Source organism: Anabrus simplex, chromosome 4 (assembly GCF_040414725.1).
Source record: "Anabrus simplex isolate iqAnaSimp1 chromosome 4, ASM4041472v1, whole genome shotgun sequence".
NCBI classification, from domain to species: domain Eukaryota; kingdom Metazoa; phylum Arthropoda; class Insecta; order Orthoptera; family Tettigoniidae; genus Anabrus; species Anabrus simplex.
This window is the reverse complement of record NC_090268.1, coordinates 455,363,962-455,508,140: the sequence shown is the minus strand read 5'-3', so window position 1 is coordinate 455,508,140 and position 144,179 is coordinate 455,363,962. Positions and strand designations below refer to the sequence as shown.

General features: G+C 40.9%; 1 protein-coding gene across 1 annotated transcript; it reads left to right on the top strand.

Moving 5' to 3' along the window:
• Positions 1 to 24,914: 24,914 nt before the first annotated feature.
• LOC137500521 (uncharacterized) lies at positions 24,915 to 130,396 on the top strand. Its single transcript, XM_068227442.1, has 4 exons — positions 24,915 to 24,996; positions 28,174 to 28,270; positions 94,480 to 95,694; positions 129,583 to 130,396. Exons 1-4 carry the CDS (start codon positions 24,915 to 24,917, stop codon positions 129,911 to 129,913), a joined length of 1,725 nt encoding a protein of 574 aa, XP_068083543.1. The 3' UTR covers positions 129,914 to 130,396.
• The last annotated feature ends 13,783 nt before the right edge of the window (positions 130,397 to 144,179 follow it).

Here is a 144,179-nt window from a genome sequence, read left to right as displayed (position 1 = left end):
GTGAGGTACGGAAAGATCTGCAGGAGATTGGGATCTCATTTGAGGATATCCAGGAGCGCGTCCCACTTAAGAAAAAACTCCAAGAACATCAGAGTTTCCTACCAAAGCCGAAGATGAAAACTGGAAAGGCATGGATGGAAGAACGAAAGGAGCAACACCGTATACGAATGAAGGAGTACTGGACCAACATTAAAGCTCAAGGGAAACAGTTGAAATGACGTGGTCGTTAGTTGGCCGAAACGAAACAAGAAGAATAATAATAACAATAATAACAATAATAACAATAATAATAAATATCGGAGTATATAGTTCGGACATAAAATAGCCAGCAAACTTAGCTATATTCAAAAATAAAATGCAGTATTTATTTACCTTACCTCTATTCGTCGTCCTCGTCATTGTCTGCTAGATGTATTACAAATCTATCTTGGTTGCTATTCGTGTCGTGTTTCATGTACTTCTCTTCTGTCTTAATGGTGCTTCGAACACAAGCAGACTACCTCTCAGGACCGATCGTTCCAGCTCCTTCACGCAGAAGTTGACATTCACTAGCACTCAAAGTTGGCGTAACATTACTTTTCCTAACATACGCCTTCAGTTGAGACCAGATCATTTCTATGGGGTTTAAAATACTGTGATATGGAGGGAGTCGCAAAACTTCGTGTTCACATGAGGCTGCGATCTCCTCTACAGCGTACCTTTTACTGGTATCAGCTGATTTGATTTCCCGCAATATAACTGCCTTGATGGGTATAGATTCTGGCACGGGAATGTTATTGTACACCATAAACATAATAGGCCTAATGTATTTATTATTAGTGTTCTTGGAAGGAAACCTAAACAGCTGCCGCGAATGATAGCTTGCGTTATCCATCACGATTACGCATTTTCGGTCACGTGGTAGGTTCTCTAGAAGGTGAGACCTAAACCATTTTTCGAAAATTTGAGCTGGTGCTGGTCACATTGTCAGCAATGACAATCGCAGCAGATGTAATTTACCGCCAAGTAGCGGTCCTACATCTTGTTGTGGGGTCCAGAACAACATTAATAATAATAATTGTACCGGGCGGTACACCTCTACTCTGTTTATTTAAAAGTTGCGCCAGTTGAAACTCCTCTTCTGGAGGAAGGTTGAACTTTATCTATTCTATTAATTCTCTACTTTCTCAGAAGATGTCACCACGTGGAAAATTTTGAGTTTTTGAACTGTGTCACTTTTGATGTGTTTTTGTTTCGCTTGAAGTAAGAAGTGGGAACTTTCTCTTCTAGAGGACACTACTGAAGAATTACAATAGTGCAACCTAGTGCGAAATCAAAGAACTATTTTGTTGGAGAAATTTTTATTTCAAAAGTTTGTTTCTTGTTAAATTTCTTTCTGTTATTGTTTAAGTTGGCTGTATACCCCTCTTTTTCCCCTTAGTTTGGATCTAGCCAATCCCGAATTTCTTTAATTAATTTTCCACCAATAATGTGTTTCTTTTTCCTCTATGTAGGGGTTTCTTTTCCCGAACCAATAAAGATTTTGTGGGAGGGTGTTTTATTTCCCCTAACGCCTAGAATCTTCCGCGAGAGGATATAAACTGCTGATTTTGGGGTCTCCGGGCCACTTCTGTTCCATCTTTCAGTGTATTAAGTACATAGCAGGAGGCGGGAAGCGCCTCTTTCCTCGGCAGCGATCTACTACCAGGTAATGGCCTATTAATATCTTCTTTTCTTGCCAGGTCGGCAGTTTAACTCTCGCGGCGGGTTCGAAGCGTTTTCCATCATGTAACCTTTTCCTAAAATGTAACTACTCTTTTCTTCTTTTTCTTGTAAAGTTACATATTGGGATAGAGAGTGCTAACCCTCTCGAGCTCCCACTCACATTTGTTTTGAGGTGAACTTATTTTCTCAAACTTTTCTTCGTTTATGTAATGTAAAGTGTTCTTCTTTAAGTCACCTCTGTAGTATGGGATTAGCCCTTGTATTAACGGCCTAGTGCCAAGTAGGTCTAAAGCAAAGTGTATTAGGAGTGCAAGTTCGCCTCCTCTCAAGTTGTATTTTAGAGGTCATGTATTAATCTTTTCTCACCTAATAGACCTCAGTAGGTTGGGTATTTTACCCCTGTGTATATGTCCTTTGAGGACAACTTGAAAGTTGAGTTTGGTGTGGCCCGGGAGAGGCTTAACTTTAAGAGCGAGTGGCTCTTTTCTAAAACTGAGAGTTGTATGCCTCGAGGAGGCTTTGCTGTGTAATTTGGAGCAAGGGCTCCAGGGTTTGAGTGGGGTCTTCTGCCCCTTTTGTTGAAATTGGTATATCGTAAAGTTGAGCTAGTTGCTCAAGAATTGTGTTTTCAGGGCTCGAAGCCCAAATTCTTTAATCCCTGTAATTGTACATTTCAAGTTGTATTTCGGCTACTAAGTACCTGTTCTATTTGTTGTTACCTAATTTTGAAAAGAAAATATAACCTTGTTAAATTTTAAAATTTAATTTCTCTTTAGTAGCTTGAGACCTATTCACCACCCAGCACCTTCTTTCATGCTTAACTACCACAAAAACTCGGTAACAAGTGGTAGCAGAGCGTGGTTGAATGGGTCTCAATTTAGCCCCTTTTGACGGCTAAACATTGCTTTGATTCGAACTCTAACAATTTTCTCAGTTGCTGGAATTTTTTGAGTTTTTCAAAATTGTTCTGTCATCATGCCCGGCCCTCGCGATGTTCTCCTCCTTAACTACTTGCGCAAAGAGGAGTTGATATATGAGTTAACTATCAGAAACGTTCAATCTGGAGGCACGGTTGCAATAGACACTAACAAGCTTAGAGAGTCCCTTGATTTGCCCATTTCCATCCCCAATTTGGGAGAGAAAGAAATTGATGACTCTCTTTCCACGATTGTCGAGAATATTACTGGGCTAGCATCGGTAGTCAGCTTTTTTGATGAAAACGATCCATCTCCTAATCAAATTAAGCGTGTGCAAGGCAGGCTGTATCACTTTGCAAATAGAGTTAATGATCTATTGTCTCTAAAGGTGAATGACGTTCAGAGGAAGCAAGCTAATACGCTCCTTGAAACTATTTCTGAATTGTCTAATAAGGTCACTCAATTGCTAACCGGCGAAGCTCCTCCCAAAACTGATCAACCCGCCACGGTGAATGTAGGTAACGAGGAAGAGCCTCCTCAGGGAGAAGTCAATAGGATAACCGTTGCTGCTCAAACTATCTCTGCCCCATCGAACAACGAATCTGAACGCCGTGCGTCATTGAGTAACATCCGCTCTGAATTAACTTCTTTGCCCTTGAAACCTTTAACGACTATGACACCTGGGTTCAGCAGCTTGCCTAATCCATTGGCAATGTTGCTTAGAGGTATCTCTAAGTTTTCCGTCAACACCACCAGTGACGTAATTTCATTTTTAAGATTTCTAGTGGAATTTCAGGATCATGCTCTTGTTTTTTCTCTTTCGCCATGTCAAATTTTGCAAATTATCTATCCGTATGCTATTGGTATTCTCTCTGATAAAATCGTAAGAGCCATTGCCGAGCAATCTTCTATTGAGGATTTCCACGCCCATTTGCTAGCTAACTTCATCCCGGCTAGGGCCAGGTCCTCCCTTATCCAGAAATACTATTATCGGGTACAGCGCTTGGATGAAAACCTGGCAGACTTCATCCAAGATATTAAGTTTTATACTAGGGTGTTTGCTCTCCACTTCCCTGAGGATCAGATCGTGCAAGCTATTGTTGAAGGGATTTCACCACCCTACAGGTCATATTTGTGTTTCGCGGCGTGCCCGCAAACCTTCTCTGAACTGGAAGCATTAGCCGTCTCTGCGGAAGGAGTTAGGTATGCCGATTCCTTGCGTGTGGCGAAAGAACCCCCGCCTTCCTTTAGTAACACTCGGCCTCCACCTCGCCGACCAGTCAATCCCCGTAAATGTTATGCTTGTGGGTCGCCTGACCATCCGCGGAATAAGTGTCCTCTGATCAAGTCAAGTGGGACAAGGAATGGAGTAGGGTCATCACAAGGCTGTTTTAAGTGTGGGGCCTTCTCACATATCGCCAAGAATTGCCCAAACTCAAATAGCACCCCCTCCTGCTCAACTTCTGGTGCAAATTCCAGCTATTCCAATAATAAAAAGTGACTAGTGGCGTCGGCTGAGCCGACTAATCCATCTTCCCGAGACTTAGCCCCTAGTAAACAGGTTGTAAATGCAGAGAACGACCAGCCTTCAAATTCATCTTTTGAATGCCCTAAAGAGTGTCTTAGGATTGCGGCGGATACCCCCGCACCTGTTCCTTTTCTTAAGATTGAGTTAAATAACGAGCCTATAACAGCTCTCTTAGATTCAGGCAGTGTTTGTTCCATTATTTCGGCTGATTGGTATTCTAAATTGAAATCTGTTTGTAAACTCCCTGACTATGTCTCTTCTCCTGTTCAATATGTTTCGGCTAATTCATCTCCATTAGAAATTCTAGGTTCCATACATGTCAAAATTCGGGTTTTTAAGTTTACATGGAAGATCAAATTGTTTGTGGCCAAGCGTTTGTCTTGCCCCATCATATTGGGAGCGGACTTCATTTCTCACACTGGTCTTGTGCTCGATCTCCAGAGTAGGTCGTGCATATTCAAATTTGCGTCCAATTGTAGAATTCCCTTGTTAAAGTGTAATTCTGTATCATGTTCATCTATTTCGCCTACCCAGGATGAGATGTTGTTAGACCTTAGACATCTACCTGAGGAGCAGGCTGATAGTATTCGCAAACTGTGTCAGTCGTTTCCCGAGGTGTTCTCTGATACTCTTGGTGTTACTGACCTTATTGAATACAATATTGAGGTCACGGATTCAATTCCTGTCCGTTTTCCACCGTATAGGCTATCTCCACCAAAAATGAAGGCTCTGAAAGAAATCATCGATCAGATGTTGAAGGATGGTATTATTAGGCCCTCTAAGTCAGCGTATTCTTCGCCTATTTTTCTAGTCCCGAAACCCCAAGGAGGCTTCAGGCCTGTCATTGATTACAGGGCTCTCAATCGGAAGGTGGTGTTGCAATCTGTGCCCCTTCCCGACCTTCATTCTTGCTTTTCATGGTTTCGTAAGGCCAAGTTCTTCACCATCTTGGACTTGAATCAGGCCTATAATCAAATTCCCCTTGCCGAAGAGTCTAAACATCTTACAGCGTTTGCCACGGACTGGAATTTATATGAATACAACCGCGTGCCTTTCGGGCTCCCCACGGGGGCAGCTGTGCTCACTAGGCTACTAGATAGGGTCTTTTCCGACATCAAATTTGAGTACTTATATCACTATTTGGATGATGTCGTCGTATTTTCCGAAACCTTTGAAGAACATCTAGATCATTTGCGAGAAGTTCTCAATCGCCTTCGTAAGGCTGGGTTAACTGTTAAGTTGTCCAAGGTTGCCTTTGCTAAGCCCTCTATGTCATTCCTAGGGCATATTGTGTCACCTGATGGTGTAGCAGTCGATCATTCTAGAACACAGGCCATCCGTGATTTTAAACCTCCTAAGGACATCAAAGGTATCGCTAGATTCATTGGTATGGTGAATTTCTTCAGGAAGTTTATTCCTAACTTCGCTAATAGAGCGGCGCCCTTAAACCTTCTTCGTAGGAAAGGCATCAAATTCGAGTGGGGACCTTCTCAACAAGCCGCTTTCGAAGATCTTAAATTAGCTCTCTGTAATGCCCCTGTACTTGCTATGCCTGATTTCTCGAAGAAATTCATCGTCCAAACGGACGCGTCGTCGTCAGCTGTAGCTGCAGTCCTTCTTCAAGAGACTGAACTAGGGAGGCGTCCCATCGCCTATGCATCTAGGACTCTATCGGTTCAAGAAGCCAAGTATTCCATCTATGAGCTCGAAGGGTTGGCAGTCTTATTCGCCTTAGAAAAGTTCCGTCTCTATCTGGAACATGTCAAATTCGACCTGGAGACAGATAATCAAGCCTTAAGCTGGGTCTTAGGTAGGCCGCGTCGTACTGGTCGTATAGCCCGTTGGGCCATCCGTATTTCTGCCTTCCAATTTGATGTACGACATATCAGAGGTACCGAAAATGTTGTTGCCGATCGACTCAGCCGTATGTTTCATAACGACGTAGAGACCCACGAACCGGTCGACAGTTCATCACCTTCCGAGTCCATACTATCTGGTGTTAATGCCATCTTAACAGATGCTCCCATGCTCTTTAGGGATATCGAGAAATACCAACGTGAAGATCCGACGCTGGCTCCGATAATGGAAACCCTTTCTTCTGGGGAGCATGTCGTCCCTTATGTTCTGAGGAATGGTGTTTTATGTTGCCCTTCGAGGCATGACAAGATGATGAAAGTTGTCGTTCCAGCTGTTCTCGTGCCTATGATCTTCAAATACTATCATGAGACCCCATTGGGGGGGCATCTTGGAATCTTTAAAACCCGTGAAAAGATTCGTGAAATGTTCATATGGAAAGGTATGGACGGTGAAATTCGAGAACTTGTAAAAGCTTGTAAATCTTGTTTGCTTAGTAAACCAACCATGTCCACTAAGGTAGGCCTTTTGTCTTCTCATCAAGCATCGCGCCCCATGGAACGCCTGTATATTGATTATGTAGGACCCTTCCCCCAGTCGAAGGGAAATGCTAACAAATTTATCCTTGTATGTGTAGATGGTTTTACTAGATTTTCCTGGTTATTTCCGACTAAGCTGGCTACCGCTCAGTCCACCATTACCTGCTTAAATTCTATTTTTGCTTCTTTTGGTCCGTGTCAATATATTGTATCTGATAATGCTAAAGCTTTTACATCAAATCTGTTTCGTAAATTCTGTTTTGACTTGTCCATCTCTCATGTAACTACATCTGCTTATTACCCTCAACCATCTCTGGCTGAACGGGTTAACCGCAATCTCAGGTCCGCACTTATTGCCTATCATCATGAAGATCATTCTAGGTGGGACACGTCCCTGCATTGGTTAGCTTTTGCTTTGAATTCGGCGGTTCATGAATCTCACAAATTTACTCCAGCTTCTTTGATGTTTAAGTTTGTTCCCAACTCGCCGCTCTCTAACCTCTGGTCTCTGAGTGACATTCTGCCCGAGACAATAGACCCGGACAACATCAAAGATCTTTGGAAGAAGGCTAAAGCCAATCTTAAAGTGTCTCATGAAAAGGTTAGGGAAAGGTATGATCGTGGACGGAGACCCACCACTTTGAAGGTAGGTGACCAGGTTATGGTCAAAAATTTTGTTCCCGCGGGCAAGCTTGCCCCCAGATTTCATGGGCCTTGTATCATTCTCGATTTTCTTACGCCGGTGACCTTATTGCTAAGTAATCCAGCCACCGAGAGGATATTTAGAGTTCACCTGTCCCAGGTGAAACCGGTGTAATTTCTGTGTTAACTTGCTCCATATTATTTTGAAAGGATATGAAGGTTATATTTTTTTTGAGTTTCACTTTTAAGGCATTCTGCCCCTTCTGTAATATTTTGGTTTTAGATGTAAGCCTTATGTAAAACCTGCCCCGACCCGTTAAACTGCCATCCTGTTCTTGCCACGGCCATTACCACGCTCCCGTCTCCTGCTCCACTCTACACAGTGGCTTAATGAATACCATGAATATCTGCACGCCGCTGGCCCCTCACTCTCTCTACAAGCCTGTACCCTCAAAGAAAATAATTGTCCAACACAATTCTGCCGCCTAGCTTTAATGTTTCAGCGCCCCCGCAGCCGCGCAGCGCCGTGCAGCGACTGGGGAGGGGGATGGGCCCCCTCCTCTCCAGCGAGGACGACATGTGCACGGCGAGCCGGAGCTCACCTCCCGGCCAAGGCTGATGTGCGGCGCACGACCTGCTACATGCCCGCAGCCTGTATCTGTTCACCGCGGGCGCGGCGTACTTCAACACCTCTGCTCCCCTCATAGTGCGGGCGAGCGGTATCTCAGGGTACTTGAGGGGTCCGAGCGGCCTCCGTTGGACGCAAGCTGCAACGGCCGGTCTGGCCATCCGACTCAATCTACATTAACTACATGGACAGTCACCATAAGCAATAATTACATTTGGGAATTTAACAACAATATTTGGTGGACATTGCAAAATTTTTCTTCACCTTTAAGTATTAAAAGTTTATCTTCAGAAATACAAATTCTACAAACATAAAAACTTTACTGCACCGGCAACAACAAAATTTTGAAATTGCAACCAACCAAATTACTAAAATCTTATAAATGCTTCCGCAATTAATCTTAATATCAACATCAAAACTTGGACCTTATTTTGGAAACAAAGCTTATGTTCTTCTGTGTTACCCCTTGGAGGAACTTTTGGGGGGGGAGGTCTGTACCGGGCGGTACACCTCTACTCTGTTTATTTAAAAGTTGCGCCAGTTGAAACTCCTCTTCTGGAGGAAGGTTGAACTTTATCTATTCTATTAATTCTCTACTTTCTCAGAAGATGTCACCACGTGGAAAATTTTGAGTTTTTGAACTGTGTCACTTTTGATGTGTTTTTGTTTCGCTTGAAGTAAGAAGTGGGAACTTTCTCTTCTAGAGGACACTACTGAAGAATTACAATAGTGCAACCTAGTGCGAAATCAAAGAACTATTTTGTTGGAGAAATTTTTATTTCAAAAGTTTGTTTCTTGTTAAATTTCTTTCTGTTATTGTTTAAGTTGGCTGTATACCCCTCTTTTTCCCCTTAGTTTGGATCTAGCCAATCCCGAATTTCTTTAATTAATTTTCCACCAATAATGTGTTTCTTTTTCCTCTATGTAGGGGTTTCTTTTCCCGAACCAATAAAGATTTTGTGGGAGGGTGTTTTATTTCCCCTAACGCCTAGAATCTTCCGCGAGAGGATATAAACTGCTGATTTTGGGGTCTCCGGGCCACTTCTGTTCCATCTTTCAGTGTATTAAGTACATAGCAGGAGGCGGGAAGCGCCTCTTTCCTCGGCAGCGATCTACTACCAGGTAATGGCCTATTAATATCTTCTTTTCTTGCCAGGTCGGCAGTTTAACTCTCGCGGCGGGTTCGAAGCGTTTTCCATCATGTAACCTTTTCCTAAAATGTAACTACTCTTTTCTTCTTTTTCTTGTAAAGTTACATATTGGGATAGAGAGTGCTAACCCTCTCGAGCTCCCACTCACATTTGTTTTGAGGTGAACTTATTTTCTCAAACTTTTCTTCGTTTATGTAATGTAAAGTGTTCTTCTTTAAGTCACCTCTGTAGTATGGGATTAGCCCTTGTATTAACGGCCTAGTGCCAAGTAGGTCTAAAGCAAAGTGTATTAGGAGTGCAAGTTCGCCTCCTCTCAAGTTGTATTTTAGAGGTCATGTATTAATCTTTTCTCACCTAATAGACCTCAGTAGGTTGGGTATTTTACCCCTGTGTATATGTCCTTTGAGGACAACTTGAAAGTTGAGTTTGGTGTGGCCCGGGAGAGGCTTAACTTTAAGAGCGAGTGGCTCTTTTCTAAAACTGAGAGTTGTATGCCTCGAGGAGGCTTTGCTGTGTAATTTGGAGCAAGGGCTCCAGGGTTTGAGTGGGGTCTTCTGCCCCTTTTGTTGAAATTGGTATATCGTAAAGTTGAGCTAGTTGCTCAAGAATTGTGTTTTCAGGGCTCGAAGCCCAAATTCTTTAATCCCTGTAATTGTACATTTCAAGTTGTATTTCGGCTACTAAGTACCTGTTCTATTTGTTGTTACCTAATTTTGAAAAGAAAATATAACCTTGTTAAATTTTAAAATTTAATTTCTCTTTAGTAGCTTGAGACCTATTCACCACCCAGCACCTTCTTTCATGCTTAACTACCACAAAAACTCGGTAACAAGTGGTAGCAGAGCGTGGTTGAATGGGTCTCAATTTAGCCCCTTTTGACGGCTAAACATTGCTTTGATTCGAACTCTAACAATTTTCTCAGTTGCTGGAATTTTTTGAGTTTTTCAAAATTGTTCTGTCATCATGCCCGGCCCTCGCGATGTTCTCCTCCTTAACTACTTGCGCAAAGAGGAGTTGATATATGAGTTAACTATCAGAAACGTTCAATCTGGAGGCACGGTTGCAATAGACACTAACAAGCTTAGAGAGTCCCTTGATTTGCCCATTTCCATCCCCAATTTGGGAGAGAAAGAAATTGATGACTCTCTTTCCACGATTGTCGAGAATATTACTGGGCTAGCATCGGTAGTCAGCTTTTTTGATGAAAACGATCCATCTCCTAATCAAATTAAGCGTGTGCAAGGCAGGCTGTATCACTTTGCAAATAGAGTTAATGATCTATTGTCTCTAAAGGTGAATGACGTTCAGAGGAAGCAAGCTAATACGCTCCTTGAAACTATTTCTGAATTGTCTAATAAGGTCACTCAATTGCTAACCGGCGAAGCTCCTCCCAAAACTGATCAACCCGCCACGGTGAATGTAGGTAACGAGGAAGAGCCTCCTCAGGGAGAAGTCAATAGGATAACCGTTGCTGCTCAAACTATCTCTGCCCCATCGAACAACGAATCTGAACGCCGTGCGTCATTGAGTAACATCCGCTCTGAATTAACTTCTTTGCCCTTGAAACCTTTAACGACTAATACACCTGGGTTCAGCAGCTTGCCTAATCCATTGGCAATGTTGCTTAGAGGTATCTCTAAGTTTTCCGTCAACACCACCAGTGACGTAATTTCATTTTTAAGATTTCTAGTGGAATTTCAGGATCATGCTCTTGTTTTTTCTCTTTCGCCATGTCAAATTTTGCAAATTATCTATCCGTATGCTATTGGTATTCTCTCTGATAAAATCGTAAGAGCCATTGCCGAGCAATCTTCTATTGAGGATTTCCACGCCCATTTGCTAGCTAACTTCATCCCGGCTAGGGCCAGGTCCTCCCTTATCCAGAAATACTATTATCGGGTACAGCGCTTGGATGAAAACCTGGCAGACTTCATCCAAGATATTAAGTTTTATACTAGGGTGTTTGCTCTCCACTTCCCTGAGGATCAGATCGTGCAAGCTATTGTTGAAGGGATTTCACCACCCTACAGGTCATATTTGTGTTTCGCGGCGTGCCCGCAAACCTTCTCTGAACTGGAAGCATTAGCCGTCTCTGCGGAAGGAGTTAGGTATGCCGATTCCTTGCGTGTGGCGAAAGAACCCCCGCCTTCCTTTAGTAACACTCGGCCTCCACCTCGCCGACCAGTCAATCCCCGTAAATGTTATGCTTGTGGGTCGCCTGACCATCCGCGGAATAAGTGTCCTCTGATCAAGTCAAGTGGGACAAGGAATGGAGTAGGGTCATCACAAGGCTGTTTTAAGTGTGGGGCCTTCTCACATATCGCCAAGAATTGCCCAAACTCAAATAGCACCCCCTCCTGCTCAACTTCTGGTGCAAATTCCAGCTATTCCAATAATAAAAAGTGACTAGTGGCGTCGGCTGAGCCGACTAATCCATCTTCCCGAGACTTAGCCCCTAGTAAACAGGTTGTAAATGCAGAGAACGACCAGCCTTCAAATTCATCTTTTGAATGCCCTAAAGAGTGTCTTAGGATTGCGGCGGATACCCCCGCACCTGTTCCTTTTCTTAAGATTGAGTTAAATAACGAGCCTATAACAGCTCTCTTAGATTCAGGCAGTGTTTGTTCCATTATTTCGGCTGATTGGTATTCTAAATTGAAATCTGTTTGTAAACTCCCTGACTATGTCTCTTCTCCTGTTCAATATGTTTCGGCTAATTCATCTCCATTAGAAATTCTAGGTTCCATACATGTCAAAATTCGGGTTTTTAAGTTTACATGGAAGATCAAATTGTTTGTGGCCAAGCGTTTGTCTTGCCCCATCATATTGGGAGCGGACTTCATTTCTCACACTGGTCTTGTGCTCGATCTCCAGAGTAGGTCGTGCATATTCAAATTTGCGTCCAATTGTAGAATTCCCTTGTTAAAGTGTAATTCTGTATCATGTTCATCTATTTCGCCTACCCAGGATGAGATGTTGTTAGACCTTAGACATCTACCTGAGGAGCAGGCTGATAGTATTCGCAAACTGTGTCAGTCGTTTCCCGAGGTGTTCTCTGATACTCTTGGTGTTACTGACCTTATTGAATACAATATTGAGGTCACGGATTCAATTCCTGTCCGTTTTCCACCGTATAGGCTATCTCCACCAAAAATGAAGGCTCTGAAAGAAATCATCGATCAGATGTTGAAGGATGGTATTATTAGGCCCTCTAAGTCAGCGTATTCTTCGCCTATTTTTCTAGTCCCGAAACCCCAAGGAGGCTTCAGGCCTGTCATTGATTACAGGGCTCTCAATCGGAAGGTGGTGTTGCAATCTGTGCCCCTTCCCGACCTTCATTCTTGCTTTTCATGGTTTCGTAAGGCCAAGTTCTTCACCATCTTGGACTTGAATCAGGCCTATAATCAAATTCCCCTTGCCGAAGAGTCTAAACATCTTACAGCGTTTGCCACGGACTGGAATTTATATGAATACAACCGCGTGCCTTTCGGGCTCCCCACGGGGGCAGCTGTGCTCACTAGGCTACTAGATAGGGTCTTTTCCGACATCAAATTTGAGTACTTATATCACTATTTGGATGATGTCGTCGTATTTTCCGAAACCTTTGAAGAACATCTAGATCATTTGCGAGAAGTTCTCAATCGCCTTCGTAAGGCTGGGTTAACTGTTAAGTTGTCCAAGGTTGCCTTTGCTAAGCCCTCTATGTCATTCCTAGGGCATATTGTGTCACCTGATGGTGTAGCAGTCGATCATTCTAGAACACAGGCCATCCGTGATTTTAAACCTCCTAAGGACATCAAAGGTATCGCTAGATTCATTGGTATGGTGAATTTCTTCAGGAAGTTTATTCCTAACTTCGCTAATAGAGCGGCGCCCTTAAACCTTCTTCGTAGGAAAGGCATCAAATTCGAGTGGGGACCTTCTCAACAAGCCGCTTTCGAAGATCTTAAATTAGCTCTCTGTAATGCCCCTGTACTTGCTATGCCTGATTTCTCGAAGAAATTCATCGTCCAAACGGACGCGTCGTCGTCAGCTGTAGCTGCAGTCCTTCTTCAAGAGACTGAACTAGGGAGGCGTCCCATCGCCTATGCATCTAGGACTCTATCGGTTCAAGAAGCCAAGTATTCCATCTATGAGCTCGAAGGGTTGGCAGTCTTATTCGCCTTAGAAAAGTTCCGTCTCTATCTGGAACATGTCAAATTCGACCTGGAGACAGATAATCAAGCCTTAAGCTGGGTCTTAGGTAGGCCGCGTCGTACTGGTCGTATAGCCCGTTGGGCCATCCGTATTTCTGCCTTCCAATTTGATGTACGACATATCAGAGGTACCGAAAATGTTGTTGCCGATCGACTCAGCCGTATGTTTCATAACGACGTAGAGACCCACGAACCGGTCGACAGTTCATCACCTTCCGAGTCCATACTATCTGGTGTTAATGCCATCTTAACAGATGCTCCCATGCTCTTTAGGGATATCGAGAAATACCAACGTGAAGATCCGACGCTGGCTCCGATAATGGAAACCCTTTCTTCTGGGGAGCATGTCGTCCCTTATGTTCTGAGGAATGGTGTTTTATGTTGCCCTTCGAGGCATGACAAGATGATGAAAGTTGTCGTTCCAGCTGTTCTCGTGCCTATGATCTTCAAATACTATCATGAGACCCCATTGGGGGGGCATCTTGGAATCTTTAAAACCCGTGAAAAGATTCGTGAAATGTTCATATGGAAAGGTATGGACGGTGAAATTCGAGAACTTGTAAAAGCTTGTAAATCTTGTTTGCTTAGTAAACCAACCATGTCCACTAAGGTAGGCCTTTTGTCTTCTCATCAAGCATCGCGCCCCATGGAACGCCTGTATATTGATTATGTAGGACCCTTCCCCCAGTCGAAGGGAAATGCTAACAAATTTATCCTTGTATGTGTAGATGGTTTTACTAGATTTTCCTGGTTATTTCCGACTAAGCTGGCTACCGCTCAGTCCACCATTACCTGCTTAAATTCTATTTTTGCTTCTTTTGGTCCGTGTCAATATATTGTATCTGATAATGCTAAAGCTTTTACATCAAATCTGTTTCGTAAATTCTGTTTTGACTTGTCCATCTCTCATGTAACTACATCTGCTTATTACCCTCAACCATCTCTGGCTGAACGGGTTAACCGCAATCTCAGGTCCGCACTTATTGCCTATCATCATGAAGATCATTCTAGGTGGGACACGTCCCTGCATTGGTTAGCTTTTGCTTTGAATTCGGCGGTTCATGAATCTCACAAATTTACTCCAGCTTCTTTGATGTTTAAGTTTGTTCCCAACTCGCCGCTCTCTAACCTCTGGTCTCTGAGTGACATTCTGCCCGAGACAATAGACCCGGACAACATCAAAGATCTTTGGAAGAAGGCTAAAGCCAATCTTAAAGTGTCTCATGAAAAGGTTAGGGAAAGGTATGATCGTGGACGGAGACCCACCACTTTGAAGGTAGGTGACCAGGTTATGGTCAAAAATTTTGTTCCCGCGGGCAAGCTTGCCCCCAGATTTCATGGGCCTTGTATCATTCTCGATTTTCTTACGCCGGTGACCTTATTGCTAAGTAATCCAGCCACCGAGAGGATATTTAGAGTTCACCTGTCCCAGGTGAAACCGGTGTAATTTCTGTGTTAACTTGCTCCATATTATTTTGAAAGGATATGAAGGTTATATTTTTTTTGAGTTTCACTTTTAAGGCATTCTGCCCCTTCTGTAATATTTTGGTTTTAGATGTAAGCCTTATGTAAAACCTGCCCCGACCCGTTAAACTGCCATCCTGTTCTTGCCACGGCCATTACCACGCTCCCGTCTCCTGCTCCACTCTACACAGTGGCTTAATGAATACCATGAATATCTGCACGCCGCTGGCCCCTCACTCTCTCTACAAGCCTGTACCCTCAAAGAAAATAATTGTCCAACACAATTCTGCCGCCTAGCTTTAATGTTTCAGCGCCCCCGCAGCCGCGCAGCGCCGTGCAGCGACTGGGGAGGGGGATGGGCCCCCTCCTCTCCAGCGAGGACGACATGTGCACGGCGAGCCGGAGCTCACCTCCCGGCCAAGGCTGATGTGCGGCGCACGACCTGCTACATGCCCGCAGCCTGTATCTGTTCACCGCGGGCGCGGCGTACTTCAACACCTCTGCTCCCCTCATAGTGCGGGCGAGCGGTATCTCAGGGTACTTGAGGGGTCCGAGCGGCCTCCGTTGGACGCAAGCTGCAACGGCCGGTCTGGCCATCCGACTCAATCTACATTAACTACATGGACAGTCACCATAAGCAATAATTACATTTGGGAATTTAACAACAATATTTGGTGGACATTGCAAAATTTTTCTTCACCTTTAAGTATTAAAAGTTTATCTTCAGAAATACAAATTCTACAAACATAAAAACTTTACTGCACCGGCAACAACAAAATTTTGAAATTGCAACCAACCAAATTACTAAAATCTTATAAATGCTTCCGCAATTAATCTTAATATCAACATCAAAACTTGGACCTTATTTTGGAAACAAAGCTTATGTTCTTCTGTGTTACCCCTTGGAGGAACTTTTGGGGGGGGAGGTCTGTACCGGGCGGTACACCTCTACTCTGTTTATTTAAAAGTTGCGCCAGTTGAAACTCCTCTTCTGGAGGAAGGTTGAACTTTATCTATTCTATTAATTCTCTACTTTCTCAGAAGATGTCACCACGTGGAAAATTTTGAGTTTTTGAACTGTGTCACTTTTGATGTGTTTTTGTTTCGCTTGAAGTAAGAAGTGGGAACTTTCTCTTCTAGAGGACACTACTGAAGAATTACAATAGTGCAACCTAGTGCGAAATCAAAGAACTATTTTGTTGGAGAAATTTTTATTTCAAAAGTTTGTTTCTTGTTAAATTTCTTTCTGTTATTGTTTAAGTTGGCTGTATACCCCTCTTTTTCCCCTTAGTTTGGATCTAGCCAATCCCGAATTTCTTTAATTAATTTTCCACCAATAATGTGTTTCTTTTTCCTCTATGTAGGGGTTTCTTTTCCCGAACCAATAAAGATTTTGTGGGAGGGTGTTTTATTTCCCCTAACGCCTAGAATCTTCCGCGAGAGGATATAAACTGCTGATTTTGGGGTCTCCGGGCCACTTCTGTTCCATCTTTCAGTGTATTAAGTACATAGCAGGAGGCGGGAAGCGCCTCTTTCCTCGGCAGCGATCTACTACCAGGTAATGGCCTATTAATATCTTCTTTTCTTGCCAGGTCGGCAGTTTAACTCTCGCGGCGGGTTCGAAGCGTTTTCCATCATGTAACCTTTTCCTAAAATGTAACTACTCTTTTCTTCTTTTTCTTGTAAAGTTACATATTGGGATAGAGAGTGCTAACCCTCTCGAGCTCCCACTCACATTTGTTTTGAGGTGAACTTATTTTCTCAAACTTTTCTTCGTTTATGTAATGTAAAGTGTTCTTCTTTAAGTCACCTCTGTAGTATGGGATTAGCCCTTGTATTAACGGCCTAGTGCCAAGTAGGTCTAAAGCAAAGTGTATTAGGAGTGCAAGTTCGCCTCCTCTCAAGTTGTATTTTAGAGGTCATGTATTAATCTTTTCTCACCTAATAGACCTCAGTAGGTTGGGTATTTTACCCCTGTGTATATGTCCTTTGAGGACAACTTGAAAGTTGAGTTTGGTGTGGCCCGGGAGAGGCTTAACTTTAAGAGCGAGTGGCTCTTTTCTAAAACTGAGAGTTGTATGCCTCGAGGAGGCTTTGCTGTGTAATTTGGAGCAAGGGCTCCAGGGTTTGAGTGGGGTCTTCTGCCCCTTTTGTTGAAATTGGTATATCGTAAAGTTGAGCTAGTTGCTCAAGAATTGTGTTTTCAGGGCTCGAAGCCCAAATTCTTTAATCCCTGTAATTGTACATTTCAAGTTGTATTTCGGCTACTAAGTACCTGTTCTATTTGTTGTTACCTAATTTTGAAAAGAAAATATAACCTTGTTAAATTTTAAAATTTAATTTCTCTTTAGTAGCTTGAGACCTATTCACCACCCAGCACCTTCTTTCATGCTTAACTACCACAAAAACTCGGTAACAATAATAAGAATAATAATAATAATAATAATAATAATAATAATAATAATAATAATAAAACCTACGCCCTAGTTAACGCACATGCTCCTACAAACGATAAGAACAAGTCTGATCCAGACGAAGTTGATAATTTCTGGGACCTACTGGATGAAAAATTAAACAAAATCCCCAAATACCATGTCAAGCTTCTTTTGGGTGACTTCAATGCCCAACTAGGTCGTGAACAGAAGTACAAGAAAATTATAGGAAATTACCCTGCTCACAAAAGAACCAATCCCAACGGCAAAAGACTGGTGTCCATTTGCGAAAATCACAACCTGCAGGTCATGTCGACCCACTTTCGCCATCTACCCAGAAAGCAAATGACTTGGCGTTCTCCCGTCCAAGCTCTCGGAGAGTTCCAAATTGAACATGTTGCAATCTCCAGGAGAAACAGCCCTGAGATTATGAATGTCAAGGTAAAGAAAGGCATCAATGTGGCCTCAGATCATTATATGTCTCTTATCAAATTCAAACCAATTCCCGCAAACACAAGGAAGACAACCAAACAGATCACACGCTTCGACAATGATAAACTTCGGCAAAGGGCCGAGGAGTTCCAGGAGAAGGCTAGACCAAATGACTGTGACTTTAACAACGCCAAAAGTCTACTTGTTGAGGCCGCCAAAGACGTTGCAGAAATCAAGAGAAGCAAAAAGCATGCCTGGTGGAATGGTACCTGCGAATCAGTCCTCCAAGAAAGACTCAATGCGTGGAAACAGTACTACTCTACGAAATCAGAAAATGATTGGGAAACCTACAAAACCCAACGTGCCCAAGCAGCTAGGGTGTTCAGAACTGAGAAACGTAAATACGAAAAATCTCTCATTGAAAAGATAGAGCAGAACTTTAGGAAGAATGAAAGCAGAGCGTACTACAGAGCCTTCAAACACAAACTCACTGGCTATAAACCACCATCTCTATGCTTTGAGCGAAAGGACGGCACACTGGCGACGTCAAATGAAGAAAATTGCAGCATTCTGGCAGATTACTTCAAGAATTTACTTAATTGCTCTAAACCGCAAAGCGCCATTGAGACCAAGGGACCCTTACTCAGGTACCCAGATTCCAGACCACCCGACAGAGATGAAATCAAGCGCCACATTGCCCGTCTCAAAAATAATAAAGCGCCGGGGGAAGACTCAGTAGTAGCGGAACTATGGAAATATGCCCCAGAGGAATCACTTGATATCTTGCAAAAGCAAATAGAAGAAATTTGGAACAAGGAGAACAAGGAGACCCTACCCGAAGATTGGAAAATAGCTTTGATCCATTCATTACACAAAAAAGGCAGCATGAAGAACATCAACAACTACAGAGGAATATCTTTGCTACCCGTGACTTACAAAATTCTATCACTTGCCATCCTGGAGCGTTTGGAAGCACAAGTCGAATATCAAATAGGTGAATACCAAGGAGGGTTCAGAAAAGTTCGCTCAACAGCTGAACAGATCCAAAATCTCAAAACGATCATCAGATATTGTACACTAAGGTCCAAGCAGTATGTGTCTGTCTTTGTGGACTTTAGGAAAGCGTACGACTCCGTTGACCGGGAAGTCCTGCTAAACATCTTAAATGAATTTTGAGTTGATTTGAAACTGCTGCAATTAATTACAGCCACCCTGACCGATACAAAATCCAAGGTGAAGTTCCACGGATGTCTCTCGCATTCCTTTGACATCAAAACAGGAGTCCGACAAGGTGATGGGCTATCCCCGATGCTCTTCAACTGTGTTCTTGAAAAGATCATCAGAACCTGGCGGGTAAGATTACAGGAAACCAACTACAGTCCATTGAGAATAGGAACCAAATCCAAGGGGATCGCAACAGACTGCTTAGCGTTTGCCGATGATATTGCTGTTCTCTCAAACGACATAGAAACCGCTAGAGCTCAAGTTGAAATTTTAAAGGAAATTGCCGAACAAACTGGTTTGCAGATATCGTTTGAGAAAACAGAAGTAATGACTAACATCAAAGAGGCTCCCCCAAAACTCCATACAAAATACGGGGACATCACCCGAGTAGACAAATTCAAATACCTGGGTGAGATCATCATGAAAAATGGACTGGACAAAGAAGCACTTCAGGAGCGAGTACACAAACTGGAAATAGCCTACCAAACATCCCGCACAATCTACAACAAAAAATGCCTTTCCCAAAACACCAAGATACGTCACTATGAAACAGTTCTGAAGCCAGTAGTTCTATATGCAGCCGAAACCCTGTCTCTAAATGCCAACAAAGGACTCCTTGAAGAAATGGAGAAAAGAGAACGCAAAATTGTGAGAGGAATCTTGGGATCAAAGTACAGAAATGGAATCCACCAAAAGAGATCCAACAAGGAAGTCTACAGCAAAATAGAGAAAATTACCGACACAATCAGAAAAAGACGGGCACGACTTTACGGTCATCTGAAAAGAATGGACGGAAGAAAGTTAACTAAAGAAATCTTTCACTTTTTTATTCAAACCCAAAAACCACAATTCCCTGGTTTAGAAATACCAAAGAAGGCATGCAAATGCTACATACCTCAGCTGAAGACGCCCTTAACAGAGATCTCTTCCGCAAGAAAATATTGACGAACGGGCTAAACCGAGATGAGCAACCGAAGAGAAAACACGGTGCCCCTTGGACAGAGGAGCGTAAGCAGGCCCACTCACAAAGAATGAGGGAAATTTGGGCTCTAAAGAAGGCCAAGTTCAGTGTCAAATGCAACAAGACTTAACGTGGTCCTTAATGGCCCCAGCGAATTATATATATAAAATAATAATAATAGTAATAATAATAACCTAAATTCAAGTAATATCACCCACTGTAACAATAATAATAATGTTCTGGGCCGTCTTCAAAATGTGCGGACCGCGCTGGAAATGGATCTTGGCCGGGTAATGACTACGACTGCAGTCCGGCCGCGGGTTCAGTACCGCCAAGGCACCCGAGACGACACCACGCCGGATCTCCTCAAGGATTTGATCTATATTTAAAATGCTTGTAGGAAAAGATAGCAAAGATTTAGGGACCCAACTGACTGGGTGGAATACCTGGACCTATCCAGGGAAGTTCGAAATCGATTGCTGGAAAAGATTGAAAAATGGGAGGAACTTTGCCGTAATCTCTACGAAAACGAGTCAGATCGCGAATTTTGGCGGATTCTCGCAGAAAACGACTTAGATCGTGAATTTCGGCGGATTATATATAAAACGTTAAGCATTCAATTGTAAATTTCAGTATAATACCGTAGCGAAGCACTGGTATCTTGCTAGTCTATTTATATAAAAGAACATGTACTGACTGACTGATTCATCATCGCCGACCCAAAATTTCTGGACATAAAGACATGAAATTTTAGGGATACATTTATATTAGGGGTAGGTGCTCACTAAGGGAGGATTTTTGGATATTCCGGCGATAACGGGGTGAAAGGGGGGTGAATTTTAAAATGAAGATATCTATATTTCTAAAACTTAAAAGTTTACAGACATAAAAATTGGTGTTTGGAACCTCTTTTAAAAATAAATAAAAACGATTTTTTTGTTTTCGGAAAATCCCATTAGGGGGATGAAAAATGGGGGGAAAGTGGTTGAACGCCTTTTATGAGGAGACTAATATCTCAAAAACTGATGATGTTGCAGACATGAAAATTGGTATTTGGAATCTCCTTTGAAAACAAAGAAACACGTATTTTTGTGTTTTGGATAATCCGATGAATAGGGGGTGAACAGGAGTGACTTTAAAAAAGACTATATCTGCAAATTATCTCAAACAGGTAACATATTACAGATTTGAAAACTGGTATTTTGAATTTCCTGTAAAAGTAAAGAAACATAAATATATTTTTCGGAAAATCCACTTAAGGGGAACTGAAAAATGGGGTGAATTTTTATAATAGCATGTCTACAGTATATCTCAAAAACTTAGCATATTGCAGACGCGAAAATTGGTTTTCGGAATCCTTAAAAATAAGGAAACACATATTCCTTAACGGGAGGGGGGGTGTTTGAAATATTAGTTAAATTATTTATATTAAAATATATACAAAAAAGATGTTACAAACGTGAAAACCGGCATTTTGAATCTCCTCTAAAAATAAAGAAACACGCATTTTGGGAGATCAAATTTGTAGGGGGATGAAAAAAGAGATAAATTCCTTTTACGAGGATACATATATCTCAAAAACTTAAGATGTTACAGTCCTGATAATTCGTATTTGGAAGCTCTTGAAAGAAAATTTCTGGAAAATTCACTGAAGTGGGGAGTGTGAAAAGAAGTGAAGGAAAATTGATTTTTTTCTGGAGAAACTTATATCTCCAAACTGAAAGTTACGGACTTGGAAATTGGCATTAGGGAACTCTTTAAAAAATAAAGAAACACGCATTTTTTGGTGGAGTGAAAGCAATTTAACGGGCGGGGCTGGAGTGAAAAAGGAGTTGAATTCTTTTGATGGGGATATTTATATCTCAAAAACTGAAGATGTTACAGACATGAAAATTTGTATTTGGAGTTTTCTTTCAAAGTAAAAAAAGCGTAATCTGTTGTCTTTGGTAAATCCACATAAGGGGGTGAATTAATTGAAAAATTAGTTGAATTCTTTGTACGAGGATTCTTATATCTCAAAAACTAAAGATGTTATACCCGTGAAAATTTGTATTTGGAATCTCATTTAAAAATAAAGAAACACGCATTTTTTGGAGGGGGATCAACTTAACGGGCTGAGGCGAAAATTGAATCGATTTTTATTAGGATACTGTGCCCTTTTCGAGGTTTAGTACATGAGTCGGTTGTTGTAGTTCTTGACCATGGCACCAGAATAGAAACACTTAGATGAGATTTTCGGATAAGCCCCGGCATCGAAGTCCCATCCCTCCTACTAGAATAATACGCTAGCTGCATAGGTAGGGCATACGGTTCAAGTGGAACGTCCTAAAGGGCAGCAAAATATCTATGCCGTAGGGAACCTTAATTTGAGAGGAATACTATTTACCTATGAAATGAGAAGAATGAATAATTGTAATTTTTTCATACACACAATTTTTAATACCTGAGAAAGCACATGGATATTATTTACACGGATATGCCACCATACTACACATAAATTTATACACTACGATTTTCTTGGGGATCCTATGTCCATTCCAGTCCTTCACCTAGATTCGCATTTCACTCTTAAAATATGAAAAACTTGAGAAGTCGAGCCTTCTCTGACCAATTTAACACTTGAAACATTTATCACTTTATACATTTGCATCGCTACACGCAGAAACAATTAAATGAGGGCATATCTTGTATTGAGCTCGCCTTGCTTGCACTATTAAGTTATATATTCAAAATGACAAATTATATCGTCCTAGCGGCGAGTATTAAATATTAGATGTCGAGTGAACCGGGTGATTGACATATTTATATACGAGCACATTTCAAAATATCTGAAAGTCGTATCGTACCACTCATAACTGAGCAAATATACCTGACATTTTACGTGAGCAACAAAACAAAGAGCTTTAGAATTTCTGGATGACTCATATTGGTTATAACTGATGCTAAATGGAGTGATTTTACGTGAATATTAAAAATTCCTTTAATTCCCATAATGCTTCACAATTAATCAAATCTAGGGCCATAAATATATCATGACTAGTTCCCATAGAAAAATAAATAAATATGGTTATCCAACGGTGAAGAAAAATCAATACAAGCCCTATTAAGTAGCTATTACCATCACTTTGAAAACAGCAAAATCCTACAGTACATTTCTAAAGAATTAACATGCATTAATGTATTTACATTTTTACAAGCAATTTGACTTTCAAATATTTTAAGTGGCACTCACCTGGTCTGGATCACACCCACAGCTCACTCAGGAAGGCACATACGGGGGTTTAGCCGCACATTGCAACTACATCAACAGCATGGAGTCCTATGTTCGGCTGCATTCGTGTCGATGGCATGGTGACTTGATTTGCGTACAATGCGGGAACATCTCGATGTTCTACGGCGTGTTGAATAGGTGTAGGCCTCCCTCGGAGAGTGATGTCACTGGCACATAACACAATGAGGGGATCTGACTTTATTATGAAAAATGAACATGAAAACCTACAACCTGTTGTCCAGTCATTGACCGGGTCAGGGATGTAATGAATGAATCATATATAGGCTATTAGTACGATGGGGTTGCCACTCCCAAAATGATTTAGTATTGACTGATGGATGCTATGAAATGAGAATGGAGAGTGTTGTTGGGATGAAAGATGACAGGGAAAGCCGGAGTACATGGAGAAACACCTGCCCCGCCTCCACTTTGTCCAGCACAAATCTCACATGGAGTGACCGGGATTTGAACCACGGCATCGAGCGGTGCGAGGCCGACGCGCTGCCCTCTGAGACACGGAGGCTTTCCCTGACTTTATTATAAAAGTGATAATTGAAGACACATTTTAATTACTACGATCAGAGAACCTAATTTACTCGAGCCCTCTAATCATGCAGCGGTATTGTTCTTGTCTAATCCACTATCAGCATTTTAGGCCCCTAATTTCACACGTTCGTAATTTCACTGGCACTGGTGTCTGAGGCTCTCATCACAAACGGAGCTTTAACTCGGCCTAATTCAGCACTAATTATTAGGGAGTGCAGATTAACCACTGCGCATGGGGTTGTTTAGCCGATACCGCCCTGGTCAAGTACATTGTCAATAAGCTAACTGAATATCCACTATTGCACAGTTATTTGAGCTCCTATGCTATTCCCTCGGCATTAATAAGTTCGTGAATTTAGTTACACGATCGCATAGCCTACTAGCGTTCGATTCACATTTATTTCACTCACGTATAATTTACTCAAGCATTTCACACGTTGCATAATCGTCATAGTTAGGATTTAATTGCCGCCCTCTGTTAATATCGGCAGACTTTCACGTCCACTATTAAACGATTTATTTCACTGACAGTATTTCAACCTTGTAGCCACTATTGAATAATTATTGATTTGCCACTCAATTTGTACTACTGTAACAAGGAACAATATTACTGAAGAGTCACTCACAGCATGTAAGCCCGCCTGGTGGCCATGATCGTTAAGGCGCTGAAGTCTAAAAACGGTCTAACACCGACGTTAGCCGGTTCGAGTCCCGTTGGTCGAAAAAATTTTCACCATCAGAATGTTGGCCGGCAGGGTAGGGGAGGTGGTGGTATACAATTTCTAATCACTAAATTGCGTGCCAAAAGCCTGGATTAAATTCCAAACCTCTCCGCAGTGCTCATATGGAGTGAGGGCATATGACGCTGTTGATGGTGATTCGTCCGTCGGATGGGGACGTTAAGCCTTGAGCAGACCCCTTGGTGCTATTCGACAGGAGTAGGCTGTGTGCCGGCACCGGGTTTCACCCTCTCCCTACTATCATATATCACGTCATTCATTTCATCTCTCATTAACTCCTCTGATGAGGTTGACGTCAGGAAGGGCATCCGGTCATAAAAAACCGCCACGACAAATTCATCTCACCTCATACCCGACCCCGTAGGGAAACGGGACAAGGGTTGGACAAACAAACAGTCACTCACAGCATGTACCACCTCATAATGCAACTGGAAGAATCGAAGTACGACGCTTGCTTCGGTTCGCATCCCTTTTTATAATGAAACTATGTTAAGCTTGAGGGAGAAGGTAAAACTCCTCCTCCTTACGAAATTCGCTCCGTCAATCGGAGGTTCTCAGGATCGGTGAAAGTATCAAATTAAAGCTTGATTACCCGAATTTCCACTGATATTCCCAACCAGATCGCTTCGTGCGTTTTGCTACAGTCTTGAAAGGATCCCTTGGTAGCCCAGTGAGGGAGGAGCCAATGGCTCGGGGAACTTTTAGCTTCGTTCTCACGGCCAGTTTACACCAGATGGTCTACACCTGTAAGGATGCTCGTTTGCTGCGTATGTGATCTCATTACAATCATGTAAAACACTTCTTGGTGTCATAAATCACCATAAAATTCGCTGTTTCTAATGAAGCTTGAGTCATGGAAATCTGTCTTGTATTACGCAAATTATGTAATTTCTGTCCTTGAAAACAGTTGAAAACAGTGTATTGGTAGTGGTGCTTTTGCGGGTAAAAGAACGAAGAAATAATGTTTTCCAAAGTTGACTGCATTGTTCGTGACCTACTTCGCTCTCTCAACTCGGCGTGGGTATTCTCTTCTCCGTCGCACCAAAGTGAGAGCGCTTTAACTTGCAGGCGAAAGTATGACTCGTTTACGGTGAGTATGCATAACTAGAGCCAAGTCCACTGGACTGGTGGCGCGCGACTCGCATCCCGAGAAGGAAAAACGTGTGCTAGCCTGAACGCTAATGAACATAGAAGAGCGCGGAAAACGGCATATTCTATCTACAGGATACCGTAATATACTCGTGGTGAAGTGGTGAACGGTCACAATACTTATATCTAAAAAACCGAAGATGTTAGAGGAATGAACATTTGTATTTGGAATCTTCTTTCAAAGTAAAGAAACACGTGTTTTCTGTCTTCCGTAAACCACTTAAGAGGGGTGAATGAATTGAAAAATTAGTTGAATTCTTTGTATGAGGATACTAATATCTCAAAAACTAGAGATTTTAAAGACGTGAAAATTGGTATTTGGAATCCCCGTTAAAAATAAAGAAACGCACACTTTTACGGAGGGGGAATCAACTTAACTGTTATGAAGGGGGATGAAAATGGAGTTGAATTACGTTTATGAGGATACTTATATCTCAATAAATGAAGATGTTACAGACGAGAAAAATAGTATTTGGAATATCCCTTAGAAGGAAATGAACATAAGTAAATAAGGAGTTTAAATATGTTTACGAGCATAGTTTATCTTAAAAACTTAAGCTGTTACAGACGTGAAAGTTGATATTTTCAATTTCCTTTCAATATAAAGAACCGTGTATTTTTTGTTTTTGGTAAGGCCACTTAAGGCGGGAGAGGGGTGGAAAGAAGTGAAGAAGAAGAAGAAGTTGAATTTTTATGAGTATACATTTATCTCAAAACTGAACGTGTTACAGACGTACAGACATGAAAACTGGTATTTGGAATCTCCTTTCAAAATAATGAAACACGTACTTTTTCGTTTCCTGAAAATCCAGTTAAGGTTCTGAAAAGAATTGGAAAGGCAGGTAAATTTTTAAATGAGTACCGGTATATCTACATTATACGTGGAAACTTAACATGTTAGATACAAGAAACTTGGTATTTGGAAAGTCCTTTATAGTACAGGAGCGTGTACCTTTTTGTTTTCGGAGAAGGCACTTAACTGGGGGTGAAAAGAAGTGAAAAATAGTTGAATTATTTTATGAGTATACTTATATCTTAAAAACTGAAGATGTTACGGATGTGAAAATTGGTATTTGGAATCTCTTTTAAAAATAAAGAAACATGTATTTTTGTTTTAGGGAAACAAAACTAAATGGGGGTGGGGGAGGACTGATCAAGGGGTTGAATTCATTTTATGGGGATACTTATGTATATCTCAAAACTGAAGATGTTACAGATGTGGGAATAGGTATTAGGAATCTCCTTTAAAAATAATAAAACGTGTATTCCTTTTTTCGACTTGAGAGAAGACTGTTTCTCACATGTACAGTTCTATGTCGCACGGTCGTTCGTCTTGTTTACAAAGAATTTCTGGGGTAAATGGACCTCAATTTTTGGATGAGTTTTTATACTTTACGAATTTTCAGATAATGTCTTAGTACAATGCCGAGGAACGATTACTTTGATCAAATTACGAAACCCATGCAAGCGAAGCCGCTAGTATGAAGATCAAGTTGGAATTCAAGAGGACAAATGGGGGCAAATATTCATTTAGAGGAAGAGAACTTAGAGATTGGAATAACTTACCAAGAGAGATGTTCAATAAATTTCCAATTTCTTTGAAATAATTTAAGAAAAGGCTAGGAAATCAATAGATAGGGAATCTGCCACCTGGGCGACTGCTCTAAATGCAGATCAGTATTGACTGAATATGTAAAACAGTCCATACTCGTAGGAGACCGTGCATGCAGTTTTCTCCAGCAACAGCTAAAGCCTCCGATTAGAGGAGGAATGAGGAAGTTTAGCCAGAAACGAGGAGGAAGACGGGAATCAATTCGCACTTTTCAAATAGGTAATTCTTATAAGTAATTGTTGCCAGTAGCTCCGGAAAAGAACAACAACCTGCTGTCTTTATGTGCACATAATGTCACTCCAGATATCTACGAACAATTCTGCAAAAATCTGGAAACTGTTGTAGCCGAACCAACTGAATCCGGCACAATAAGTGACTAACAAAGGCTGATAAAGGGAAGTGGTCTCACAGTTAAATTGGTTAGGTTTTTATATTTGTATTTTCCAAACAATAACAAATTTGGAAAGGTAAAAATAATAACTACCGGTAGTAATTTAAAAAAATACCCTTACCCCTCCAAATCGCTAACCTGTAAATTATTGTGTTTTGACTCCATGTTCATAGGCAACAAACTCAGTCAGTTCTTTCTTTTGGCTCATTTTAAGGAGTAAAAATAAAATTTAACTTAAAAAGTTATAATTTGAAGTCGGTGGTCATTATTGGATTAAAATGTCGAAACATCGTAACTAGATGTATGCAGTTAGTTTTTGACACATCTCCAATGAAGAACATCGTAACTTCACATACGATGTTCACCATTGGATAATTCTAGTTCAGTAATATCATAACTACATGTAAAAAAAGTTATTTAATACATTAAAACACCCTTCGTGGGGCAAAATAAACTCGGCAGTAAATGCATTCCATAGAGCCCATATTGAAAAACTCTCTGATTTGTTGGTCATTTTCAAAACTTTAAACCGCGCTCTTCAACAACTTACTTTATGCAGATACGATGTTCTTAGTTGGAGGGGTCGAAATGTTGATGATGTGCTCCTCGTTGATGCAGATTCTTTCTGTACGTGGTAACTCCAGTGCCTCATTCATTATGGCCTCTTCGTTGTTAAAACAAGAAGAGATGGGACATTGCCTTAACGGATTGCTCGATGGATCTCAATCTCTTCAGATATTTTTAATCAGAATAAAATATTATGATATAACACGCATGTTTTTTTTTTTTCAGATGGGGCTGCTACCGGAGGCGGTGGTCGCCCTGTGGCTGCCCTTGCTGATAGCAGGAGTGGTCCTCTTCACCTTCAATGTGACTCGCATCGTACCAGGTAAGATTTATTTATTTATTTATTTATTTATTTATTTATTTATTTATTTATTTATTTATTTATTTATTTATTTATTTATTTATTTATTTATTTATTTATTTATTTATTTATTTATTTATTCAAATTAGCGTATGTATTCCAGTGCCAAGAATGTCCGAGACAATACCTGACTATTTCTATTTGACACCCATAGGCAACCTCTGCGTCTGGATGTGAGGTGGTTGGGGTGGTCGTGATTATTGCTTTAAGAAGTACATCTAGACAACCATCCTCTATTAATACTAATCAGAAGGAAAATGAAAAGTTCTGACACTTCGAAAAATTAAGGCATCGGAGAAGAAAAGAAGAGATCCACAAAGGGTGCAAACATGACACACGCCCTTGGCCTTGCAAACCTAATACCGTCGGAGTCGGAAAAGAAAAAGTGTTGATGAAGGGACGTCAGATATGAAAAATAAAATCGAGGTACCTGGCACATGTAAGTGGAAGCAATGTTTGACTAAGCTAGGGAACCTGTGGTCGCCAAACCACAATCCGATTTTGAGAGCCCTTGGCTCCTTTTAAGTCGCCCCCTCCCCCAATTTGTGGAGAAAAAAATGTTGTTTCATTTTAGCCACCTCAAACCAAGAATGAGAAAAAACAATGTTTACAAGCGCTGTTGTCTTATGGTCTAATTCTTTCCTTTAATTTCTTTAATTATTTACAAAAATTACTCAACGTAAATACGCACAAAATTCATTCAACGCAGTTAACTAATTCGTACAGCGCCACAGCATAATCTTCGCGCACAAAATGAGTTTTGTATGTGAACGAATAGGGTGACAAGGCTTCATTTCGCTCCCGATAGCCAATACCGGAATAAGGTGTTTGGGGGCCCTGGGCTATTTAAAAATGTGGGGCCCCTTCTTCGTAAGCAAAGGGTCCCCCAGGCAGCGCCAGGGAAGGTACCTGGGTCTTCGGGGGTGGCAGTCGTTATTGCTACCACTACACCAACGAGATCGGCAATTTATTATTTACGACTCCGAGTATTCCATACATTGTGACTGAAGTTTAAAATACACATTAGGATTTCCTTTCATTGTTCCTAAAACCATCTTCCTAATGTTCATGCTTTCCAATTCCGTAAAGACTTAATCTCTCTTAAAACAGCAGACTTAGATATTACACTTACCTATAGAAGATTCCAATTCGCCAGTAATAGTCTCTTCAGTCGTCGATGGACTTGTAGAGTTCCTGTCAAAAAATGTTGATATTTTCGGCAACTTTTCAATTTCTTTCAAATGTTGTTTTTAAATTTACGCTCACTTCCTAGACCTCTTCCCCCCTTCCCGTATTCACAGGCTGCCAGATTTAAATTTTCGCCATCAATAACCTTTGCAATAATTATAGTGCGTAAGTAGCGAGGATTCGTATCTCCGGATGGTAATTGATTCTAGCAGTGATGAAATACTAACGCGGACAGCTGATAAGAAGGAACGAAGACTGCGTGTTCGATATTTAGCGAGCGCAAATATTCATATACACGCACGGAGGTGGAGCAGCAGGCCTTTTTATAGCCTACAATTTTAGGTTCGGCCAAGGCCCTTGGCACTCGGGGCCCGGGGCTGCAGCCCTTTTAGCCCCCACCTTAATCCGGCCCTGCCAATAGCTCAGCAGTAGTCAACTCCTCCACTAACTTCCTTCCCCTACTTTTCCCCTCCAGTAACTTCCTTCCCCTAATTTCCCCTCCGTGCTCGGATCTTCGCGCAGGTTCATGCCATCAGATGGTAATCGCACTTCTAGCACGTACTGTGAGGAATGGAAACAGGAGTGTAGTTTTGCCAATGGACTATGACTCTTTGAGGTATGATTCACCCGCTTGGCGCGCGCATTCTTCAGTCTGCCAGTTTCACTCAGGAAGTTTGTTTATGTTGTTCTATCTAGCATCTTACTTTCTTAGTGTGTAGTCAGATACTAAATGTTTTTATTGTATAATCACGCCATACTTCTATTTAATTGTAATGTATGTGCAATTGTTCCCTCTGGTGAAACTGTTACTTTAGTATTGAATCAAAATCTGAAAAACTATTATTACTGCGGTTAAGTTGTGTAGGTAATATACCCGATGGGGTATACATCAATGGATCAAATATATAAAACAATAGTGTGTTATATGACTTACCTGCTTACATGTCCATAAAATAAATTACACCGAATTGGCAGCAGGTGGACAGTGGGCTTAACTGGTTACTATTTACATAATTAATTGCTAATTTTCTGCGTAACTGCCACTAATCCTACCACATGAATACAAGTTTGGTTCACTTATCTTATATTCGGTGACCTTCCCCTCCCTCCTTCAGGACTCGGCTATGCCATTCAGCCAAGCATGGTGAAGACGTTGTTCATAGCTGCTGGTCCTCTCGTACTGATGTCTTCGGGTTGATTCGTTACAGGTATCATCTTGAGGTTCCTTTCCACACGGTCTTGAAAATCGGTTCCCGAATTACTAGAATTAAATATTCAATTATCAATCTGCACAGCAGAGTCGTCATACAGACGTTCTTTTCCGGCGTATACTAAGCAGGTTCAATCGTACCGAATTAAAGACATAGTTTTATTTGTCGTTAAAAACAACACGCACTAAGGTGTGTCAAGGCTTATTTATACATGAGTTCGTAGCTTATTTTGTTGAGTTAAACTGATTGTTCTAACCCAACTACACACGTCCGTTCTTCTAAAACACAGAAATAATTTTAGTTCGCAGATTACAGTCTACTGACGATCTAAATCATACTTTGAGCTGACCCGTACCACTTCTGTGAAGAAGTCTATGCTATGGGAAAAGTTTTAAATCAATTAATTACACACTCATGAACACACTATGATGAATCAAATCTAATCTCACTAGAAAAAACTATTATTCACATATCTACAGTTCGAATGAAACTATCGTGGACACTCCAAAAGTAATCTTAGTCTTTGGTCTAGACAATGGTTTATGGCGCAATAACACGGACAGACCCGCGACATGCACCACCAACAATCTTACCGTCGAATGAGATGCCTCACTGCCAATCTCTCATCTCTTATAGGGAGCAAAAAGCGAAGCCACGGCGGGTGAACTCCCGCCAAACACACCTGAGTTTGGTATGTAGCCACTAAACAGCTTCCACGGTGGTTGGATTCATGCGGAGCTATCAATTTCGTCACTTATTAATGACATTAAACATATCATTATGTTCATAAAATTCTGGGGATAGTTGTAAACATTTTATTATCCTGGAAAACACTCAGGTAGAGGAGATATCACTCGATTCCCGTGACGTGGTGAACCTGACTTTTCCCGCTTTAAATGTTGTTAAGGTGGCATGGTACTTCCCAAAAAAAAATTGTTTATCTCTCTTTCCTTCTCCAACATATCTTCTGTTTCACTCATGGCCACACCCTTCCTAGGGAACCACCTCCAAGCTCCCGCGTTCTATACTGCATCGCGCTCTTATACTTGGCGTCATGTTGCGCAATATTACAACTGCGTTAAATATCTCCTATTAAGTAATGAACAGAATGGTTCAGTAAACTGTCAACGTTTATTACTCTGTCGAAATATGTTCAGAAACCATCAAAATCTTACAATTTGAAAACTTTTTTGAATTTTTTTGTCTGCCCCCCCCCCCACTATATTCCCAGACTCCCGGTACTTTTTTGTTGTTTGTATATTTTACCCCGTCACTTCTAATTCCCAATCGCCGCTACTGGCGAGGATCTGCCTTGCAGGCTGGTGTCACGTCAGTTATTCGAGGTCATTTGGTTAGCCCTCACCCCCTCCCCTGATTAATGATGAGTTTTTAACATTCTACATTGTCTACAGTGAAAACTACCCACATACCATGTTTTGAGTTTGTAGGGTGTTAGGAAACACTGCCTGCGACAGATAGAACCACCCGCACCATAAGGTAGTGCTAAAATTTGGTTCAGTTTTGGTTGGGATCGGAAGGGTACGGGTACCACAATGGGACGCTTAGTTTTCTACCTACTTGTCAGATAACGTTTTCTTTGGAGAGTTATTTAAAATGGCTTTGGATGAGGGCTATTGTTGTGATTCATCTTACGTAATACAAACAAATGGTATAACTGATCAGATAATAGGGACATTGGGATAAACTACTTTTAAAATAAATTTAACTGAATGAATTCTGAACAGGTACAATGCAATTTTTGAACATGCATCAAGAACCGAGGACGTTTTCGGTCTCGCTAAAAAACGGAAGTGAGGAATGTGATTGAATGAGTAAGTTCATTTCTTTTTTTTGCTAGGGGCTTTACGTCGCATCGACACAGATAGGTCTTATGGCGACGATGGGATAGGATAGGCCTAGGAGTTGGAAGGAAGCGGCCGTGGCCTTAATTAAGGTGCAGCCCCAGCATTTGCCTGGTGTGAAAATGGGAAACCACGGAAAACCATCTTCAGGGCTGCCGACAGTGGGATTCGTACCCCCTATCTCCCGAATGCAAGCTCACAGCCGTGCGCCTCTACGCGCATGGCCAACTCACCCGGTATGAGTAAGTCAAATAATAAAACAAAACTATAAACTTATACTAACTTACTAGAATTCAGAAAACTGCCAGTCTATAATTGGGCCCACGAGAGTTAAAGTCTGACGTTTAGCGCCACCGGCGAGAAAAATTTGACTAACGCTGCTCGAAAATGGTCTGTTGCTATGGCAACGATAACAGAGATGCCAAATTTAAGGACGCTATCGCCACGTAGGTTGGCTTGCTCTCAGTCGCTTTTGTGATATTATTCGGAGTAGTACTATGCTAGATGTGTTAGCTGTTGATGGTTTATGTAATAATTTAAGTGTTTGTTTCCTGAATATTATTTTCGTTGTTAGTTTATTTTTTAAGTTAATCAGTGGCTAGTTGTACAGTTCTGTTCGGGCGGATGACCTTAGATGTTAGGCCCCTTTAAGCAACAAGCAACAGTTCTCTTCTCCATTTAACATACGCATTTGTTGAGGTTACTGTAAGTTTAGTGAATATGAAATCTCATATTTATCGGCAATGACGTGTTCTTTTTTTTCTTTTCTTTTTTGCTATTTGCTTTACGTCGCACCGACATAGATATGTCTTATGGCGACGATGGGATAGGAAATGCCTAGGAAGTGGAAGGAAGCGCCCATGGCCTTAATTAAGGTACAGCCCAGGCATTTGGCTGGTGTGAAGATAGGGAAACCACGGAAAACCATCTTCAGGGCTGCCGACAGTGGGGCTCGAACCCACTATCTCCCGATTACTGGATACTGGCCGCACTTAAGTGACTGCAGCTATCGAGCTCGGTATGACGTGTTCTGTCTAATTGCCGGAATTATTAGCACGAGTTTAGGAACGGGTCAAAATGTATTGAATTGCATTAGGCCAACATAGTTAATTAAATATTCAGCCTGTATGAACGCGTGATATGCCGCAGATTGAGGTAACTATGACAACGCAGCGTACTTCGTAGTTACTGCTTTCTCCGCTCAAATGTTAGACTTCAACTTTCGTGGGCCCAACTATAGTTGGCCGCTCTATCGAATGAAATGTTCTTTAAGGTTCCTGTAGACATCCCTTGTCATTTCTTCCTCTCAGCATTTCGGTGTGTTCACGATGATACTTCACGCTCTTCAAAGAGGTGCTCACCAATATCCATTGTTAACGCTCGCACAAGAAAGCCTGGGCACATTTCCTTGAGCACTTGCAGCGGGCCTGCGCGGAGCGGAGGGTTTCTCTTCTGGCTCTCTTCCTCAGTGTGGCCAACCAACCGACAATGGAACCAACAGTAACAGTGTTCCTCATATGGACATAAAATAAAATAAAATAAAATAAAATAAAATAAAATAAAATAAAATAAAATAAAACAAAATAAAAATTTCATAAATCACCATTTGCGTTATAAGTACTAATTATGGCATATTGTACGGAATATTTTCAATCGTAATTCATTCACTGCTGTTTGATTGTGAGTTTACGGAGGAATACACGCCATTCTTATTTTCTGAAGTATTAATGCCTTTGCTGGTGAGATGTAATTTTTACAGTGCACTTCTGGTATGGGCTAAAATAAATGTGTTACCTTCATCGACCTGTCTCAGTCTCATCCTTGGCTTTGACAGTATGAAAGTGACCGAGGTATGTGTGATGCTAGTAATACCATTCCTTATGCAGCCAGTCCCTGGTATGAATGGTGTGAAACTGTCTTTCAGAGGGTCGATTGGTGCATGCATTTCAGTGGGCTTGGAAGACCGTTATGTAGTAGCTAGGGCCCGGATTGGTACGCGCTAAAAACTTCAAAAATATGCATGCTCATATGCACTAAAAATATTGAAAAATGCCCGAAAATATGCACTAAAAATAAAACAAAATACACGTACCAAACGCATTATTTAACCCTTTCGCTTTCAAGCTGTCAGCTGACGAAGGTGTTAAAACTGTCAGCCATATATACCCAACTATGCACACATTATAAAAAACTAAATGGAAGGCACACAAATAAAGATATCAACATGAAAGTGTGTACACTTACAGAGTATATATCACTTATTATCACTGCATGTAAGCCATGCCCCTAAACCAGAAAGGTTCAATTAAAAAAATAACAAATTCGTAAACAAAGTTACAAGTTTCAGAATTTGATAGTTTTGAAGTAACTCTGAAAAATAGTGTTCAATGCACAAATATGTAATTGGTGTTAGTAGAAAGGTCGTATTATTGTTTACTAGCATTGTAAATATCAAGATTCTATGTGCATTAGATCCAAGGACACATTAAATTGTGTAAAGTGATGTATCAATGAATAAGTAGGCCACTTTGTATAAAAAACACATTTCTTACTGAAGGTGCGGAATTATTATCATCGTCATCTACACTTTCTGATTCTGAAAATAAACATCATCACTTGAATAATTGTCAAGATATTCAGTGATATCGTCAGCTAAATGAACTGTCTTCGCCATGTCGAACGCGATAACCTAAATGAACTATACCCGACTAGGCTATATCTAACACTTCGCTTACAATATGCACCCAATTACCTAGGTAAACTGCTAAATTAATGAACTAGCAAGTAAACTAAATATAATGAATATGATACTGCTTAATTTCATTACATAATCAGTATCATCAACAAAACCAGAGCGAAATGTTTGCATGTTTACCGCCAACATGACATAAACAAGACACCGAACTCCAGTGAGCACATGCTGTAAACGATAAGAATGTCGATAAATACGGATAGTCGGCAGTTCCCGCGGAGTATAACGCGAGTTAAAACTGTGCTCTTCTTATTCCATGCAAAACTGCTGCTATCTGGCGCGTAAATAATAATAATAATAACAATAATAATAATAATAATAATAATAATAATAATAATAATAATAATAAGGCGGGTAACGACGGATCGTTACCGTGACAGTTTTCGCAGGACCTGTGGGTAACGATAAATCGTTACATTGAGTGCCAAAGGGTTAATTTTAACTCAGTATTAAATTGACAAACATGTTTCATTCCTTGAGAAACGATGCGTGTCAGTAGGTTATCAACAGTTTTTCAATGTTCTCAGGGGTCAATGATTTTCTATTGTCGCACATAAGAATTCATACCCTGAAAATGATCGTTCTGCGTCAACGAACGTAACAGCACAGTACTTGTGCACTGGCACTGACTGCTCGGAACATTCTTCTGGCAAATACTGCCTGATTCCACTTACGTAGTTGATTATGGATTGAATCTTCTTCAGTCCTAGGTTTGAATCCAAAACAGCACTAAATTTCCTTTTTTAACCTTTTCTCCCGTGTCACCATGGACTCCATTTAAAGAACTGATGGTGTTTTGAATTTTTTTTTTTGCTATGGGCTTTACGTCGCACCGACACAGATAGGTCTTATGGCGACGATGGGATAGGAAAGGCCTAGGAGTTGGAAGGAAGCGGCCGTGGCCTTAATTAAGGTACAGCCCCAGCATTTGCCTGGTGTGAAAATGGGAAACCACGGAAAACCATTTTCAGGGCTGCCGATAGTGGGATTCGAACCTACTATCTCCCGGATGCAAGCTCACAGCCGCGCGCCTCTACGCTCACGGCCAACTCGCCCGGTGTGTTTTGAATTAACTGAAGGGATCCGTGTAGGAGTGCACCACGAGCATCTAGGCACTTAATCACCTTCGAAATTGACGAATAATGCACATGGATGAAACTGATATCTTTATTTACAGTTTCAGATTCAAATGCGCACTTTGCTTCACGAACGCACGCAGTATGACTCATCAAGACCGGTCGAGTTGGCCGTACGGTTAGGGGCGCGCGGCTGTGAGCTTGTATCCGGGTTGTTGTGAGTTCGAATACCACTGTCGGCAGCCCTGAAGATGGTTTTCCGTGATTTCCCACTGTCACACCAGGCAAATACCCGGATGGTACCTAACTTAAGGCCACGGCCGCTTCCATCCCTCTTCCTTGTCCATCCCTTCCAGTCTTCCCAACCACTCACAAGGCCCCTGTTCAGGATAGCAGGTGAGGCTGCCTGGGAGAGGTACTGGTCCTCCTCCCCACTTTCATCCCCCTGCCCAGAGTCCGAAGCTCCAGGACATTGTTCTTGAAGCGGTAGAGGTGGGATCCCTCGCTGAGTCCGAGGGAAAAACCGACCCTGGAGGGTGAACAGATTGAGAAGAAGAAGAAGAAGAAGAAGAAGAGGAAGAATTCAACAGTAATGAAAGTATTGGGAATTTTTATGCAAAATATTTTTCTAAAGTAGCCTACTCAGAAAATTCAGCATCACACAATTCGTTCTGTTCATAAGGTAACTCAAACGCACAGTTGGATTTGCTTCTCTTGAGTAGAATAACTATCTATGATATCGAGAAAGCAATAACGAAACTCAAGCCGACGAAATCGTCAGAACCAGATGGTATTCCTCCGTTTATTTTCAAGGGATGCAAAGATCAGTTACTGTATCCATTGGCTATACTGTTCAATATGATAATTAGGTCTTCGATTTTTCCTGATCCTTGGAAATATTCGAAAATTACTCTTAATCCCAAAACTGGTGACCTTAGCTTAATCAGTAATTATAGATAATGACTATATTGCCAACTCCTGCAAAGCTATCTGAAAGTATTCTTTTTTAATGTATAATGAATCATGTAAAACCTATTATTTCTATTCGTCAACATGGTTTCATACCGATGCGTACTACCACCACGAATTTAATCCAATTTTCAGAGTATATTTCAGAGCATTTGGATGAGAGACGCGAAGTTCATGTTGTATTTACTGACTTTCAGAAACTTTTTGACAAAATAGATTATGACATACTTTTGAACAAACGATTCCTTGAATTTCTCTCAGGACTTTTACTCCTTGATAAGATCTTACCTAGTTACCAGAAAACAATGTGTGTGTTATAAATGATGTTCATCTCACAATTTTATAGCCAAATCAGGTGTAGTTCAGGGCTCAAACCTAGGACCTTTACTGTTTCTAATTTATGTTATTGAATTTGTAGATGTCGTGTCTAAGTCTGAAGTATTACTCTTTGCCAATGTTCTGAAAGTATTTTCTTCAATTAAAACAACTGATGACTGTAAGAATTTACAAAATGATCTAAATGCTATATCATTGTGGAGTAAAGAAAATAAATTACCATTCGATGTAAGTAAATGTGTTAAAATATCTTTGACAAGATGTCGCCAGCACATCAGGTATACTTATTACATCAACAGTTCCGTCTTGAAAGAAGTCAAACAAAAGATGGATATAGGTATTCATTTCATTATTTACTTGAAATATGGAAGTCATATTGAATATATAGTTAATTAAGCCTATGGAGATTTGTGTTTCATATTTCGAAATTCGTTAAATTTTCAACGTACAACATTATTTATTTTAGACAACTCATTAGTAAAACCGAAACTAGAATGCAGTTCTATTATCTGGAGTCCTTCAGACACTAAGTACACCAAATTAATTGATAGAGTATCAAAGCAGTTCTTGAAGTATGTGTACTGGAAACAGTCACACGAGTACCCGACATTTATGTCTTGCTCCACAATGTTATCACACTTTGGTGTTAAAACTTTGTAACAAAGACGTAAAAAGTGCATGATGTTATTTTTATACAAAATATTGAATAGTAGAATTAATGATGAATAGTTACTTGGAAGTATACCATTTTACGTTCCTCGGAAGTCTGGCAGGTTCAAGAATTAATTTTACATTAAGAAATACCACACAGAAGCTCATAAGAATTCTCCTCTTAATATAATTCTGAAAGTTTATAAGGGATTAAATACATAATATTTGTCTAACTTTTTCATGAATCAAATCAACTTTAAATTGGCGTGTGATACTTTCCTTGAATACAATCTCCGTTTTTTGTACATGTCTCATTTCATTCTTATAACTGTTCTTTTATTTCTCTTCTATTTGAATCCACAGTTTCTAAATGACCTATAAATTGAACAATTTATTTCTCTTTTTAGAATATTATTTTGCATAATGTGTCATCTTTATTTCGTACTCGTTTTAAGACTAAGACTGTATAATTTAACTGTATAACTGAATGTGTTACTTTGTGCTAGAAACCACTATAAAATAATAATTATTGTAGTAACTAGATATTTTTATTGTATTACCAAATTTGTCTTGTTTGGGTAGTTCATTGTATTCTTTGTATTGTCTTGCTTTTTTTCATTTAATGATTTCGTAGTGTAATTATTAATTGTACTGTACTGTATATTGTGAACATTGTAATTGGGCGAAAGCCTGTTATGTTCATCGTTTAATAAATAAATATATAAATATCCGGCAGTATGCAGATCAGGTCGATCGTGTCCAGAACAACTTTTGAATCTGAAGCTAATCCTAAGACATCAGAAATTTTGTAGCAAATATTTAGTCTGCACAATCGTTAATTTCAAAAAAAGCCTATAATTCAGTGGATCGCAAATCGCTCTTTCAAATATTGAAAGAACAAGTTTTAGACATGAAAACACTTTCAATCATAAAACAGGCAGTAACAGACACGAAGTCCAGGGTTCAAATCATAGGGATACCTCAGCCCCATTTGAAATCAAAACTGGAGTAAGACAAGGAGATGGACTCTCGCCCTTACTCTTCAACTGCGTCCTAAAAAATGTGATACAAGAATGGCTCAAACAGAAATTGGTCCTCAAAATTCACCAACCAAACACTTTATGCAGAGGAAGACTAGCGATAGATTGCTTAGCATTTGCGGATGACCTAGCAATACTAACCCGAGTCATTTCAACAGCCCAAAATCAGATTGAACTCTTAAAAGAAATTGCGGGAAAAGTCGGCCTTCAGATATCTTTTGAAAAGACAGAATACTTGACCTGCAACAAACATACACCAACATTCATAGAAATAAAATATGGAAAAATTAAACGAGTATTACAATTTAAGTACCTTGGTGAAACAGTTCAGAAAAATTGACTCGAAACAAAAACCAGTGAAAGTAGATGCCAAAAGATGGAAACAGCACATCAACTAACCCAAGATATCTATGACAAAAAGTGTTCCTCCAAATATACAAAAATTAGACAGTACAATACAGTCATTAAACCAGAATGTACTTATGGATCAGAGAAGCTAATTTCGAACGGGAAAGCAGACATTGAAAACGTTGAGAAAAAGGAACTCAAAATCATAAGAAAAATTCTAGGCCCGAAACTCACCAACGGGCAATACCAACTTAGAGGCAGCAGGAAATCAAACAATATACAAATATTCACAGTGATATTAGAAAACGCGGGTTAAGATTCTATGGTCATATTAAAAGAATGCATCTAGACAGACTTACCAAACAAATAGCGGAATTCTATGAAAATAGGAGTAAGGTTACAACAGGCACAATGAAATGGACTGGTGAAATTAAAACCGATTTGAAACAGGCAGGATTTACACCAGTAGATATCCAAAACAGGGTAATCTTCAGATCTAAAATTCATAAATGGCAAGTTGACCAAGAGGAAGGACCCAAGAAGAAGACCGGAGCAACCTGGTCTGAAGACAGAAAGGAAGCACACAGTAAACGAATGAAAGAAATATGGGCAGAGATTAAGGCGAATGCACGTCTCTAAGTACTTTGCGTAGTCTTAATGGGCTCATTCGCATGCATATATATATAAAATTTTGACTTAGAACCCAAAACAACAATTCCCTGGTAAGTTAACGTCAAGAAAGACCTCGAAGAAATGGGCCTACGACCAGAAAACGCACACTAACGAGACCTTTACAGAACAAGCATCGTGACTTTTGGACTTTCTGGGATGTGAAATGGACAACTGGAGCAAAGTGGTCGGATGAACGTCTCGCTCGAGAGAGCAAGGTAATGAAAACCTACTGGATCGAACGAAAACCGAGTAAACGCCAGAATGTATAATGAAACTCACTGTGATCCCTCGTTGGCTGATTAACGAGTAATAAATAAATAAATAAATAAATAAATAAATAAATAAATAAATAAATAAATAAATAAATAAATAAATAAATAAATAAATAAATAATATCCCTTGTTCCGCCTCTGTGGTGTAGTGATTAGTGTGATAGCTGCCACCCCCGGAGGCCCGGGTTCGATTCCCGGCTCTGCCACTAAATTTGAAACATGGTACGAGGGTTGGAACGGGGTCCACTCAGCCTCGGGAGGTCAACTGAGTAGAGGTGGGTTCGATTCCCACCTCAACCATCCTGGAAGTGGTTTTTCGTGGTTTCCCCACTTATCCTCCAGGCAAATGCCGGGATAGTACCTAACTTAAGGCCACGGCCGCTTCCTTCCCTCTTCCTTGTCTATCCCTTCTAATCTCCCCCCCCCCGCCACGCAAGGCCCCTTTCAGCATAGCAGGTGAGGCCGCCTGAGAGGGAGGCACTGGTCAACCTCCCCAGTTGTATCCCCGACCCAGAGTCTGAAGCTCCGAGACACTGCCCTTGAGGCGGTAGAGGTGGGAACCCTCGCTGAGTCCGAGGGAAAAGCTAACCCTGGAGGGTAAATAGATTAAGATAGTAAGAAAGAATATCCCTCGACTGCTTGCAGAACGTTGGATAATACTAATTTCATCTGAGAAATAGGCGTAACATTTTTTTCGTTCTTTCTGTTACCGAGCGAGTTTGCCTTGCATTCGGGAGATAGTGGGTTCGAATCCCACTATCGGCAGCCTTGAAGATGATTTTCCGTGTTTTCCTATTTTCTTATCAGGCAACTGCTGGAACTGTACCTTAATTAAGGCCACGGCTCCTTCCTTCGCCCCTCCTAGCCCTTTCCTATCTCACGTCGCCATAAGACCTATCTGTGTCGGTGCGACGTAAAGCAACTTGTAAAAAAATGAATTTTAAAATATTTGTGTTGGTGTGTGGATCAGAAAAATGTTTAATTTCTGTAATATTCCTATTTTAGTGCCAACGGCCGTAGCCGTGTTGAAACGCCGGATCCCGTGAGATCTCCCAAGTTAAGCAACTTTGGGCGTGGTCAAGATTTGGATAGGTTGGCACGCGCTGTTGTGGTGAGGGGGGTAAGGGAATTGAGGAGCGGAAAGTAACTGGCCACCTTACCGCACGTAAACTCTGGCTCAGGCACACCTCTGCGGAGGTTCGGACTTGACTTCGGGCAGAATACACCCTTACCTTACCTATTTTAGTTAATTTTTTTCCCAACAACTACTCATGTCTCTTTACCTGGATAACGAATTGTACTAACATGAAATGATTCTTTATATTCTGAAGTCACACTTTCACCGTCTGTTCGCAGTTTCTTGGCATTTTACGTCCCCCTTATTATCTATCAAATAAGGTGCCATGTACTCTAAACGCAGGGGTCTGTTACCTACGATGTTGCTGCAAAAAGTTCTTGTATCTTAAATAACCCATAAACACTATAGTATAGATAAAATACTAATATATAATGATAGAGCGAAACAAGGCCGTCTCTACATAGCTCATGAAAGTCTTTGAAGGAATCGAAGGTTAAGGTTTTCACGCTTCGTAACGTCTGTATTGCTGGGAGATCAGAAGAATTCACATGCCCGGTGAGGCACCAGACCCAGTTACCATAGCAACTCCGCTACTAACCAGGCGACTTTATGTTATCTTCTACTAGCAGCTCTTCGCCCTTGCCAGTTGTAATCCTGGAAACTGCAAAGTGTGAGTCAATGTTTTCGTGTAGCAGATAAGAGCAGATAAGAGTTCGTGTATGCAGGCCACATTCCTCATTGTTGCATTCTTCTCATCTCTACACAGTACTAAAAGTCACATCCGTGACTCGTCTGTTCCGCGTTTATTCACTTCCGTGAAATTCTGTCAGTGATGATTGATATACTTTCTTTGAATTTTATAGTCACAGTAAAACAGTCTTGAGTTCTGGACGTCTCTGTCCTCGATACTAGGCGATAATTCGGCCGTAAATCTTAAAAGTGTTGATAGTTTATTGGTGTTTTATGGTCATAACCTGTATTACCGGCAGGTATATTTTACACACTTCACGTCGTGCCTCTTACGGTTCAGATAAACCTCGTTTAAAAGTAGACTAGAGGACTAGAGGACTAGAGGCGTGTTTGAGCTGGAAGAGAGATCTTTAGTTGTGGTTATCTACCTACGGTCGCGGCTGAAATACGATCTTTCTAGCTCAAACATGCTCTTGAGCGGGGCGTGGGCTTTAACGGGGACGGAATTGAGAACAAGCTCAGAGCCCATTGAGATTAACCAAACTCAGTTTACCGAGATAAACGCATAGACCCGAGCGTGTTAGACTGACTGAGCCAATTGAGCTCACAATTTTCAAGAAATACAAAATAATTCTGAATGTCTGAATTTTTAAAAATCCTGAATTTATTGTCTCATATACTTCCCGTTGTATTTATGGTTTATGCCTTACCGACCCTATGTGTAGGGAAATATTCGCTATTGCTTTTTTTTCTTCCTTTTTCTACTTGTTTAACGTCGCAGTAACACGTCGGAGGTTTTCGGTGACGGAAGGTAGGGAAACCATATTTAGCGCAGCTGGCGGTGGTATTCGAATCCACAATCTCCCAAATGAAAGCTCACAGCTGCGCGACTCTAACCGCTCGGCAAAATCGCTCGGTGAGTGTTTCTTTTTTTGATGGTTTGTAGTGTAATGTGTTGTACAATTTTGCTCTGAATCGCATTGACACCGATAGGTCTTATGGGATAGGAAAGGGCTAGGCGTGGGAAGGGAGCGACAGTGATGTGAATTAAGGAACAGCCCCAGCATTTTCAGGGCTGCCGACAGTGGTATTCGAACCCACCATGTCCCGAAAGCAAGCTCACAGCTGCGTGACCCTAACCGCACGGCCAACTCGCTCCGTGTAAGAAATTCGTTTGGGCTGGGCCTGGCGGTAATCATACCCATAACGGAGCTATAAAGAGGACAAACAATTGCGTTACCGATAAAACGAAAGAAAATGCTGCTGATGTTGAATCTACAAGAAGAGGAAGAAGTGGAGCACATATTAACAGTTTATCTACTAACTTTCCTTTTGCCCTTTCGTTTGATAATGACCTGACCAGTAGTCCGTAGCAAGTGCATCGCGCCTTAACAGTCCGTAACCTCTGTGACCCCGAGACTTCTCGGAATAATAAGTTTGTTTGTCAGCACTCTAAGACAAACGATATGTAGTTCTTGTATATTATTCTAGTTAGAGCTTTGTTTACTGAGCAAAATAGTCCACGGGTCAGTGGAAACAGCTGGGTAATTAAATTAAGCCAATGTGATCCAAATACATTTTAACTTGCCTTCGAGGAAATGTGGAATATTGCTGGACATCGGATAACCTGCACTTTGCATGTGGCCTTCAGAGAGAAAATGCCCTTCTCTATTAGCCGAAACTTCACTCGAACGAATTTTGGAAATTGCTTTAAAAGAAATAAAATCCGTATTTCAAAGAAGTTTCAAGAAAATGGACTTTTTATGGTAGCTGTTAACTTTGTGGCTGGTCATTCTCTACAGAGATAAATTCAGAACTACACAGAGGAACAGGTTACCGCAGGATTTACTGATCACAGTAATAATAATAATAATAATAATAATAATAATAATAATAATAATAATAATAATAATAATATTAATAATAATAATAATAGAGTTTGCTTTACGTCGTACCGACACAGATAGGTGTTACGGCGACGATGAGACGGGAAATGGCTAGGAGTGGGAAGGAAGTGGCTGTGGCCTTAACTAAGGGGAAACCGCAGAAAACATCTTCAGTGCGATTCGAACCCACTATCTCCGAATGCAAAATCACAGCTGCGCGTTCCTAACCGCATGGCCAACTCACTCGGTATAATAATAATAATAATAATAATAATAATAATAATAATAACAATAGTAATAATAATAATAACAATAATAATCATCATCATCATATAGAAACTAGAGGTCAGGGAAAGAACTATCTTGAGAGTGAACTTCGACCCAAGGATCATAAATGGAGAAAGGTAGGCCCTACCTCAGGCCCAACGATGGTTTATACCTAAAGCAAGAACCTCTAATGGACACCATCATCAAGAGTTGCCTCCTATTCCATCGACACCTTGAGAGAATGAACGAGTCAAGACTGTCCAACGTCATCCACAGAGCCAGCTCCTGCAAGAAAACATCACTGTGGTCCAAGCAAGTTAAACGAGATCTTCAAACCTTCAGCATCTTTGAATCCCATATTCGGGACGGACAAACTTTCCGGAAATGTTAAAGGAAGACCCACACGTTAAACATAAGGAAGGGCAGAGACCAAAGAAATCAGAAACAGCTAAGCAACTGCAAAGCCATAAAGTGAACGAGAAATGGGCTAGGAAGAAGGCTCTTAAGAAAGTGAAACCCTTGTTAGCTGGAAAACATTTTGGTTAACCTTCGTAGTCAATAGTTGGCTCATTCGAAGAAATAAGAATAATTATAATGGAAATTATAATAATTTCATGTGGCTATTTCTAGCCTGGTGCAGGCCTTGTACGGCAGACCCTCGTACGAGTGTGGGCGGCATCTGCAGTTTATGGAAAAGTGAATGTTATTGTAGTGGAGGACAGTAGTGTGTGAGTTGCAGGGATATTGAGGACAGTATAAAATCTCCGACTCGGCCGGGAATCGAACCTGGGACCCTATGAACCGAAGAGCACTATGCTGACCATTCAGGCAAGGAGCATTATAATAACAACAATCATCATCATCATCATCCAGTGGCGTTACAAACCTGATGCTCAGCCTGATGGCGCAGTCAGCATTACGAATCATTTCGGCCGTTATTCTCGGCTTTCAAGACCGGGTCCGCTATCTCATCAGCAGACAGCTGCTCGGTAGTTCTCACATAGGCTAAGTGTACTTCGAACCAGCCCTCAGATCCAGATGAAAATCTCTCACTAGCCAGGAAGTGAAACCCTGAACTCCAGATGAGAGACAGGCTCGCTACCACCAGACCGTGGGAGCGGAAATAATAATAATAATAATAATAATAATAATAATAATAATAATAATAATAATAATAATAATAATAATACCGAGCAAGTGGCTGTGCAGTTAGCGGCGCGCAGCTGTGAGCTTGCATTCGGGAGATAGTGGTTTCGAACCTCACTGTCGGCAACCCTGAAGATGGTTTTCCGGGGTTTCCTATTTTCACACCAGCAAATGCTGGGGTTGTAGCTTCATTAAGGCCATGGACGCTTCCTTCCCCCCACTCCTAGCCGTTTCTTATCCCATCGTCATCATTAGACCATGGTTCATAAGAAAGATATGGGTAAAAAAAAGAAGCAATTTTTTATCAATGGAAAACGGGCAGTAAAAACAGTGTATGGGTTGGGTTTAAAGCATTTATTGGGGAGTGTGAAAACAGTTATGTACTTTAAATGTGGTAAGGAACGGACCCATTATATTAGCCTTTAACAGTGAAATAAATGTCCGGCTCCATGGCTAAATGGTTAGCGTGCTGGCCTTTGGCCACAGGGGTCCCGTGTTCGATTCCCGGCAGGGTCGGGAATTTTAACCTTAATTGGTTAACTTCGCTGGCACGGGGGCTGGGTGTATGTGTCGTCTTCATCATCATTTCATCCTCATTACGACGCGCAGGTCGCCTACGGGCGTCGAATCAAAAGACCTGCATCTGGCGAGCCGAACTTGTCCTCGGACACTCCCGGCACTAAAAGCCATACGCCATTTCATTTCCGTGAAATAAATAGATTAACCCTTTCACAGGACTTTTCTTTGGTGCAGTGCAACAGTTTTTTTTATAGTTTCTAGTCTGGGGATGGGAAAATAAGAGTAACAATTTTCTACACGCTTTTTTTATGTTTGGTACCCCAATAATACAGTGGGAGGTATTCTCCCCATGGCCCATTTTGAATCACACTCAAGTAATAGCTTATTTTATTCAAAGATTGCTAAAATAAATTGAAAATGGTATAAAACACAAATATTTCACAATTTTAGATTGTGTTCTTTCTTTCTTAATCGGCTTACCCTCCAGGGTTGGTTTTTCCCTCGGACTCAGCGAGGGATTCCACATCTACCACCTCAAGGGCAGTGTCCTGGAGCGTGAGACATTGGGCGGGGGGATACAACTGGGGAGAATGACCAGTACCTCGCCCAGGTGGCCTCACCCGCTATGCTGTACAGGTTCCTTGGTGGGGGATGGGAAGATTGGAAGGGATAAACAAAGAAGAGGGAAGGAAGCGGCCGTGACCTTAAGTTAGGTACCATCCCGGAATTTGCCTGGAGGAGAAGTGGGAAACCATGGAAAACCACTTCCAGGATGGCTGAAGTGGGAATCGAACCCACCTCTACTCAGTTGACCTCCGAGGCTGAATGGACCCCGTCCCAGCCCTCGTACCACTTTTCAAATTTAGTGGCAGAGCCGGGAATCGAACCCGGGCCTCCGGGGGCTGCAGCTAATCACAGTAACCACTACACCACAGAGGCGCACATACATTGCAATTCTCTTACGACACTGAAGACTTTCCATGAAGATTCCTAAGACATGGATCCACACAGAATGGAATAAATATCATAGGTAGTGCAAACATTTCTTGTTCTCTTGTCATGCACTTTAGTGGAGCATAAATAACAGCGTCTCTAAGTTGCAGTCGCATGTCATCAGGCACTTTTTTCTTTTTACCTAGGAAACTTACAGGGCGTCCTTTCCGTTCACGTGACGAAAACCCAGCATTGAGTTGTCTTGCAAGACTCGCCGCTAGATGGGGGCTTCATTAATTTCATTCCTGACCCGGTCGAATGACTGGAAACAGGCTGTGGATTTTCATTTTCAAGTGTTCTCCCGTGTGTTTGCCTACCACAGTATGTAAGCATTGCCTATTACTAAGTCAATAAGAAAGAACAAAATTCTATGCCACCACTTTAGTGATCGTCCACCAACATCGTTCCTTTCTCCAAGTTGATCGAAATGGTCAACTCCACCCATTATTTCACTGTAAGTTCTACTTTAAAAAACAAACAGTATTTACTTTGTTTCAAGAGCTTTTACCACAACAATGACATGTCACTACCGTCACTTCAAGCTCCAATTTCAAAGATCAAGTGTAAATAATGTACCAGTAGATGTCAGGCACTTCCCCTTCATTGACGCTTCTAGTTCCAATAATTCCAGTAGATGTCAGGCAGCTTCATAGGTGGGAACAAGGTCAGTATAGGAAGGTCTGGTCACGCTACCACAATCCTTTGCGGTGACGGCCATATTGGGTCTTAGCATCGTTATGTTGTGGGCGGGCCCGATGTGATGATATAAAATATATTTGCATTTATAAGGGAAATGGGATACTGCGCTACACCAAATTGTTAGAGTAAGTCAAATGGCGGGATAAGCAATGGTGAGCTCAGTGGATACGGTAAAAAATTACAGACGTGGCAAATGGCAACCCACTTATAATTCCGTCTTGTTCGAGGTTAGTAAGTTAATTTATTACAATGGAATTATTCCTTAAGAATCACATGTTTATACGAATATTTTTTGTATTTGTAGGTTCCATTATGTATTTTCATCTGATATCATTTTGATGAATCGCAGTTTGAACAGAAGAGTGTAGGTGGACGGTAACACTCAAGTGGAATTCGATCCCAAAAATGTTTCTAATCCACCCAAGTCTTTAAAATGTTATAGGAAAGTTTTCAAACAAAGATGTTTTTTAAAAGAAGCAGCAAATGTAATAGGAACTGTATAATAATATTATACGTGTTTTCTTTTTTTCGAGTTAACTAGGCTACACAAGGGAGGTCGTTTAGGAAAAAATGAAGTATGGAGCCTGGCACAAGTAAGCTAAGTGACAGAAAAAATGCCAGGACTCAGTTAAGGGCCCCGTAGTCCCCAATCCGGGCTTCCAAGTTAAGAGACCATTGGGCCCCTTTTAGTCACCTCTTACGACAGGCAAGGGGATAGCGTGGGTGTTATTCTACCACCCCCACCCACGTGGGGGGGGGGGTTAAGATTATGAAAGCCTATAGAAACAGGTTCGCAGTTATATACCGCAAGTGTTATACCACTCCTACAACAGTGATACATGTGATTCGAATGATAAGTGTATCCCAATATTCACATAATGCCTAAGTGTTCTTCTTATTCTTTTCTACTATATGGTTGACGTCGCACTGGCACAGATAGGTCTTATGGTGACGATTGGATAGGAAAGGGCTAGGAGTGGGAAGGAAGCGACTGTGGCCTCGTAATTAAGGAACAGCCCCAGCATTTCCCTGGTGTGAACAATGGGGAAACCACGGAAAATCATATTCAGGGTTGCCAACCGTGGAGTTCGAACCCACTCTCTCTCGAATGCAACTTAATAGCTACGTGACCGAAACCGCACCGCCACTTGCTCGGCCTTCTTCTTCTTCTTCTTCTTCTGAAGATGATGATGATGATGATGATGATGATGAGTATTACCTTGACTTTTTTGCCAAAAGCCAACTGAAGACTGTAGCCCTACAAATTATTATCACCGGTTTTCAGATGATGTTGACAGATGTCGGGTTTGAACGATTTAGTAGGGACAGTAGAATACATCCAGGGTATCCCCTTCCTGTCGTAAGAGGGGACTAAAGGGGGCCCCAGAGACTCTTAACTTGAGAGCGTGGTTTCGCGACCACGGGACCCTTAGCTGAGTCTTGGCATTCTTTCCACTTACTTGTGCTAGGCTCCTCACCTTTTCTATCGTATCCGACCTTCCTTGGTCAACTCTTGTTTTTTCCGAGCCCGACGGTATTAAAGCAGTCGAAGCTTTGGGAGTCTTTAATTTTCACGAACTTCGTGACCTTTGTCTTTCTTTGGCCAATACCACAATTTTTCGAAGTGTCGGATCGTTTCAAAATTTCTCCTCTGATTAGTGTTAAAAGTGGATGGTTGCCCAACAGTACTTCCTCTTAAAACAATTATCACCACCACCACCACTTTGTACTACTCAGCTGCATGGGTTATCCGTAAACTAGTTAGAGTAGCTAAGAACATCACCCTTGTCATATATGAGAAGAGTCTTTTTGCCTCAGAACCCAAAACATTTATCACATCAACGGATAACAATAGCGTGCGGCCAGTATCCAATATTCGGGAGATAGTTTGTTCGAACCCCACTGACGGCAGCTCTGAAAACGGTTTTCCGTGATTTTCCATTTTTACACCAGGCTGTACCTTAATTAAGGCCACGACCGCTTCCTTCCCACTCCTAGCCCTTTCCTGTCCCATCGTTGCCATAAGACCTATCTGTGTCGGCGCGACGTAAAGCAACTGGCAAGAAAGAAGTTAACAGCGAACTTAATATAATGCACTCAACTCAAGAGGCATTCAGTCTTTGTCAACATGCTGAAGTAACCATTTAGAAACGCAGTACCCGTTACTACTTTCTTAATAAAGGAAATGCTCAAGGAAATTTACTACAACTGTCTTTAAATACTGTACTTTGAAGTTCAATAATTCATCTATTCATGATATAATAGAGGTACTGTACAGATTTCTATGTTTCTGTCAATGAGATTACGTATTTTGACAGACGATATTGATTAGAGACACGGTAAGATCGAATAATATAGAAGTGAAAGAGCACACATGAGCTCTTCTCCTGAATCTTGTTTCTAAAAAAAGTGAAATTTAGGTTCTATTAATTATCTTCCTATTCAAATAGCTGTGAATGCATTCATGTCATTTATGAGTTGTACAGTTACATGTACAGGAACAATAGATACCCAGTTAAATTCTGCATGAGAAATAGTTTTTCGTTTGTTTTTGTTCAATATTTGGTACCTAAATCCTCTAAATTCGAATACACTTGCCTTTGGTTACGTTCACTTAAAGACCCAATATGGCGGCTCCATAAGTAGCATTCGTGACTTGACCTCCCTAGACAGACCTTGGGTGGGAAGGATTCTTCCCATGGACACAATAAAATAAACTAGAGGAGGTAAGATAACTTTCCATGGACACAAGTAAGTAAATGCTTAGGCGATAAGTATACTTCCCACAGCCTGTGATAGGGTTAAGAAGGAGGTACAGGATAGAAAGAAATAGTTATGAATGGTTGCGTTAGTGAGGAGAGATTGAAGGCATTTCTAGGAAATTGTATTTAGCAAAAGAGTCACCTAAGAATAACATGATTGGAAACATACTGTAACTGGCAGCCATATACACTTTGTGGAACAATGATAGGATATGCACGGGTACTTTAAGACAGAAACAGGTTACGGATAAGACAATCCAGGGATCATTAATGAACAAGGTGAGATATATGTGAGAACATACAGAAGGCAGAAGCAAAGATAGTTGGGTATAAGTATAATATTCAGGTAGAAGGGGCAACTAATACTAATACAGTACTTGCGAATTGCTGAAATTTACCTATGATAATATTAATTACACAAAAGAAGACAAACGTTGAAAGCTATAAAAACAGCTGGTATTGATAATATTTCTGGGGATGTACCAAAGACAAAGAGTTGGAATATAGTGTCATATTGGAAATACTCATTTGATTAACGTTTGCATGAAGGTAAGGCAAGGGTGTATTCTGCACGAAGGCTGGTCCGAACCTCCGCAGAGGTGTGCCTGAGCCGGAGTTTACGTGCAGTAGGGTGGCCAGCTCCTTTCCGCTCGTCCATTCCCTTACCACCACCCAATAGCGCGTGCCAACCCATTCAAAATTTGACCACGCCGAATGTTGCTTAAATTCGGAGATCGCAGGGGATGCGGTGTTTCAACACGGCTACGGCCGTTGGCTGTATGCAGGAACGATACTAAATGCATGGATAGTTACAATACTAGGCCCAGTGTACTACGGAATGGATGATAAACATAAAACGGATAATTACAGGTCACTCAGCTTGACATGTGTTATTTGCAAGCTCTGGCAAAACATTCTTTCTTATTATGTTAAACTCCTTTTTAAAATGACCAAACTGGTTTGATAGAAATCAGTTCGGGTTTAGGAAATGTTTTTACAGTGATACCCCACTTGTAAGATTCCAGCAAGATGTCTGTCTGTTAGGTCATCAGCCCAGAGGCTGGTTGGATCCTCAAATAGCACTACCAAATGTTATGCGGTTATAAGGAAACCCCAAAAACCAATGGCAGCACCAAAATGAGGCGTACTAGGCAAGATGAGGAGTGAGGTAGTTTGTCATTGCTTACCTCACTGGATCAGAAAGTACTATTGCAGCACGACTGACCCTATGAGCAGCACCTTTCATAAAACTCAGATGCACTAGTCATGCTCTGAATGTCATTACTCACCACTAACCATACCCCAGCAACTTCCATATTGTCACAGACATGGATGTTGACTGGGACTTCGGTGGAAGCTACACTTTACTCTAGCCTGTGGCAAGAGATGGACTCAAAAGTACTGTATCCCTCAAGAAATGACAGCAGGCATTCCAGCAAGATATAGCACATATTTTAGAGTCAGAAGGTCGAATGGTCTGTATCGCTATTGACAAGGCTTTTGAATGGGTGGCTATATTTCTAGAAAATAGAACTCAGAGAATGAGAGTAGGTGAAGCATTATCTGATCCTGTAATGATTAAAGTGGGGGTGCTAAAGCTCAATATTTCTGGATTTTTATAATTTCTTATATATAAACATTATATGAGTATTCATATCACATTGTCATTGACCCCAGGAAAAAAAGCTAATTTAGCAAAAATTCAAATCGCTCTCGCTGTGCATGAACCCCTATTGACGTTACTACTCACCCCATTACTTTTTTTTTTCAGCACAATCTTGAGGGGCAGGAAACAGTACGTAATTTATCAACAATTTCTCTCTCATGATAACATTGTTAATTCTGAAACCCCTCAGGGTTCAAACCTCGGACCATTGCTAGTTTCAGCTTTTATAAATTACCTGCCTGAAAGGATTAGGTACTCCCATAACATACCGTATGACCATGCTTTCAAAATATTTAAGCCCATTCACTCGATTACAGACTGTTCTCAACTCAGAAATGACCTAAACAATGTAATGCAGTGGAACTTAAACATACCCAAGTGCGTGTCGATGTGTCTTACTCGTAACAAAAAATTCGTACAAATTAGGAGTGGAATCACTACAGCCAAAAACGGAATAAAGATAACTTGGAGTAATGTTTTAGCATGAGCTAACCTTCATTTCCCACGTGAACAAATTAATTAGCGAAAGTTACCGAAAACTTGGATTTAGAACGAAAATTATTAAGTATTTCACGAAAATTATACATGTATTCAATTATACAATGTTATTGTACGAAAAAACTCGAATATGCTAGCCAAATTTTGAATCCGGGCAGCAAAATTCTTATTAAAAGCATAGAATAAGTTTAGAAATCCTTTTTCATATTTATTTATTGAATGATGAACATAAAAGGCTTTCGCCCATATCCAATGTTCACAATATACAGCACAATACAATTAATAGTTACACTAATAAACATTAATTGAAAAAATAACAATACAAAGTAGGTAATACAATAAAAATACACAGTACATTAAAAATTATTTTTCAGTGGTGACTAACACAAAGTAACACATTCAGTTATATAGTTCAATTATTAAGTCTTAGTCTTAAAGCGAGTAAGAAGTAAACATGACACATTATGCAAAATAATATTCTAAAAAGGGAAATAAAATGTGTAAAGCATAGGTCATTTTAAAACTGTGGATTCAAATACAGGAAGAGAAATGAAAGAACAACTATAAGAATGAAATAAAACATGTACAGAAAACGGAGATAATATTCAACAGTATGTGTATTATAGGAACGCAATGCACGCCAATTCTAAGTTGATTTGATTCATGAAAAAGATATCCAAATTATTCGTACGGTATTTGATTTATTATTAAGTTTCAGAATTTTACTAAGAGGAGATTTCTTATGGGCTTCTATCAGGCATTTCTTAATGTAAACATAAATTCTTGAACATGCCAGACTTCCTAGGAACCTAATATGGTATACTTCCAAGTAACTATTCATCATCAATTTTACTATTCAATATTTTATACAAAAATAACATCATGTATTTTTTACGTCTTTGTTCCAAAGTTTTAACACCAAAGTGTGATAACATTGTGGAGTAGGACAGAAATATCGGGTATTCGTGTGACTGTTTCCAGTACACGTACTTCAAGAACTCCTTTTTTACTCTATCATTTAATTTGATGTACTTAGTGTCTGATGTACTCCACCATATTCTAGTTTCGGTCTTACTAATGAGTGGCATAGAATAAATAACGCTGTACGTTGAAAATTGAACGAATTTCGAAGTATGAAACCCAAATTCCTATAGGCTTTATTAACTATATATTCAATTTTAGTACCAAATTTCAAACCATTATTGAACTGAATACCTAAATCCATATTTTGTTTGACTTCTTTCAAGACGGAACTGTTGATGTTATAAATATACCCGATGTAAAAGACATTTTAACACGTTTATTTACATTGTATGATAATTTATATTCTTACTCCACAATGATATAGCATTTGGATCATTTTGTAAATTCTTACAGTCATCCGTGGTTTCAATTGAAGAAAATACTTTCAGAACATTGGCAAAGAGTAATACTTCAGACTTAGACACGACATCTCCAAATTCAATAACATAAATTAGAAAGAGTAAAGGTCCTATGTTTGAGCCCTGAAGTACACCTCATTTGGCTATAAAGTTGTGAGATGAACATCATTTATAACACACACATTGTTTTCTGGTAACTAGGTAAGATCTTATCAAAAAGTAAAAGCCCTGAGAGAAATTCAAGGAATCGATTTCATTCAAAAGTATATCATGATCTAGTTTGCCAAGAGGTTTTTGGAAGTCAGTAAATACAACATCAACTTGGCCTGTCTCATCCAAATGCCGTGAAATATACTCTGAAAACTGAATTAAATTTGTGGAGGTAGAACGCATTGGCATGAAATTATACTGAAGAATAGAAATAATAGGTTTTACATGGTTCAGTATACGTTCAAAAGTAATACTTTCAAATGGTTTCGAAGAAGTTGACAACATAGTTATGGATCTATAATTACTGATTAAGCTAAGGTCACCCGTTTTGGGAATAGGAGTAATTTTCGGATATTTCCAAGCATCAGGAAAATTCGAAGACCTAACAATCATATTGAACAGTATTGCCAATGGATGCAGTAGCTGATCTTTTCATCCCTTGAAAATAAACGGAGGAACACCATCTGGTCCTGAAGATATCGCCGGCTTGAGTTTCGTTATTGCTTTTTCGATCTCATGGATTGTTATTATACTGTGCGTTTGAGTTACCACTTGAACAGACCGGATTATATAATGCAGTATTTTATATAAACACTTAAGAAAATATTCTGCATACAAATTTCCAATACTTTCATTACTATTGAATAATTCAGCATATAATTTCATCACTGTACTTTTATTCCAGTTTTTCTTTTGTTTTTAAAAAATTCCAGAATAAATATATGTTCGTTGGTATTTCTAGCTCAGTACTTTCAATGTATTGTTTGAACGCAATATTATTCTCCTTATTAATATTCGCCTTTAATTCTTTATACATAAACAAATTCATTTTTTTTTTTTCTTTCAGCTTCAGTTTACGTATCAAATCCTTAGTGAACCATACCTCTGTTTTTAGTGCTTATGTTTTGCAACGCATTTACTAAAAATTGGATCAACTTATCGTAAAATACATCTACAGCTAGATTTACATTATTACAATTCAGAATATCAATCCAGTTTTCTTCCCTATGCAGAACAAAAGGTGTAAAAATTCTGCTCGTTTTAAATTAAATCCATTTTCACATCCGTGAATTTTACTTGTTTTATTTTCTCTATATTTCATAGGCGCTAACAAAGGAGGATGGTGTTGATCAATGGGAATAAGTATCTCGTCTTCGCTCAGATCAATTGTATCGAAAGCACAAGGTCAGGGATTCTTCCATTTTTATTACGTACATAATTGATTTTAAATTAAACAGGTGTAAATATTTTAGGACTTCTTTAACCTTATTGCTACCTTGACTCATATCATAATTGCTGCCTGTTATTTCAGGTAAATTAAAATCCCCGCTTATAATAAAATTCGGTGTACATATACCGTTGATTTGAATTAGGCTTTCAAAGAAGAAACTATAGTCCGTCAGGTCTGAATTTGGTAGAATATAAGCTACACAAATAATGTACCTTGTTGTGCATAGAGAATCCGCATTTCCTGCAACTAGATTTTTTCTTTCAGTGATGGTACTCTTCTTTACACCAATCAACACCCCTCCACCTCTGCTTGTACTAGTGAGTTGTATATTTCTGTCCTGGCGATATACATGATATCTATCGTCAAACACTTCTGAATCATAAATAGAATTATGGAGCCATGTTTCAGTTAATACAATAAGATCGTAAGCATTACACTGTACATTGTTGTATAATAAGTTTGTTTTTGACCTGAGACCTGTGACATTCCGATAATAAATATCTTAGAGCGAAGTTAACATTTAAGCTTATTTAAATCACTTTCGCCTTGAATTCTAATTAGTTATGAGCCATCTTCTTTGCTCATAAAAATTTCCGTTTCTGATCCACTGTTATTTCACATTTTTTGGAAATCTTGACCTCCCTAGCTTTTAAAAACAATTTCCTAAGAGTAGGACGAAGACTTTCGTTTATATAGATAGGGTTACTGAATGTGTGACCAACATGCAGTGTAGAAAAGTTCCGTTTTATTCTCCTTTGACGGAGAAGTTCTTCCTTGAAATACCTACGGCAGAATCGAACAGTTATGGTAGAGGAGTTTGTACTGTTGCTGTAAGGGAGCCTATGGCAAGCATCAATGTCAGTTTCTTCAATACTGACATTGTGTTCTCTACCACTTTTTCACTCATATTCTCGTTCTGTTGATGAGGAACTCCATGGATTTCTAATGTGTTCGAATATTGTTCACAGCCAGTAATCCTCCCGCTTAAGTTTTCAATCCTTTTCTTTCAACTCATTATTTTCATTTTTCAGGTACGCGATCATGAGTAGAAACGAGTCAAATTTTCTCCCATGGTCAGCAATCATAGCAGAATTACAGTCTGCCCCTTTCCCTTTCCTGAATTTTCTTGGTGTCCTTAATTTGTTGAATTTCTTTCCTTATCAACCATTCCTTTTCTTACATCCTTCAGAATTGTTAACCCTTTCTTCAAAGTCTCAATGTCTTCATTTTTGACTTCTCATCTCTACTAGAAAAACATTCCGGCACAATTACCGGCCACCAACTGCTCTATCGTGCACAATTTCCCCTTTCTTCAAGCTTACACACTTAGCATGCGATGTTCTTTTGCATTCAGAACACTGTAATTTATCACATTTATCTGATTTGTTCGGGAGTTCCAAATTACACACACAGCAATCGCTCATCGTAATTTAGGTTTATGGGATATTCCCAAGTAATTTCTAATGTGCGTTCCTATTATTTAACGGAAATGCTTATTGAAGAACAAATCTCTAATGGCAAGAAACACGTCACATGCAATGTAAGTTAGAGTAAATTTAGAAACACGGAGTATACATTGACATCTAGCGGGCATTCAGAACACTGTAATTTATCACGTATATCTCATTTGTTTGGGAGTTTCAAATTACACACACAGCAATCGCTCAATGTAATTTAGGTTTATGGGATATTCCCAAGTAAATTACAATATGCTTTCTTATTATTTAACGGAGATTTTTATTGAAAAACAAAGCTGTAATGGCAAGAAACACGTCACATGCAATGTAGAGTAAATTCAGTAACACGGAGTATACACTGACATCTAGCGGTAACAATTAATACTCTACATTGCGAGAAAAATGACGTTTCAAAGGTGGTAGATTGCGCTAAGTTGGCAGAATGATCGCTGCCGATAGTCTTCCATTATCGAGATCATATAACCTCCAAAAATTACATTGTTACTACACAAGGCGAATTTTGATGTCATGTCTTTTTATATCGAAGTTAACCACATAAGCCGATTAAATTAATTTGTTATGCACTACTTACAGCAGCAGAAGACACCATTTAGAGCTAATGAACAGCACATGTTACATCTAAAGTATACATTTTAATCGGAGCACTACCCACATACGTCTTCACACCGCCATTGTTGCCTGCATCTCAGAATAACAGACTTTTCCCCTTCATGGTTTATGTTACGGAGTTATCCGTGGAAGTCAGAGGTGAAAGAAGGTGCGGGCTGGAATGGGTCTAACTACAAGTCTTAAAGATGAATTTAAAATTTATATAAAGGTTATATTTTCAACAGATAACAAAGGCTAACAATTCTCACTAGGTGAAATAACAAAGAACAATCAGGTACAATGCAACTTCACAAATTTTGGGCTACGAGCCCCAAAGTCTGAGCTCACAGCTCAAAACCACAAATACCAAAGGGCAGAAAACCCTTAATTACAAGGAGCGTTTGCTTCCACCACGTAATGTTAAGCCTCCTGGAGGCACCTTTTAAAATACCAGAAAGAGCTGACCCGCTCTCAATAGTTCAAGCCTATCAGAAGGCCATAAACAAACTTTACACTTGACTGCCCTTAAGGCATACTTCTAAATAAACAGAGGTAACTAGTACCCAAATCCACAGGGCCTTCGCATGAAGAAAAAAAACATCAGGTTAAGTTACTGGCCCAAAGTACAGAAGGGACTGGAGGCGTGAACTTGCACTCCTAAATACACATTTTAAAACCTTAAGTGACGCTAGGCCGATACACAGGGGCTAATCCCAAGCTAGGGAGGTGACTCGTATGAGAAACTTTAATACATTAAGGAAGAGAAGAAACGGTCACGAAAACGTAGTCACCTCAATTTCAAATGAAGGGGAGCTCGAGAGGGTAAAGCATTCTCTATCCCCGTATTAAAGTTCAAGAAAACTGAAGTTTAGCAGGAAAAAGGGTTTACATGTTTAATAGTTTACATATTAAAGGTTTTGAACCTTCCCCGAGAGTTACATTGCTGAGCTAGCAAGAAATAAAGATGTTAAAAGGCCATTACCTTGTTGAAGAGCTGCTGCTTGAAGAAAGAGGCGCTTCCCGCCCCCTGCTACATATTCACACACTGAGTTAGATGTTATACGAGTGGCCCGGACACAAGAAAATCAGCAGTTTTTATACCCTGGTGGAAAAATCGAGACCTCTCAGGAATGAGTAGACACATCCACTCAATTTTTATTGGTTGACTTAGAATTGGATGCCGTTATGCATCACTAGACCAAGCGCCAAAAGTTGGTTGCGAGATAATCGCGTTTAAATTTGGTTCTATGTGTAAATTCGGGCGAACATTATTTTACTAAATATGGTATTACTGGTGTTGTAGGATAATAGATTGTACCTTCTCACCAAATTTCAACATTCTTATAATCGCACTACATAGATTTTCTTCAAGAAATGGCGCTTAGTCTACTGATGCAATTTAAGGTTTTTCTCAAGTGCGAATAATGTATCACGATGCTACACCAATAACACCTAACTGTTGAATATCTACTGAGTAAAACTTCAAAAAAATACAACGTGGCGGCAGCCATGATTAAAAACTGAATCTCCTACTGTCTGGAAAGGCCCGCTAAGTGCTTGATCCATCACGAGCCGCGCCACAACTCCGGTACATTATTCAAGTTTTAGATGGATAAATTCTAGAAGGGAAGCTATTCTCTAAAGTCGTTGCTATAACGACTTACTGATTTTAGGAATTTCAACTTATTTGAGTCAAATACAAATGGTAAGACATGAGCCATTCTAGTCTATACAATTTTTAATGGATTTTCCTTCACGATAGGCCTATTATATTCTGAGAGTACAGTATTGACGTGATATTTTTAAGCCTATGGGTAAGTTTTGTTCTGCTTGAGACATAAAATGTGATTAAAGATATTTTCTCCCATAAATACACACAAATCACTGGACAGGTAATAAGATTGTTGCTCTCAGTTCATTCAATCTCGAAATCAGGATCTCCATTAAATTCATCTACGTCATCCACGATCTAAGAATCTGCTTGAAGATTCTGGTAAAATTGTTTGGCATCTGTAGGTATTAGGTGCATCAGCGAACCAAAGTCTCTTAGTTTGGCTTCAGAGATAGGGTTTCCTTTTGGCCACAGAGGTATTAATGCCTGGTGAAATGGAACTCTACTTTCCCGTGGTCGTCCCTGTCTTGACTTATTTAGATTTACTTCCTGAGATTCACCATTCTAGAGAATGATTCTCAGACGCAACCTTCTTAGCAAGCTGCATTAGTAACATTGTCCTTCTCCTTACTTTTGGAAGTACTTGATACATCGCTGAATTTCGTCAGTTGATAAACCACTCAATGTATCAGCACGTAAAAATGTCAGCACTATCGAAAATGCGGGCTCCCACGCTGTCATCCGCGCGCAATGTGAGGAATGTGGCGCTTGATCCAATGATGCAGACTGGTACGTCGCATAGTCTACTGATGCAATTTACGTTTTTACTGATTTCCGCTTTGTCGCTTAGGTTTTCTGTTTACTAACAACTAACGGCCTCTTGTAATGCAGTGGGGAATTTTTTATAAATAGTTCAAGCCTTCCTCTACAAGATGGCGCTAAAATCTCAATTTTCATCAAATGGCGCTTAGTCTACTGATGCATAACGGCATCCAATTACACATGGAAATTCGAAGAAGAAAGCTATGATTGGAGGAAAATTAATTACAGAAATTACTGACTGGCTAAATTCAAAACAGGCGGAAAGAAAGGATTAATGTTGCCAACCCACAAACCACAGAACAAAATTTAGTAAAGACAAAACTTATGAATACAACATTTCTCCAAGAAGGTTCATTCCTTTACACCAGAGTGCGTTATCATAGTTTTTGGTAGAGACATCTGTTAGAGAATGTCCATACTTCTTGATCACTGAAAAACAAAAGCAAATCAAAAACACAGAGTGACATCTTCTGATAAAAAGGAGAGTTGATTCCGTTTTTAAAGTTGTGAGTTTCTCCTGTAGAGCAGTTTAAATTGGCGCAAGATTTGAACTTGCGTCGTAGAGGTGTACCGCCCGGTACAGACCTTCCCCCCCCCCCAAAGTCCTTCCAACGGGTGACACAGAAGAGAAACATTTTTTTTTTCCAAAACAAAGTCCAAGTTTGTTGCTGAATAGTTGAAGAAGAATTTCGAAGAGAAAAATACAACTTTTCAGTAGTCGGAGGTCTCTGAAGTTGATTAATATGGATGGGTAGCACTAGTTTAAATCCAGCTTTAGAGTTTCTTAGTTGTAGTAGAATTGCGAAACAAAAACATTAATTAATGGAAGTAATATTTTTCTAAGTCCACCAAAGGTTAATTTGAGGCAGAAAATTATTAATTGCAGAAATAGGGTGTCCATGTACCTGAAGAAGTACATTAGCTGTCAATTAATTTTGACGGCAGACCAGTCGCCCCTGCTAAAATTCTGTCGATGTCGCCTGGACCCCTCAAGTACCCTGAGATACACCTCTCCCGCTACTATGAGAGGGGTAGTCGTGGTGAAGCACGCCGCAGATACGAAGTTTGTTTACAGTCCTCGAGTAACTTGCGGGTGGTGCTCCGCACATCAGCCTTGGCCGGAAGGAGGGCTCCGGCTCGCCGTACACTGGTTTACCTCACTGGAGTGGAGTGGGCCCGTACCCCACCTCAGTGGCGGTACGGCGCCGCACGGCTGCGGGGGCACTGAAACAGTAAGATCTCGGCGGCAGAATTTGTGTTGGACATTAATGTTTTAGGGTACTGTCTTTGTGGTGAGTCTGAGGAGCCAGCGGCGAGGAAACTTTATTTTTTTTTGCCACTGGTGTGGTTTAGCAGGAGACGGGAGCGTGGTAATGGCCGAATTGACAGGACAGCAGAGTAACCATGGGAAGGTTGAACAAGGTAAATGAACAAACACAGAGCAGAAGGCCTTAAAAATACCCCCCCCCCGCAAAAAATATAACCTTTTGGGTTCTTACAAGATGTTAAAGATCCAATGAGCAAGTAATTTACACGGGTTTCACCTGAGACAGGTGAACCCTAAATATTCTCTCGGTGGCTGGATTGCTCACTAACAATGTGACTGGCGTAAGAAAATCTAAAATAATGCACGGCCCATGAAATCTGGGGGCAAGCTTGCCCGCGGGAACAAAGTTCTTGACCATAACTTGGTCTCCTACCTTTAAATTGGTGGGCCTCCGTCCACGATCATATCTTTCCCTAACCTTTTCATGAGACACTTTAAGATTGGCCTTAGCCTTCTTCCAAAGATCTTTAATATTATCTGGATCTATTGTCTCAGGTAGAATATCACTAAGAGACCAAAGGTTAGAGAGCGGCGTGTTGGGTACAAACTTGAACATTAATGAAGCAGGGGTGAATTTATGCGATTCGTGAACCGCCGAGTTCAAAGCGAAGGCTAACCAATGCAGGGATGTATCCCATCTGGAGTGATCGTCGTGATGATAGGCAATCAGCGCCGACCTCAGATTACGATTGACCCGTTCAGCCAGAGATGGTTGAGGATAGTAAGCAGAAGTTGTTACATGTGAGATAGATAGATCAAAACAGAATTTACGAAAGGGATTAGAGGTAAAGGCTTTAGCATTATCAGACACAATATATTGACATGGACCAAAAGAAGCAAAGATAGAATTTAAACAAGAAATGGTGGACTGAGCGGTAGCCAGCTTAGTCGGAAATAACCAGGAAAATCTTGTGAAACCATCTACACATACAAAAATAAATTTATTGGCGTTCCCCTTTGATAGGGGGAAGGGTCCTACGTAGTTGATGTAAAGATGTTCCATGGGGCGCGACGCTTGATGAGAAGACAATAAGCCTAGCTTGGTGGACATAGTAGGTTTGCTAAGCCAACAATATTTACAAGCCTTTACTAATTCACGAATTTCGCCGTCCATACCTTTCCAGATCAACATTTCTCGGATCTTTTCTAGAGTTTTAAAGATGCCTAAATGCCCCCCTAATGGGGTCTCATGATAGTACTTGAAGATCATTGGTACAAGAACAGCTGGAACTACAACTTTCATTTTTTGATCATGCCTCGACGGGCAACATAAAACACCATTCCTCAATACATAAGGGACGACGTGTTCCCCAGAAGAAAGGGTTTCCATAATAGGAGCCAGCACTGGATCTTCACGTTGATATTTTTCAATATCCCTAAATAACATGGGAGCATCCGTAAGAATGGCATTTACACCAGGCGATATGGACTCGGGAAGAGAAGAACTGTCTTCCTGTTCAGGGGTCTCTACCTCATTGGCAAACATACTGCTAAGTCCGTCAGCCACAACATTTTTAGTACCTCTAATATGCCTAACGTCAAACTGGAAGGCAGAAATTCTGATGGCCCAGCGGGCTATACGACCCGTACGATGCGGCCTAGCCAAGACCCAGCTTAAGGCTTGGTTATCTGTTTCCAAGTCAAACTTGACATGTTCCAGATAGAGGCGGAACTTCTCTAATGCAAATAAGACAGCCAAACCCTCAAGTTCATAGATGGAATATTTGGATTCTTGAGCCGATAATGTCCTGGAGGCATAGGCGATGGGTCACCTCCCTAGTTCAGTCTCTTGAAGAAGGACTGCAGCTACCGCCGACGACGACGCGTCGGTTTGGACGATGAATTTCTTCGAGAAATCCGGCATAGCAAGAACAGGGGCATTACAAAGAGCTAATTTCAGGTCTTCAAAAACGGCTTGTTGAGAAGGCCCCCATTGAAATTTGACACCTTTCCTACGAAGTAAGTTCAAGGGTGCCGCTCTCTGAGCGAAGTTAGGAATAAATTTCCTGAAGAAATTCACCATACCAATGAATCTAGCAATTCTTTTGATGTCCTTAGGAGGTTGGAAATCACGGATGGCCTGTGTTCTAGAATGATCTACAGCGACACCATCGGGCGACACAATGTGCCCTAGAAATGACATGGAAGGTTTAGCGAAAGCTACTTTAGACAGCTTAACTGTTAACCCTGCCTTACGAAGGCGATTAAGGACCTCTTTGAGATGATCAAGGTGTTCTTCAAAGGTCTCAGAAAATACGACGACAACATCAAGATAATGGTATAGATACTCAAACTTGATGTCGGAGAAGACCCTGTCTAGCAGTCTCGTAAGCACGGCTGCTCCCGTGGGGAGCCCGAAAGGCACGCGGTTGTATTCATACAAGTTTCAATCAGTGGCAACGCTGTAAGATGTTTAGATTCTTCCGCCAGGGGGATCTGGTTATAAGCCTGATTGAGGTCTAAAATGGTGAAGAATTTAGCCTTTCGAAACCATGAAAAACAAGAGTAAAGGTCTGGAAGGGGCACAGATTGTAACACCACCTTCCAATTGAGAGCCCTGTAATCAATCACTGGCCTGAAGCCACCTTGGGGTTTCGGGACTAGAAAAATAGGCGAAGAATATGCCGACTTAGAGGGGCGAATAATACCATCTTTTAGCTTCTGATCTATGATTTCTTTCAGAGCCATCATTTTAGGTGGAGATAGCCTATAAGGTGGAAAGCGGACAGGAATCGAATTCGTAACCTCGATCTTGTATTCGATAAGGTCAGTAACCCCAAGAGTATCAGAGAAAATATCTGGAAACGACTGACACAACTTACGAATATTCTCTGCCTGCTCCTCAGGTAGATGTCTAAGGTCTAACAACATCTCATCCTGGGTAGGCGAAACAGATGAACATGATACAGAGCTACATTTAAGTAAGGGAATTTTGAAATTACTAGCAAATTTGAAAGTGCACGACTTGCTCTGAAGGTCGAGCACTATACCAGTGTGGGACATGAATTCCGCTCCCAATATAATGGGGCAAGACAAGTGTTTTGCCACCAACAATTTAACTTTCCAAGTAAATTTAGAAATGCGAATTTTGGCATACAGAAAACCTAAATTTCTAATGGAGAGGAGTTTTCCGAAACGCATGGAACCAAAGACGAACAATAATCAGGAAGTTTACAAACAGATTTTAATTTGGAATACCACTCGGCCGAAATAATGGAATACACACTGCCAGAATCTAATAGAGCTGTTACAGGTTCATTATTTAATTCAATTTTGAGAAATGGGACCGGTGCGGGAGTATCCGCCGCAATCCTAAGACATTCCTTGGAACCTTCAAATGTAAAATTAGAGGACTGAGTTTTCCCTGAGATTTCGGCAGGTTTACTTGGGGCTGAGCCTCGGAAAGAAGAGTTGGTCAACTCAGCCGAAGCCACTAGTCATTTTTGATTGTTGGTGGTAGTTGCACCCGAAGTTGAGCAGGAGGGAGTGCTATTCCAATTCGGGCAATTTTTGGTAATATGGGAGATAGCGCCGCATTTAAAACAGCCTTGAGATGACCCTACTCCATTCTTTGTCAAGCTAGATTTAACTAAAGGGCACTTGTTGCGGAGATGATCGGCCGAGCAACAAGCATAACATTTGCGGGCAGTGGAAGTTCGGCGAGGAGGAGGCCGAAAATTGCTAGCGAACGGAGGGGGCTCCTTAGCGACCCGTAAAGTGTCAGCGTATCGAACTCCCTCGGCTGAGACAGCCGTAGCCTCTAACTCGGCAAAGGTTTGAGGACGCGACGCAAAGCACAAATATGACCTGTATGATGGAGAAATGCCTTCCACAATGGCTTGTACAATTTCATCTTCAGGAAAATCGAGGGCAAATACTCTGGTGTAGAATTTGATGTCTTTGATGAAGTCGGCAAGATTTTCATCCAGCCGCTGTACTCGGTAATAGTACTTCTGAATTAATGATGACCTAGCTCGAGCCGGAATAAAATTAGCTAACAGATGGGCGTGAAATTCTTCTATTGATGATTGATCAGCAATTGCTCTTACTATTTTGTCAGATAAAACACCAATTGAATAGGGATAAATGATCTGCAAAATTTGACACGGAGAAAGAGAAAAAAACAAGAGCATGATCCTGAAACTCAACGAAAAATCTTAGAAAAGCAATAACATCACTGGTAGAATTAACGGAGAACTTCGAAATACCTCGGAGCAACATTGCTAAAGGATGGGGCAAACTGCTGAAGCCAGGTGAAATAGTAGGTAGGGGCCTAAGTGGCGGAGAAGCTGTTTCAGAAGGTGCCTTATTCAACGAGGTGCGACGTTCGGATTCATTGTCTAATGGGGCAGAGGTTTGTTGAGCTCCTACAGATTTCCTATTTTCTTCTCCTTTAGAAGAGTCTTCCTCGCTAACTACGTTTACCAGAGTGGGTTGGTCGGTTTTGGGGGGTACAGCTCCAGTTAACAATAGGGTAACCTTACTGGACAGTTAAGAAAGGTTTTCGAGAAGAGCACTAGCCTCCTTCCCTTGAATGTCATTCAACTTTAGAGACAACAGATCATTAAATCTATTAGAAAAATGGTACAATCTGGCCTGTTCTCTTTTGAGTTGATTTGGGGATGGATCCCCTCCTTCAAAAAACTAACTATGGAAGCTAGCTCAGTAGTATTGTCAGTGATCGTGGAGAGAGAGTCCTCAATCTCTTTCTCTCCCAAAGTTGGGGCGGTAATCGGCAAATCAAGAGAATCTTTAAGCTTAGAGGTATCAGCCGCAACCGTGCCTCCAGATTGAAGATTTCTAATAGTTAATTCATAGATCAGTTCCTCCTTGCGCAAATAGCCGGGATGGAGGACATCGCGAGGGCCGGGCATGATGACAGAATTTTACAAATTTAGAAAAATCGAAAAATGCCAGCGACTGAGAAAATTGTTAGGGTTCAAAACAAAGCAAGGTTTAGAAGTCAAAAGGGGATAAATTGAGACTCATTCAACCACGCTCTGCTACCACTTGTTACGGAGTTATCCGTGGAAGTCAGAGGTGAATGAAGTTGCGGGCTGGAACGGGTCTAACTATAAGACTTAAAGATGAATTTAAAATTTAAATAAAGGTTATATTTTCAACAGATAACAAAGGTTAACAATTCTCACTAGGTGAAATAACAAAGAACAATCAGGTACAATGAAACTTTACAAATTCTGGGCTACGAGCCCCAACGTCTGAGCTCACAGCTCACAACCACAAATACCAAAGGGCAGAAAACCCTTAATTACAAGGAGCGTTTGCTCCCACCACGTAATGTCAAGCCTCCTGGAGGCACCTTTTAAAATACCAGAAAGAGCTGACCCGCTCTCAATAGTTCAAGCCTATCAGAAGGCCATAAACAAACTTTACACTTGACTGCCCTTAAGGCATACTTCTAAATAAACAGGGGTAACTAGTACCCAAACCTATAGGGCCTTCGCATGAAGAAAAAAAATCAGGTTAAGTTACTGGCCCAAAGTACAGAAGGTACTGGAGGCGTGAACTTGCACTCCTAAATACACATTTTGAAACCTTAAGTGACTCTAGGCCGATACACAGGGGCTAATCCCAAGCTAGGGAGGTGACTCGTATGAGAAACTTTAATACATTAAGGAAGAGAAGAAACGGTCACGAAAACGTAGTCACCTTAATTTCAAATGAAGGGGAGCTCGAGAGGGTAAAGCATTCTCTATTCCCGAATTAAAGTTCAAGAAAACTGTAGTTTAGCAGGAAAAAGGGGTTTACATGTTTAATAGTTTACATATTAAAGGTTTCGAACCTTCCCCGAGAGTTAAACTGCTGAGCTAGCAAGAAATAAAGATGTTAAAAGGCCATTACCTTGTTGAAGAGCTGCTGCTTGAAGAAAGAGGCGCTTCCCGCCCCCTGCTACATATTCACACACTGAGTTAGATTTTATACGAGTGGCCCGGAGACAAGAAAATCAGCAGTTTTTATACCCTCGTGGAAAATCGAGACCTCTCAGGAATGAGTAGACACACCCACTCAATTTTTATTGGTTGACTTAGAATTACACATGGAAATTCGAAGAAGAAAGCTATGACTGGAGGAAAATTAATTACAAAAATTACTGATTGGCTAAGTTCAAAACAGGCGGAAAGAAAGGATTAATGTTGCCAACCCACAAACCACAGAACAAAATTTAGTAAAGACAAAACTTATGAATAAAACATTTCTCCAAGAAGGTTCATTCCTTTACACCAGAGTGCGTTATCATAGTTTTTGGTAGAGACTTCTGTTAGAGAATGTCCAAACTTCTTGATCACTGAAAAACAAAATCAAATCAAAAACACACAGTGACATCTTCTGATAAACAGGAGAGCTGATTCCGTTTTTAAAGTTCAGAGTTTCTCCTGTAGAGGAGTTTCAACTGGCACAAGATTTGAACTTGCGTCGTAGAGGTGTACCGCCCGGTACAGTTTAATACGAGGAATTACTGCTAAACAGGCAGTGGCGAAAGAAAACACACCAAGAAATACGGAACATTCGAAATGCCTATCCGATAAGCAAGTTATCTGTATATCTCGATCTCTCCCAAAAGCAATACACCACTTTGAGGTTGGTCGTCAACAGCATTCATACAGACTGTTTCCCTAGCCTATATAGTGTAAGGAAAGCAAAGAAGGAACTTCTGTCCCATTGTATTTCAGTCACCAAAATATCTGCATAGGTAGACCTATAAGAACTTTTGTATAAAACTGCTGAAAGCATTTCCAAATCGTTGAATGTAGAACGGGATGTAACAGCCAGATTGATCTGTTAATGGGGATTTGACGGCAGTGGATATCACAGTATTTACAAACAGAAATGCAATGATTCGGGAGTGGAATACACACATGGTTTTGATTGCCTTCATTCCTATTCAATTGATTGATATGTAATATCGGGAACGATTCTGTGGAGCAACGATCGTCCAGGATCAACATCGTACTGTAGAACTATTAGAAAGAAAGAAAGAATGAATAACTGGAGTTCGTTTTACGAGAAGAATCTGACATGAAGACTCGTACAGTGCAACTTGTGATTTGTACCTTGGTCCTTGGTGCCTTATTAATTTTCACCATATTTTTAGTGTTATTACTTATGTTTACATGTGCCTTTTAAAGTATGATACACGACTATCGGACGGGATAATACTTCTTCTTATTCTACCGCTTTTCCCGCACCTGCGGGGTCGCGGGTGCGAACTGTGTCCCACATATGTGGATTTGGTCCTGTTTTACGGCCGAATGCTCTTCCTGAAGCCAACCTTATATGGAAGGATGTAATCACTATTGCGGGTTTGTGTGGTGGTTGGTAGTGATGTGTGAAGTCTGAATATGAAGAGGAAAATGATGGAACAAACACTAACACCCAGAGCCCGAACCAGAATAATTAATCAAACACGACTAAAATCCCCGGTCCGGCCGGGAATCAAACTCGGGACCTCTGAACCGAGGGCCTCAACAATGGCCATTCAGCCAATGAGTCGGACCTCTCGGACGAGATAATATTTTCTATATATTTACAGTTGAAAAGTTCAACGACGGCAAACAGGTCTAATTAGTCAGAAAGAGCCTTCACAGACAATAAACACATGGAGGAAACTTAATTTTGATTTTTGTCCACCACTCCAATATGATCGCCGTGCTGTGCGTCGGTCTGTTTTTCTGTACGGGAGTGAAAGCTGGTTGGACTCAGGATATGGTATTCTTAAATTAGGAGTAACAGACATGAAATTAGCTAGAAGGATTGCTGTGAAAACAGGTAGGAACAATGGGAGGACTGTTTTCGAACGGAGGGGAACCCTAAAAGGCATAGCAGGCTATGATGAAGATGTATGTATTGTACCCATCCCAGGCAAATCTGGGCAACGATTACATAATTCGGCTTTACAAACAAATATATAAATGTAATTCCTGGATGAGAACTTTCGGAAATCACTTCTCGGGTTCGAAGTCCCATCCTCCCTACTTTCATAGCGTCAACGGCTAAAGCTCAGAAGCATACGGGTAATGGAATGCTCGCTAAAGAAAAATAGGCACTACTTTAAATATAACGTAAGTAGGGTTCTGTATAATGTAAGAGGAATGCATTAATATTATTAAATGGGAAGAATCGCTGTTAAGAATATTTACTAAACATTTTATTAAAATGGTAGAGCCACACGATAAATGCATGAGATAATGTCATATTATTACGCACAAAAAATAATCAATAATGTAGCAATCATGTATATACAGTATGCCTTAACGTCTTTCACTATCATTTCAAACACTATTGTGGTTATCGCTTGGCATACTTTAAATCCCTTATTAGCGCGCACTAATACTATGTACATATTTCAGGTACGCAGAGCTATTTATCTCTAAGCAATGATACTCGATGGTATCTATTATTTGAATGGACTGACCAGAAATCATGATGGCATTCTCTCATTAAATCCTATTATTAGTTATCCGTCATCCGTCATTTTATTAATACATTTTTTCACGCACGAGATTGCATCGCCGTATATCAAACACATGGTCTACTTGACCACATCAATTGCGTATTATACTGAACACACACGCGTATCGGGGATTTACCTGACCCTCTTATATTCCAAGTAAATCGAACAACGCTGGTATCTAACCCATCACCATAAACACTTGGGAATAATGAAATACATAAATAAATTACATAGAGAAATATTGAACATATAGCAGATAATACATCTTGAAGATATGGCCTAGTCAAGCCATATAGTATCAGCTTAAATCCATCGTTCTGACGCGGGTCGAACCCACGTTCTCCAGCTTCCGAGGTACAAAATCTGATACTTCTATCACGAAGTAATTTGATACATAAAAATGGGGAGGAATACGTCCTTCACAGAATCATAAAATTATCAACGCTACTCATAATGTATCATTAGGATGGGATTGATATTGTAGTGGGGAATTAAAGAAACTTACAAGGCAAAAGTGTGAGATCAATTGGAGACAACACGGCCCCCTCGGACCAGACGAATACTTTTACATCGTAAATCTTTCTCTTTCATAATGGCTAGTATCTTAGCCTGCGGCCCAAAGACACTTTCTATTTCTTTCTTTCTTTTTCTTTATTCTCATCTTGGCTCCTTTCCAAGTACACATTTATTTAAGGGCCGCCAATTCTTATATCTTATTATAATTCCGGCCATATACAGCCTAATTCAATACATCGCAACAGCTATAGTTGTTCTAATTCTTAGTCATTCCACCATCTCAAACATTTCACAAGTTTAATATTCCCCACTCACACTACTGCATCTCAAAATCAATTTTATTCATTTATATAGAAGACTATTCTCACAAGTCATTTAACTAATTTTATTTCGCTCGCGTATCTATATAATTCACAAATTACATCTCGGCTTGGACATCTTTAATGATCATATATTTTATTATATGGGATTTATAAAATACCTGAATCACCCTGTGAATCGAACACTTAATCTGTATTCAATTTATTATGAAGATCCTTACCGGTTAGTAACATTAGGAAGAAATTATAAATTTAACTGAAATGCCATTCTCCTCAAAATATGTGCTTCACACGCACTAAGAATTTATGGGATGTATGTACTAATTCATGCAAATAAGCCCACAGGAATATTAGTGATTATCCTTAAATCACAGAAGAAATCCTAATTAAATTAATAAAATAATCTTTCCCAGTCACACGCGTATAGTGTTACCTATATTTAATATTAATTACGACATTTTTTATTTACAAATAAAAGTTAACACTAGCATGCAAATATCGTGGTTTAATATATTTAAAAATGTACTTATCAGATACTGCCTGTGGCTCGCTGCTATCTCGAGGGTACACCTGGAATTTTAGACCTTCATGACGACAGCTCCACTCTTAAATAGTACTTGGTTCTTCTTCCTCCTCACATCATCCATGTCCCGAATTGTGGTCTTCCGTTGTTGGAATCTCTAGACATTCCCTGAGCACTTTAGGCGCGATTCTCGTTGATTCCAATTCTTGAGTTCGACGATCACTTACGAACATACAAGCAAAAATGGGAAAATTAGTTAATGAAGACTGTTTATGTGTTTTCAAAGAACCTACAGGTGATTAGATCCACTTATAAATTCAAATAGACTAATGCAAATAGTGGTAAGTTTGTATAAATCAATATTATTTTCCCATTTAATCACACAGTCTGACTAATTGTTATTACGAGTGTCCATGGAGTACGCAAACGTTCTTCCTATCACGAACACCGTCCTTTTAATTTTACTGAGTGTCACTTACTGTTTAAATGCTTTAAACTCGGCCACCATTAATTACTAAATGTAATCGGCTGTCTCACGACTTCTAAACAACCTGAAGCGTTTGCCATTTCTCTGGTGATTGCATCATAAGCCGACACTGATAACGTTAATATTTAAAGGATTAAATGTTGAAATAACACAAGTGAGATCCTGTATCTAGGTCCGGGTCTTATTTATAGTGTTAGGGCTGAGTGGTTGGGGAGGTGGTAGACCACGCCGATAATCGAGATTGGGCTCCGGTAAACGGAATCTTTCAGCGACGTGAAAGTAATCAAATTATAGCTCGTGACCTCTGTTTTATACTGATCTGAATCGAAGTCCATCCGATCAGCGGGTCGTTCCCAATCTCAAAAGCGTCACTTTATAAATTCACGGGTCATGGTTTGTCTCGTAAGTACTCCCACCTTACTCCCCACGTTGCCAGATCTTAGCACTCAGTTTCAGACTGCACACCACCATATGACATGCGTCATTACCGATCCACTATTAAAGTATTGCGTTTATATGCATCAACAATTTGCATTAAATACGTTGGTTCGAATGAGATCTGACTTATAAATTTCCATAGATTATCTCAGACAAAGGTGTTCTTCTTCTCCTTCTTAGTTAAATATGGTGAATTGCACCAATGAATGCGGTGTTGAATCAGTAAGGATTTTTATTTCTTCGGGGTTAACACAACTTAATTCTCCCCACTCTATGACAACATACATTTCCATGCGTAGCGTCATCTCTCCTCCTCTCTGGCACCAAGTGAGGGCGCGATTTAAGATTCCGTGGTAATACGCTATCCTTTTCTCGATACAGTGCAGAAAACTGCTCCCTTCTGTTGTATGTCCGGCGCTCACTTCTCGCTCCGTCAGCCAGCTGCACGCGCGCCTGTGTATCATTCTGCTAGCTTTGACGCGCAGCCCTCAGTGCGCGTGCCTGACCATCGAGTGTACTATAAATAGGAGCTCCCTGCCTGCTAAATTGCCCACTCGCCCCGGTGTCCAGCTCCAGAATACACCCTACGTCGAGCACGGAGGCTACTCCTCTTGAAAATGTGCTTCGACCAGGTGGACTGAATTTCTGGCAGTACGAGGTTTCACCTCTGGTCACCGCTCCCTTTCCTGTTTCCGCTGCCTATGTTCCGTAATTCTTTTACAAGCCATTTTCATTCCCTAATTTATGCAAGCTCCCTTAGTTTCGCTAGGTGGAAATTTCTTCAATCAATTGAACTTGCTTTTTAGGAATTCAGGCACTTCAACAAACAAGGACTCTCAAAGACATTTATGTTAGTGTGCCAGATAGTTTTCGACTATCAACGTGTCAATTCACAAAGACTATCTTTTCAAGATAGAAGTGTATATAAAGACTGTAAACCTGTACATATTGTATAAAGACAGACTTTTCTCAAGATTCAATATTCCTTTTTGCTTCAAAATAAATTTCAGTTATTTGTGTAAATATCATAAAGTGAAGCAATAAAAGTTGTGTTCTGTAAATTTCAACCTTGGTTACAACACCTTCGGGCCTGCGTATCGCAACTCGTATCACGGTTTGGAACGTAAACTGCTAATTACGACATTATAGGTCGCAGAATGTTGCTGAAAACGGCATATAAAATTGACTAAACCTTCTAACATGCCTATGACACAGTGATGAACGGTTTCAGTATGCATGTATGTAGATATGTATTATTATTATTATTATTATTATTATTATTATTATTATTCTCAACTTTATAGTTGGTAATATAGCTCGTATTTCGATATTTTGCATATAAGAAATATTACTTTGAATATTACAAAATATGCCTTTATTACTCTGTTCGTTACAAAGGTTCCAGCCTTTTCTATTTATGGTCCGTACTGAACATTCAGGAACGTTCTGACAATGTTGCAGAACTTCAAAATTGCAGCCTCTTGTGCCACGCTGTGAGTGTAGATGGGGAGCTGTAGAATCTTGAGGTTTTCTGGAAATGGTTTTGGTGTGAGACCAGTGAGAGGAAGGAGAAAAGGAGAAAAGGAGAAATTGAACTTTGTCTTGTTTCCAGATCCTTTCTACTTCCATAGCCAAAGGAGTATATTTATCGACCTTCTCCCTGTATTCCTGTTTCATATTATGGCATTCGGGATAGCGATATCAATGAGATATGTGTGTTGACTTTTACTGTTTGTTAATGTTATGGCTGGTCTATTGTGCGGAGCTGTTTTATACGTTTGTATCGTTCGATCCCAGTAGAGTTTACATTTTCATTTTGTGGAGAGTATTTGTAATAAGGTACTCTCTTCTGGATTAAATATCGGGTCAGGGCTCTTTCTTTATGTATAATAATTTTAGCAACATATTTATGTATGTCAGTGTGTGATGTCGGCGCTAGTAATCTGCAGTTGCTGATGACGTGCTCAGTGGTTTCTGGGCTGCTGTTGCATTTCCTGCACTCGTCATTCTTAGAAGTGGGATCTTTAAGGATGTGTTTCCTATAACTCTTCGTTGAGATCACTTTATCTCGGATCGCTTTGTTGAATTCCTCTAAATAGCCATGATTTTTAAAGTTGTTTGTCAATGCTCTTGTCCTTGATCTGGTTGTAGTACCTTCCATGAAGTTTTTACTAGCCCATCTCTCTATCTTCTCCCTGTGCAGGATGTTCGTGTCTTTTATATTTACGTGGCGCTCGTGTAAATTAAAAGGGATGTACATTACATCTGCTTTAACCACTGCTGTATGTAAAATGCTGTCATCTGTCCGGCAATGAAAGCATTTCCTCAGGTTTATTACTTGTTGTGTGTATTATTATACAGATAGTATAACACCGAGCGTTGTCACGCAAGTTCATTCTGTTATTTCTCCACAGTTCCTGAAAACATTATCCCAAATGTAACGCGTGGCTTCCTGGTGGATACTCGGGGATGCAGAATTCCAGCTCTTGAACCTTTCGACCCAGCAGTGCGCAAATACGTAGAACATCCAAAGCCTATAAAGTGTCAAACCACGAGACGTCAACTGGTAGCATCCAACTTGAGTTCCATTTACGTGGTGGAAGATGTCCTTCCAGACTACAATGTAAAATCAGTGGATGCGATGAAATGCTGTTACAAACCATTCTGGAGGGTAGTGGGCAGCATGCAGCACTACTCTAGGGACGTCGATGACCACATAAGGTAGGTATAAATTTACACTTCCTGCAGTACCATGGTTTAGAGCTAGCGTTCCTGCCTCTTACCAAGAGGCCTCGGATTCGATTTCCGGTTAAGTCAGGGATTTTTATCTGGATCTGATGGCTGGTTCGAAGTCCATTCAGCCTACGTGATTACAATTGGGGATTTATCTGACGGTGAAATAGCGGCCCCGGTCTAGAAAGCCTAGAATAACAGCCGAGAGGATTGGTGTAATCTGCAGGTGTTAGGGCGAGCAACGGTTGCTTGGTAAGCCAAGGCCTATCAAGGCTGTAGCCTCATAGAATTGGTTGGTTTATTTATTTTCAGTGCAATAAGACGTTGATTATTTATATAAATAAAGTTGTAAGGCGTCCGCTGTCTGTAATTTTCTTTGTTTCGCCAATTTTTCAGATATTTATCCGTTTTAGGTCAACTCAAGACCGAATCAGTGGTCTTTACTTTTCGTGTCTGTTTATCTGTTTGTCTGTTTGTCTGTTCCACCATCACGTCGAAACGGCTGGATAGATCTCAACCAATCTTCATATTTAGAGTATACTCACCCCGAGGAAGGTTTCGATATGCATATCATTTTTAAATCTTTGAATAGAAAACCAGAACGGTTTTCCTCCATTTCCTCTTATACTATTGATTTTCTGCAAACTCCGTGGACCGTACGTGAAACGTTTCTTCATTATAAACAACTATCATTATGTTCATAATTTACATTACTCTTCACATGACGGAGAAATTTACTATTTTCTGCGAGTATTGAGTGACCGACAGACCGACAACGAACCTACAGGTTACCATGGGAACGTCTCTGCTTGCCAGCAGGGAAGTACCGTATTGCCATTTTCCTAATCATGCTTTTAAATTCGTGGTTGTTCCTTGGGCAGAAGGCAAGAGAGGCGTCAATTGGCCTACCTGCGGGTCATTGGCGGAATATCGTTGGTGGTTATAACCGCCCTCGAATAGATTAGTAACACCATTTGTCATCTTCTTATCTGCTTACGTAAGAATCACTGCGCCTAAATGTCTCCTCTGTTACCGCTTTATTATATCCATAACTCACACCAGCAAAATTTATTGAGGGGCATTTGATTTTCCAATACATTCACTTGGCAATGACATATTATTTGTCGTTATCCGGCTGTCCTCAATTGTAAACCATTTTCTATAACTTTCAACTTTCTTAACTATTGTTTTCTTTCATAATTACTCCGTATGTGCGCGAGTGCTAGAATCTACTGGATATATTTCCACCAGACTTCATATTTAGAATCCACCTGTCCTCGGGTAGCTTTTAGGTCAAATATTGTTTCTAAATCCCTGAACTGACTGGGGGTTTATACGAAACCGAAACCGTGATTTTGCACTCCCACAAAATATACACAACCAAACTTAATGGAAATCTATCTTCCTTAATGGAAATTAATTTCTAACCTTTTTTCTCATGTATATTATTTCGATACGAGGATTAATAAGGGAGATATCATTAACGGACCACTTTTCGGTACAAGTCCCATCGGACTTAACTCAAGAGCGGGTGCGTGTAAAGCGTATTTCTTACAACTTGAAAACTACTGAAGATATTCGAACCAAACTTTATATTTAGCATCCACCTGTCCAAAGGTAGGTTTTAAAGGTCAATAAAATTTCATGTTCCCGAAATGAACTGGTGGTTTATAGGGAACAAAAATAGTGCTTTTAGTATTCCACAATATATACAGTACAAGACCAACCTGACTGGAAATCGACCAAACGTGATGGAATTCCATCTCTAAAACTTTTCTTTTCATGTGCATTTTTCGTCAGGAGGATTAATAAGGGAGATACCATGAATGGTCAGTTTTGCAGGTTAAGTCCAGCGGACATAGCCCAAAAGATGTTGTACGTGGAACAGATTCTTTATCTATCTATATAAATAAATTCGTAGGCCCTAACGACTGTGTTCCTCTACATTGGCTATTTTGGTGAAATTTTCGCACAACTACCCGTTTAAGGGGTAATAATGACCATCTGCATATTTTTTTTGGGTTTAGTTTCCTGAAGGTCCTAATTTTTACCCTCCTCGCCCAAAATCCAGATTGCGGCATAATTTATCAGACGAAAAAGAAAATGGAAATTTGACAAAATTATACGTTTTAGTATGAAACGGACGGAAAACTTCGAAGATCTTTAAATTTTTCACTTTTTATCCCCGAAGAATATCGAAATATGGAGGCAATTTTAATGACGGTGCGGACCTTCGAGAAGTCCTATCACATAACGGATTGCACAATCTCCGTTCAATTTGGAAAGCAAATTTCTGTAGTTGTCTTGCGAAAATATAATAGTCTCTAGAATTGGTGTTAAGTAACTTCAATGGAGTTTATTCTATCCTTATGAAATTGTGTCTAAATTTTTCTAGTATTTTTTAAAAATTTCTTCCTAATATTTTTTAGGTTGATAGCATTTTCTTATGATTTATGGGCTTGAACATTAACCATGCCTTATGTTTCCCTTTATGAATTTCATCACTTTCTGTCGTCCACCAGGCTTGTTTTTACGAGGGTTCAATGGAGCTAAATTTGCAGCTTTTTTTAGAACTTCAAGGTCTTCTGTCAGTTTTATTGTGCGCGTGACTTCCTTATATTTGTAATTTTTTTACTGGCGTGGGTCATAATTCTTCTTTACTTTATTTGTTTTGATATTCTTCTTCTTTACTGGCGTGAATTTAAGTTTCATTTTGACAATGTAGTGATCAGAACAAGTAGCCTATCTATTCCTCTTAACACTTTTACATTATAAAATTCCTTATGGAAACATACATACAAAAAACATCCATAAAAATGGTCTAGCTCCAAGTTTTAAGCTTGTTTGATTTCCTTCTGAAATATGCCGGTCCGGAAAGTAGCCATCTTGAGAGTTGTTTCCCCTAGTTTTTCCGCATTCCTGCCAGGAAAATCACGGGATGGTACCTTGTTTGAAGTCCTGGGGCACCTATTCAAATCCTAGACCCTAAAAGCTAGTTATACACCGTAGGTTATCAGACAAATTCAACAAACACCTAAGTATACCTGGATGATGGCCAATATCTCCCAAGCCCCTCAAATAAATTTAAAACAACAAAATTTATTTAATATAAGATGGCCGGGCAAAGTAGCTCAGACTGTTGAAGCGCTGGCCTTCTGGCCCCAACTTGGCATGTTCGATTCTGGCTCAGTCCGGTGGTATATGAAGGCGCTCGAATACGTCAGCCTCTGTCGGCAGATTTACTGGCACGTCAAAGAATTCCTGCGGGGCAATATTGTCAAGATATGCAGTTCTCATGTTTTCACAACATTTCTGGAGAAGAATGGTGTATGACTTACAAGTAAATAGGCCTATTTGTTTCCTGCATTGTATCATACATTTATTGACTAGCTGTTTTGGTGAGTTATAGCCTATATGGGTTCCTGTTTTACATCATATTGTAAATTATGTTACCTTTTAAGGATAGTTTTGTGAATGGTCATCGCATTAGGCTTCATTAACTCAGTTATGGTTTGATATAGCCTGAGCATTTAGAAGTATTGAACAATTTGTGGTGTGTGTGCTTATCCATGTATATTAGTGGCTGATAACCTAGATATTAGGTTGTTGTATGTGCGTTCATGCATGATAATGGCTGATAACCTAGATGCTAGGTCCTGTAAAACAATAATTATCAACATGCATGACTGTATGGTACATCCATAAACTAAATGTGAAGGTCTATGAATAAGTGTGATGGTGGTGGGGAAGGCTGTTCTTAGGGGCATAACCTTGAGGTTATCAACTGCATTAAATATTAGTACCTGCAAATTTTCTTTGACAATGATTATTCTAGGTATAATGTGGCCGACTGCGTAATTATTGGCCACGTTTCTCTATTTATAAGACTTAACCAGCAAAATATCAGAATTATTAGAAATGCAGGTTATTGGTATATTTTGTCGAGTTTATTATTTCCAGAACTGTAAAAATATTTTAAAAAGAACAATTTAGGCAAATATTACGGAGTAAATTCAACTTATGACATAAGACAAGTAATTAAACTAGGTTAACCACGTAAGGCCTAATCACCCCACCGTATCGCTTAACTCATATGTATACTGAAACCGTACAGGGTCCTGGGTAGAAGTATGGGCGATGGGGATCGAGCGGCGTCCGGCCAGAATGGAACCGACGAAAGAGCGCCTAGAAAACAAAGGGAAGACAGGGCAGGAGCCAAGCCCCCGCGAAAAGACCCTCTCAACTTGCAGAGAGAGCTAGAAAGATGACGCGATGCTGGAGTAGTCAGATACGCCCCGAGGCGTGGCCTAGCTTCCCAGGGTTCCAAACTAACAGAAGGAACTTTCGATTTTTATGCACGTTTCACAAGTGCCAACGTCGGATTTTGGCGCGTAAAAATGGGATGATATTTTCATCCAGACATAGGAAGATTATGTGAGACACGCCAATGAATAGAGCTGAATTTTCTGCGTTTCCCAGACTAAAAATATGTAATACTTTATTCAGGGGAAGAAAGGAGGTCACCAGATGTCCAGATTTAACAGATTGCAAACACATGTGAATACAAGAGCGTCACCCAAGCTAAGAGTCGCGCTCAAAATATGACTCCACCCCCGAGGGACGCTAATGAAATAATTAAAGGCGGGAGTCGAATTACGGGATAATTGCCGATCGTTGGTTAAGCGCACCTGGATCAATTAGGAGAGGAAAAAGAGGGCTACAATATCCACTATTTAAATGTCTTTAACTCCTAGAATGAAAGGAGCTCTTGTCCTTAATGAACCGTGAATCGTTTACGCCCATTATCTTCCGGTGCGTATACCATAAAAGCTGAGCTGACCCTCGCTGAAGAGAGTTCTTAGCGGGTCGTTGAGAGGGGACATTGTGTCACGTCGTGCCCCAGTTTTACAGTCAGAACCCTACTGACCACATATTCAGTGCTATTGTGTCCGTCGCAGCCGTGAAATACGAAGCCTTTGTGAAGTGCGGACGGGAAGCCAAGCGAGCCTAGGCGAATGGCTCTGTGCCGCGTGTCAGTAAATAAGCTGCGAGTAGAATTTATAAACGAGTAGCGGTTTCGGCTATGTAGAATGCCAGCCTAAATGAGTCCGTGATATTAGTAAATTGGTATCACCCAAGTCGCTAATCTAAGTCAGGGCGCTCAGGTGTTGTGAGCTACCCGATTCATGCTGTGAACGCGCTCGCTGTCTCCCAATTACTCAATGATCACCCAAAAGAATTATCATTTCCATCATTATCATGATAATTATTATTATTCTGACCGCGATGATTTATCATCGTCCTAACGTTGTTATTATTATTATCGGTTGCATATTATCATTTAGATTCCCTTTTAACATCTTATCATCGCCCATTTAATTAACACTGTCCAACCTTTTATCTACAATCCTTATTATTATTATCACGATATCATAATTATCATCACTTGTCATTCTTAACTAACGTAACATACGATCATTTATGTGGAATCTGAACTTTTTGCAATCATTAGGTCCGTAGTCTTCCAACGAATATCTGCGCAGTCTATTTATCTCGTACGTATCATCACGGGTTCAAATCCTGCCGTCTACGTAATTCAATTTTACTCTCTTTCATTTGTCCGTACCTGTACACTCATTTTCTCTGTGTTTATCATTACTTCCACACTTTCTTCGTATCTCCTTATCTTTCAACACAGCTACGTTTTGCGCCAAGTGTCCCATACGGAAATCTATATTTTATTCATTTATTAATCACAGAGTCCTCAACTGACTTTTCTCTTTGACGGCGTCGTACGACATTTTATTATCTGACTGCAGGTTCTTTATAACTTTTCTATTCACATTCGATTTACGTCTTAGTTCATTCTCCACAAATAATCGTAATAGTCTGAAATTATAATTAACAAAATTGACAATCATGATTACGTGATATTAGTCCTACGTATTCCGGCTAATGAATTGCAAATTTAAGACCCGACATTTATTCGTAAAAAAATATTGGACCGTAATGTAAACAACACGTTCATTAACATGTACGGATTCTTAGCACCGATATTATTATTCAATATTATTAATCATCAAATTAAATTATCACACACTTTAATTCCGAATTAAAACGACATCCCGTCATTACCAATTCCCGATAATCTCAACACATTATCACACATAATAATAATAATAATAATAATTATTATTATTATTATTATCACACAAAATTCACTATAATCATTGTCACGTAAGTACGGTATCTCATGAATTACTATTATTATTAATATCACTTCTCACAAATTTAACAACCTCACTTTGAAAATACGAACACACTGATAAAAACAAAACACAGCTGGCATGACAAGGCTGAATTTTCCTTCAACATTATTATATAACTCGTCAAATGACTGACAGAAAAGCACACTTCGAGTCTATTTAAATATTACAACAAAATCAAATGTCAAGAAAAAACCTGACTATAAAGAAATTAATGAATGCATGCATGACTTAACTCACTACCCCATATCTACAAAATTTACATCTACAATAAACTGAATAGAAAATTAGACCCGATATTTACTTGATTATTACCTAATCCTGTCTGTGCTACAAATTTAGGATGGCATCGTGACGCGACCCATCTTGTTACATAAGGTAACCAAGTCAAATCAAATTATTCCCATTTTCCCAATTACGCTATCACTTCCCAAATATTGTTTACATGTGGCACTCATCTGGTTATTTGATATCCATTGCAGCTTTAGCAGATGAGAGACCATTATGGCCCCATTCTTCCGTTCTACTCGCCCATACTTGCTGGCGTTACTCCACAGAAGATTTCCTGGCACATCGCCATTTTCACTCTACTATATTAAATATCACACTAATTCACCATTGACATTGTTAACACTAAAAAGTTGATTTCTACTTGAATAATACAGAACAAATTAACACCCTAGACCCAATTGATTATTATTTTACACTGTTTGAACATCGTCCTTTTTACCGCACAAAAGGACTTGGACACATACGACGGAGTGTCGAATTATACGCCCGGCGCAATTTACGTTGTCCGACGCGGCACGCCCGATTCATGTTGCACCCTTGAAGTGTTCATGATATTGGTTCGATCTCCTAAAGTACACGCTATTATTCCCTCAAGGTACTGTTCGTCACACAGTATTCTAATTCTGCGCCTACTGCTGTGCAATTGAAACTTATATTTCTCTCTTTTACAATACGATTAATTGACTTCACTACGATATTTTATAACTGGCACACACTGTCCTAAGTTAACTACATCCAGTTCATGGTCCTCGAGCGCGATCACATATTATAAGTACCGGCGGATGCTCGCACCAATAAATGTTGAGTTACTGTAAGCACGGAGGATTTGAAGTCAGCTGCGGACGATAGTTCAGCTTCAGAGTTTAATTTCACGTCCAGTCGCGAGTGTCCCTTGCGCTCGTATATATGGATGAAGTTTTCCCTTGCGGATTAACTGACGTCATGTCCCTGAGGGAGGGGGTGGATTTTTAATATCGGCATTTGCATTCCGAACTGGATGTTATTGTTACGGAGATTTCCGTGGTAGTTAGAGGTGAAAGAAGGTGCGGGGGTGAACAGGTCTCAGGCTACGAAATTAAAGTTAAATTAAAATTTAACAAGGTTATATTTTCTTTGTAAAATCAAGAAATAACAAGCATGATAGGTACAGAGTAGCAAAGCCACTATTCGAGAATGTACAATTACAGAGTTACAGGATGGGCACCGAGAGCCAAGCCCACAATACTTGAACAATTAGCCCAATCTTACGATATACAGAAATTCAACAAAGGGGCAGAAGACCCCAATCATGCCCAGGAGCACTTGCTCCCAATTACACAGAAAAGCCTCCTCGAGGCATACAACACTCAATTTTCGAGAAAGAGCCACACGCTCTCAACTTTAAGCCTATCAAAGGCCACACCAAACTCCACCTTCAAGTTGTCCTCTAAGGACATAGACACAGGGGTAAAATACCCAACCTACTGAGGCCTATTAAGTGAGAAAAAGGTTAATTACATGACCTCTAAAATAACAATTTGAGAGGAGGCGATCTGCACTCCTAATACCTTTTATTTAAAACCTGATCTGGCTCTAGGTCGCTAATGCAAGGGCTAATCCCATACTACAGAGGTGACTTAGAGAAGAACAATTTACATTACATTAAGGAAGAATCGGTTGTGAGAAATAAGTTCACCTCAAAACAAAATGAGTGGGAGCTCGAGAGGGTTAAGCACTCTATCCCAATATGTACCTTTAAAAGAGAATAGATGCTAAGAGTAGTTACATTTTAGGGAAAAGTTACATGGTGGAAACGCTTCGGACCCGCCCCGAGAGTTAAACTGCTGAGCTAGCAAGAAAAGAAGTTATTAAATGGCCATTACCTGGTTGTTAAACTGCTGCCCGAAGAAAGAGGCGCTTCCCGCCCCCTGCTATGTACTTTACACACCAAAAGCTGTTACTGGAGTGGCACAGAGACCCGAAAATCAGCAGTTTATATACTCTCGCGGAAAGTTCGAGGCGTTTTTGGAATGAGAACACCCTCCCACAAGGATTTTATTGGTTCACCAAGAAAACCCCTACACAATACGAGGAAGAAACATATTATTGGTGGAAAATTAATTCGAGAAATTCAGGATTGGCTAAATTCAAAACAAGGGGAAAGAAAGGGGTATACAGCCAACTTAAACAATAACAGAAAGAAATTTAACAAGAAACAAACTTTTGAAATAAAAATTTCTCCAAAAATCCGTTCTTTCACTTCGCACTAGGGTGCACCATTGTAGTTTTTTCAGTAGTGTCCTCTAGAAGAGAAAGTTCACACTTCTTACTACAGGTAAAACAAAAATACATCAAAAATGACCCAGTTCAAAAACTCCAAAATTTCCAAGTAGTGATATCTTCTGAGAAACTTGAAAATTAATACCGTAGATAAAGTTCAGACTTCCTCCAGCAGAGGAGTTTCAATTGGCGCAAATTTTAAATAAGCGGCGTGGAGGTGTACCTCCCGGTACAGTTATAATTAATATCAAATGAATCCACTCCTCTGGAATATACGCTGGATTAAATATGAACTCCCGACGATCATAGATTTCGGAGATACGGGTGGATTTAGCTCCTGACTTTTGGCGCGCTTGACGGCGTCCATCTCAACGTGGTTCTCGTCCAGCCAATAACATTCAAGATGTTTGGTTTCCAAGAAATCCAGCCTTCCATTTATTTAATTTGCCAATAATTATCGATTATTTTTCCATGCATGACATCTAATAAGTTCATTACGTTGATCCGTGTACTCATTATAATTTATTAATGATTACTTTTGAAGTTACGTTAATATCTCATCCATCATCTCTCAAGATGGTATACCTGGGCCTCCCAACTAATTTTTGTGATTGGCGGAGAACTCATCGGGCCATTTGAATGTTCACCTGCGACAACCTTACAACTCTATATGCCTCCCGGCGTTGTACTTTTCCATCCAACCTTTCCGAGAATTCGTGATGCATCGGAAAGTTTGTGTTCGCCCAGAATATACTCTCGCAGCGTTCAAGTTGCACCATCCCCATCGTTCGTGACTAGCCTTTCTCTTCCTATTTGTGGACATACGTTTCTGCTGGTCGCTAAATTTAAGGGCCCCCTGCCGTGAGGTAGCTCTATGTTGTTGTGACGAGATAATCTTTCCGGCTCCAGTCTCTCGTGTACTTAGCTCATATTTCAACACTACACAGATTAAATATTTTCAACTACACTTCTGTATTTCAATAAATGTACTATTTCCCTTCATAAATCGAATCATGATTAACTTTGGACCTGAGTCACTCGGGTTCAATATCCTAGCGAGTAAGGGAGACAAGGATAGGATAATATTTGAGTTCCCCTTAGGGGTGGCTGGAACAATAATAAATTAGCAGGGAAAATCATGTCCATAGGTTGCTAATTAATGTCCAACATGGCGATCGTATTTGCTGGGGAAACTCATGGGTCAGTCAGACGATGCATGCGTAATTTACACATATGATAAGTGCATGTACAACAAGAGAGAAGAAATCCTGACCGAGAGAGAGGTGCATTATGTTATTCAGGTATAATAGTGAGGGACAGTTCGCGAGTTTCCCGTGATTCTTGATTATTTAACCAAAAAAGGTATGGATTTTTATTTCGGTATGCAACCGGCTGAGATCCAGGGAAGCCAGAGTCTTATGTATGGTAGGGATATAAATATATGCAACTCTGGGCGGTAAGCGAAGAAATCAAGGAATCATGAGAGTCCGATGCCCAAGGAAAGAAGATACGCGATATGAGACGTAATGAGAGATCCGAATGCCCAGATAGTTTCTCATGAGATAATTCTGAAGTGATGGTGCTCATGAAAAGAATGAGAAGGTATAGAATAGATGAGTATTTCATGGGAATTCTACGGTAAGATGAATAAACAAATGAAGTGGGCCATAGATATAAATCCCCGAGATGAGGAGGCTGGACGTGTGAGGGAGAGAAGAATCTGGCGTGGCCAATGAATGAGAAATGGTCGTGCGAAGTGAATGGCTGCCCCTCTTTTTTTGTATGTGTGTGAGTGTTTGGTTCTCGCCCTCGTGACAGAGGGGTCCTGCTGTACTATTGTATTAAAACTCGGGGCTCTGGGTCTTCACCGTGCTCTTTTGTTTGGTTTAAATGGCTTAGCTAAGAATACTTATATAATGTTAATATCACGGTGATTTAAAAGGTAATTAATAAATGAATATGGATCCTCCCCCCAATGTCCGATGATATGAGTCCGTAGATAGTTAGGGATTCTCTTTCAGGAATGCACCTCTCGGTCGGAGTCATATGTTCGAGCCCAGGTCAGATGGGCTGAGGCAGGAGATACTGATGACCATGTTTTTCTTACAGGAATGGCCTTCTTTCGGCATGAAGTGTATATATCTTTGTGTGTTTAGTATGTAATGTGCATCTATTTTGAGTTCAAACAGAACCGTTGTCAGCGTTGTCTGGTCTTGGTGACAGATAAGGGAAGTCCGGGGTTTAGCTAGATGATATGTGTGTCTTTGTTGTGCATTATGTAAATATATCTATGTCAATTATGTAGCTTAGGTACCGGTTGATTACGTGCTAAGAATAGAATGTATTATGTAAGTGGACATCATCTCATATTACACGATGTGATCGACAGAGGAAAAAAATGTAATGAAACGGCATGAACTTATGAGGGAAAGATGGACGAAAGTGGTCGCAAAACCTCAATTATACCGTTGTGCAGACGACGCCCTTAGGCGAGTCAGAGTGCTAATTATTTTTCTTTTTCTCCCGTATGCGGAGAGTTCATTGTATATGGTTGTGTATTTTTCTTTTCTTTATTATGTCATATTTTGAATAAATTAGTATTCGTAACCCCCATTATATGATTCTTGTCATTTGTAGTTATGCTAAGCAGTATCCAGTAATAGTTGAACCCGGAGAATCCTACTTTCATAATACATAAGGCTCCATCTTAAATATTTGGTTTACCGGGCGAGTTGGCCGTGCGCGTAGAGGCGCGCGGCTGTGAGCTTGCATCCGGGAGATAGTAGGTTCGAATCCCACTATCGGCAGCCCTGAAAATTGTTTTCCGTGGTTTCCCATTTTCACACCAGGCAAATGCTGGGGCTGTACCTTAATTAAGGCCACGGCCGCTTCCTTCCAACTCCTAGGCCTTTCCTATCCCGTCGTCGCCATAAGACCTATCTGTGTCGGCGCGACGTAAAGCCCCTTTCAAAAAAAATATTTGGTTTTTTTTCCTTTCTTTCGAACGAAACCACTCCCCAAGTGCTCGAGCTGCCGCGGCTAGCACAGAAAGTAGGAAGGGAATCGGTTCGAAGCTCGTTAGGCAAGTCGAGCCCCCCTTACTCTAGTCTCATCCGTGGGTGTTTACCCAGTTATGTGGAGGCATTCTTATGCGCGGGACTTCCATTCGAGACCCGGAAGGGTGTAATACACACCCAAATATCACACACATAACTTAAAATGATACCTAACACTTTTCATGCAAAAAGGAAAGAAAATATTCCAGGGGAATTGCGTTTATCACCATCTTCAATAGATTAAATGAATGAATCATTTGGAGCACACTTAAATCGGGATTTAAGGAAGACCACCTTGTTTTGCCATATATAAACTGATCGTTCAGAGCTTGATGTAGGTGCCATGCTTGCCCGGTAGAAACATAGGTAGCACCCTATCTATCTGTTTGTATGCTCGAAGGTTAGTCCACACCATAGTTATAATAAACAATGTTAATGAAAACATAAACATGTTAACAACTTCTTCAACGTTGTGTCCACACCAAAATAGCTGTTTGTGCGGTTACAATGGATAGGGAGAGGAAGAAGCTGCAGTTTCCATTATTTTAGCGAGTACAATTAGAAAAAACGCAGACGGAAAGTGTGGCAAAGAAAACTATTGGGAAAGCTTATGTCTGAACTTTTAATTCATGACGAAGCAGGCTTTCAAAATTTTCTTGAAAATGCTCCTACATGATTTTCAGTTTTTGTTGACAGTAACTAGGCTTAAATTGCAAGAAATCATACAGATTATCTGAAAGCCGGCTCCGCGAATGACAGACTATATTTTATAGGTACAACTTAAAGATTCCTAGCAACTGGTGGTTTGAAAATTTCACTTATATATGTCTAGAGTATCAAAAAAGCAATTTCAGATATTGTGCATGTCCGCCTCTGTAGCGTAACGGTTAGTGTGATTAGCTGGCGGCCTCGGGGGCCCGGGTTCGATTTCCGGTACTGCCAGAAATTTAAGAATGGCAAGATGGCTGGTATGTGGTTGAAATGGCACATGCAGCTCACCTCCAATGGGGGTGTGCCTGAAAAGAGCTGCATCACCGTGGGATGAAGACACGAGTTTACTTAGATATTGTGCCTGAGGTGTTTGAAGATTTATACAACTATCTCAAGGAATTGGTAAAGGTACGACACAAAGAAAACCTTAATTTAACCTAGTTACCGGGCGAGTTGGACGTACGGTTAGGGGAGCGTACCTGTGAGCTCGCATACGGGAGGTAGTGGGTTCGAATCCCACTGTCGGCAGCCCTGAAGATGGTTTTCCGTAGTTTCCCATTTTCACAACAGGAAAATGCTGGGGCTGTACCTTCATTAAGGTCACGGCCGCTTCCTTCCTATTCGTAGTCCTTTCCTGTCCCATCGTCGCCATAAGACCTCTATCTGCGTCGGTGCGACGTAAAGGATATAGCATTTAACCTAATTAGGATAATATTTCGATGATTTCGGTGATTATGAAAGGTTGGGTTATTCAGCGAAGAGCTAAGCTGGTAATGAAACTACATTAGAACACAGCTAAAAATAATATCATAAAGAATTAAAAATACTGCATACTAGAACTTTGCTTGCGATTTGATAGTCAATTTTTAGAAGAAATAAGAAAACATCGTATTCCACGCTACGAATTTGCGTGCTTTAATTACGTCCTTGCGCATGTGCGAACCGAAATGTTAACGAAAACACGAAAAGTTAATGAAAAGTTTCATTCATAAAAGTTAAAGATATATTGTTTATCAACATGTTCGAAAAGTTAATGAACACGCTATTTTTGTTATTAACATCCAAAGATGTTCATGTTTATTAACAACGTGTATTAACAAAGTTAACGAAAACTTATTGGTGTGGACGCACCTTTAAGCTTATTTGCTGCATAGTGTTCCCCATCTGTTGCTGCGTCGTAGCGCATTCATTTCTCAATGTCTGATGAGATCATTGTTTTAAGATAGGAAAGAAATCTACGCATGGTAACAGGAAGCCATAGATGGTTCCTTCCATGGTTCTCTGTTTGGTAAATAGGCCGATTTTCTCGTTGTGTATTATTCCTACGTGACATTTAAAGAAAGTGACTCTGAAGTAGGAAGCATGCTATCTCTATCTCCCTGTAACACTGTAGTATTTTATCTATGAATATTTCAACTACAGTAGAATTAAACTAACGTTGTGATTTTGACAGATGCGCGAAGGCATGTGTTTAGCGGAGCCGACTGGAATTTGTGGACAAGAGGGCAAGGGAGGGCAAGTTGGAACTAAAAGCTCATTGATTGCTTTCAATAACAGCTCTGTTTACCTAGGCAAGGCTTCACGTTCACGTACATTCGGGCTGTCACCACTTAATATCAAGATCACAAAGTTACTTTTATAAAACTGTAGAAATAACATAAATAAATAAATTAACTGGATTAAAGCCACTATATTTATTTATTTATTTATTTATTTATTTATTTATTTATTTATTTATTTATTTATTTATTTATTTATTTATTTATTTATTTAATAATAAAGCCAAGCTTTCAGCCAAATTGCATTGGCCTTCATCAGGGCATGTGAAGTTTTGCCTCCGACAGTGAGCAAAGAAATTCACCGAAAGAACGTGGAAGTCATGACCGTACTATCCACGGCCTACCCCACTAACTGGACACAAGGATCGTGGCGCTGTGCTGAGATGGTTGGGAGGGAAGTTACTGATTCACCGCCCTCTGTCGACAGTTTGAGTCCGTACCACTGTGCCATGCTGGTGTTATGCATGTATTTCTGCAGTACAGGTCTCCATGTATTTGATAACTGATATAATTTATTTGTGTGATGTCCTTGACATATCTTAATCTAGTTTTAAAGTTGCCTTATTTGTATATTTTCTCTGACACTTTCTAGTCAGATGTTACTGTTGCCACTGAATTTGTTTATGCACCAGTTGGTCGTCTTAAGTTTAATAAAACCTTATAAAAGGTGATTACATATTCCTTTACTTCAATTTATTAAACTTAAGAAGAAAGCAAGATAATGGAAAAATTACTTCGTCCGGAACGTTTAAACATTGACCCAGAATCCAGTAAAGCTCAACAAGAATGTAAACATTGGTACAGCACGTTCAAGAACTTCATTTTGGCGTATCAAGTAAGTGACGCTGACAAATTACGCATATTGATCAACCATGTTTCACCTACCGTTTACGAATATATCAATGAAGCCAAAACTTATAATGACGCCTTTAGTATCTTGGTTAGTATTTTTTCCAAGCCTGTGAACGAGATATTTGCCCGACACAAATTGGCAACTAGGAAGCAGCTATCTGGCTAAACTGTATCGATATATATACAATCTTTAAAGTTTCTGAGCAAGGATTGTAATTTTAAAGCTGTGACGGCAGAAGTGAACAGAGACGATTGTATTCGCGATGCTTTTATTGCCGGCCTTCTCGACTCAAGCATTCGTCAGAGGTTATTGGAGAATCCTAATCTTACTCTCGAGGAGGCTTCGATGAAAGCAAAGGCTTTAAAGTCGGCACTGGAACAATCTATTCAGTACCAAGGACCTGCTTTACTCAATACCGTCCAGGAGCATCGTTTCTCTAGTTCATCTCATTCAATCGGCGAAAGACGTGAATGTAGCTCGGCGGGTAGTGAAATGTCAGGTGAGGTTGTCGCCGCAACAACGAAGAAATGCTACTTCTGTGGACTCAGTTATCACAACAGAAACTTTTGTCCAGCAAGAGAGGCCATTTGCCGTGCCTGCTCAAAAATCGGCCACTACGCAAAGGTGTGTAAGAGCTCAAAATCTTCAAGCTCCAACAAATCTTGCCATTGTCATAACATACTTTTAGCTTCTATTTCTCCAATGGGTTGTTTATCTAAAGCTATAATCCATCCGTTTGAATGGAATGAAGACCAACGCTCTAATTGATACGGGCAGTTCAACAAGTTTTATTTCCGAGAAGCTGGTCCAAAAGCTCAAAGTACCTATTTCTGCTAGTGGCCTCACTGTTACTATGGCGTCAACGTCGCTTAGCTCGTTAGTGAAAGGAGCCTGTTCTGTAGATATAAAAATTGAAGACCACGTTTGAAAGATGTTGAACTTAACATTTTGACAGACCTTTGCTCTGACGTCATTTTAGGACATGATATACTTGGCCGTCATTCATCTGTAGAGATTAAGTTTGAGGGTCACAGAGAACCTCTGAGTATCTGCGGATTAACAGTAGCGAAGGTCGAACAAGAGCTTCCATTACCAACTGACACTGCTTCTCTTCGAAGAGCTATGGGCATGTTCGCTCATTTTGCCAACTTCATCCCAAGATTCTCCCAGAAAATACATAACCTTTCAAGTGGTAGTTTTCCATTAAATGACAAAGCTACTGAAGCATTTAATGCGCTGAAAGATGATGTGAAAAATGCACTAGTATCAGCTATAGATGATAACGCTCTGTTCACTGTAGAGACTGATGCTTCAGAACACACCATTGGAGCAACACAAAATGGACGCCCCATTGCGTTCTTCTCTCGCACACTAAACCGATCTGAACAACGACATTTATCCGTGGAGAAGGAAGCGCAGGCTATCATTGAATCCTTGAAAAAATGGAGACATTACCTGCTAGGAAGACATTTTCGACTCATCATTGACCAGAAGTCAGCAGCCTTTATGTTTGATACTAGACATCTTGGAAAGGTGAAGAATGAGAAGATACTGCGCTGGAGACTAGAACTCTCGTGTTTTGATTATGAAATAGTTTACAGACCAGGACAACATAACGAAGCTGCAGATGCCTTCTCTAGAGTTTGTTTGGCTATTGAGTGTTGCGGACCTAAACTGAAAATCCTCTCTGAAGCTTTATGTCACCCTGGTATAACACAGCTTAATCACTTTATTAAGTCGAAGAACTTGCCTTATTCGCTAGAAGATGTAAAGAAGGTCATATCAGCTTGTAAAATTTGTGCTGAATTGAAACCTAGATTCATCAGGCATGAAGGTAATCTCGTCAAAGCTACCCGTCCCTTTGAGCGCATCAACAAGGACTTTAAGGGACCTCTACCATCCAAATCTAGAAACCGTTATCTCGTCATATTAGTTGATGAACATTCCAGACCCCCCTTCGCCTTTCCTTGCCCAGATGTCACCTCGTCCACTGTTATTTCTGAACGTAAGCAACTTGTCTCCATATTTGGATTGCCTTCATATGTTCATTCCGATCGAGGCTCAGCATTCATGTCCCAAGAACTGAGGACATTCTTCACGGCTGTTGGTGTGGCGACAAGCAGAACGACTCTATACAATCCAAGAGGCAATGACCAAGCAGAAAAATATGTTGGAGTTGTATGGAAAACTATAGAACTAGCTTTGAAATCAAGGGGAATGCATATTCAACAGTGGGAAGAAGTTGTGCATGATGCCCTCCATGCCGTCAGATCACTGCTGTGTACTACTACCAATGAAACTCCCCACGAGCGGATGTTTAAGCACAAGAGAAAATCTAGTTATGGACACTCAGTCACCTCATGGCTTATGACTCCAGGTCCAATACTCCTAAGGAAGCATGTCAGGCAATCTAAGTACGGACCACTCGTGGAAGAAGTTACTCTTCTTGAAGCAAATCCCGAGTATGCTCATATTCAACACCAAGATGGAAGGGAAACTACTGTTTCGACTAGAGACCTGGCACCATTGCCTACTTCAATAGGCATTTCTGAAGAAAGGGGAGAAGAAGATGCCGGAGGAGTAATAGATGGACAGCATTCCCATGGAAGCCCAGAACATTGCCACACCCCTGTCTCATCACACGGATCTTCAGATCTAGCTGCATGCGAGACGGAATCTCCTGAATCATCAAGATCAGAAGAAAGGGGTCCAACCGCCTCTTCTACTTCTGACCAGCTACCGAGACGGAGCACAAGAATCCGTCGCTGTCCCGCCCACCTTAAGGACTATTATCTAGGTGGGGGTGAATGATATAATTTATTTGTGTGATCCCGTTTACATGTCTTAATCTAGTTTTAAAGTTGCCTTATTTGTATATTTTCTCTGACACTTTCTAGTCAGATGTTACTGTTGCCACTGAATTTGTTTATGCACCAGTTGGTCGTCTTAAGTTTAATAAAACCTTATAAAAGGTGATTACATATTCCTTTACTTCAATAACTTGTAGCCGTCTTCCCTATTGATGTTATTTGGGCGCAGCTCTATCTCTGTGGCTTCCCTCACAAGACGAGCATAGAAGTCTTTTACAGGCGCGATGACCTTCGCCTGGTCAAAGAGGATTTCATGGTCTGTACTGTAGAAATGTTCTGCTATGGCAGACTGGCTTACAGCGTTCTCCGTGGAGGATGAAAGAGCGACATTCTTTACCGACCTGATGTGCTCTTTCACCCTGGTGCTAACAAGCCTTTTTTGTCATGCCAACATATGAACAACCACAACCACATGGAATTTCATATACGCCCGGTGTTTCAAGATGCGGTTTTTCTTTGACTGGTCGAAAAAGGGATTTGAGCTTCCGGTCTGCGGTGAAAACTGGAATTATATTGTACTTCTTAAGAATGCTCCTATTCTGTCAGTTATCCCTGACACGTAAGGAAGGAACATTTTTTTCTTTTTGCTGTAGTCCTGGTTGGTACTATCCAAGTTAGGCTCCTTGATCTTCACAGCTATTGCTATGTCTCCTGATGTATAGCCGTTTTTCTTTATGGATGTTGTCAGTTCTCTCATTGCACTCGAGCGGTTATCATCGTCTGCAACATTATTCACCCTAGTATATAACGTTTGAAGGAGAGCTGCTTTTTGGGAGGGGTGGTGATGTGAAGACTTATAAAGGTATCTTTCAGAATGTGTACGTTTCTTGTACGCTATAAGCCAGTCTGCCATAGCAGAACATTTCTACAGAACAGACCATGAAATCCTCTTTGACCAGGCGAAGGTCATCGCGCCTGTAAAAAACCTCTAAGCTCGTCTTGAGAGGGAAGCCATAGAGATAGAGCTGCGCCCAAATAACATCAACAGGGAAGACGCCTTCAAGTTATCAAATACATGGAGACCTGTACTGCAGAAATACATGCATAACACCACCATGGCACAGCGGGACGCACTCAAACTGTCGACAGAGGGCGGTGAATCAGTAACTTCCCTCCCAACCACCTCAGCACAGCGCCACGATCCTTGAGTCCAGTTAGTGGGGGTAGGCCATGGATAGTATGGGCACGACTTCCACGTTCCTTCGGAGAATTTCTTTGCTCACTGTCGGAGGCAAAACTTCACATGCCCTGATGAAGGCCAATGCAATTTGGCTTAAAGCTTGGCTTTATTATATATATATATATAGTGGTTTTAATCCAGTTCATTTATTTCTTTATGTTAATACAATGAGCCATGAAAACCTACGTTCATTAAGTGTAGAAATATTTGACCTGACGCAGATCTGAACTGCTTTTTACTAGCTCACATGCTTTCTAATAGATGTGAGGTATTTTAAAATAAAACATGAATAAATTTACATTCATTATAGTTTTTCCCTTCGTTTTTCAGAAACTTTGCTATCTATTTCCTCCGCGTAAGACTGACTCTTACTAACAACAATTCTGTGAATCTTTCTGTTTCAGACTGGCGGATTACTGTATCCCTTTTCATCGTGATATGGAGATAAAGGAGGAATTCATAAAAGTAGAATGCAGAGTGAATAATAAAGAAATATATAAGGATTATCATGCCTTTATCATTCCGAAGCCGGAGGTGGAAAAACGTTGTAAAGAAGCTGTGTCGAAAAGTGGGGTAGATACAGAAGATCGACCAAGCGTGCTCATGTTAGGTCTCGATGCTGTATCACGTCTCAACTTCCACCGACAGATGCCACATACTCTCCATCAACTACGACAGCTCGGAGCCATCGAGATGTTAGGCTACAATAAAGTTGGTGACAATACTTTCCCAAATCTAGTCGCTGTTCTAGCGGGTCTCAGTGAAAAGGAACTACGGAATTCGTGTTGGCCCAAGGACAAATCTTCGTTTGACTATTGCTCTTTTATATGGAAAAATTTTAGTGAGGCTGGATACAGAACTGGATTCGGTGAAGACGCTCCTTGGATGGGAATGTTTCATTATCAAAAGGTTGGTTTTGTAAAGCAACCAACAGACTACTACATGAGACCATATAGTAAACATGCCGAAGATAGCCTTGGTAATACGAAACCTTCAGGTGCGAAACTGTGCATTGGTTCGAGATTGACAGCTGAAGTTCTTCTTGAATATACTCGTAAGTTCGCTCATTCGTTAGCGTCAGTGTCGTCTTTTGCTCTGTTCTGGGGAGCAAGCCTAACTCATGATTATTTGAACTATGCTGGTTTAGGAGATGATCTATATGTCAAGTTCCTGACGGACATGAAAAAGTGGGAAGTTTTAGAAAATACTGTGCTGATAGTGATGAGTGATCACGGTATCCGATGGGGTGGTATTCGTGAGACATATCAAGGGCGCATGGAGGAGCGACAACCTTTTCTGTTTCTTATTTTTCCTGCCTGGTTCCGCGAACGGTATACGGCAGCTGTGGCTAACGTTCAGCGCAATACCGAGCGTCTTACCACACCGTTTGACCTGCACGAAACCCTAGCAGATCTCCTTCATCCAGAGGAACTCCTCAATCAAGCAGCGATACGCCGTCGTTCGAACGAAGTGTTATCTGCTAAAAATCCTCCACGGGGCATCAGTCTCTTTCTGCAGCTACCCGTCAACCGCACTTGTCGATTAGCTGGCATAGATGCTCACTGGTGTACCTGTCAGCAGAGTGAACCTGTGGAAAAAGACAGTCCACTGGTGCTAAGGTGATGCTTTAATTGATTTGTTTATGTATTCATGTATTTTCTTTAATTAATTAATGTATTTATTCAAAGTACGTTGTGCCCTTTTTTGAGATATTATTGGAGACCTACTAGGCGACATCCATCCACACGGTACAGTAAATTCCCGATTATTCGAACTAATGAAGGGCAGAACATGCATGAAAAACCGAAAAGTATAGATAATCCAATGCAATAAAAATGGATAGAATAACTTCGTCTGTATTCATTAATTCGGTGATAAGTTCTTTCGCCTTCCTTATTTTTAGTTAAAATACTGTAGGAAACTCTTCATATCTAGATTTTCTAAACGTTTACGTTTTGATGGTTCACCACCGACACTGTTCCATACAAAATCCCACAGGATTCTTATTCTTAAAATTGTAGACAGTTTATATTCCTGTTCCATCATCTGCATTCTCCCTGTGTGTGGGGGCGGTAGAATACATCCACGGTATCCCCTGTCTGTGTAAGAGGTGACTGAATGAATGATCAGGGGATTTTAACCCTTAAATGCGCAATTTATTACCTCTTTCAATTTTTTTGCCATTCGCAAAGTAATGCAGAATATTTTAAAATGTTATTTTAAGGGGGGAGACCTAGCTCAACACGGGAAAAAACAGGCGAATATTCATTCGATTGTTAAATATGCTACAAACGTTGTTCAAAAATTCTGCACATATCCCAGTATTGGGATGCTTCCTAGCAATCAGAAGCAACTGCAATAATGTCAAAATTCTAATTATAACTGTTACGGAGTTATCCGTGGTAGGTAGAGGTGTAAGAAGGTGCGGGCGTGAATGGGTCTTAAACTACGGAATCAAAGTTAATGTAAAATTAATTTAAAATTTAACAAGGTTATATTTTCTTTTCAAACAAAGCAATAACAAACATGGCAGGTACAATGTAGCAAGTTACAACGGTTAGTTACAATATTTACAGGTTTTGGGCTTCACGCCCTGACTCAATTTTACCCCCAAACACAAGTTTTAACAGAGGGGCAAAAAACCCCATTCATTCCTAGGAGCACTGGCTCCAAACATTACACATAAAGCCTGCACGAGGCATACAGAAACAAATTTCAAAGAGCGATCCGCTCTCAAAATCGTAAGCCTATCACAAGGCCACACCAAACTCTACCTTCAAGCTGTCCTCTAAGGACGTATTCACAGGGGTAAAATACCCAACCTACTGAGGTCTATTACATGAAAAGAAGGTTGATTACATGACCTCTAAAATAACAATTTGAGAGGAGGCGAACTTGCACTCCTAATACACTTTGTTTTTAAAACCTAATCTGGCTCTGGGCCACTAATGCAAGGGCTAATCCCATACTACAGAGGTGACTTAGAGAAGAACACTTTACATTACATAAACGAAGAATAGTTTGAGAAAATAAGTTCACCTCAAAACCAATGTGAGTGGGAGCTCGAGAGGGTTAGCACTCTCTATCCCAATATGTAGCTTTACAAGAAAAAGATGAAAAGAGCAATTACATTTTAGGAGAAGGTTACATGATGGAAATGCTTCGAACCCGCCGCGAGTGTTAAACTGCCGACCTAGCAAGAAAAGAAGTTATTAATAGGCCATTACCTGGTGCTGAGCAGTTGGAGAAGGAAGAGGCGCTTCCCGCCTCCTGCTATGTACTTAATACACTGAAAGATGGAACAGAAGTGGCCCCGAGACCCTAAAATCAGCAGTTTATATCCTCTCGCGGAAGATTCTAGGCGTTAGGGGAAAGAAAACACCCTCCCACAAAATTTTTATTGGCTAGGGAAAAGAAACCCCTACATAGAGGAAAAAGAAACACATTATTGGTGGAAAATTAATTAAGGAAATTCGGGGTTGGCTAGATCCAAAACAAGGGGAACAAGAGGGGTATACAGCCAACTTAAACAATAACAGAAAGAAATTTAACAAGAAACAAACTTTTGAAATAAAATTTTCTCCAACAAAGTAGTTCTTTGACTCCGCACTAGGTCGCACTATTGTTGATCTTCAGTAGTGTCCTCTAGAAGAGAAAGTTCACACTTCTTACTTCAAGCGAAACAAAAACACATCAAAAGTGACACAGTTCAAAAACTCAAAATTTTCCAGGTAGTGACATCTTCTGAGGAATTAGTAGATTAATAGTGTAGATAAAGTTCGGACTTCCTCCAGAAGAGGAGTTTCAACTGGCGCAACTTTTAAATAAACAGAGTAGAGGTGTACCGCCCGGTACAGACCTCCCCCCCCCAAAAGTTCCTCCAGGGGTGACACATGAAATCAGTTTGAAACAAAGTCCAAGTAATGATGTTGATACGAAGATAGATAGCAGAAGCATTTACAAGATTTCTTAATTCAGTTGCAAAATGTTGTTGTTGCAGGTGAATGAAAGTCTTTATGTTTGTAGTAGTTGAATTTCTGAAGATAAACCTTTAATGCTTAAAAGTGAAGAAAAGTTTTGCAATGTCCACCAAATATTGTTGTTGAATTCCCAAGTGTAATTATTGCTTATGGTGACTGTCCATGTAGTTGATGTAGATTGAGTCGGATGGCCAGACCGGCCGTTGCAGCTTGCGTCCAACGGAGGCCGCTCGGACCCCTCAAGTACCCTGAGATACCGCTCGCCCGCACTATGAGGGGAGCAGAGGTGTTGAAGTACGCCGCGCCCGCGGTGAACAGATACAGGCTGCGGGCATGTAGTAGGTCGTGCGCCGCACATCAGCCTTGGCCGGGAGGAGAGTTCCGGCTCGCCGTGCACATGTCGTCCTCGCTGGAGAGGAGGGGGCCCATCCCCCTCCCCAGTCGCTGCACGGCGCTGCGCGGCTGCGGGGGCGCTGAAACATTAAAGCTAGGCGGCAGAATTGTGTTGGACTACCATCTTCTTTGAGGGTACAGGCTTGTGGAGAGGTTGAGGGGCCAGCGGCGTGTAGATATCCATGGCATTTACTATTATGAAGCCACAGTGTAAGGTGGAGCAGGAGACGGGAGCGTGGTAATGGCCGTGGCAAGAACAGGATGGCAGTTTAACGGGTCGGGGCAGGTTTTATACAAGGCTTACATCTAAAACCAAAATATTACAGAAGGGGCAGAATGCCTTAAAAGTGAAACTCAAAAAAAAATATAACCTTCATATCCTTTCAAAATAATATGAAGCAAGTTAACACAGAAATTACACCGGTTTCACCTGGGACAGGTGAACTCTAAATATCCTCTCGGTGGCTGGATTACTTAGCAATAAGGTCACCGGCGTAAGAAAATCGAGAATGATACAAGGCCCATGAAATCTGGGGGCAAGCTTGCCCGCGGGAACAAAATTTTTGACCATAACCTGGTCACCTACCTTCAAAGTGGTGGGTCTCCGTCCACGATCATACCTTTCCCTAACCTTTTCATGAGACACTTTAAGATTGGCTTTAGCCTTCTTCCAAAGATCTTTAATGTTATCCGGATCTATTGTCTCGGGTAGAATGTCATTCAAAGACCAGAGGTTAGAGAGCGGCGAGTTGGGAACAAACTTGAACATCAAAGAAGCTGGAGTAAACTTGTGAGATTCATGAACCGCCGAATTCAAAGCAAAAGCTATCCAATGCAGGGACGTGTCCCACCTGGAAGGATCTTCATGATGATAGGCAATGAGTGCGGACCTGAGATTACGGTTAACCCGTTCAGCCAGAGATGGTTGAGGGTAATAAGCAGATGTAGTTACATGAGAGATGGACAAGTCAAAACAGAATTTACGAAATAAATTGGATGTAAAAGCCTTAGCATTATCAGATACAATATATTGACACGGACCAAAAGAAGCAAAAATAGAATTTAAGCAAGTAATGGTTGACTGAGCGGTAGCCAGCTTAGTCGGAAATAACCAGGAAAATCTTGTAAAACCATCTACACACACAAAGATGAACTTGTTGGCATTGCCCTTTGACTGGGGGAAGGGTCCCACATAATCAATATACAGGCGTTCCATGGGGCGCGACGCTTGATGAGAAGACAAAAGGCCTACTTTAGTGGACATGGTTGGTTTACTGAGCAAACAAGATTTACAAGCTTTTACAAGTTCACGGATTTCACCGTCCATACCTTTCCAGATGAACATTTCACGAATCTTTTCACGAGTTTTAAAGATACCCAGATGCCCTCCTAATGGGGTCTCATGATAATACTTGAAGATCATAGGTACAAGAACCGCTGGAACAACAACTTTCATCAACTTATCATGCCTCGAAGGGCAACATAGAACACCATTCCTCAGAACATAAGGGACAGCATGTTCCCCAGAAGAAAGGGTTTCCATTATAGGAGCCAGCGTCGGATCTTCACGTTGGTATTTCTCAATGTCCCTAAAAAGCATGGGAGCATCTGTTAAGATGGCCTTAACACCAGATAGCATGGACTCGGGAGGTGATGAACTGTCGACCTGTTCATGGTTCTCAACGTCGTCTGAAAACATACGGCTGAGTCCATCGGCAACAACATTTTCGGTACCTCTGATATGTCTAACATCAAACTGGAAGGCGGAAATACGAATAGCCCAGCGGGCTATACGACCAGTACGACGCGGCCTACCTAAGACCCAGCTTAAGGCTTGATTATCTGTCTCCAGGTCGAATTTAACATGTTCCAGATAGAGACGGAACTTCTCTAAGGCGAATAAGACTGCCAAACCTTCGAGCTCATAGATGGAATACTTGGCTTCTTGAGCCGACAATGTCCTAGACGCATAGGCGATGGGTCGCCTCCCTAGTTCAGTCTCTTGAAGAAGGACTGCCGCTAATGCTGACGACGATGCGTCGGTTTGGACAATGAATTTCTTCGAGAAATCAGGCATAGCAAGGACAGGGGCATTACAGAGAGCTAATTTCAGATCTTCAAAAGCGGCTTGTTGAGAAGGTCCCCACTCGAATTTGATGCCTTTCCTACGAAGAAGGTTTAAGGGCGCCGCTCTATTAGCAAAGTTAGGAATGAACTTTCTGAAGAAATTCACCATACCAATAAACCTGGCGATGCCTTTAATGTCCTTGGGAGGTTTAAAATCACGGATGGCCTGTGTTCTAGAATGATCGACTGCTACACCATCGGGTGACACAATATGCCCTAGGAATGACATTGAGGGCTTAGCAAAGGCAACCTTGGACAACTTGACAGTTAACCCAGCCTTACGAAGGCGATTCAGAACTTCTCGCAGATGATCTAGATGTTCTTCAAAAGTCTCGGAAAATACGACGACATCATCCAAGTAGTGATATAAGTACTCAAATTTGATGTCGGAGAAGACCCTATCTAGTAGCCTAGTGAGCACAGCTGCCCCCGTGGGGAGCCCGAAAGGCACGCGGTTGTATTCGTATAAGTTCCAGTCCGTGGCAAACGCTGTAAGATGTTTAGACTCTTCGGCAAGGGGAATTTGATTATAGGCCTGATTCAAGTCCAAGATAGTAAAGAACTTGGCCTTACGAAACCATGAAAAACAAGAGTGAAGGTCAGGAAGGGGCACAGATTGTAACACCACCTTCCGATTGAGAGCCCTGTAATCAATGACAGGCCTGAAGCCTCCTTGGGGTTTCGGGACTAGAAAAATAGGCGATGAATACGCCGACTTAGAGGGCCTAATAATACCATCCTTCAACATCTGATCGATAATTTCTTTCAGAGCCTTCATTTTAGGTGGAGATAGCCTATAAGGTGGAAAACGGACAGGAATCGAATCCGTGACCTCAATTTTGTATTCAATAAGGTCAGTAACACCAAGAGTATCAGAGAACACCTCGGGAAACGACTGACACAGTTTGCGAATACTATTAGCCTGCTCCTCAGGTAGATGTCTAAGGTCTAACAACATCTCATCCTGGGTAGGCGAAATAGATGAACATGATACAGAATTACACTTTAACAAGGGAATTCTACAATTGGACGCAAATTTGAATGTGCACGACCTACTCTGGAGATCGAGCACAAGACCAGTGTGAGAAATAAAGTCAGCTCCCAATATAATGGGACAAGACAATTGCTTGGCCACAAACAATTTAACTTTCCAGGTAAACTTAAAAACACGAATTTTGACCAGTAAGGAACCTAGAATTTCTAATGGAGATGAATTAGCCGAAACATATTGAACAGGAGAAGAGACATAGTCAGGGAGTTTACAAACAGATTTCAATTTAGAATACCAATCAGCCGAAATAATGGAACAAACACTGCCTGAATCTAAGAGAGCTGTTATAGGCTCGTTATTTAACTCAATCTTAAGAAAAGGAACAGGTGCGGGGGTATCCGCCGCAATCCTAAGACACTCTTTAGGGCATTCAAAAGATGAATTTGAAGGCTGGTCGTTCTCTGCATTTACAACCTGTTTACTAGGGGCTGGGTCTCGGGAAGATGGATTAGTCGGCTCAGCCGACGCCACTAGTCACTTTTTATTATTAGCATAGCTGGGATTTGCACCAGAAGTTGAGCAGGAGGGGGTGCTATTTGCGTTTGGGCAATTCTTTGCGATATGTGAGAAGGCCCCACACTTAAAACAGCCTTGTGATGACCCTGCTCCATTCCTTGTCCCACTTGACTTGATCAGAGGACACTTATTCCGCAGATGGTCAGGCGACCCGCAAGCATAACATTTACGGGGATTGACTGGTCGGCGAGGTGGAGGCCGAGTGTTACTAAAGGAAGGCGGGGGTTCTTTCGCGACACGCAAAGAATCGGCGTATCTAACTCCTTCCGCTGAGACTGCCAATGCTTCAAGTTCCGAGAACGTTTGCGGGCACGCCGCGAAACACAAATATGACCTATAGGATGGTGAAATACCTTCCACAATAGCTTGTACAATTTGATCCTCAGGGAAGTGAAGAGCAAACACCCTAGTATAAAACTTAATGTCCTGTATGAAATCAGCCAAGTTTTCATCCAAACGCTGTACACGATAATAGTACTTCTGAATAAGGGAGGACCTGGCCCTAGCCGGGATGAAGTTAGCTAGCAAATGGGCATGGAAATCCTCAATAGAAGATTGCTCGGCAATGGCTCTAACTATTTTGTCAGATAGAACACCAATAGCATAAGGATAGATAATTTGCAAAATTTGACATGGGGAAAGAGAAAACACAAGGGCATGATCCTGAAATTTTAACCAGAAATCTTAAAAATGAAATTACGTCACTGGTGGTGTTGACGGAAAACTTAGAGATACCTCTAAGCAACATTGCCAATGGATGAGGCAAGCTGCTGAACCCAGGTGACATAGTCGTTAAAGGTTTCAATGGCAAAGAAGTTAATTCAGAGCGGATGTTACTCAATGATGCACGGCGTTCAGATTCGTTGTTCGATGGGGCAGAGATAGTTTGAGCAGCAACGGTTATCCTATTGACTTCTCCCTGAGGAGGCTCTTCCTCGTTACCTACATTCACCGTGGCGGGTTGATCAGTTTTGGGAGGAGCTTCGCCGGTTAGCAATTGAGTGACCTTATTAGACAATTCAGAAATAGTTTCAAGGAGCGTATTAGCGTCCTTCCTCTGAACGTCATTCACCTTTAGAGACAACAGATCATTAACTCTATTTGCAAAGTGATACAGCCTGCCTTGCACACGCTTAATTTGATTAGGAGACGGATCGTTTTCATCAAAAAAGCTGACTACCGATGCTAGCCCAGAAATATTCTCAACGATCGTGGAAAGAGAGTCGTCAATTTCTTTCTCTCCCAAATTGGGGATGGAAATGGGCAAATCCAGGGACTCTCTAAGCTTGTTAGTGTCGATTGCAACCGTGCCTCCAGATTGCACGTTTCTGATAGTTAACTCATAGATTAACTCCTCTTTGCGCAAATAGTTAAGGAGGAGAACATCGCGAGGGCCGGGCATGATGACAGAACAATTTTGAAAAACTCAAAAAATTCCAGCAACTGGGAAAATAGTTAGAGTTCGGAACAAACAATGTTTAGCCGTCAAAAGGGGCTAAATTGAGACCCATTCAACCACGCTCTGCTACCACTTGTTACGGAGTTATCCGTGGTAGGTAGAGGTGTAAGAAGGTGCGGGCGTGAATGGGTCTTAAACTACGGAATCAAAGTTAATGTAAAATTAATTTAAAATTTAACAAGGTTATATTTTCTTTTCAAACAAAGCAATAACAAACATGGCAGGTACAATGTAGCAAGTTACAACGGTTAGTTACAATATTTACAGGTTTTGGGCTTCACGCCCTGACTCAATTTTACCCCCAAACACAAGTTTTAACAGAGGGGCAAAAAACCCCATTCATTCCTAGGAGCACTGGCTCCAAACATTACACATAAAGCCTGCACGAGGCATACAGAAACAAATTTCAAAGAGCGATCCGCTCTCAAAATCGTAAGCCTATCACAAGGCCACACCAAACTCTACCTTCAAGCTGTCCTCTAAGGACGTATTCACAGGGGTAAAATACCCAACCTACTGAGGTCTATTACATGAAAAGAAGGTTGATTACATGACCTCTAAAATAACAATTTGAGAGGAGGCGAACTTGCACTCCTAATACACTTTGTTTTTAAAACCTAATCTGGCTCTGGGCCACTAATGCAAGGGCTAATCCCATACTACAGAGGTGACTTAGAGAAGAACACTTTACATTACATAAACGAAGAATAGTTTGAGAAAATAAGTTCACCTCAAAACCAATGTGAGTGGGAGCTCGAGAGGGTTAGCACTCTCTATCCCAATATGTAGCTTTACAAGAAAAAGATGAAAAGAGCAATTACATTTTAGGAGAAGGTTACATGATGGAAATGCTTCGAACCCGCCGCGAGTGTTAAACTGCCGACCTAGCAAGAAAAGAAGTTATTAATAGGCCATTACCTGGTGCTGAGCAGTTGGAGAAGGAAGAGGCGCTTCCCGCCTCCTGCTATGTACTTAATACACTGAAAGATGGAACAGAAGTGGCCCCGAGACCCTAAAATCAGCAGTTTATATCCTCTCGCGGAAGATTCTAGGCGTTAGGGGAAAGAAAACACCCTCCCACAAAATTTTTATTGGCTAGGGAAAAGAAACCCCTACATAGAGGAAAAAGAAACACATTATTGGTGGAAAATTAATTAAGGAAATTCGGGGTTGGCTAGATCCAAAACAAGGGGAACAAGAGGGGTATACAGCCAACTTAAACAATAACAGAAAGAAATTTAACAAGAAACAAACTTTTGAAATAAAATTTTCTCCAAGAAAATAGTTCTTTGACTCCGCACTAGGTCGCACTATTGTTGATCTTCAGTAGTGTCCTCTAGAAGAGAAAGTTCACACTTCTTACTTCAAGCGAAACAAAAACACATCAAAAGTGACACAGTTCAAAAACTCAAAATTTTCCAGGTAGTGACATCTTCTGAGGAATTAGTAGATTAATAGTGTAGATAAAGTTCGGACTTCCTCCAGAAGAGGAGTTTCAACTGGCGCAACTTTTAAATAAACAGAGTAGAGGTGTACCGCCCGGTACAATAACATCTTAAATTAAATTTCCCGCCTTTTTAACAAAATATCACTGTTTCCCTTATAAGTTCCAAGTTTATAAGAATTTTCGTACTTTTCCTTTTTTAAAGTGTATATCAAACCCCCACCTAAAAATGAACCTCAATCACTAACATAGATTGTGATTTAGATATTTTTGTCGAGTTTTTATTCCGCGCACCTGAAAATACTAAAAATAAATATTTTATATAAAATCTAATATAAATCCCATTGGCCTGAATGAGGTACAGATTGTAGTACAACACTATGGGAGGAAACCCTGAAAAAATCGTTATTATCCGTAAAACAGTAAGAGAGTTATGAAGGAAACCGTGATATTTTGTTAAAAAGGCGGGAAATTTTATTTTAAGATGTTATAATTGGAATTTTGAAATTATTGCAGTTGCTTCTGATTGCTAGGAAGCATGCCAATACTGGGATACGTGCAGAATTTTTCAACAACGTTTGTAGCATATTTAACAATCGAATGAATATTGGCCTGTTTTTTCCCGTGTTGAGCTAAGTCTCCCCCCTTAAAAAAATTGTCAGTTCAATGTAAAAAAAAAAAAAAGAGTTTCGAAAGCTTTGTATATACAAGTAGGTATGGAGGCTACTGCTACACTTCAGTCTTGGGGAATGTCCAACAAATACGACTGCGCTGAGATAAACAACATTTCAGTGCTGACGTTTGCCTTTACACTTCACTGTGATTGATTACCGTGAAAAGTCTTCAAACAAAAGGTTTATTAACGCTACAATAGGCTAGCTAGTTTATCTTCGAAGGAGGAATAACGCACATGTTTACAAAGAGAAATAAAATAACAATGCTCAACTATCTAAGAGGCCCGCCTGCGTAGCGTAACGGTTAACACTATTAGCCGCCGTCCTCGGAGACCCGGGTTCGATTTCCATTACTGTCAGAACTTTTAAGGATGGCAGGAGAGCTGGTATGTTGTTGAAATGATACATGCAGCTCACCTCCATTGGGGGTGTGCCTGAAAAGAGCTGTGCCACATGTTGATGAGGACACGAGTTCACTCCACTTAACTATCTAAGAGGATGTATAGCAAGAAAGTAAACTTCCTTTGTACATAGCAATGGTGCGCATTTAAGGGTTAATTTGGGAGTGTGGGCTAGTGACCTAGCCGAGGTGGCTGTGGACAGCTACAACGGAGGGGAGTGGTGGAGGCAAGATGAGGAGTGAGGTAGTTTGCCATTGCTTTCCTCACTGGGCCAGACAGTGCTATTGTAGCTCGAAGTGGCAGGTGCTCTTGCGCTCAACGCCACGTTTTGTGCATCTCTGTTTTAAAGAATGACACTCTTACAGTATCTCTGTCTGTCTGTTAGGTCATCAGCCCAGAGGCTGGTCGGATCCTCAAATAGCACCACCAAAGGCTATGCAGTTATAGGGAAACCACAAAAACCAATGACAGTACCAAAATGAGGCGTACTAGGCAAGATGAGGAGTGAGGTAGTTTGCCATTGCTTTCCTCACTGGGCCAGACAGTGCTATTGTAGCACAACTAACCCTATGAGCAACACCTTTCATGACACTCAGATACACTGGTTGTGCTCTGAATGTCATTGCTCAGCACCACCAATACCCCAGCAGCTTCCATATTGTCACAGCCATGGATGAGACTGGGACTTCAGTGGAAGCTACACTTTACTCTGGCCTGTGCCAAGAGATGGATGCAAAAGTACTGTAACCATCAAGAAATCACAGCAGGCAGTCTTACAGTATCATATTTGTAAAATCGACAGTTGCAAGCCACTATCTAAAAGACCTCAAGTTCAATCTAGAGGAGGGAAGTATCACAACTTTGGTGCTGAAACCTAGTAAGAAATTCCGGTGGCAGAAACGAGGCACTATAATAAAACCATATCAAAATAAAAGATGCTACTTTTAACTCCAAGGCCCGAAATCCCTTGCGAAATCGGCAATTTAAATTACAACTTATTGGCTGGACTGCTTACCTGAAGGTCTGGCGGGGAGCAGGGAGAGTGTAAGAGATCAGCCAGGCCGGGTAGGAATCTAAGTGTGTTGACATAAAGATCGGCTATTTATTGACTTTCAGTCAACTTTGAACGAATTTGAATGCAAATTGTGAGGGTAGTTTAGAAATCGACAGGAGAGTCACTGTTCGCGAGCGAGAGGTTCTAAATCCTGTTAATATATTTGGGTTTGTATTGAGGTATTTCCATGAAAAAGTGTTACTTCTACCGAAATATAATCTCGTAAGAGAGGGAAATAGGCTAAATATGTGATAGAACCCGCTTGAAAGTAATTACTCAGGAGTTGATCTAATTGTACATGAGTAAGCCAATGAAAATGAGTTCATTGATAGCGATCATAAAGCCAATTCTGCGATCGCAGGTGATATTGCTGGTTCGTGTGTGAGTTCCAGGCCAGAACCTGGTGATACAAGTCAGTCACGCTGCAAATCCTCTAGTTCTCATTACGTTGCGAGGCCATTAAAAATATTAATGCATAGTAATGATTACCAGAGGAACGCTATGGATTTCCGGCTGAATGAACATGCAAGAAGCGACGGTCGTTATCTCATGTCCGCAGAAACGTGACAACGTTATTTGTGTTTTCAATGCTGCTGGGCAGTGGCGTACGCTGAGTCCAAAACATGGGCTACCACTAGGCTTAGGTCACCCTTTTCCGATGGTTGGTTTAGTGAATGTCAATCCTTTTAAGAGTTTTGAGCTGCAGCCAATAGCCAACGGAGTAGCCTGCTGTGTTGTCAAAGCTGTTTCAGAAGCTACTGTCCTGGCCTTTGCTACTGTCAGTAGTTAACAGCTGATCAGTGGACATGGTAGCGTATGGTTTAGCAAAGTAGAGTCAGGCTTTGTGGCTAAATGGATAGAATGCTTGCCTTTGGTCCGATGGCCCAGGTTCAGTTCTCAGAATCAATCCCCTCGTACTGTTAATTCCCCTAGCTTGGGGACTGTGTATTTATGACGTCTTCGCCGTTAATTTCATCCTCATTAGGTCACCACCAAACCTATACATATCCCATGCACCATTATTATTATTATTATTATTATTATTATTATTATTATTATTATTATTATTATTATTATTATTATTATTATTAAATACAAATTTTGAATTTTACACCATTACCAGAGGTCGTACGTATTGTTCACTGATTTATTAACTTTCTCGAGAGATCAGTGGTGTTGTCCGACCCATGATCATGGGTTCGATTCCAACCAACAAAAGAGAACACTACACCTGAAAGATTGCATTTCATTTTATCAGATCTACCTATAAAAGGAAAACTATATTACTCTTATAACAGCAGCCTTGTAGTGTTTTTCTACAAGGATATAGAAGTAACGGGAGTGAAATGTCAGCATTGTGTTATCTATGAGTATATGGTGAGGAAGTATACACTACCGCTCATTAATTTCAATACACCCAATAATTGACATCTAGTTCTTTGTAGATTAGGTCTAATACCGTGGGTACGGTTGAAGAAGCAAAGGAATAGTACAAGAGTTGATTTTTGTTTGTGGTCATCGAGATACAATAGTATCCGACAAACCATGTTGTGTGCATGAACGTTATGTACCTATCGGATATGTTTGTTTACCTATTTGCCGACGGACGCCGCATTTGGTGCACCTGTTTTGTTCCCTGTAGTGATGTGATATCTGCAGCGAACGGCAAGCATTGCTACGATAAGAGTACATGACATGTGGTTCCTGCATGTCAGTTCCTTCGTGACAGTTGAAGATTGCACATCGCTAGTATGGCTCCACGAGTGGAGATATCCATAGAAAAAGGTGCTGCGATTCTAGCACTTAGCCAAGCAGGTTTATCTATTCGCCAAATTGCGAAACACTGTAGTGTGTCTATAGGGGGTGTGCAATACACCCTTCACCTCCAGAAGACAACAGGTAGCAATAAGGACACACCACGATCAGGACATCCTCGTAAAACAACTAAAAGTGATGATAAATATATCCGAATTACCAGTAAGAGAAATAGATTCAAAACAGAGCCCCAAATTTCCTGCAGAATTGGTAGAAATGAACACGACAACAATATCTCTTGCAACAGTAAAAAGGAGACTGATTGAAGCCGGCTTGAAAGGATGTGTCACTGCAAGAAACCCCGTTCTAAGGCCCATAAATAAACAGAAGAGACTTGAATGGGCTAGAAAAAATCGTAATTTTACATCGGAAGAGTGGACGAAGGTGTTATTCACCGATGAATTGAAGTTCGAGATTTTTCGAACCAGAAGGAGAAAATTTGTTCGCCGATTTGTAGGGGAAAGGGTAGCCCAGCAGTGTGTTCTACCTACAGTTCAACACGGTGGAGTTTCTATTATAGTTTGGGGATGTTTTGCCAGAGATAGAGTTGGCGACGTTATGAAAATAGAATGATGTATGGATCAGAAGCAGTACCACCGAATACCAAGTGGATTGCGCTTAATAGGGAAAGGGTTCACCTTGAAACAGGATAATGACCCAAAACATCGGTCAGCATACTGTACGAACTACATTGCGTAAAACGAAATACAGAAAGTACTGAAAGATATGGTATGGCCGTCCCAAAGCGCCGATTATAATCCCATTGAAATGGTCAGGGATAAAGTACAGGACAGTAAAGGACAGACGTATCAGGGAAGTTAATATATCCAGCAAGGAACATCTCTGGAATATTGTTAAGGATATGTGGAATCCTATAGATACACGATACCCATAAAAACCGATTGACCGCATTCCTTGAGTTTGTGAGGCTGCCATTAAATCCAAAGAAAGATACTTTGATGAAAGTAAAATATGATGATTGTGATTGTATTATATATGTGTAAGTTGATATAATTATCTTTTGTGAGAAATAACGCTTTATTTGTGTTGTAAATCTGAAATACCGGGGTGTATTGAAATTAATGAGCGGTAGTGTACAGTATACGATGAGGAAAGCATGGCTGTTAGTTAGCAGTGGCGATCTGATCGCTCCGGTCCCCGCACCAATCGACAATACATCAGCCAGCCGTTTGAGGTGGGTCGAGGGGAGAGGGACGCAGAGTCTGGGCTGCAATATTTTTCTCCGATGCCTTGCTCTCAGAAATACGTCCGACGTTTTTTGGCATTGCTTTGAAGTTTTGTAAATGGAACAATGTGTCAGATGCTTGCATTATAATGAGCTTTAGATTTTCATCGTTCTCATTTGAGGTTTGGGCTTCACCGATAGCCTCGGTAGCCCCCAGTAGACGCCACTTCTGTTGAGTCATCTATGATGTAAAATATTAATTTACTTTATAAAAACATTCTATCCCTGCTTTGAGGATTCTAAAAGAACAAAAGTATTGGTTATGAAGACATGACAATAGGTCTTCGCATTTTCATGAGAAATCAGCAGCGAAAATACATTTTTGTGCATCATAATCATTCTCGGATAAGCCGATCCAAGGAAAATAATATAAAATCAATAGTAGGAAAATTATGAAATTCGTATCTCGCTTCCATCGTCACGATTAAGTAGAAAAGGATAAGGCTGCAGAGAGATTTCTTAGCGCTCTTGGAGAACAATTCATCCGTTACACTCCCTCCGCTTCAGCACAGACCTAAACGGATTTGAATGCGAAGTGCGATCAAAACAGTATCTCAGTTACTGCATTACACTATGCTATACTTTCTAAAAGGATTATTTAAAACCAACATCATTATTGCTACTGCCACACACGCCGGTAATATGGAAAAGGGAAAGTTGAAACAAAGATTTACGGAAGACTTCCTCCCCTTCTCTGAAGACAATTGTGCCCTAGTTTTCGATTCCTGAACTGCATACAGTGACACGAAAGTATTTCTCCAGATAAGACCGTAGAGTTGCTGTTGATTACTCCTGCTACTACGAAAAAAATCCTTCCAGTGGATAAGTTTTCTAAGGTTCCAGAATGTAATAAATTATTTCTGGTTTGTAAGCAGATATAGCTTACAACAATATGACTACCCGGGTTTGTACTGTAGTTCCTGTGAAATAATGCCTGAAACCAAAGCAAAAACAGTGTGGAGAACAGTGTGGTGATAGAATGATTATATACTTAAGAAAACGGAAATTGCAACACCCAGAAGGAGTGGTGCCACATTCCTGCAACTGGACATACAGGACGAGTGTTCGGTTGTGCTTTGATGATTACACTTTCAGGTCCCGCTGACCGCACGTTTGGACAACAATCAATACAGGATGTGCCCACCACGAGCTACAATACATTGATGAATTCGTCGAGGCATGGAGTCAACATGGCCCTGGATCGCTTCCTGGGGAATTGTGGTCCATGCTTGCTGCACTGCACGGGTCAGTTGTTCGAGAGTTGTGGGTGGCTGAGGACGGTTGGCCAGTTGTCGACACATCATGTCCCACACATGCTTAATAGGACTGAGGTCCGGGGATCTGGCGGGCCATTCTAAGGTTTGATGTTGTGGAGAGCTTCTCTGGAGATGCGTGCAGTGTGAACCCGGGCATTGTCCTGCTGAAACATCCCACTACCAATGTTCGCCATCATAGGGATAACCACTGGATTGAGTACCCTATCAACGTACTGTTGAGTAGTCATAGTGCTCTCAACATGCACTAATTGTGATTTCACATTAAAGCCAATAGCTCCCCAGACCATAATGCTTGGTGTTGGCCCTGTGTGCCTGTCGACAATAAGATCTGGGCGGCCCCTCTCCCCGGTACGTCGGCGCACACGATTCCGGCGATCACTGCGGGCAAGACAGAAGCGCGATTCATCACTAGAGACGACCCTATGCCATTCGTCGACCCACGTCGATCTTTCTCGACACCAGGCCAGCCTTACACGTCGCTGTTGTGGGGTCAATGGAACATCTTCTGCAGGGACACGGCCTCGTGAGCCAGCTGCACGCAGGCGATTACCAACGGTTTGTTGTGTAACGTGGGGTGCCACAGCTGCTCGAACTTGCGCTGCTGTTGCATTGGGTTCCATCCGGGCCATCCGAATGATGCGGCGATCCTCTCTCACAGTTTTCTGTCGCGCTGGGCCTGTGCCAGGTCTACGAGTGTGGGTACCTTCATTTGACCACTGCTGCCATACACGTTGTACCGTAGATGCCTGTTGGCCAACACGTGCAGCGACAGTCCTTAGCGATAATCCAGCCTCACACAGCCCAATTATCCGAGCCCTCTCAAACGGTGACAGTTGTTGATAGCGTGCTCTTCTCTGTCGTCGAGGCATGTTTGACGGGGAACACTTCACTGCACAGACGCAAGCCAACTACGCTACACCAGAGTCCGTATACTGGAGTTGATTCCTCCGCGACCAATCACGTGGGGAGACCTGTAGCAACAATCCAATGGGTCTGAAACTTTGATCGTTTACATACTTACATGGCATCGTTCCATATCTTGAAAATCAACACAAACGACCAATGCCTTCATGGTGTTGCAATTTCCATTTTTTTAAGTGTGCGTTGGGCATGGTGCAAAAAGAATTTGTCTTTTAACCTCTCAGTTAACATTAGTCACTTTTCTTTTATCTCTAGCCGAAACCGTAAGGTGGTAGCGAGACAGAGCATATACACGTCGTGTCACATCTTCATATGTAGTGCATTTGAACTCCGCTGCACATGAAACAGGGATATCCAAATGCATAGCATAATGAGTTATTGTTGCAGGATTCTGACTTCGATTTCGGGGCCTTGCAGTTTAAAGTGACAGATATTTGTTTTAATGTAGCATTTTTATGGTACATCGCTTCTGCCAAATACATTTCCGTGTAGGATTCGGCATAAAAGATGTGATACTCCTCTTGCAGCTCTGCCAAAACGGGTTCATTTATCCTCATGAGGATAATTCAGAAGTTATCTATTTTGAAAAGTTTAAGACAGTCCTGTGCATTATAGCGTTCCATCATTTCAATAATTTTGTGACATTGTGTAGGTTTCTTTCAAGTGTAGTCTATTATAATAATAGAGGAGTATAGGCGTTTACGCTTCACCCAGAAGGACGTGGGTTCGATTCCTCGTCAGGAAGTCGAAAAATGGAACGGCACTTTGCTCTGAGATTCATTCCGCCTACACCAAAAATGAGCTAACCACTCTGTTCCAATAAGTACCAAAGTTACGGAGAGTGGATACCTTTACGTCCTACTCTTCTAAAGGCCTTCGTGGTCTGTAGGGAAATGGTTTTGCGTTGCTTTTCTATTACCAATATAGAGAACCTGCTGTTTGGATGAATGTTTAGCGTTCTGACCTTTGGCTGTGGGGGCCCTGGATTCTATTTCCGGTCGGGCTGGGGATTTTAGCTGTGTGTGGTTAATTCTTCTGACCGAGCAAATGGCCGCATGGTTTGGGCTACGTTACTGTGAGCTTGCATTCAGGAGATATCGAGTTCGAACCCCACTGTCAGCAGCTCTGAATATGATTTTTCGTTGTTACCCATTTACTCAATGTAAATGCGCGAGCTGTACCTTAATTAAAACCATGGCTGATTCCTTCCCCTCCCTATCCCTTTTCTATCTCATCCTCGCCATAAGACCTATTTGCGTCGGTGCGATGTAAAGCAAATCTATTTATATAAAAGAACTTGTCCTGACTGACTGACTGACTGACTGACTGACTGACTGACTGACTGACTGACTGACTGACTGACTGACTGACTGACTGACTGATTCATCATCGCCGAGCCAAAACTACTAGACATAAAGAAATGCAATTTTGGGGATATATTCATATTAACATTTAGGTGCTCGCTAAGGGAGGATTTTTGGATATTCCGTCTTGACCGTCGTCAAAATGTGCGGACCGCGTTGGAAATGTTTCCTGGACGGGTAATGACTACGAATGCAGTCCGGCCGCGGGTTTAGTACCGCCGAGGCACCCAAGACGACACCACGCCGGATCTCCTCCAGGATTTGATCCATATTTAAAATGCTTACAGGAAAAGATGGCAACGATTTATTGATCCAACTGACCGAGTGGAATACCTGGACGTCGCCCGGGAAGTACAAAATAGATTGATGGAAAGGAAGATTGAAAAATGAGAGGAATTTTGCCGTAATCTCTCAGAAAACGAGTCAGACCGCGAATATCGGCGGATTATATATAAAACGTAAAGCATCCAATTATAAATGTCAGTATAATACCTTAGCGAAGCACGGCTAACTTGCTAGCCAATATATATATAAAATAACTTGACCTGACTGACTGACTGACTGACTGACTGACTGACTGACTGACTGACTGACTGACTGACTGACTGACTGACTGATTCATCCTCGCCGAGCCAAAACTACTGAACATAAAGGAATGAAATTTTGGGGATACGTTTATATTAAGATGTAGGTGCTTGCTAAGAGAGGATTTTTGGATATTCCGTCGCTAAGGAGGTTAGAAGGGGGGTTAATTTTTAAAATGATTGTATCTATATCTCAAAACTTTAAAGGTTTACAAAAATTGGCATTTAGAACCTCCGTTAAAAATAAAGAAACCAGTATTTTTTTGTTTTCAGAAAATCCCATATGAGGGGTGGAAAAGGGTGAAAAGGGGGTTGAATGCCTTTAATGAGGCTACTTATATTTCAGAAACTGAAGATATTACAGTTCTGAAAATTGGTATTTGGGATCTCCTTTAAAAATAAACACGTATTTTTTGTTTTTGGAAAATCCAAATAATGGGAGGGTGAAAAGGGGGGTGAATTTTGAGAATGAGTTTATCTCATAACTTTAAAAATTTACAGATGTAAAAATTGCTATTTGGAATCTCCTTTAAAAATAAAGAAACACGTATTTTATATTTTCGGAAAATACTAATAGGAGGGGTGAAAAGGGGTGAAAAATGGTTGAATGCCTTTAATGAGGATACTTATATCTCAGAAACTGATGATATTACAGACCTGAAAATTGGTATTTGGGATCTCCTTTAAAAATAAAGAAACATATACTTTTTTGTTTTTGGAAAATTCAAATAGTGTGGGGTGAAAAAGGGGGTGAATTTTTTAAATGAGTGTATCTATACGGTATCTCAAAACTTAGAAGTTTACAGATGTAAAAACTGATATTTAGAATCTCCTTTAAAAATAAAGAAACATGTATTTTTTTGTATTCTGGGATCTTCTCAACGTAAAAGGAAATCATCCTGGTGGTGTTGTGAACAGCCAAGCTCATGGGGATGAGGAAAATGTTGGTGAAATTATGCTTGAGGAAGTGGAAAAGATGGTAAATAAACTCCATTGTCATAAGGCAGCAGGTATAGATGAAATTAGACCTGAAATGGTGAAGTATAGTGGGAAGGCAGGGATGAAATGGCTTCATAGAGTAGTAAAATTAGCATGGAGTGTTGGTAAGGTACCTTCAGATTGGACAAAAGCAGTAATTGCACCTATCTATAAGCAAGGGAACAGGAAGGATTGCAACAACTATCGAGGTGTATCATTGATTAGTATACCAGCCAAAGTATTCACTGGCATCTTGGAAGGGAGGGTGCGATCAGTTGTTGAGAGGAAGCTGGATGAAAACCAGTGTGGTTTCAGACCACAGAGAGGCTGTCAGGATCAGATTTTCAGTATGCGCCAGGTAATTGAAAAATGCTACGAGAGGAATAGGCAGTTGTGTTTATGTTTTGTAGATCTAGAGAAAGCATATGACAGGGTACCAAGGGAAAAGATGTTCGCCATACTGGGGGACTATGGAATTAAAGGCAGATTATTAAAATCAATCAAAGGCATTTATGTTGACAATTGGGCTTCAGTGAGAATTGATGGTAGAATGAGTTCTTGGTTCAGGGTACTTACAGGGGTTAGACAAGGCTGTAATCTTTCACCTTTGCTGTTTGTAGTTTATATGGATCATCTGCTGAAAGGTATAAAATGGCAGGGAGGGATTCAGTTAGGTGGAAATGTAGTAAGCAGTCTGGCCTATGCTGACGACTTGGTGTTAATGGCAGATTGTGCCAAAAGCCTACAGTCTAATATCGTGGAACTTGAAAATAGGTGCAATGAGTATGGTATGAAAATTAGCCTCTCGAAGACTAAATTGATGTCAGTAGGTAAGAAATTCAACAGAATTGAATGTCAGATTGGTGATACAAAGCTAGAACAGGTTGATAATTTTAAGTATTTAGGTTGTATGTTCTCCCAGGATGGTAATATAGTAAGCGAGATTGAATCAAGGTGTCGTAAAGCTAATGCAGTGAGCTCGCAGCTGCGATCAACAGTATTCTGTAAGAAGGAAGTCAGCTCCCAGACGAAACTATCTTTACATCGGTCTGTTTTCAGACCAACTTTGCTTTACGGGAGCGAAAGCTGGGTGGATTCAGCATATCTTATTCATAAGTTAGAAGTAACCGACATGAAAGTAGCAAGAATGATTGCTGGTACAAGCAGATGGGAACAATGGCAGGAGGGTACTCGGAATGAGGAGATAAAAGTTAATTTAGGAATTAACTCTATGGATGAAGCTGTACGCATAAACCGGCTTCGGTGGTGGGGTCATGTGAGGCGAATGGAGGAGGATAGGTTACCTAGGAGGATAATGGACTCTGTTATGGAGGGTAAGAGAAGTAGAGGGAGACCAAGACGACGATGGTTAGACTCGGTTTCTAACGATTTAAAGATAAGAGGTATAGACCTAAATGAGGCCACGGCACTAGTTGCAAATCGAGGATTGTGGCGACGTTTTGTAAATTCACAGAGGCTTGCAGACTGAACGCTGAAAGGCATAACAGTCTATAATGATAATGTATGTATGTATGTATGAAAATCCCAATAGTAGGGGTGAAAAGGAGTGAATAAGGGGTTGAATGCTTTTAATGAGGATTCTTATATCTCAGAAACTGAAGATATTACAGACCTGAAAATTGGTATATGGGATCTCCTTTAAAAATAAAGGAATAAGTATTTATTGTTTTAGGAAAATCCAATTAATGGGGGTTGAACAGGAGTGACCATTTGGGGTTAATTTTTTTTTTTTTTTTTTTTTTTTGCAAGTTGTTTTACGTCGCACCGACACAGATAGGTCTTATGGCGACGATGGGACAGGAAAGGGCTAGGAGTGGGAAGGAAGCGGCCGTGGCCTTAATTAAGGTACAGCCCCAGCATTTGCCTGGTGTGAAAATGGGAAACCACGGAAAACCATTTTCAGGGCTGCCGACAGTGGGATTCGAACCTACTATCTCCCGAATACTGGATACTGGCCGCATTTAAGCGACTGCAGCTATCGAGCTCGGTGGTTAATTTTTAGAAAGATAATATCTGCAGTATATCTCAGAAACGTAAAATGTTACAGACGTAAAAATTGATATTTGGAATCTCCTCTAAAAGTAAAGAAACATAGGTTATTTGTTTTTGGAAACTCCACTTAAGGGGAACTAAAAAGTGAGTGAAATTTTAAAATGAGAATTTCTACAGTATATCTCATAAACTTAACTGTTAAAGAATTGAAAAATGGTATTCTTTATCTCTATTAAAAATAAAGAAATGTGTTTTTCTTAGTTTTCGGGAAAACCACTTGGATGGGGGGGGGGGGTAAAAGTGACTAAAAATGGGGTTGGATTCTTTTAATTAGGATACTGATATCTCAAAACTGAATATGTTACAGACGTGAAATTTGGTATTTGGAATTTGCTTTAAAAGTAAAGAGGCACGTATTCTGGGAAAATCCAATGAAGGGGGGTCGGGGTAGGTGAAAGAATTGAAAAATCAATTGAATTAATTGTATGAGGATGCTTACATGTAATAAAATCTTAAGTTGTTACAGACGTGAAAACTAGTATTTGGATCTCCTTTAAAAATTAGAAAAACACGTCTTGGGGGAGGGGGTTCATCATGGGAGGCGTGAGTGAAAAGGAGTTGAATTCCTTTCATGAGAACACATATCTCAAAGATTGAAGATGTTAGAATCGTGATAAAAAGTATTTAGAAGATCCTTTACTATTAAGGAAACAAGTACTTTTTGCCAGAAAATTCACTTAAAGAGCGGGGGGGGGGGAGTGTGAAAGGAAGCGAAAAAAATTGAAAACTGAAAGTAACAGACGAGAACGTATTTGGAATCTCCTTTAAACAAAAAGAAACGCGCCTCCTTTTTTGGGGGACCGGGGGGGGGGTAAATCAACTTAACGGCGGTGGGGTGAAAAAATATATGAGACCAATTGATTTTTTTTTTTTTGCTAGTTGCTTTACGTCGCACCGACACAGATAGGTCTTATGGAGACGATGGGACGGGAAAGGGCTAGGAGTGGGAAGGAAGCGGCCGTGGCCTTAATTAAGGTACAGCCCCAGCATTTGCCTGGTGTGAAAATGGGAAACCACGGAAAACCATTTTCAGGGCTGCCGACAGTGGGGTTAGAACCTATCTCCCGAATACTGGATACTAGCCACACTTAAGCGACTTCAGCTATCGAGCTCGGTTCCAATTGATTTTACCGTTCATAATGTACTTATAAGGAGCCTCCGTGGATCACGCGGCAGCGCGCCAGCTCTCACTGCTGGGTTCCGTGGTTCAAATCCCGGTCACTCCATGTGAGATTTGTGATGGACAAAGCGGAGGCGGGACAGGTTTTTCTCCAGGTGTTCCGATTTTCCCTGTCAAAATTCATTCCGGCAACACACTCCAATATCATTTCATTTCATTTGTCATTCATTAACCATTGTCCCAGAGGAGTGCGAGAGGACTCGGCAGCCGTACAATTCCTGTCCACGCCGCTAGATGGGGGCTTTATTCATTCCATTCCTGACCCTTTCGAATGACTGGAAACAGGCTGTAGATTTTCAGTGTACTTATTCTGAACATAAACCGATCATTTTTATTCTTGCCTGGTTTCGTTTTCAAGATCCACCTTTTCCTTTGGAGAATGTTCTTAGATTACAGTAGATTCTCCTGGCATATAAATAAAAATTTAAACACATTTGAAATAAACGATAGGAATGAGATTGACCCTGCAATTGTTCACCTCTATAGTAAGGTCAGTAATGCACAGAAGTATGTCATTCGTATCGCCAGAAATTCCGTGCACTTGCCTAACCGCGACAATGGTGCTGGTCACATTTTCAGCAATGATTATGGCAGCGGATGTAATTTACCGCCAAGTAGCGGTCTTGGACCTTGCTACGGGGCCCAGGACATCAATAATAATAATAATATTATTAATAATAATAATATCTCTAATAATATAATATAATATAATATAATATAATATAATATAATATAATATAATATAATATAATATAATATAATATAATATAATATAATATAATATAATATAATATAATATAATATAATATAATATCTCAAATAATAATAATAATAATAATAATAATGTCTTGACCGTCGTCAAAATGTGCGGACCGCGTTGGAAATGTGTCTTGGACGGGTAATGACTACGAATGCAGTCCGGCCGCGGGTTCAGTACCGCCGAGGCACCCAAGACGACACCACGCCGGATCTCCTCAAGGACTTGATCCATATTTAAAATGCTTACAGGAAAAGATGGCATAGATTTAGGGATCCAACTGACCGCGTGGAATACCTGGACCTAGCCCGGGAATTACGAAATCGATTACTGGAAAAAAGATTGAAAAATGAGAGGAACTTTGCCGTAATCTCTCGGAAAACGAGTCAGATCGCGAATTTCGGCGGATTATATATAAAACGTACAGCATCCAATTATAAATTTCAGTATAATACCGTAGCGAAGCACGGTAACCTGCTAGTCTATATATATAAAATAACTTGTCCTGACTGACTGACTGACTGACTGACTGACTGACTGACTGATGACTGACTGACTGACTGACTGACTGACTGACTGACTGACTGACTGACTGACTGACTGACTGACTGACTGATTCAACATCGCCGAGCCAAAACTACTGGACATAAGGAAATGAAAGTTTGGGGATACATTTATATTAAGATGTCGGTGATCGCTAAGAGAGGATTTTTGGACATTACGTCGCTAAGGGGGTGAAAAGGGGGGTGAAATTTTAAAATGAGTGTATCTATATCTCAAAATTTTAAAAGTTTACGCACGTGAAAATTGGTATTTAGAATCTTGTTTAAAAATAATGAAACACGTACTTTTTTTCGGAAAATCCCAATAGCAGGGGTGAAAAAGGGAGAAAAAGGATTGAATGCCTTTAATCAGGATATCGGTACTTATATCTCAGGAACTGAAGATAATACAGACCTGAAAATTGGTACTTTTGATCTTTTAAAAATAAAGAAACATGTATCTTTTGCTTTTCGAAAATACAATTAATAGGAGGGTTTAAAGGAGGGTGAATTTTTTAAATGTGTGTATCTATATCTCAAAACTTTGAAAGTTTACAGATGTAAAAATTGGTATTTAGAATCTTCATTAAAAATAAAGAAACACGTTTTTTTGTTTTCGGAAAATCCCAATAGGAGGGGTGAAAAGGGGTAAATAATGGGTTGAATGCCTTTAATGAGAGCACTTATATCTCAGAAACTGAAGATATTACAGACCTGTAAATTGGTGTTTGGGATCTCCTTTAAAAATAAAGAAACGTGTACTTTTTTTGGAAAATTCAATTAATGGGGTGCGGGTGACAAGGGGGTGAATTTTTAAAATGAGTGTATCTATATCTCAAAACTTTTAAAGTTTATAGATGTAAAAGTTGGTATTTAGAATCTCCTTTAAAAATAAAGAAACATGTATTTTTCTTGTTTTGGATAAATTCCAATGGGGAGGGAGGAAAAGGGCGAAAAACGGGTTTGAATGCCTTTAATGAGGATACTTATACCTCAGAAACTGAAGATATTACGGACCTAAAAATTGTTAATTATGATCTCCTTTATAAATAGAGAAACACGTATTTTTTTTGTTTTTGGAAAATCCAATTAATGGGGGGTGAAAAGGCGGGTGAATTTTTAAAATGTGTGTGTGTGTACATATCTCAAAACTTTCGAAGTGTACAGATGCAAAAATTGGTATTTAGAATCCCCTTTAAAATAAAGAAACACATATTTTTTTGTTTTCGGAAAATCCCAATAGGAGCGGCGAAGAAGGGTGAATAATGGGTTGAATGCCTTTAATGAGGATACTTATATCTCAGAAACAGAAGATATTACAGACCTGAAAATTGGTATTTGTGATCTCCTTTGAAAATAAAGAGAAAAGTATATTTTTTGTTTTTGTTTTTGGAAAGTCTAATTAATGGAGGTTAAACAGGAGTGACAAATTGGGGTGAATTTATAGAAAGACTATATCTACAGTATATTTCAGAATTCTAAAATGTAACAGACCTAAAAATCTCCTGTAAGAGTGAAGAAACATATGTGATTTGTTTTTGGAAACTCCACTTAAAGGGAACAAAAAATGGGGTGAAATTTTAAAATGAGCATTTCTACAGTATATCTCAAAAACTTAGCATGTTACCGAAGTTAAAAGTAGTATTTTTTATCTCTATTGAAAATAAAGAAATATGTATTTTTTGTTTTCTGAAAGACCATTGGGTAGAGTGGTAAAAGTGACTGAAAATGGGGTTGAATTCTTTTAATTAGGATACTGATATCTCAAAAGCTGAAGATGTTAGAGTCGTGATAAATGGTATTTAGAAGATCCTTTACTATTAAAGAGACAAGTATTTTTAACGGGAAATTCACTTGAGGGGGGGGGGGGGAGGGGGAGTGTGAAAGGAAGTGAAAAAAGTGAATTCTTTTTATGGGGATACTTATATCTCAGAACTGAAGGTAACAGGCGTGAACATTGGTATTTGGAATCTCCTTTAAACATAAGGAAACACGCCTTCATTTTTTGGGGTGGGGGCGTTTGAGCGAAATCTACTTAACGGCAGTGGGATGAAAAAGGAGTTGAGACCAATTGATTTTACTGTTCATAATGTACTTATTCTGATCATAAACTGATCATTTTTATTCTTTCCTGGGTTCGTTTTCAAGAACCATCTTTTCCTTTGGAGTACATAAAGTTAGATTCCAGTAGATTCTCCTGGCATATAAATAAAAGTTTAAACACATTTGACATAAACGATATGAATGAATTGACCTGCAATTGTTCACCTCTATAATAAGGTTAATAATTCAAGAAAGTAGATCAATCGTGTCGCCAGAAATCTCGCGCACTTGCCTAGCCGCGACGATGGTGCTGGTCACACCGTCAGCAATGACAATGGCAGAGGATGTAATTTACCGCCAAGTAGCGGTCTTGCATCTTGCTGTGGGTTCCAGACCATCAATAATAATAATAATAATAATAATAATAATAATAATAATAATAATAATAATAATAATAATAATAATAATAATAATAATAATGTTCTGGACCGTCGTCAGAATGTGCGGACCGCGCTGGAAACGGGTCCTGGTCGGGTAATGACTACGATTGTAGTCCGGCCGCGGGTTCAGTACCACCAAGGCAGCCAAGACGAGACCACGGCGGATCTCCTCAAGGATTTGATCCATATTAAAATGCTTATAGGAAAAGATGGCAAAGATTTAGGGACCCAACTGACTGGGTGGAATACCTGGAGTTAGCCTGGGAAGTACGAAATCGATTGCTGGAAAGAAAGATTGAAAAATGGAAGGAACTTTGCCGCAATCTCTCAGTAAACGAATCAGATCACGAATTTTGGCGGGTTCTATCAGAAAACGAGTTTGATTGCGAATTCCGGCGGATTATATTGAACCCGACAGGGGCATGATCCAAGGACCTTAGGTTGATATCGATATCCGTAATTACGCACGCAATGCTATTAAAGGGAAAGAACGCTGAAAATGATTAATATTCATATCATTAATAGAGGTCATACCGAAACTAATTAATATTCATACCATTGAGATAGATAAATTGTGTGTTTTAAATTATTTTTACGAGATTTCTTTGTCTGCGACTTATTGCGCAGTATTATCCTTTGTGTAGCGGGGGCCCCGTAGATGAAGCCAAGCCAACTTAGACCCGGGAGGGGTTACGAATGGGGATTCCCTGTGACATCACTCGAGAGAAGACATCCCTCCTCAAGACTCACAGAATGAGGGGAAACTAACTTTTTCGAAACGGAATATAGGAGCCATCTTGGAATCGGACTGGCCAACTGAATTACCTACGAGATAGAAAATTAATAAAACTCGAATTAGGGGCTCATCTCCCGATTTAAAAGGGATAAATGTTACTGGGACATTTATTTAGAGTGTTTAATGTCCTCTTCCGTGATAACTTTCAGCAGAAGAAAGAATACTGTGTTGTTTCTGCGTGGAAAAGTACTGAGGCCATCTGGTTAGTCTCATGACACGTCCTCGACGGAGGGACTTCACCCCGTGTGGTAGGGGAAGCAGAACATATTTTAATTAATTTAAAGAGATTCACCGAAGGATAATTGAGTGGTTATGTCTCAATCGCACCAACTAGATACTGGTCACCGGTCACCCGCACTATTTTACCTCGAGTACGCCGGGAATAGGCGCTACGCAAATTAGTGGAAGGGGTATCGCTCCCTAGTAAAAACTACTGCAGGAAGGGACAAGAGTCAGTCTGGACTGGTGGCTTACACACGGCGAAGCTATGTGCATTCGAGCTTCCAGCGATCTTTTGTTTGAGTGAATTTAAATTTAATTTACAAGTGAAATCGCGTACTGTGCGTAAATATTGCAGAGATTGGATAGACGCGATGCTAGTGTCTAAACTTTAAAGATCAGGGACGTGTCGCTAGCATTAAATATAATTTGTAATAATATTATTATTATTACTACGGCGCTACTGTGTCGAGTAGTAGTAACAAAGGTACGCGGAATCCGATACTGAACCGCGGATTGCGGAGTGAGGTCCGATATCGTGGCTGGACGTTCACACTGAATGTAACTAAACAAATCTTGGAATAAATAGTGACGTATTGTGTGCCTCAGGAATACTGCCAGCGGTTTCGTCAACCTAGAACAATGGACTCCCGGTTGGAAAGAAGAATGGTGCCTCCAGTAACTGCTTTGGTGCCTATGGGTCAGCACTAAACCAGCAATGGACTTCCTGAGCTGACGACGGGTCATCGAGTGATGGAGATGAGTATCAATCATATTTAATATGACGTAATCAGATTGGGCGGGGAACAGTTATCATTACCTGACGCTATAATGTTAGAGATTGTAACTCTAAATGTAGATGTGCTACCATGATACACGTAGCTTCTATTTACTTTATTTAATTAGTAACACGTCTGAGCAATCAATTGTAAATAAAGGGGTAATACAATAAGTTTGCATGCAGTAGTAGATTGACTTAATCATTTTATTTGGGGAAACATGTAATTATTGATGCGTCAGGAAACCAATTTTTAGTAATTCAGAGTAATTCAAGTTAGGTTGTAGTTAGTCCAGCGTTGTTAATGCATGGCTGGTAAATAGTGTAAATTTATTCCGTGAGCACCCAGAACTACGAGATATGACTTCGGAACTGACACCACAGGCCTCCACTGACATATATTTAGATAGGAAGTGTACGATTTTAATTGGCAGGCTTATCACAATTTAAGTGCAAATCGAGGAATATTTAATTCATAATTGTATTACCGTGTGACGATTTTATCAGAAATCACAATTTAGATATGGATTAATTACACCGTTATTACGAGGAAGTTAATTATGATCACGCAGTATGGTCTAATTTCCAGGTAAGTCGTGTAGGGAGATAGTGTAATGATGAACCCAATAATAATAATAATAATAATAATAATAATAATAATAATAATAAATTGTAGTTATGGTAATCATGCAAGTATTGGTATCATAGAAACCGGTGTCGCGTCGCGGGATCATGATATTGTAAACGAATGTGTGTGTTGAATTGAAGTGAAGTATTGAGAGCCGATGTAATTTTGTTTAATGAACAATGAAGCTCAGTTTATTAGTGAACGATCCCCGAGATGGGGTGTTTTGTTAAGAAAGGGCGTTATGCCTGTGAAGGCCGAGGCCATTGACCACCCGCCGTGCAGGGGCTGGGGCAGTTGGCCTAGTGAGGAGAAGTGTTGGTTTTTTTTTGTATGCTCGTCCGCTCGTATAAGGGGGAGCCTTGAGTTAAAGAGAACGAGGGCCGGAAGAATCGCCTAATAATGGAATATTCAACACGCCAGAATGATGTAGTCGCTAATAAATGACACGGCGATTGTTACCAGTACTTGTTAGTTTACTGTCATTACACACTTGAGTATAATGTAGCTTAGGGTTTTCAGAGTCCCACTTCCATCCCAAGGGGTGTCAGTTCAGTTCCCGACAGCGGCATTGGTACCCCAATGCTCAACCGAAGGCTGGATGTCTCACGTGTTTACTGTATATAATTTGTGTTCTCTGAGTGTTTATGTATCTTGTTGTGATTATAATTGAGTTGCCGATGGTGCTGACCATCGGGGTGGTGAATTTTTTAAAAGTGAGGGTCGGTTCAAACCCGAGCGTTTGTTCCACATTTTTATGAGTTCCTTCTTGGTACTTCGTGGGGGAATTGTTGTGTGTTTAGTATAGGGATTGCTCAGATTCGTTGCATGCATGTTAATCCTATTGGTCAATGATATCACATAGCCTCAGTGTCTATGATAAGTGTTTTTCCGTTCGAATCTCGTCATAATGGATCGCTCTGCGATAGATAATACTCGGATCCATCACATACGACTAAAAGTCGATAACAAACAACAACAATTGATAATAATCCATGTAATTCATTTGTATATAAATGCGTCATTACCATCATCATCATTAAGGCCTAATAAACCACTTGTATTAATCTAAACTTTAACCCGAATGTGTTCTCATTGTAATTAGGTATGATCCGTCTCCTACCCTGTATGCCTTTAAGCTAAGTCTAGTTAAGCGCCTATTTGTTTTATTCCAAACCGTTAACGCCCTGTAGATATCATGCCGGAGCCATTATGTGTAGGGACGGGTGCAATATATAAAACGTTAAGCATTCAATTATAATTATAATACCGTAGTGAAGCACGGGTATCTTGCTAGTAGTAAATAAATAAGTAAATTATTCCGGCTCGGGGACTGGATATTTGTGTTCCTCTTAATACAATTCCCTCCATCCACACACAAAATACTAGACTACCAACTATCGCACAAACACGTAATAGGGGGATAGGTTTCATCCCTCTTTAGCCTATAGGGTTGGCGTTAGAAAGGGCATACAGCCGTAAAATTAGGCCAAATCTGGATCAAGTAACGACCGTAATAAATTAGGGGGAATAGTCCAGGAAGAACATATTACTAGTGTGCAGGAGAGGGGGGAGAGAGTTTGTTTAGTTTTGACGTAATTACGTCTTATAAATTATCTCCTGGTAGAAATGCAGACAAAATAAATTGGCGTAACGAAATTCAATAAGAGTCTGAAGACTTCGTGCGATAAGAAGTTACTGATGTATCAATGCTAGTAAGTGTGCTGGCTGGTACACAGGCGTTTCGGACGTTGGAAGGGGGGGGGGTACAATTTCGAGTGCACAATCAACTAATTAAAAATTAGCGTAACATCACGTCACAGTGTCCGATTCATCCAAGTCGAAATTGAGGAAATGTACTCAGACCGATAGAGGAAAAGTTTGGCATGAGTGGAGATTAATTTTTAATTTCGTGTGGCTATTTCTAGCCGAGTGCAGCCCTTGTAAAGCAGACCCTCCGACGAGGGTGGGCGGCATCTGCAATGTGTAGATAACTGCGTGTTATTGTGGAGGAGGATAGTGTTATGTGTGGTGTGTGAGTTGCAGGGATGTTGGGGACAGCTCAAACGCCCAGCCCCCGGGCCACTGGAGTTAACCAATGAAGGTTAAAATCCCCGACCCGGCCGGGAATCGAACCCGTGACCCTCTGAACCGAAGGCCAGTACGCTGACCATTTAGCCAACGAGTTGAACGACGCAGAGTGTAGGAAACACCAGCAAGCCGAGCGTGCGGAGCTCTCTCAGCCAGGTAGAAGCGCTGTCGGCCTTTCTATTGCTCGCATGCCCATTAACCTTATGTCTAATTGGCGTGATGAATAGAAAACATCTCATGGCGAACCCAAAAACGTGACGCCCACTAATGCCGAGAGCAAAGGATATACAGGAACGTTATTTCGAACCAAGACATTAGTCAGAACTGTGTCCGGTCACGCGGTGTAGGGGGCAACGCGTCCGCCTGTTTTAATTGTAAATTATTATTATCCCTGGCCGGGAGACTGGGTGTTTGTGTCGTCCTTAACGTTCCTTTCCTCACATTCAACATTTTACACTTCCGCCATTTACAAAATACGCGCAGGATCCTCACATATGGTGCAAGTAGGGGCAAAAGATCTTTCTAGGTCGACGCCCCGAACAAATAACATTAAAACAAATTTTAATCAGAAATGTAATATCATTTGTAATTAAAAGCCCGCAGCCCTGTCAGCGACCCCTTTTACCTTACTATGCCAGAGGTCTTTAGTGTTTGGAGATTTTATCACAAATTCCATTCCACCATTAACTTCTTCTTCTGCTTCTTCTACTACTACTACTACCGCTTTTCCCACATCTGTAGGGTTGCGGGTGCGAACTGTGTCACACATGTGGATTTGGCCCTATTTCAAGGCCGAATTGCCCTTCTTGACGCCAATCCGATATGGATTACATGTTTCTGTGATGGTTGGTGGTGTAGTGTGTTATCTGAATATGAAGAGTAAAGTGTTGGTACAAACACAAAAACCCAGTTCTCGGGCCAGAATAATTAATCGGACGTGATTAAAATTCCTGAACAGGCCGGGAATCGAACCCGGGAACATCTGAACTGAAGGCTTCAACGCTGACCATTCAGCCAGTGAATCGGATAGTATTCCACCATTTACACTAGGTATTATTTTATCTATTGAAAATTCTTCTAGAATTTACAGTTTGCCTTCAAGGCAGAGATTGCCACAACTGGATTACTTTTTTTTTTCATCGCACCTACACAGATAGTCCCTATGACGGCGATGGGGGAGGAAAGGGCTAGGAGTGAGAAAGAAGCGACCATGGCTGCAATTGGAGTACAGCTCCAGCATATGCCTGGTGTGAAAATAGAAAACCACGGAAAACCATCTTCAGGGCTGCTGACAGTAGGGCTCGAACCCACTATCTCCCAAATACAAGCTGACACTCAAATCATGTAGCCACTTGCTTGGTAAAGTATTTTCTTGACCTGAGAAATTTGCGGTAAATATTCTTAATTATCTTTCTTTCTTATACCGCCTCAAGGGCAGTGTCCTGGAGCTTCAGACTCTGGGTCGGGAGGATACAGCTGGAGAGGATGACCAGTACCTCGCCCAGGCGGCCTCACCTGCTATGCTTTACAGGGGCCTTGCAGAGGGATGGGAAGATCAGAATAGATAGACAAGGGAGAGGGAAGGAAGCGGCCGTGGCCTTAAGTTAGGTACTGTACCATCCCGGCATTTGCCTGGAGGAGAAGTGGGAAACCACGGAAAACCACTTCCAGGATGGCTGAGGTGGGAATCGAACCCACCTCTACTCAGTTGACCTCCCGAGGCTGAGTGGACCCTGTTTCAGCCCTCGTACCACTTTTCAAACTTCGTTGCAGAGCCGGGAATCGAACCCGGACCTCCGTGGGGTGGCAGCTAATCACACTAACCACTACACCACAGAGGCGGGCATTCTTAATTATGATGTACTATATAAATCATAATGGAAAATGTTAGCATGAAAAGGAGCACATAACAGGATAAATACAATGGAAGGGTAGTATGGGAAGTGGGAGCGACAGGAAGAGGAGGTGAGGACAAACAAGTAAAGACAAAAGGACAATCTCACATCTTCATGCAATGCCATCTTCACATAGATCAGCTTTCCCATCATCAGTCTCAGTTCTTCTCAGCCCCTGAGGAGGTCATCAGAAGGACGAGCATCAACACTCATTGAGTTGTGTCGAGCTCGTCGGGGATTTATAAGAGGAGATCTCATTTATTTGAAAATCTGGCTTGATGTTTATCCTATTCGTGTTCTGATCTTTCTATATAGGACCTCTTTTGTTATTTATTTGTTATTTCTAAAACAAGAAAAGAAAAACCAAACCGCAAGTGACCACTGGTGAGCCCAAAGACATGCAGATTACGGAGTGATGCGTGGTCAGCATGAGAAATCCTCTCTGATGGTATTATTGGCTTTCTAGATTGGGGTTAGTATCTCACTGTCAGATTGGTCCTCGATAGTTCTCCTGTCGGCGTGGGTGGACCTCGAACCAGCCTTCAAATCCAGATGAAAATCCAAGACCTGGCTAAAAACGGACCCAGGGCCTCCGGGTCAGAGGTAGTTTCGTTACTTCTAAACCATGGGGTTGGCTTTCGGTTACCTCTACAAATGCTTAATTTCTTTCAACTCTCTAGAGAAAAAATTATTAATAATAATAATAATAATAATTACAGTGGTTGACATCTGTGAATCTCTTGCGATTGGGAGAATTGATCATTTTCTTGTTCTCTTGTTACAGATCAGCTGACTTTCTGGTTAATCACTTAAATGAAATGGTTCAGAACTTCCGTCAGTGTGAACAACTAACCTTAGCAGCCATACAAGATGCACAACTACAAGTACCATTGCAACATCTACGTACTGGTACCAAGGATAAAGGTATCCATGATTACCTTCTGGAAATATGGACTATACCAGGAGGAGGTATATTCGAAGCCACTATTCGTCACCGGGCCAAGGACGATAGTCTAAGTGTGGTAGGCATAGTCAGCCGTTTGAACACGTACGGCAACCAAAGTGCATGTGTCGCGGAATATCACCTTAAATTATATTGTTTTTGTAGATCGTGACAGCAACAATGTATTAATGTTTTTAGAATGCACAACTCTGTACTTCAACCACGATAACTTTTGCGCACCCAAATAAGGTTCACAAATGTTCAAATACGCTTTACACATTGTGTAAGTGGTTAGAATTTTACTATGAAGTGTTGGTAACTATGATATGGTGACAATTTTCAGGAACATTCCCAGACTGGAATATGTGTTAACTGTTTTGTTGAAGTTTTAATTATATGCAAGTGTTTGTTATTGGTCGTTAGGGACACTGTTATATAGAAGTGACTCATTAAGTTGTTGGTCCTTTTAGACTTCTTTACTGACACAGAGAATAGCAACGTAAATGTTTTCAGACCAACTTACATCATTGATTTTCTTGTGATAAGATTAATCTATATATAATATGTAATGGGCATATTTGTATTGTCCATGGATTAAGTATCTGTTAAGATGCATTTATATTTTAGACTAGGCAGAATATCATTCCGCACAATAAGCCAAATACTGAAGACATTTTGTATGAATAAATTTATTTGGGTTCTGAAATGTATATGCGCACACACAACACTCCCAACAGTGATAACAAAATGTCTGAAATAAGAATTAATTTATCAAGAAATGTTTGTGAGTATATTATTTGAGTTTGTGAAATAAATCTCTTCCTATACATTAAAAGTTGATTGAGTTTTCATTGATACTGTCAGGGATGTACTAGATTGACTGCAATTAAACTTGGTAGTATAAGGAATTAAGACATCAGAAAATAATGGCAGTAGTCAATCTGTCATAAAAAATATTCATCTACTCAAAAAGTTATTTCTTTCTTCAGTTTTTAACGGAACATAGTATAGCAAAGGCAGCGATTACAATGAAATTTGGGAGAATGATCAATTAAGCCATTAAAATATCGCTGCACATTTGTCTTTGTTACATAGGCTGTTCTCAGCATGACCATATTAACAAGACTTTAAACTAAAGAAGACTTTCAACAAGAAATAATAACAGACTTACCGTGTGGTTTCTTGGATACCAGAATCATATTGATTGTCATTTTCTTATGTTGTGGATCTGATTTGGTTTTTGGGTTTATAGCGTAACAAAGGATTGTCTTGCAAGAAACCTCGCTCACATGTTCTGTGAGAAAGAAAGGCAAGATCACATCCATTTACAAATCAAGGTCGGCTGCATGTATTTAAGTTTTGGTATGTAAACAAGCAGCCACAAAATGTAATGGAAAGCTTAATCACCACTCAGCTAGGAACTTGTTAGCCATTTTGGAAGCATTTTCAATAGACGAAGAGTACAGAAGGAGCTGCAATATAAATTTTAAGTGTTGAGTTTTTGACACACACATTGTTTTTAGAGATATTATCGAAATATTACCATTCATGCTTTCACGGCCCGTACTTATAGACATGATAGAGACTTTTTGGGCCTATGCCGTGTCAAGAAAATAAGATGAAATACTGTACATTTCACAGAGTACTTTGCTCTTCATCTTCAGAAGAAAAAATGGGCTCTTCACAAGGAAGACTTCTCCAAGAATGAAAGTTTGAATTTAGACTTTACTAATAGAAGTGTAAGTGGTATGTTCGTTCGTCACCGGATGGCTCACCGTACGCGGTGCAGTGCTAGCATTCAAAGCGGAAGCTGGCGGCACTATCAGAATCAGTCTGAGAGGGGGTCACATAACAGGTGTACACTGAGACAAGCATGGAATGAAACATTTGGTGATGAGGAACAAGCGTATTTGGAAAACACCGAAACGAGATAACAATGGTCGGTTGGTATGGCGGACAGTGCATAGATGCAGAATACGAGGCTCGTGGCGAATTTTTGTAGTGTGGCAGCTCATAGTGTATTACATCATCTCCACTGGTGCAGTAGTTCCAAGTGAGTGTTAGTGAAGTGATTAGCGAAAGCAAGTGGCAAAAATTTAATAAAATAAAATTCCACGCAAGGTGAAGCAAGTGCTAAAGGAAGCCATACTTAAACAAGGAGAAACTTGGCACGCTTGCCAACCTCATCCGGGACCAGGTAACAAAGGCAGTTGTTGAACGACTATTAATTTTAATACGAGTGTAATTGAACAACTTGGGAGGTCTATGGAGGAGCAGAACAAAACAATCAGTGATTTAAAAACAAAACTGAAGGATAAAACTGACGGTTTGGAACAGAGGGAATTCCTATGTGTGTTCGGTATACCTGAAAATTTGGACGAGAATACTGAAAACATAGTTCTTGACATTGCGAAAGAAATCGGGGTCACTCTTTCTGTGGATGACATTTATGGGGGTCACAGGTTTGGGAAAACCCAGGATGGGCATCCGCAGCCTATAATTGTCAAGTTTGTATCATACCGCAGGAGAAACGTTACATTCACAAAAAAGAAAGAAACTTAAGGGCTCCAGTAAAACCATCCATGAGGAAGTAACTCCAGCAAGACTCCAGCTTCTTCAGGACGCAGTCACAATTTTTTTTTTTTTTTTTTTTGCTAGTTGCTTTACGTCGCACCGACACAGGTAGGTCTTATGGCGACGATGGGACAGGGAAGGGCTAGGAGTGGGAAGGAAGTGGCCGTGGCCTTAATTAAGGTACAGCCCCAGCATTTGCCTGGTGTGAAAATGGGAAACCACGGAAAACCATTTTCAGGGCTGCCGACAGTGGGGTTCGAACCTACTATCTCCCGAATACTGGATACTGGCCGCACTTAAGCGACTGCAGCTATCGAGCTCGGTCGCAGTCACAAAATTTGCTATCCAGAACATTTGCTCTAGAGATGAGATCATAACTTATATGTAGAACAAGGGAACCGTAAAATAGCCGTAAGTAATAGTCAGTTATGAACAATATTCACCAGTCATGAGTAGACTCTCTGCGATATAAGGACCGCCATAGTTATTTTAGTTCACTTAAGTTAACTTTATAATTTTCAACACAGTTGTAGTTTTGATTTTGATACTAATCTTATATTTGTAGTAGGTACTTCTTACTATCACTTGACATAATTTAACGTTCAAGTTGGCAGAATTAAGCAACCAGGAAACAAATGTTTCCAATTTCAGCCTCCTTTCACTACTGTCCCAGGCAGGTCATTATCCCGTCATGCCAGCCCCCTCGCAGAATACTGCTAGCCATCTCAAAGACATTCTTGTGCCCTACCGTATTTCCCTATAAATAGCACATGTCAGTATACAGAGCATTGTCGCACGTTCCTCAGAATTCTCCAAAATATTTTCAACCTGCAATCTGCATGCTATCTCTTCAACACTAGTTAAAATGAGTGGATACACTTTGATGCAAGTGTGATAAACAGATATAACTTGAAAACAATATTCTCTCACCCGTGGGTAAATAATGCAAGTATCGACCTTGAATGTCCGCTTCTGTGGTGTAGTGGTTAGCGTGATTAGCTGCCACCCCCGGAGGCTCGGGTTCGATTCCCGGCTCTGCCACGAAATTTGAAAAGTGGCACGAGGGCTGGAACGGGGTCCACTCAGCCTCGGGAGGTCAACTGAGTAGAGGTGGGTTCGATTCCCACCTCAGCCATCCTGGAAGTGGTTTTTCGTGGTTTCCCACTTCTCCTCCAGGCGAATGCCGGGATGGTATCTAACTTAAGGCCACGGCTGCTTCCTTCCCTCTTCCTTGCCTATCCCTTCCAATCTTCCCATCCCTCCACAAGGCCCCTGTTCAGCATAGCAGGTGAGGCCGCCTGGGCGAAGTACTGGTCATACTCCCCAGTTGTATCCCAGTTGTATCCCCCGACCAAGAGTGTGAAGCTCCAGGACACTGCCCTTGAGGCGGTAGAGGTGGGATCCCTCCCTAAGTCCGAGGGAAAAACCGAACCTGGTGGGTAAACGCGTGCTGCACGAGCATGAGCTGCACCCCTATCATTATTCTTACACGCGACACCTGCATCCTGCAGATCGCCATCAGCGGGTGCAATTCTGTGAATGGTTCCAACAACAACAGGAAGCCAACGATGACTTCGTGAACACGGTACTATGGTCGGATGAAGCAGCATTCACTCGTGAGGGTGTCTTCAATTTGCACAAAGCCCACCAATGGTGTGAGGTTAACCCGCACGTCACTCGCGACCGTGGATATCAAGTTCGCTTTGGTATCAACGTCTGGGCCGGAATATTGGGCGACAGGTGTCTGGGCCCTCACCGATTGACTGCACGAAGGCATCATGCATTCCTCTCAAACTATCTGCCTGATGCGCTGGAAGATGTTCCACTACATGTTCGGCAGAGGATATGGTTCCAACATGATGGTGCGCCTCCACACTCTGGAAGTAATGTGCGACAGTATTTGGACAGAACATTTCCAGTGAAATGGCTCGGACGTAGAGGTCCAGTTGTATGGCCACCGCGTTCACCTAACTCCCCTGGATTTCTTCCTGTGGGGACACCCGAAGGAGCGCCCAGCTCCATGGCTAAATGGTTAGCGTGCTGGCCTTTGGTCACAGGGGTCCCGGGTTCGATTCCCGGCAGGGTCGGGAATTTTAACCATCATTGGTTAATTTCGCTGGCATGGGGGCTGGGTGTATGTGTTGTCTTCATCATCATTTCATCCTCATCACGACGCGCCTGTCGCCTACGGGTGTCAAATCGAAAGACCTGCATCTGGCGAGCCGAACATGTCCTAGGACACTCCCGGCACTTCATGCTGCTTTTGTTACTGTGGACACAGCTATGCTGCGAAGGGTCCAGAACTGTATGATCCGGTGGGTTGCGCAATGTTTGGAAGTGCAGGGAGGTCGCTTAGAGCATCTGTTGTTCTGAGGACAACGTAGTCTGTTGTGAAGTTCATGCGGTCATTAATATGGACAGCCATCATCATCATCATCATCATCTGTTTACCCGCCAGGTTCGGTTTTTCCCTCGGACTCAGAGAGGGATCCCACCTCTACCGCCCCTAGGGCAGTGTCCTGGAGCTTCAGACTCTTGGTCGTGGGATACAACTGGGGAGAATGACCAGTTACCTCCCCCAGGCGGCCTCACCTGCTATGCTGAGCAGGGGCCTTGTGGAGGGATGGGAAGATCGGATGGGACAGGCAAGGAAGAGGGAAGGAAGCGGCCGTGGTCTTAAGTTAGGTACCATCCCGGCATTCGCCTGGAGGAGAAGTGGGAAACCACGGAAAACCACTTCGAGGATGGCTGAGGTGGGAATCGAACCCACCTCTACTCAGTTGACCTCCCGAGGCTGAGTGGACCCCGTTCCAGCCCTCGTACCACTTTTCAAATTTCGTGGCAGAGCCGGGAATCGAACCCGGACCTCCGGGGGTGGCAGCTAATCACGCTAACCACTACACCACATCTGCGCGATTATGTTACATGTAGTATGGTAGCGTCTCTGAAAACCTTAAAAAGTAGTTCGTGGGACGTGAAACAAATAACATTTTTATTATACATGTAGTATGTAAATGACAAGTAGATGTTGTGTTATTGTACTGTCCTATCATCTTTACCATATCGAAAGTGATATTGTTTGTGTAGTTATTCTGTCCTATGACTAGTCATTTGTTTCAGCTGTCTATTTCTTATTAGTCTAATCAGGTATTTGTAGTTTCAGCGTTACAAAATGTTGTAAATGTAGGATACATGTGACCTCAGAAACGGTGTCTTACTGTATTACAGTAGGTAATGTCAGATGGAAATTAGCAAATAAAAAATGCGCCTCAACCCAGTATCGAACCATCGACCTCCTGCATGTCAACCAAAAACTCTACCCACTGCACCAACTGCATAGCACGACGAGAATGTGCTGACAGCGGTAGTTACCCTACATATGGTTACAGTGTTGCCAGATTGCTATTCTTCAACGTCCGTTGTCTACCGGATATACTCTCAAGACGAATATTTGTAAGAGACATTTTTTTATTGCTGGCATTTGAGGAGTCGCGCTGCGACGCCCGAGTGCGCGCTTTACGCTTCACCCTGTATAATTTATTATGATCTGTATATGACGTGTAATCCGCTACAGAATTGTGAAACACACTGTAACTTCCGGAATGGCACTAGATCATGGTAGAAGATGTCCGGCTCCATGGCTAAATGGTTAGCGTGCTGGCCTTTGGCCACAGGGGACCCGAGTTCGATTCCTGGAAGGGTCGGGAATTTTAACCACCATTGGTTAATTTCTCTGGCACGGGGGCTGGGTGTGTGTCGTCTTCATCATCATTTCATCCTCATCATGACGAGCAGGTTGCTTACGGAAGTCAAATCGGAAGACCTGCACCTGGCGAGCTGAACATGTCCTCGGACATTCCCGGCACTAAAAGCTATACGCCATTTCATTTCATGCTAGAAGATTCTGTACATTATAACCAATTTGTTAGGCACTCGAGAATTTACGAGAAGGTATTTTGGTAATGTATCTTTCTAGAAGCCTGGCCAAGCACGTACGGCTACGGGAAGATCTCGTGGAAGAAGCAGAAGATCCCGAAAAGTTTTTCATCAAAGTCAATGAAGATACCGACGAAACATTGGAAGATGAGGTAAATATTCCCAAAATGTGTTCTAACTTAATGACCATGATGCAGGCACTGAATGATAAAATCTCAGACGTTGATTCACGAGTTAATTCCACCTTAACGGAACAGAATGGTAAACTTGCTCATCAAATTTCAAAAGTAAATGAAAACATTTCACACATAAATGACAAACTTTCAGGAGAAATTTCTCAAGCTAACTCAGTTTTAACCGAACAAATATCACAAGGGTACACGCAGGTTTACAAAATTGAACAGGGCTTAGAATCGAATATTTCAACAGTAGATGACAAAATTTCATCGAAAATTAGCGACGTCACCAATCGATTAACGCAGCAGATATCGGACATAAGGTCAAAACTGGGACAGGGTAACCAGATCAACAGTAGAGTACGCCAGCTGGAAGGGGATATCTTGAACCTCAAGGAGGAGGTGGAAATCCAGGTTTCGGCATAAAGCAACAGGTTGAGAGGAGGATTTCTAATATCGAGGGAAATTTTCAAAACCGTATATCTGTTGTCGAGGGAAACTTGGGATCCGTATTTCTTCTATTGAAGGAAGGTTAGAAAGGTTAGGGAGATATGCAGAATATAAGGGAAAACATCATTCACGCATTATAAAATAGGTTAAATCAAACAGGACATATCACCACACCTCTAACCCCTCAAACCTGACCGGCAATAAGGCACACCTAGACCCGAAGGTGATTATGGAGAGCCTTCCGTACTACCAAGGGCGACTGGAGGAGAACCCTACTAGCTTCGTCGAGGGATCGGTCAGCCTATTAGGAAGGACTAATTTACCAGAAAACATCTTCGTACAACTCATCACACTGTTAAAATTTGGGTAAAAATTCCAGCTTTTCAATACAATATGTGTTGTATAAAATAGTGGAAGTTTTACCCAAATTTTAATATTGTGATCTCAGTTCAATATGGGACATAATGAAGTTTTTAACTTTAAACAACTCATCACACCGTGATTAAAGGGGCAAGCCACCACTTGGTAGAACAACTTGAAGGGTTTAAATCTAAACTGGACAAACTTCAAGAGGTTTAATTCGGTAGGGGTGAAGAGCTCCATGGAAAGGAAGCTACTGACTGAGGCACAATCCATTGGCATGAGAGCTAGCGCCTTCGTCCTACATAAGTACCAAGTCTTAAAGCTTCTGCACCCAGAAGGAAGCAAAAACGAGATCTTACCAGATATCACAGAGCTACTCCACGATAAGATTCGATCCTTAGTGAAAGTATCACAATCCAGATCCTTTGGTAATCTACGCAGAATCATCGCCCAGCTAGAGGAGGAACACAAGAGCAAAGCTACGGAAGAGCCCAGCGTAGTTAGTAAGTGCTACCAGTGTGGAAGAGCAGGACACGTGAAGAACAAGTGCGCAAACCTTGACGTCAGAAAACTAGGTCCGGCACATTCTGGATTGAGGGGGAATGGGGCCGGGATCAGGAATGCGCCTCAAGACGGGACAGACGATCAACCCTGGTCATGTAGGAGAGGGATTGGTCAGATTGTGAGTAGAACAGGCCAACCCCTCCCAGCTGTCGTCTTAAGGATTGGCAATGAGAATTTTTCAGCGATACTCGACAGCCAAGCAAGCCATTCATTCGTCAACGGGACTGTTGATACAGATGTTGATTCCCATAGGGAACCTGAGATGTTTATCTCGAATGAGTAAATTTATAATACCAACATAAATGGTCCGTTATTGGACATTATGAATTTTCCAGCTAACTCATTCCTGGTTGCCAGCGTTTCGCCCCCGTGTGCTAAGTTGTGCTCATTACTTGGTAAATAGCATACCTACCAAGACGCATGGCTAGTGCATACCGTGGAGGCCACTGCGTAATCTACTTGGAGCCACCGGCAATGCCCATGCACTATGAGAGACTTTGTCTCATCACCAAAAATTGATGCCTGCCTGGCCATCAGATGATATAGATGTTGATTCCCATAGGGAAGCCGAACTATTTGTCCTGAATGAGTAAATGTATAATATCAATAAAAATGGTGTGAATGGAGTGAACTAGGGTGAAACGCTGGCAACCAGGAATGAGTTAGCTAAAATGTATGATGTCTAATAATGGACCATTTATATTGGTATTATAACGGGACTGTTGCCAGATTACTACCGCCTATGAAGTCTCACCATCTCGGAAGGGTAGTGGGAGCAGCGGACGGGGTAACCTATTCCATCCAAGGACAGACTAACCTAACCGCTAAATGTATGAGTATGCCAATTGTAATTGACATTGTAGTGATTCAGAATCTGACACCTGACATCATATTAGATCATGACTTTCTGGTGGAATATAAGGTAATCCTAGACTATGCAGCTCATGGGGTCTTTAGGGGAAAAGACAGATGTCTGAGGGTCGCCTGGCACGATCGAAATCTCCGGACTTGCAAGGACACGGAAGTTGACGTAGGACCTGGAGGATATCCAGTTAACACATCTTCGACCGAGTGAAGAAGATAACGTATCCACAAAGATGCACACGAGATGCTGTCAGTTGGTACAATTAATTTTATTCACATCAGATTAACACACACATAACGTTAATCACAGTATCAAAATACTTCACTTTGAGAATATCAATAAAGCCGCCATTATTAAAAACAACTGCCAACACTTCAATATGGAGGTTACAATTTTGAAACACAAATAAAAGAGTTGACTGCTTAAAAGCATGTCATCCACGTGGTCACAAGTATAACATTGCTACCCCATGACTCTTCAACCAATAACTTCCAAACAATAACTCAGCAGTAACTAACTTCACCGTCAAGATCGTCTCTTTATGTAGGTGCCTGGCCAAGCTTCTACAAAGTTACGTTACAAAATATATCTTCGTGAAAATTCTAGAGTGCGTAATACCCAGTTTACAATGGATGGAATATTCTCAATCGTTCTTGTGCCTATATCATTCTGGAAGTTACAATGTGTTTCACAATTATGGATTACAATTTATATATACAAGTAAGAATACATTATAATATTAATTTACAGATATTTGCATTAACGGAAGTGATATAAATATCTATGTACATGACATACAATACGATCGTTTCGTAAAAATAATACAAATACTAACTGGATGTAACAATTCACAGCCATACATACAAGTAAAAATAATAATAATAATAATAATAATAATAATAATAATAATAATAATAATAATAATAATAATAATAATAATAATAATTCGAGCTCAATATCTGCATTAGTTACCCATGGGTGAGACAATATTGTTTTCAATTTATAACTGTATATCGCACTTGCGTCAATATCCCCCCTATAACTTGAAACAATTTCCACACTTTGTCACACTTTCTTGATCCACACCATTCAACCACACACAGACTACCTCAGTCACACAGCTCTCCTGTTGGCGCTGTTGAAGTCCACAGTTCGCAGCCCGGCGGTTCAAACGGGGACCACCACCTTACCATGATGGGTCCGCTGGGTCCGGTCGATGGTATCCTCGCTCCTGGTGATGGTGATCCAAGTCTCTCGCGTGGCCTTTGAAGCTCCGCTGGCTTTCTCCTTGTTCGTACCTTTGTGTTCGGTCATGTGGCACCCTTGTGTGGTGGTTGTCGGTTCGGGCCCCCATTGGTTCTCCGTCTCGTCGAGAGCGTCCCACTGGCTGTGCCGTTGCCATCACTGCCTCCATCTCCTGGGACATCGTCTGAGCCTCACCAAAGTTCTTCTCCATGTTGAACATCCTCCCTGGACAGTTCACGGTGGTGTGGAGCCTACTGCAGCTGTCGAACGCCTTGCTCTTGGTTTCATGCTGGTACAGCCTATTCACCGTCGTGTCGTCTGGTTGTTCGGTCTCGGTGTTGAACACCCCCAGCGCTCTATCGGCGGGCTGCGACCCCTCCTGCAGCCGAACTCGGCAGTCGGCTCCCGGCTGGTGGTCTCCTTGCAGGTCGAACATGGCTGCGGGACGCATCGTGCTTCGATATCCGGCCCAAGAAGTCCAGCGTTCGAGTATTCGGTTCCCTCTTCTGACCTGGATTTGGTCTTGAACTGGGCCCCGATTTTCTCCTCGAGTTTTCCCTACTGGGCCCCGATGTTCTCTTCGAGTTTTCCCAACTGGGAGCCGATATTCTCGAGTTTCCCAAACTGGGTCTGAATGAAGGAAGTTAACTGTTTAAGCATCACCAAGGTTCTGTGGCCATTCTTCATTTTCGAGTCCAATAGATTCAATAGTCCCGTCACAGACGCCAGTTAACGTATCCAAACAGACGTACACGAGATGCTGTCAATTGGTACAATTATTTATTATTCACATCTATTTACACATTAACCCACACATAACCTTAATCACATTATCACAACAAAACAAACACTTTGAGAATATCAACAAAGCCGCCATTATTAAAAACAAATGAATAACACAGCACATCGAGGTTACAACCTTGGAACACAAATAAAACAGATGACTACCGACTGCCTACTTTGGCTTGTCAGACACGTGGCAACAAGGATAACCTTGCTACACCATGACTCTTCAACCAATAACTTCCAAACAATAACTCAGCAGTAAATAACTTCACCCTCAAGATCGTCTCTTTATATAGGTGCCTGGCCAAGCTTCTACAAATTTACATTACAAAATATATCTTCGTGAAAATTCTAGAGTGCGTAATACGCAGTTTACAATGGATGGAATATTCCCAATCGTTCTCGTGCCTAATACCATTTTGGAAGTTACTATGTGTTTCACAATTATGGATTACAGTTTATATATAGAGGTAAGAATACATTACAATATTACAATACATTACAATATTAACGGAATTGATTTCAATGTCTGTGTAAATGACAACCTCACACACAAAACGATCGTATTGTAACAATAATACAAATACTAACTGGATGTCAGTCTAACCTAGTCAGCGTTCGGTGACAGTCGTGCTGAGTTGAGCTGCCGGTAGAGCCGGTGTGGAGTGTGACCGGTGAGTGGACAAGTAAGACAGGAGGGAAGAGGAAGATGATTGGTGTGGACCAATATCGTGCAGCTATTGGAAGATGGAAAAAGGAAACAGGAGGTAAAGTGGAAACAAGAATGATGGGCGAGATGACACTGGTGGCAGCGGTGATTATGGTACTGTTAGCCATAGGAGGTGTGGAGGTGAACCCTGGCCCGACTACCAGTAGTAACATTAACTGGGAAGACGTGGAGGTCACAAGAAGAGTGGTGAAAGAAGTGGTGGAAGAAGTATGTCCGTTTGAGCAGATTAAAAACATGATGAAAGAACAAATGAAGGAATTTGAACATATGAGGCGTTGTATACAGGGAAAAACAGACGAGACAACGAACAAAGTGGAAATCAGTGAGAGAGAAATGATATCATTAAAGGTAAAAATAAAGGAGATGGAGGAAGACCTGGTGAAGCTGAAAGCAGAAATTGAAGATAGCAACTGAGAACGTAGGAAGAGATGCTTATTTATATATGGAGTACCGGAAGACAAAGGGGAAGACAAAGTGCTGACAACCTACAAAGTTGTGGAAGTTATTCAGAAAATGATGAAAATTAACTTTAGTGAAGTTGATATTGATGATGTGGAAAGGATAGGTAAAAAACGGGGTGACAGGCCGATAAAACTGAAGTTGTTTTCCACCTTGATGGCGGAAGTAGTGATAAGAGGCGCAGATAATATACGTAGCACAAAAATTTGGATTAAAAGAGACATGGGAAGAGAAGGGGTAAAGAATATAATCACTCTGAAAAAATATTTAGTCAGGGCTAAAATACAAGGGTTAAGAGCCTATATTAAGGGTCAACAACTAGTAGTATCCAATGGACAATGGACTAGAGTGTGGACAGCAAAGAAATTATAGGAAATGGAAGAGAATAGGAAGGACGAACAGATAGTTGGGAAGAGTGTGGAAGAAAGGCAAGCCAGAGACAGTAAAGTGGGTGAAGAGGGACCTGGAGATAAAGAAAGAACCAAAGAAAATAAGACACTGGACCTAAGCTCACAGCAAGAAAAGATTAACCTGAAAGATGCTATTTTCAAATCGATCGAAGAAGGAGCCAGAGAGGTAACAGCTGAGATGAGGAGGGAAATAAGGAAGGAAACCAGGGAGACCGGGGCTGCTATTAAGGAGCTGGTGAGGACGGAAATGCAAGATGTGACAAGAGCACACAAACGGAGTGAAAATACGGCTGGGAGGCAGGAAGAAGAAGCAAGAGGTGCCCTAGCGAAAGGGAGAAGTTTGAGCCTAAGGGAGATATGGGGTAAGAACAAATTGGACGAAGGCATAGTGACAAGAAGCAAAAAAGGCAATCTGCAGTAGAAAGTAAATTGGTGTATACATGAGAATAGCGGAGTTTGTGTGGTATTCGTTAACTATGGCAAGAGTGATTAAATAGTTAAATTCGCAGGAGGTAAAGTGTGCAGTGAAGAGGAAGAGAGTGATTGTAAATTGGATAGGTGTTAAGGATAAAGTTAATAGGTGGTGATGGGTGGTATATAAGCTGAGGGTCCAAGTTAATGGTGAGTGAACACGCTTTCAGTTAATGTGATAAGTAGTCTGGATTCTAAAGATAATGAATATAGTGAGATAACAGAGCCAAATAGTGGCCAACAGTAAAGAAACGTAAGGTGAAAAATTGCACACCGGCACAACAGTGGAGGAAATACGAAGCCAGGTTTGCAACTCAAGTAGAAAGCCAGTGAAGTCAGTGTTTAAGGAAGAATATGCTGAGTGCGAACCCGGCCGGAAGTGATATACTCTTTGTTTAAAGTGCAGATGCAAATCTAACACTACATCGTACCCTACATAGGAATATGTTACTAGTTTATATTTTCATTGTCATACTGTCATACTGTCTTGTTTAAAGTGCAGATGCAAATCTGTCACAACATCGTACTCTACATAGCAATATGATACCAGCTTAGTTTCTCATTGCCATATTGCCATACTGTTTTATACCAGGGACACCAGACCAATCTGCCTCGTTGCTATTTGATTATTATTATTTACATGGCTTAGATATGTTTATTTTGCAGGAATTATTATATGTGTACAGTATGTTAGATTAAGCTGCCTCCTTAATAGATCAATAAGGCTTCAATGCTGTAGATCGGAGGAAAATAAAGGCATTTCATTCATTCATTGATACTAACTGGATGTAACACTTCACAGCCATGTATATAACTAATAATAATAATAATAATAATAATAATAATAATAATAATAAATTCGAAATCGATGTCTGTATTAGTTACCCATAGGTGAGAGAATATTGTTTTCAAGTTATAACTGTACACCGCACTTGCGTCAAAGAGGAGCTGAGACACATCTTAAAGCACTTACCGGAAGTCATCACGAATAAAATAGGACGGACTACCATGGTAACGCACACCTCTGAATGCAGCACTTCCTCACTCATCAAGCAACGCCTATATCAATCAACCCAGATAAACGTAACTTCGTCATCCAAAAGATTCAAGAGATGGAAAGGCAAGGTCTCATCAAACCCTCTACATCCTGTTTGGGTTCACCTATCGTCCTACCGAAGAACAATGGGGAGTATCGAATATGTGTGGAATGTCGCAGGTTGAACGAGAAGACCGTTAGTGATGTTGTTACGTGCTACCAAAATTACAGCTACTATGTTCATCTTTCATCTTACCTTCTGCCTACTTCGCCGCCGTCCTGCCGTAAACATTCCAACTGGACTTACTCTGCTCCGTCTGCTCACTCGCCTCACTAGCGACTGCTTGTTGTTTCGTCTTCCTTGCCTGCACTC

Excerpts from the sequence above, each read along its gene's own strand:
- LOC137500521 (XM_068227442.1), top strand. The coding sequence starts at position 24,915 with ATGGCTCGGGGAACTTTTAGCTTCGTTCTCACGGCCAGTTTACACCAG. Across the intron at positions 24,997-28,173 it reads TAAGGATGCTCGTTTGCTGC|ATGGGGCTGCTACCGGAGGC; the intron begins GTATGTGATCTC and ends TTTTTTTTTCAG. Across the intron at positions 28,271-94,479 it reads TGTGACTCGCATCGTACCAG|ACTGGCGGATTACTGTATCC; the intron begins GTAAGATTTATT and ends TTTCTGTTTCAG.